Raw genomic sequence first — 136,058 nt, forward strand, 5'->3', positions numbered from 1 at the left:
ATAACTTTGAATAGTTTCTCAGCAGACGGTTGTTAAGTGAGAACTATCTGTACAATTAATCAGTGGAATGAATTGCCTCCAGAAATTGTGGATGTGCCAACACTGGAAGTTTTAAAGAAGAGATTAGACAACCATTTGTCTAAAATGGTATAGGGCTGTGAGGCGAACCTATGGCACATGTGCCACAGGTGGCATGCCGAGCCATAATAGTGGGCACGCAAGCATTGCCCTAGCTCAGCTCCAGTGCACATGTGTGCGCCGACCAGCTGGTTTTCGGGCCTTCTGGTCCACCAGAAGTCAGCAAACGGGCCATTTCCAGCCTCTGGAGGGCCTCTGGGGGGTTGGGGAAGGCCGTTTTTGCCCTCCCCAGGCTCCAAGAAAGCCTCTGGAGCCTGGGGAGAGCGAAAAACAGGCCTAACGGGCCCACTGTGCCATCGTGTGCCAAAAGCAGGGGGAGTGTGTGTGGGGGGTCATTTGCGCATGCGTGGGGGGGCGGGGAACATTGAATTATGGGTGTGGGCATGCGTTTGCACGACCCCGCCATGCTCCCCCTGCTTTTGGCACGCGACGGCAAAAAGGTTAGCCATCACTGATATAGGGTTTCCTGCCTGAGCAGGGGGTAGGACTAGAAGACCTCTAAGGTCCCATCCAACTCTGTTGTCCCAAAGGTGCTTTTTCAAAGAGGCAACTGGACTCTCTGGTTTTTCTTTGAAGACATTTTCGATTCTCATCCAAGAAGCTTCTTCAGCTCATAAGCTCCTTGGATGAGAAGCGAAATGTTTTCAAAGAAAAAAACCAGAAAGTCCAGTTGCCTCTTGAAAAAGCACCTTTGGGACAACCGTGACTTGGATAACTGAGAATCTCCTTTGACTTCCAACCCTGTTGTTCTCTATACCCAGGGGTGAAATGCTCCCGGTTCGGACCCAATCACCCAATCCAGTAGCGATGGAGGTAGGTGGTTCGGAGAACCGGTAGCAAAAATCCCTGCCCCCCATCCCATTGCCCAGCTGAGCTGCGCAATCATCAGAGGCTTTTTTTTTATTTTTAAAAGCATTTTTTCTACAACCTCTTCGGCCGAAGAGGTTATAGAAAAAATGTTTTTAAAGGGAAAAAAAGCCTCTGCTGATCAGGCAAGTCAGCTGGGATCATCAGAGGCTTAAAAAAAAAAGAAAGCCTCTGCCGATCAGGCAAGTCAGCTGGGATCGTCAGAGGCTTTAAAAGCATTTTTTTTACAACCTCTTCAGCAGAAGAGGTTGTAGAAAAAATAGTTTTAAAAGTTAAAAAAAAAAAGTTGGCCACACCCACTCAGTCATATTTCCCACCACCACCACCAAGCCATACCCACAGAACCGATAGTAACAAATTTTACATTTCACCACTGTCTATATCCACTGCAGGCCAAAAAGCTTTCTCCTCGGGAAAGATGAAGGCAGCTGCTGTGGGACTTTCAGGCCAAGATTGCCGGGATCAGCTGAAGCTGCCACGCATCATTTGGACCAACCTCGTCTTCCAGGTTCCCCAGCGTAAGATCCCATCCGAAGGTATGTGGGTGGGTGGGTGCAGTTTCCACCTTGACTGAGCTGTCCGAATGTAGGCTCTGCCTTGCGGTTTCAAAAAGCTAGACGTGAATCTCCAGTGTTGAAAGTTACAGGTAATCTTCCCACTTACAGCCATTCGTTTAGTGACCGTTCAAAGTTACAACACCACCGAAAATAGTAAATTGTCATGACTGTTTTTCATACTTAACGACCATGGCAGCATCCTCATGGTCACGTGATTCAAAATTCATCCGCTTAGCAACTGGCTCATATTTATGACGGTTGCAGTGTCCCGGGGAGTGTGTGTGTCATGTGATCGATCCCCTTTTGTGACCGTCTGACAAGCAAAGTCAATGGGGAAAGCTAGATTCACTTAACAACTGCGGCAAGAAAGGTTGTAAAATGGGGGCAAATCTCAATTAACAAATGTCTCGTGTAGCCACATAAATTTTGGGCTCAATTGTGGTCGTTAGTCGAGAACTACCTGTTACTAGAGAATTAGGTATTGATTGATATTTTGACACTTTGGTTCATTCTGAGGAGTATGTACAGATGAAAAAAGACACAGGATGTGTATCACCCTTCCCTAATTTCACTTCTGTCCAGATGTGTTGGAGTTTAATTTGTATATCCCTTAGCAAAGAACCAGTGTGATATAGATGGTGACATCTGGACCAAGGCTGGGAAAATCCAAGTTCCAAGTTCCCAGCCATGGAGGCTCCTGAAGGATTAGGGCAGTGGTGAGATTCAGCTGGCTCTGGAAAATCAGTTGTTAAATTGCTAGCTGGCCCTGCCCCTACCCTGCCCCACACCTTCCAGGAGTTCCCACATGCTCCATTTTGGCTCTCAGGTAAGTGCAGGGAGGCCTACTAGGCCCAAAACAGGGCATGGGGGGTGCAGCACGGCCCTCCCATGACCTATTTTTGCTCCCAAGAGGCTGCCAGGAGGACTACTAGGCCCAAAATGGGGCACGCGGGTGAGGGGGTGGCCCATTTTTGCTCCCAGGAGGCTGCAGGGAGGCCGAGTGCTGCCTGTCACACCCCCTGGCCATGCCCACCATGGCCCCGCCCACCCAGCCAGTCATTAGGGCAGAGAACCGGTTGTTAAATTATTTGAATCCCACCACTGGATTAGGGCCAGACCCTCCCTAACTACGGTAATACTGGGACGTTGAAAAACCTGTTTTATCAACCTTTCCTGGAATAGGGTGGTAGATAATGGACCATCATTGGCCTTCATCCAGCAGCAGATTGATTGAGCCTGATAATACAGGTAGTCCTCAACTTACAACCGTTCATTTCGTGACTGTTCAAAGTTACAGCACTGAAAAACCCGACATGACCATTTTTCACACTTCTGACCGTTGCAGCATCTCCATGGTCACCTGATCAAAATTCAGACGCTTGGCAACTGACTCATATTTATGACGGTTGCAATGTCCCCGGGTTATGGGATCCCCTTTTGCGACCTTCTGACATGCAAAGTCAAGGGGGGAAGCCAGATTCATTAAATAACTGTGTTACCAACTTAACAATTGCAACGATTCACTTAACTTTGGCACAAAAACTCGTAATATGGGCCAAAACAAATGTCTCATTTAGTAGCCGAAATTTTGGACTCAATTGTGGTCGTAAGTCTAGGAGTATAATAGTAATTCTTGAGCCATCCACCATGGATGAGGAGAGTTGAAGACCTAAACATCTGGAGGGTTCCAGATTACGAAAGAACGATGCAGATAGATAAATAATCCCCCCTCTCTCTTTTCCCCCCTCCATCCCACCTCCCTCCCTCTCTCTCTCATTCTTTCTCCCCTTCCTCCCTCTCTCTTTTCCTCCCCTCCCTTACTCCATCTCTCTTTTTCCCCTTCCCTCTCTCTCTTTCCCCCTCTCTCCCTCCCCCTCTCTTTTCCCCTACTCCCTCTCTTTCCCCCTCCCTCCCTCTCTCTCATTCTTTCCCCCTCCTTCCTCTCTCTTTTCCTCCCCCTCCCTCCTTCCCTCTCTTTCCCCCCTCTCCCTCTCCTTCTCTTTTCCCCTCCCTTCCTCTCTCTTTCCCTCTCCCTCCCTCCCTCCCTCCCTCCCCCCTTTTCTCCTTCCCCCCTCTCCTTCCCTCCCCCTCCCTCTCTTTCCCCCCTCTCTCCCTCCCCTTCTCCCTCTTTTCCCCATCCCTTCCTCCCTCCCTCCCTCTCCACTCTCTCTCTTTTCTCCCTCCCATTCTTTCCTCCCTCCCTCTCTTTTCCCCCTCCCTCCCTCCCTCCCTCTCGTTCTCTCTCTCTTTTAATTTCAGTGACAACTAGAAAAATCAGGAGGCAAGACAGAAATTTGACAGCGGCATCCAAACAAGGTTTCAGGAGTGACGATGGAATCATAAACAAAAAGAAGAGAGAAGGAATATTGCTGCCCCTCTGGTCAGGTTGCAGCCGAGAAGATGCGTCACTAGATGGTCAAGTGTCTACACTACCTGGATCTCAAGATAGGAGTCCACCACTTTTGCCAGCCCCGAAGACCTTAGTCACCTCCGATAAGCAGCCCCCCCGAAAGATCTTAGTTGACCTTCGACCCCTCCTGGAGAACGTCATGGATCCCCTGGACTCTTGGGAAAAGAAACCATTGAAGAAGCAGCCGCTGCAGGAGAGGTGTCCTTCTTCCACCTCTGGTGCCTCCAGAGATGAAGGTACCTTGGAAGGAGGAGGTAAAGATCAGGCTACCAAAACGCCTGCTGATTTCCCCAAGGATCGTGAGATTCCCAGAGTTCATCTCTTTTTGCCTCCTGTTGGAGCCTCCAAGCTTTACAGGAAGAAGATCAAGATCTCCAGAAGAACCATTTGGGCACCTCCAGGAGAATCAACACAGCTTGGAAAAATCACCTTGCCTCCCATCCATGCTTTCCAACCACAGCTCCAAATGCCACTTGCCTTCTCCAAGACTAACCTCCAGAACCATGTTCCACTCCAGGAAAAGAGACACGGAGAACCAGGAGGACCAGAAGGAGCGTCTTGGGGGCCGGTGGGCACATTTGCACTTTTGGGGGGCAGGCCGGTTTTGTTCCCACAAACTGGGTGTCTGGGCTGGAGGGGGGGATTACTTGTCTATCTTGGTGGGATTAAAAACACAGAAGTCCACTTGATTCGCTAGACAAATCCTGCAGCCAACTTTCTGCTTTCCGTTTCCCCAGCCCACTGCTTCCTCACCGGATTTTCAACTTCCCACCCAACTGCTTTTGCAAAAGCTGCAGGAAACTACAACTAGTAACAACCATCTGCTGATTGCAAAAGTCCTGCGTTCTTTGCGGGAAGAGCTGCTGGGGAGCAATGCATGTGAATCAGATCAAAGGTAAGAATCAGCCTCCTCCTTCTCCTCCTCCTCTTCCTCCTCCTTCTTTCTGGCACTTTTCTGCAGGCTGAACAGTAATTGCATCTGTTTTTCTAAAGCAGTTATTCCAGCAGCCACCTCCAGCCCCATCTTCCATTGATTATCCTGGACCTGTTGTTCCATCATCCACTGGCTGGCTGGCCCTGGCACACAATGCCCACAGGGTATGATCCAGGGGTAAAATCTACTTACCTTCCCAACCGGTTTGGAAGTGCATGGGCCGCACACGCGTGGACCCTCTGTGCATGCACAAACTCTTCTGACCTGCGCAGAGGGTAAAAAACAGGTTGCTTCCTGGTTAAAAAAGAGAATTCATTTAACATTGGATGTCCTAATTAAATCATGAGCCTCGAGTCAAGCTTCAAAAGAAATCCAGTTATTTATTAGGAGCTTCATGTCAGCATGTTCCAAGTGAAGCCAGCTCTGACTCCACTTAATGTCCTGGCTCTGACCTTGTTTCCCCCCTCTACCCAAGGTATGTCATCAGTCACATTCTCCAATGAAGCAATTTCGGGGTTGTAGAGATCACTCCCCTCCGGCCACTGTAGGTAACCACAGAGATGGCCTTGAAAGAGAGATGGCTGGAATGTGCTTTTCTTTTGACTGAAGTGCTCCCTCACTGTAGCTGCAAAGCTCGTTTTCCCATCCCCCTTGCCTATGGCAACTCGAGAGCAGGCCAGGGATGCTTTGCGAGTTGACATTCACCACATTCGCTTAACAACCATGGAGATTCACTTAATGACTGCTGCAAAAAAAATGGTAGGACAATTGGGCGAGTGGGAGGGTGATCTGCTTAACAATTGGCAGGACTGGCTCAATTCCAGTTGTAAGTCGAGGACTATGCGTACAAATTTCCTCCTACAAATTCTCTCTTCCTCCCCCATGTTTTTTAGGATGAAGCAGAAGGACTTCCCAGAGCTTCCTCGGATTCAGTCCTGGAAACAAGGCAAAACAGACATGGGAGAGAAGGCATTTGATGTCACTGATATGGAGATGGCCAAGAACAGGTTAATTAGATTGATCAGGAATCACAACAGCTTTCCTCAAGGCACAGGTGTGTTACAGGTGGACCCAGGACCTTGAGCCGCTACCTTAGAAGAATCCTGCTGGATTAAGACAAAAAAAACCCCACTCCTTTCGGGGCCTGGATTCCCATAGAAACACATTCAAAGGTTGGAAAACAATCACCTGTACCCAATTCCTGCTATGATCATCATTTAACGACCCCATAATCCCTTGTGGGGTGGAGTCTGGGCAACTGAATAGAGCTACCAGTGTTTAGTGGCCGGATGCCTTTCCTGTCGCCAATGCGGAGCTTTGATCAGCAGATATATTCTCATTGTGCCCAGAGAGAGAAATATTTTAGATAGCAGTTCCTGCTTTGACGAAATATTAAAGTAATTTGGCTTTGGATGGGCTAATCTCTGCAAAGACTGTAAATATGAAAAACGGTTGTAAGCAGTTGTGGGCTGCTGGGGGTTCGTAGGGGTTCGGGAGAACCTCTAGCTAAGATTCTGTGCAGTTCAGAGAACCCCCAAATCCCACTCCTGGCTGGCCCCGCCCACCCCGCCCCTCCCAGGAGTTCCCACGCGGCAGGGGTGAAATCCAGCAGTTTCTGACAGGTTCTGGAGAACTGGTAGCGGAAATTTTGAGTAGCTTGGAGAACCAGCAACTACCACCTCTGGCTGGCCCCAGAGTGGGGTGGGAATGGGGATTTTGCAGTATCCTTCCCCTGGAGAGGGGAGGAAATGGGGATTTTGCAATATCCTTCCCCCAGGAGTGGGGAAGGAATGGAGATTTTGCAGTATCCTTCCCCTGCCACGCCCACCAAGCCACGCCCACAGAACCGGTAATAAAAAAAATTTGGATTTCCCCACTGGTGCAGGGTATACACGGAGGCTATGGGAGGGCAAAAAATGGGCCTACTGGAAGTTCGGGAAGGGCCTCCGGAGCCTGGGAAGGCCTTTTTCGCCCTCCCGGAGGCTCAAGGAAAGCCTTCGGAGCCTGGGGACGGCAAAAATGCACACACACACCGCCATGGTGCAGGAGGTTGACTAGGCCACACCCACTATGGCCACGCCCACCCAGCAACTGGGCTGAGAACCCTTTGCTAAAATTTTTGAAGCCCACCCCTGGTCGTAAGTCACTTTTTTCAGTGCTGTTGTAACATCAGACGGTCACTAAACGAATGGTTGTAACTCGAGAACTACCTGTACATAAAACCAGCTGGTCTTTTGGTGGCCCTGGGATGAACTCAACAGTGGAGACAGGGTGTAGGGGAAAAAGTCCCCACGCAACCAATGAAGAAAGCCATGTTACATCACAGGCAGGGCTGGGATTTTTCTGCTCTCTTTTCCTAAATTTTGGGAAACTTTGCAGACTGTTTAAGAACCAGTATCAAGCCTATAGTAAGGCATGCAATATAATTTGGGGGGGTGGTTCCTGCTTCCAAACCGCACCAGTCTTAGAAAAAGGTTTTAAAAGTCATTTAAATGTACGATCATTTCTCCTTTAATACTGTTTTGCATTCAAAAAGATTTTTCAACTTGTTCTCACGCGGATGAAGCTTTCTCCCTAGGCCTGAGGAAATAAAAGAAAAGTTAGCTAACTACTCAAGTGCAACGTATTGGACTTTTGGGGTTGAAATTACTGGACTTCCCTGAGAAGCCATGAAGGCACAGCACACTGAGGATGTTACTTAGATTGGTAATGAAACATCGGCAAGGAAATAACCAAGCTCGGAGTGCATGAAGAACACGCCTGCCCCCAGTTCAACCTTGAACTACAAATACAGAGTCAGCATTTTGCCCCCAGCAATCTGGGTCCTCATTTTACCGACCTTAGAACGATGGAAGGCTGAGTCAACCTTGAGCCTAGTGCAGGGGTCAGCAACCTGCGGCTCTGGAGCTGCATGTGGCTCTTACACCCCTCTGCTGCGGCTCCGTCACTCAAAATATGCATCACAACCACCAACGTGCAACACCTGCCAGCACGTGATTTATTGAGGTTTTCAACCCTCTGTAGGCCAACCATGGATAGATCCAAGAAAAGTTTCAGAAGAAAACAGAACGTTCAATTCAACCACATATGCTAGTTTTGTGGCCGCTCGAGAAATAGTCAGGCACGGGAAGGGTTTTGTGGCTCCCAGTGTTTTCCTTTTCTGTGGGAAATGGGTGCAAATGGCTCTTTGAGTGTTTTAAGGTAGCAGATCCCCGGCCTGGTGAGATTTGATCTGCCGAACTGCTGGCAACCGGAGATCAGTAGAAGTAGCCTGCAGTACTGCACTCTAACCACTGCGCCACCGTGGGTGCAGTAGAGCGCAGTACTGCAGGCTACTTCGGCTGCCTGCCGGCTGTCTGCAATTTGGCAGTTCGAATCTCACCAGGCTCAAGGTTGACTCAGCCTTCCATCCTTCCGAGGTGGGTAAAAGGAGGGCTCAGATTGTTGGGGGCAAGAGGCTGACTGTAACACCGCTTAGAGAGGGCTATAAAAGCACTGTGAAACGGTATATAAGTCTAAGTGCTATTGCTATTACTTGTAGGGAAAATAGAAGGAAGGAGTATTAGGTAAGTTCAGCACCTTGCGTTATTACAAATAATAAAGGCAGGATATATATATATATATATATATAAATAAATATATAAATAAATAAATATATAAATAAATAAATATATAAATAAATAAATAAATAAATAAATAAAATCTACGGATCTACCTTAGAAGGTGCCAGGTGTATGTTGCGACCCACGAATTACACAGCTCCTCGCAGGATGCGCAGTGTTCAAATTTGGTTGAAATGCAACTTAATCAAGAATTGTAAAGGGGGGGGGGACAAGCTGGTTTGGTGATTTCCCCATTAAACAGTCATAATACATTTTTTAAATATATTAAGAGTAAACTTGTCTCTATGCGTTCGCCCATTTTTCACAGAACTTATTTTGATGCGTTTGTTGGGATAAAGCTGAAGGTTTTCGTTGTTTTTGTGAGGCATCTTCGACCGTTGCCGATTTCTCATTTGGTTCCTTTTGCTAACTGTTTATGGCAATAAAATAAGAGGCAAAATGGAAAACGAGAAAAGACAAACGGCAGCCAGCAATGGATCGATGCTCCAGTGAGCATTAGTTTATTAAGAAATATGTTCTGTCCTGGGAAAGCAAGAGACGTGGGTCCTTCTGCAACCCATGTCTGCTTATGTGCTCCAGGTGTAACCGAAGAAGATATCTTGCTGAACTTTTGCTGGCTGAAGGAAGTACAGCTCGTCAGCTCTGGGGGACACCCAGCGTGGGGTATGGTAGACAGACTCCCCAACCTGGGAGAAGAGAAAGGGGACAGGTCAGGCAATACACAGGAAGGAAAACCGGATTGGTCCAGTGGTTAAGCTGCTAGCTTAGGAACACGAGACGGTGAGTTCTAGTCCTGCCTTAAGGCATGAAAACTGTTTGGGTGATCTTGGGCCAATCACCCCCCAGTAGGTATGTGAGCTCCAGAGTTCCGCTAGATCTGTGGTCCCCAATCTTTTTGGCACTGGGGACTGGTTTCATGGAAGACAATATTTCCACAGACCAGGAGAGGGGAAGGAGAGGAGCATGCAACCTAGATCTCTCACATGCGCAGTTTCCAGTAGGACTCACACTCCTGTGACAATCTAATGCCTGATGATCTGAGGTGGAGCTGAGGCAGTGATGCTAGCATTGGAGAGCAGCTGAAAATACAGATAAAGGTTCGCTCGCTCGCCCCCCGCTCAGCTCCAAGTGTATGGCCCGGTTCCTAACAGGCCACGGACCGGTATTGATCCGTGGCCCAGGGGCCCGTCCGAGCTAGATTAATGTCAGAACAGAATAATAGATTTGGAAGGGACCTTGGAGGTCTTCTAGTCCAGCCCCCTGCTCAGGCAGGAAACTCTATACCATTTCAGACAAATGGTTGTCCAATCTCTTCTTAAAAACCTCCAGTGTTGGAGAATTCACAACTTCTGCAGGCAAGTTGTTCCACTGGTTAATTGTTCTGTCAGGAAATTTCTCCCTATTTCTAGGTTGCTTCTCTCCTTGATTAGTTTCCACCCATTGCTTCTTGTCCTGCCCTCAGGGGCTTTGGGGAATAGCTTGACTCCCTCTTCTTTGTGGCAGCCCCTGAGATACTGGAACACTGCTATCATGTCAACTCTAGTCCTTCTTTTCATTCAACTAGACATACCCAGTTCTTGCAACTGTTCTTCATATGTTTTAGCCTCCCGTCCCCTAATCATCTTTGTTGCTCTTCTCTGCACTCTTTCTAGAGCCTCAACATCTTTTTTTTACATCATGGTGACCAAAACTGGATGCATTATTCCAAGTGTGGCCTTACCAAATGTCTTCAAAAGTATCTCTGGCCACCTGGTAGAAAGAGGGCACTAGAAGTTTTCCCGACTGCCCCCAAATTTATCTAGGGCCACCCAGAAGAACCCATTCATAAATGGCTGATGTATTATAGTTCTGTAGGGAAAAACTTCGTAAGGGGGGGGCAGCCTAGGGTTTGGGGGGGCAAAGGAAAAACTAGGGGTGCAACAGGAGGGAAAAAGAAATTCCTTTTATTACAAAATTTGTCAAAGATTCAAACCTGCCAGCCAGGGACGTCTTTCATGATCTTGGCTTCTTCATCCAAGTTATGACGCAAGAGGCGTAGTATCCTTCAACAAAGAGAGAGAGAGAGAGGGAGGGAGGGAGGGAGAGAGGGAAAGAGAGAGAGAGGATGAGAGGGAGGGAGGGAGAGAAGAAGGGAGGGAGGGAGAGAGAGAGGGAGAGAGGGAGGGAGGGGGAGAGAGGGAGGGAGGGAGAGGGGGAGGGAGAAGTAGATAAAGAGGGAATCAGGATGATCTGGCTCACATACAGGTAGCCTCACCAGTAATTTAGCCTGGCAATTATGGTCATTAAGTTGTGACAGTTATAAAGAGGCTCACCATATGACCCCTGACTCAATTTTATGAACTTTTCCGCAGTGGTCGTTAAGAGAATACAGCAGTCGTTATGTGAACATCTGATCATTACATCCCCCATTGCTCGCTATGGATTGAGTTTTGCTGTAAACTTCAAGCCAAGACCGATTTTCTTCTGGCAAAAGTGTTGTAAATCACAATAATGTTGTTGACAGCGGAACACTGCAAATGGCCATAAATGCAGGCCAGATGCTGAGCGTCCAAAATATGATCATGTGACTGCAGGGGAGAGGGTGATGTCGGAACTTTGAAATCAAGTTCTAAGTCCCTTTTTTAGGGTCTGTTACAGCAGCAAACAGTCGTACGTTGAGGGCTACTGTCTATAGAGAGAGTGTGGGGGAGGAATGAAGCATGCTGGGTATTCTGACAAATGATTTCCTGCCTTTGGTCCTTTCACAAAATTATATGGGGCTCAATTCAGAGTGTCAGGAGACCCTCTGGCCCCTCTGGCCTATAAATTTTTAACCTGCTGGGGACCACCACACTATATGATCTTGCACATACACCGTATTTTTCGGAGTATAAGACGCACCTTTTTCCCCACCCTAAAAAGGGGGTGAAAATTTAGGTGCGTCTTATACACCGAATGTAGCCCCGCCCACCTACTGGCCCTCCCCCTTTGGCCTCTGCCTCCCAGCAGTTTACCTCCTTGCAGCAAGCAGCAAGCAGCAAGAAGAAACAGCTCGTTTCAGCTTCAGCACAGCCTAATTAGCACGAGTTGATTGGATCGGCCTCCCGACTCTCAGCTGTTTTGCGTGGACCTCTGCTGCTTGCTGCAAGGAGGTAAATTGCTGGGAGCAGATTTTTTTTTTCTTGTGCTAATCAAGCCATGCTGAAAACGAAAATGAAAGTAAAGCAGGCTATTTGCTGTTTGCTGCAAAGAGGCAAAATTGCAGGGAGGCAGAGGCAGATTTCTTTTTCTTGTTTTCCTCACCAAAAAAGATAGGTGCGTCTTATAGTCCGGAGCGTCTTATACTCTGAAAAATACGGTAACTTTAAAAACCTCCCCAAATCCTGCAACAAAGGTATTCTTTGACTTACAACCATTCGTTGAGTGACTGTCTGAAGTTGCAAAGGCATTGAAGAAGACCGTTTTTTTACAATCATTTACCGTATTTTTCAGACTATAAGACGCACCGGAGTATAAGACACAGCAAGATTTTGAAGAGGAAAACAAGGGGAAAAAATAGTTTTTGCCCTCTCCAGCCCCCAGGAGCACTCTGTAGGCCTCCCAAACCCTCTGCGTATCCTGTTTTTTGCGAAAAACAGGCAGGTTTTTTTTTTTTTTTTTTGTTGCCAAGTGCCCACATTTTGATCACGTGCCCTTGGGGATGGTCGTGTGAAAACCGGTCAGGAGTTGCTTTTTTTCAATGCCGTTGTAACTTTGAACGGACACTAAATGAACGGCTGTAAGTCAAGGACCCAAAAGTATTTGAAGAACCCAAAAGTTTCTTAGTACTTTGGAAGTGGACGACAGTTAAGGGAAGGACAAGAGATCTCATTTTTTTTGGGGGGGGGGAGTGAGAAATCTGCTTTCTGCTTAGAACAGTGTTTCGCAACCCTCAGTGGCTTTAAGATGGACTTCAACTCCCAGAAATCCCCAGCCAAACATGACTGGCTGGGGTATTCTGGGAGTTGAAGTCTACGCATCTTAAAGTTGCTGAGGCGATAAAAGGAAGAGGGGAGGTAAAAAGTCTCTCAGCGCCCAGGCCTCGAGAGCTGAACTTACTTGCGGTCCTCCTCAGCCATCAAGAGAGGCATGATTGCTATCCTGGATTCCGCGTCCTCAAAGGCCAGGAGTCTAGAAAAGGCAGGGAAAGAGCAGGGAGGTGACAACAAAACGTGCTAAGAAAGGGACAAAACTGGTTTCCAGATCGCACAACACGGTGGTTTCCCAACCTCAGCAACTTTAGGATATATGGACTTCAATTCTTAGCCGGGCGGCTGAAGAATTCTTAATTAATGTTAGCTATAGGGGACTCTGGGAATTGAAACTCACATGTATTAAAGTTAACCAGGGTTGGAAAAAAACAGGAACACCTCATTCACCCTTCAGTAAAGAGGAAATAAAAGTTATGGACACCATCCAGGTCTTCCGAGATCTTGGGATTTCTTATCTCCACTTCTGAAGAATCTGAGGCCACGACAACAGAGTCCTCCCCGCGATCTCTTCCACAATTGGTGGATGTCGACTCGCAAAATCTCTCCCAGAATAGTTTAAGGCACCAGGATGGGAAACAGCCTACAGTGCTAAAAGGACAATTGTTTTCCCCTCGGAAAGCTTCAGATTCAAATCCTGGCATTTCTAGGTTGAAGTGAGAAAAGAAACCTGTCTGGAAAAAACTGAGGAGCATAGAAAATATTGACCTATAAAAACATCCCAAGTCTATACTTGCTTTCCTCCAACACAACTGCAACCTTATCCAGAACATCCAGGAAGGAGGAGCATTCCTTATCCCAGTTTAAAGCAGGAACATAAGCAAGTTTATCCTTCCAAGTTCCTTCAGCATAAAGGTAAAGGCGAAGGTTCCCCTTGCATATATGTGCTAGCCGTTCCCGGCTCTAGGGGGCGGTGCTCATCTCCGTTTCAAAGCCGAAGAGCCAGCGCTGTCCGAAGATGTCTCCGTGGTCATGTGGCCGGCATGACTAAACGCCAAACACACACGGAACGCTGTTCCCTTCCCACCAAAGGTGGTCCTTATTTTTCTACTTGCATTTTTTACGTGCTTTCAAACTGCTAGGTTGGCAGAAGCTGGGACAAGTAACGGGAGCTCACCCTGTTACACGGCGCTAGGGATTCGAACCGCTGAACTGCCGACCTTTCGATCGACAAGCTCAGCGTCTTAGCCACTGAGCCACCATGTCCTTCCATCCATAGAGGATGCAAAACAGTCAGATGGGCCCTGTGGATGCTACTTCCACGTAGCACTAAGCTTCTTCACGTAACTGTTTTCATCAGTATCTCAAAATTCTCCATATAAAACTTGATCCGTTGATGTAAATGTGTATCACACTAATTTTCTGCAGAACTTTGCACATACAGGCATCTGTCATACGACAAAACAAAGCTTTCCTTTAAACATAGATTAATGAGTAAATCACAATTAGAGGAGTGCCATGTGTACGGAACGAAACCCAGGTAAATCACTGCATGGGTTAAGGTACAAGTAGTCCTCGACTTACAACCATAACTGAGCCCAAAATTTATGTCACTATGTCAGACATTTGTTAAGTGAGTTCTGTCCCATTTTACAACCTTTCTTGCCACAGTTGTTAAGTGAATCACTGCGGTAGATAAGTTAGTAACCTAGTTGTTAAGTGAATCTGGCTTCCCCATTGACTTTGATTGTCAGAAGGCTGCAAAAGGTGATCACGTACCTTGGAACACTGCAACCGTCATAAATATGAACCCGTTGCCAAACATCCAAATTTGAATGACGTGACCATGGGGAGGCTGCAAAGGTTAAAACTGTGAAAAATGGTCATCAGTCACTTTTTTTCAGTGCCGTTGTAACTTTAGTGTTAACGGTCACTAAATGAACAATTGTTAAGTGGAGGACTACCTCTACTGAGCAAAGACAGCCTGAGAAGAGTGTCATGAATATTTTTCGGGCCAATTCAATGAAGGAAACGATTGCAAACTTACCTCCTCTCCCAGTTCCATTTGAAAATAGCGTACGTCCCAAAAACGAACGCCCCAAGGCCGATGGCAAGAAGGCCGTAACCTAGAAAAAACAAAATGGGAGCCTCAGGTACTCCACAACTTACGACCACAATTCAGACCAAAGTTTCTGTTGCTAAGCGATGACTGTTGTTAAGTGAGCTTTGCTTTGCCCCGTTTCATGACCTTTCTTGCTCACAGTTGTTAAGTGGATCATTGTGAAGGGTAACAACCACTTAACAGGGTTGTTAAGTGAATCTGGCTTCCTCATTAACCTGGCTTGTCAGAAGGTCACAAAAGGTGATCATATGAACCTGGGACACTGCAACCATCATAAATATGAGTCAGTTGCCAAATGTCTGAATTTTGATCACATGAGAATTCCCAACTCTCATACAAGCCTACCATCCAGCTGCTCAGATGCCTTGCACAACACACCCAATCATGGTTTGTTGAATAAGCCACGACTGGTTGGCTTGACAGCAGCAAGCCTTAAGCTGCAAGAAAGACCAAGGCTCATCTGACAGGTCTATAGCGATTCTCAGTCATCTAGGTCATGGTTGTCCCAAAGGACATCCATGACCCGGATAACTGAGAATCTCTACAGACTTTTAGTTTATACAATTTGGGATGAACACCCTTGGAATGGTGGGAGAGGAATAGGAATGGATTTCCAGAGGAAAAAAAAATGCAGACTACAGGAACCAGGAGCAGCACTCAGGTGACCCTGAGGACACAGATAAACCTCCAAGGGCTTCAAGGACCCTCTAAAACAGGGGTCTCCAACCATGGCAACTTTAAGCCTGGCGGACTTCAGCTCCCAGAATTCCTCAGCCAGTTTTGCTGGCTGGGGAATTCTGGGAGTTGAAGTCCGCCAGGCTTAAAGTTGCCAAGGTTGGAGACCCATGCTCTAAAAGGATGCAAGGACCAGCTGTCTGCAAGGAATATAAATCCTTCCATTCCCCACCGTCCTCCAGTCAGAGCTGAAGAAGCTTCTTGGATGAGAAGCGAAATGTCTTCAAAAGAAAAAAGAAAAGAAAATCCAGTTGCCTCCTGAAAAAGCACCTTTGGGCTCATCTTACAGGTTTTGAACTACTATAATAAGCCCATATATTTGCCATACGCTAAATAAAATAAATTAAAAAAACAGATTTAGGATGTCATGTGAAGGGTTGGGAAAGCACGGACCCCGCATATTATTTATTTATAAATAATATTAATCTTCTCATCATTCCCACCACCCATCTCCTTCCACTTATGACTGTACGGCTGTAATTTTGTTGCTTGTATCATTTGTCCCCTACGACTATCATTAAGTGTTGTACCTTATGATTCTTGATGAACGTATCTTCTTTTATGTACACTGAGAGCATACGCACCAAAGACAAATTCCTTGTGTGTCCAATCACACTAGGTCAATAAAAAATTGACTGGTGGCTCAGCAGACTGATAGCATTGTGATTAACACCAGCTGCCTGCAATTACTGCAAGTTCGAATCTCACCAGGCTCAAGGTTGACTCAGCCTTCCATCCTTTCTAAGGTAGGTAAATTGAGGACCCAGTTTATGGGGGCAATAAGCTGACTTTGTATAAATATACAAAAGTATGAAGGCTATTGCTTAACGCATTGCAAGCCGCCCTGAGTCTCCGGAGAAGGGCGGCATATAAATCAAATTAAAAAAAAAATTCAATTCAATTCAATTCAATTAATTCAATCTATTCTATTCTATTCTATTCTATTCTATTCTATTCTATTCTATTCTATTCTATTCTATTCGCCTGACTTAGGTGGCTCAGTGGCTAAGACACTGATCTTGTCGATCAGAAAGGTCAGCGGTTCGAATCCCTAGTATATAGGTCTCCTGCATGAACAGGGGGTTGGACTAGATGACCTCCAAGGTCCCTTCCAAACTCTGTTACTGTTAATAGGAACACACAGCCCATGGTGGCTTATTCAAGAGAGCCATCCCTAGCTTAAGCCAGCCGCCTCCTGAAGACCCAAGCACCCGAGTTTCAAGACCCCATCTCCCCCATCCTCACCCGGGAGCCCCCGAAGGGGTAATCGCCTCTTATAGTCGATTGGTCCATAACCGCCCGGCGGCGGCATGTCCTGCTTCACCTTCCAGGCTCCCGCCGCCATCTTGGAAGCGGGCGGCTCTCTCTCTCTCTCTCTCGCCCGACTCAACGCTTTCTTTACCCCGATCTGCACGCTCGCCTCTTGAGGATGACGTCACGCGAGCGCCGCAATGAAAGCCGGGCTTGGCCGAAGACTGGCGGTCACGTGACTGGGGTGGGTGGGGTGGAACTCGGACGACGAGGCTCCTTTTGCGCCTCAGGGTTTTTTTTTTTTTTTTCTTTCTCTCGGTCCCGGAGCGCGCTTGGAAACCGTTCCTCTTTCCAGCGCCCAACACCTTGCGGGAAACGTTTATGATATGCGGAATGATAGCATTGGAGGGGTTTTGCAAGGCAGCAGTCCGAGGACAGAAGGCAGCCCAACCTATTTTTTGAAGGGCGACAAATTAAGGATGTACTCTTAACACAGGGGTCTCCAATCTTGACAACTTTCAGCCTGGCGGACTTCAACTCCCAGAATTCCCCAGCCAGCAAAGCTGGCTGGGGAATTCTGGGAGTTGAAGTCCGCCAGGCTGAAAGTTGCCAAGGTTGGAGACCCCTGCTCTAACAGATAACAAAGGGACCTTGTAGGTCATCTAGTCCAACCCCCTGCCCAAGCAGGAAACCCTACACCATTTCTGACAGATGGCTATCAGTCTCTTCTTGAAAGCCTCCGGTGATGAAGCTCCCACAACTTCCAAAGGCAACTTCTGTTCCATGGGTTGATTGTTCTCCCTGTCAGGAAATTTCTCCTTATTTCTAGGTTGAATCTCTCCTTGATCAGTTTCCATCCATTATTCCTTGTCTGGCCTTCAGGTGCCTTGGAAAATAGCTTGATTCCTTCGTCTCTGTGACAGCCCCTGGTCCTTCTCTTCACTAGACTAGCCATGCCCAGTTCCTGTAACCTTTCATATTTTAGCCTCCAGTCCCCTAATATCTAATTAGTAGAGGTAGTAGTCCTCCACTTACAATTCCTTTAGTGACCGTTCGAAGTTACAACAGAGTTGAGAAGTGACTTACGACCATTTTTCACATTTATGACTGTTGCAGCATCCCCATGGTCAAGTGATTTATTCGGATGCTTGATAACTGATTCACATTTATGTCGGTTACAGTGTCCTGGAGTCATGTGATTCCCCTTTTGCGACCACCTGACAAATAGTCAACGGGAAACCAGATTCACTTAACAACCATGTTAATAATTTAACAATTGCAATTTAGGGCCTGGAATAAATCGTTTGAGGAGAAACAGGATATATGGTTTCAAATTGATTTCAAATTCCAGGAAAGCTGTCACAAAAGCATCCACAGGCAGCCTCCTGTTTCTATTGAACAAGTTTTTGTTCTACTTATGTTGTTTATTAGACATAATGGCTGGATCCACGCATTACATTGAAGTCTGAATCATGGTTAACAAACTATGTGCCTTAATCCAGAAAGCCAAAGACCTATTTAATCTTTGCATGAATTTGCCTGTATTATGCAGTGAACAACTCACATGCTTGGAAGCTTATTTCAAAAGATTAATAATATAACACAAGATATTTACCTCCTTACCCCCAATACATGATATTCATGCTTTCTTTTGCCTTCAAGAGTTAAAATGTTCCTTGATTTTATTTTCACAACTTGATTAAATACACCCATAACATCTGGATGCAAATTGTTCCACTGATTGTTATGTCAGGAAATTTCTTAGTTTTAAGTTGCTTCTCTCCTTGATTAGTTTCCATCCATTGTTTCTTGTCCTGCCTTCAGGTGCTCTGGAGAATAGCCTGACTCCCTCTTCTTTGTGGCAGCCCCTGAGATATTGGAAGACTACTATCATGTCTCCCCTAGTCCTCCTTTTCATTAAACTAGACATACCCAGTTCCTGCAACCGTTCTTCATACGTTTTAGCCTCCCGTCCCCTAATCATCTTTGTTGCTCTTCTCTGCATTCTTTCTAGAGTATCAACATTTTTACATTGTGGCATTCATAAAAAAAATTGGGTATTAGCCAACACTTCTAAGAATATATTAGTGTCCAAAATTCAGGATGTGACTTGGAAAGTAATAGGCATGTTTTTTCTTATCCTAATTTCCAACACTTAGGGATATACTATCTCTGTCCATGGAGGTTCAGTTTAGCTGTGATGGCTAACAACTTTCACATATTTTCCTACTCCTTTAATCTGTTAAATTTGTCAAAATAAATGGAACCTTAGGCAGTCATCTCACTTATGCCCTGTATAAGAGTTATTTTACTATATTGATATACAGTATACTTTATTCTGGGAATGCCAAGATTGAAAGGCCCATAATCAAATGCCATCAGCAAACAGGAAAAAAACAAAATTTATCTGGCTAAATGATTAATGACGCAATACAGGTAGTTCTCGACTTAACCATTTGTTTAGTGACCAAAGTTACGATGGCATGGAAAAAAGCGACTTATAACCCTTATGACTGCTGCAGCATCCCTATGATCATGTGATCAAAAATTTGGGCGCTTGGCATCTGGCATGTACTTAGGACAGTTGTACTGTCCCAAGGTCATGTGATCCCCATTTGTAACCTTCTCAGCCAGTTTCTGACAGGCAACATCCATGGGGGGAAGCCAGATTTGCTTACGTGTAGTGATTTGCTTAACAACTGTGTCAAAAAAGATCGTAAAATGGGACCAAACTCACGTTAACAATTGCCTTGCCAGCATTGGAAAATTTAGGCTCAATTATGGTTATAAGTCCAAGGACTACCCGTACTCAACACCAAACATGGCCAAGAATGCATAATTCTTCAGCAAAAATTATTTCTGTTCTCTTCCAGCGGTAACTAAAGCAGGTGTTCTCAACTTTTTATTCATTTATTTGTAAAATGTTATTAGCCACCCATTTTGCTACACGGTAGCTTTGGAAGAATCTTTGAAATAATTTCCAGATCTTAGGGAAAAATATGAAAATCTCACAGCACACGCTTCACTTCCAACCTGTAGAATTCATGTTTTATGTTTACAACAGGAGCAAAGTGGCAGGCTACCAGCTCACTCAATTTAGTGTGTAAGAACACCTGTCACTGCAAATGCTCGCATTGCATGGCACATGAAGTTTTTCGATTGCAAGCTAAGGTTATTTATTTATTTAAAAGATTTATATGGCTGCCCACCTTAAGAATACATCTCGAGTGGCTCACAATGAAAGCTGTGAAATAAAAATCTCAGATGACAAAAGTATGCAGGCTTTTAATCTATTTAGCGCAGTTGTTGTGCTCCAGAGATTTTGATCTTGGATGCAAATATAGTGTTTTTATTATGATTTTTCAGACACTTCTATTCTCTGCTTTCCATCCTAATCCATTTTCAGACATGAGTGCACATACAAACATACTTGTGTCATTAGCAAAACTACATTAATGTTTCTCTTCCTAGCAAGTAAATGAATTGCAGGTGAAGAGGAATCAGAAGAAATAATGATGAGGACAGCTTTGTCACCACTGTTATGTTTACCTCTGTTAATCCATGAGAGAGAATATCAGAAAGCTTTGCCTACCATATTCAGCTATATTTCAAATTTCCTCAACGTTAAATGAATATCGAAGTCTTTTTTCTTAGGCATCATCACAGAAGGATACTGCTTGTTTTTTAGAACATCCTAACCACCTTTTGATGCCTATTTGAATGATATTGAAGTTCTAATCCCCCAAATGACGACGTATCGAAGTCTGGTAATTCGACCCGAGGCTTAAAAGATCCAACACAGGAATTGCTTCAAGTTAAAAGATTTATTTTTGTGGACCTCCAAAATTTCCTGGACAATTTCCAACCCCGATCAAAAAGAGATTTCTGACACGGCTGGGGGTTTTCATCTTTTTTAAAAAAAGAAATGGCTTTTGGAAACACAGGTTCACAACTGTTGGTCAAACTGCTCCAGCTTTAAAACTTCACGTGGACAAACCTATCCTTCCTGATTTGTAAGTTAATCCAGCTCCTACGCAAAAAGCAAGGCTAGAATTTCAGAAATGCAAACCTCGATTTGCATCCAATCTAAGGCAGACCAATGATGCAAATGTGAAAAAACGCTAGAGAAATTGAACAGTTATGTCTACACTACAGCTTCATACCAGTTTTAAGTCTACTTTGACCCATCAGAGAAGCCTTGGGGTTAATCTGGAAATTAGATAGGTTCTTTAGGAGAATGGAACTCCAATTGTTTATACAGGTGCAACATTCTATATGGAACTGAAGTGCAAGAGAGATAAAAAAAACCTCTCCAGCATTAAGGTATCTTAACTTTGGGTACAAAATTAACAAGAATGCTTTTAAAGCCCACTAAATTCAAACAGAGGTAAGGATGGAGAGTAAAGCAATAGTTTTGATGTACAAACAAAAGCGGGCCCCGCCACAAACACTGAAATTCAGAAGAACTGTGTACAGAAAAATTAAAACCCTATAACACTTGCTATCCACCAGAACTTTAAAACATTATATCTAAATATTCTCAATCTTACAGAAAAGGAAAAAAGGGGGAATTAGGAGGAACTTTTAATTAAAATGCAAGAGCTGTCATTGGAACGGGAGCCCTTCCTGATACAGTAACATTTGTAGGTCTGTTCTTAAATTAGGCATCTCACTTGTCGCTAACAAAAATTCCAGACCCCCGACCCCCAAAAAAGGTTTGCCTGCACAGTATTAATCCCCTCCCACCCTGCTTTATATATAGTCTTATATATATATATTTATATATATTTATATTTATATATGCATTTATTTATATATAATTTTTTTTGCAACAAATATCAGCACTAGATCTAGTACCAATACGCTAGTATGAATAGGTATAGAAAAGTCTGTACTTCTGCCTCTACTATAAAAAAAAAATGGCATCAAAGGGGAAAAATAAGACTATGACATTTTTTCCCCGTATTTCACTGAATTTGGCAGGGAGCATGGGAAGAGGAAGTGCGGTTTAAAGCCAACATTAGTCAAGATGCTAGTAGTAAAAATCGGTTACATTTCTAAGGATGGGATTGAACATACTAGAGACAACAGCTGTTTGCACCCATGTTGTGCTTTATAAAGCCGGAGACCCTGTGTTGTGTTTTGTTTTTTTCCTACACTAGGCACCCTCTACTTGTGCCCCTGGCTGGGAATTATGGGAGCTTAGTCCAACACGTACGGAGGGCAGCAGTAATATAACGATTTACCTATGGCAAGGCTGTTTTCTTTTCCCCCATAACAACTGGTAGCAAGAGAGATGTGGACTTTTTGTCTCGTGGTGTTGTTTTTATTTATTTCTTTTTTTTTTTTAAACACAAAAAAATGTACTCCTCTGGTCCCTTCTGCTCCATGTGACTAAATTGCACACTGTTCTTAAGACAGCCAAGTTAAAAACCTTTCTAGAAAAAAAAATGAAAAGGGGAAGGGAGATTCAATCAGATGTTGGGTTTTTGTTTCATTTTTTTGTAGGAAAAAAAAATATCCATCTCCACACAGCTCACTTTTCTCTTTGGGAGCGTCAGACTTATTTTTTTTCATATTTTTCTTTTTTTAAAAAAAAAAACAAAAACAACAAAAAAAAGAACAACCTGTTCATTCGTTTCAGACTGAGGAGGTTCAATAGAGCTGTTTTTATATAAACTGTCCAGTAATTCTTTAAACCAGCAAAGGTCCAGAGCAGAACATCTGTCGGAAACAAGATTCTATTTATTAAAAAAAAAAAACCCCGAAAACAAGAAGATGCACATCCTCCGTGTTCGGTTGCTCCATTTCTTCTGGCGGTGGCAAGTCTGTCTGCATTTGCTCGTAGTATAAGTTATTACTGGGTTAAAAAGAAAACAAAACGAAACCTCCAAACTCAAACACCAAACTCCTGCTGTTATCCTTTGGAATAGAGCCTCCTCAGGAAATAGTGGGGTTTAGAGAAAACAAGGCCGTGAGGAAACCGGTCCAGCTTTCTGGGTTTTTTCCCCCTCCCCCAATGTTGCCAGGTCCCGCTTCTGCTTTCTATGAACGAGTGAAGAAGTACATCCTTGGTCACGAAGGGCCACTGTATGATCAACCAAAGTAAAATTCAGCTTAAGGTAACTTTAAAAAAAAAAGAGAGAGAGAGATGGTATGTAAGAAGGGAAGGGACTGAGACCGGAAGCCACTGAGCCATCAAATCTCTTGCACGAGTCCTTGTTCCATTCTAGTGCTGATCAAAAAAAAAAAAAGAAGAGAGAAAATAATAATAACCCCCAAACTAAAGAGACAAAATACACAGAGAAAACAATAATATTAAATTGAGATTCTCCTCGGGGATGGTCTCAACCATCAACCAACAAAAAAAAAAAAAAAAAAAAAAAGAGTTTGCAAGAACTCGGTAGCCGAAATGTTCATTACCACCCTTTCGAGCGTCCATTTCTATCCAGCAGGAAGCTACGTATATGTAAAAAATACTTTCTGGCAAACCCCGCGGGCAGATCCAGTTAGACTTGAAAGCGGCTTTTCCACTGCGTGGAGAGATTTCGGAGGAAAAAATGGCAGAATCAAAAAGGAGGAGGAGAAGAAAAAAAAAACCCAAGAAGATGTAATAGACAAAAAAAAATTTTTTTTTTGTTTTCTGAAGTCTTCCACTCGGGGCGGAGGTTCCTGCGTTATTTCCATGTGGCCGATTGAGGGATGGACCGTGGAGGAATCATATCCAAGAGATATTCGCGCTGGCGATCTACGGCTGAGGAGGTGGTTTTGTGCACGGTGAGACTAGGGTTAACGAAGTTCAACGTCCCTCCTGGAGAAAAGGAACACAAAGGGTGCGTTGAAATGAACTCTTAAAAGGGAGAGACAGCTTTCCCCTTCTAATAGTGTCTAGAGCAGTTTTTCTCAACTTTAGCAGCTTGAAGATATGTGGATTTCAACTCCCAGAATTCCCCAGCCAGCCAGCAATGGCTGCCTGGGGAATTCTGGGAGTTGAAGTCCACACATCTTCAAGCTGCCAAGATTAAGGTACGTTGATCTAGGCACTCTCTCCCCTTTTTCTGGCTTTCCTCAGATGTATCAAGGTGGGCATGTCTTAAAATTCCCATGAGGAACTGCTCATTCTCAGTAATATTGAGAAGCAACCAGATTGGGAAAAGGCATCCCACCTGGGGACAAAGCCAGCATAGAATAAGGGTGAGAGATATGGGGAAATCTTAAAAAAAAAAAAAGTTTGCAAAATACAATTAATCAAACTATAGACAAGAGACAGACACAGGTAAAGAAAAGCCCAAAAGAAAAACCCATAAGCACCGAACACCTTCTGCCATTAGATGCATGTAGTCTTTGACTTACGACCATTTTGTTTTAATGTCACGACAGCCCCGGAAAAAGTGACTTATGACACACATCCCGTCTTCAAAGTTACAACTGTTGCACCAGCCTAGTGGTCACACGATCGCAATTCAGCTCGCATTTATGACCGTTCGCAGGAACTTGCGGTGACTTAATTGCAAGTGGTAACCATCCCGGCTGGCTTCTGAGAATCGAAGTTAATTGGGAAAGCCCGATTCATTTAATACGTGCGCGATTCACTTAACAACTGCAGGGTTCGCTGAATGACCACCATAAGAATAGTAAATCAAATTAGGCCTAGTCACATGATGACTTGTTTAATGTCTGCCATCACTTAGGCCAATGGGGATGGAAAGATCCCCCTTGTTGCAATTGTGCTGATATGCAAAGTATTAAACATACAGGTGGTCCTCGACTTACAACAGTTCATTTAGTGACCGTTTACAGAGTTACAATGGCACTGAAAAAAGTGGCTTATGACCATTTTTCACACATAAGAATGATGCAGCAGCCCCACAGTCACTCGGCTAGAATTCAGACGCTCAGCAACTGGTTCATATTTATGACGGCTGCAGCGTCTTATGGGTCATGGGATCGCCTTTTGTGACCTTCTGACAAGCAAAGTCAAAGAGGAAGCCAGATTCACTTAACAACCATGTTACCAACTTAACAAATGCAACGATTCGCTTAACAACTGTGTCATAAAATGGGGCAAACTCACTTAACAAATGTTCCACTTAGCAACATAAGTTTTGGGTTCAATTGCGGTCGTAACTCGAGGACTACCTGTACTGTGCAAGATTGCCCGTGACATGCGTTCCCTGGCTCCCTAGAAAACCTGCACGAAGCAACGCCAGAGGCCATTTCCTGGATGGGTGGAATTGGACAATCCGTTATAAGGCCACTGTGAAAGCCCCATAGAAGTTTTACTTATAATTACGTGGACTGTGTGATATATGTTTACTTCTCTTCTGTCATGTTCTTATCATACAGATAATAATAATAATAATAATAATAATAATAATAATAATAATAATAATAATAATAATAATAATAATAATTTAGCCACTATTTCATTCTGGTCCCAATTGTGGTTGTAAGTCGAGGACTAGCTGTAACTCTGAAACCAGTGGTGAAATCTAAAATTTGTTACTACCGGTTCTGTGGGCATGGCTTGGTGGTTGGGGGGTAATGTGACTTGGTGGGCATGGTCAATTTTTTTTTTTAACTTTTAAAACCATTTTTTCTACAATCTCTTCGGGGAAGAGATTGTAAAAGAATGCTTTCAAAAGGCTCTGACAATCCCAGCTGAGTTGCCTGATCGGCAGAGGCTTTTTTTTTTTTTAAATGCCTCTGACAATCCAAGCTGAGTTGCCTGATCGTCAGAGGCATTTAAAAGAAAAAAAGTCTCTGCAGATCAGGCAACTTTTTTTTTACTTTTAAAAGCATTTTTTTCAGCCGAAGAGGTTGTAGAAAAAATAGTTTTAAAAGTAAAAAAAAAAGCCTCTGATGATTGTGCGGCTCAGCTGGGCATTGAGGGGGGGGGGCAGGAATTTTTGCTACCGGTTCTCCGAACCACCCGCCTCCATCGTTACCAGATCGGGTGATCCGGTCTGAACCGGGAGCATTTCACCCCTGACTGAAACACAGCTGAGAGAAGAGACATGGTGAGTAACAGTTGGCTCATCAGGTGACAGGCAGGAATTAGAACAGGCAGCTGCTGAGAAAATCTTGTCTCCATCTACAATGCTGGTTGTAGGCCCTGTGCGCTCACCATTCTGGTGGCAAAATGGTCAAATGTTGGCCATGTGCTTTTGATCCTCTCCCATTAATTAAGGACGGAATTGGGAGCGGGAGGCAAACAATCCCCATTTTCAATTGCCTCCAAATAAGCTCAAAATACTAATTTCAGGCCATATTTTGAGGGGGGGTTGTGGGGCAATTTTAATCTTGTGGTGAAAACCATTTTGACTCCCTGAAGCTTAAGTCCCAACCATTAAAACCCTGAAAATATAGAACTTCCACTTAGGGAGGACTTCAAATACAGGTAGTCCTTGACCGACAACCATTCGTTGAGTGACTGTTGGAAGTTACAATGGCACTGAAAAAAAGTGACTTCTGATGGTTTTTCAAAGGACCGTTGCAGCATCCCTATGGTCAAAGGATCAAAATTCAGACTGGCCCGTGTCCTGGGGGTCATGTGGTCCACCTTTTACCACCTTCTGACGAGCAAAATCAACGGGAAAGCCAGATCGACTTAACAACCTTATTACTAACTTAACAACTGCAGTAAGTCATTTAAGAAACTGTGGCAAGAATGGTCGTAAAAAGAGGCAAAATTTCTTTTGGGCATAATTGTGGTCATAGGTCAAAGGGCTACCTGTATTTAAATGATGATAATAATAATAATGAAATCTGATCAGTTATACCTCCCACTCCCCCAAAGCAATAGTTTGTTCAATTGCCCTCTCTCAGAGGTGACATTCAGCTGGTTCGAACCGGTTCGCCCGAACCAGTAGCAGAAATCATGTGTGTGGGCCCCCCACCCGTCCTGGCTCTATGCCATCCTATTTAGGCATGGCGCATGTGTGGCAAACCGGTAGTAACATAATGAGAAACCCACTGCTGCCCTCTCCCCACCTCAAAATAAGAGAGGGGAATTCATCACATGACCCCAGAGTGGGTTTCGTTGTCGTCAGAAGAACCTAGAAAAATATACCACTTCTGGCCTTTTTGGCTTTTAACAATAAGCAATATAAATTAAAAAGATCAAGATTTTATAATTTGTAGCTCTAAGAGAGTCACCAAAAGGACACTGATATTTCCCAGTATCCCTTTTCAAGGGAGTCATGGGGTTGCTCAGAATCCATACACAGGTAGTCCTCGACTTATAACGGTTCATTTAGTGATTTTTCAGCATTACATCATCACTGAAAAAAGGGACTTAGGATCATTTTTTTTCACCCCCGTGACCGTTGCAGCGTCTCCACAGTCACGTGATTAAAATTCAGACGCTTGGCAGCCGACTCGTATTTATGACGGTTGCAGTGTCCTGGGGTGACGTGATCAGCTTTTGCGACCTTTTGACCCAGCAAAGTCAACGGGGAAGCCAGATTCACTTTAACAACCGTGGGTTATTAACTTTTAACAACTGCAATGATTTTTACTTAACAGCTGTGGCAAGGAAGGTCGTAAAGCGAGGCAAAACTCACTTCAAACAAATGTCTCGCTGAGCAAGAGAAATCTGGGGGCTCGATTGTGGTTGTAAGTTGAGGACTACCTTTAATATTTCACAATAGAGGAGGGAGGCCTTAGCATACTTAATATTGCTTTGAAAGAGTGAATGCAGCAAAAAGAAAGGAAGAGAAATAAAATAGAAACACCCTTTTCACCCAGAGATTGTTTTCCTTTCAGAAAGAATGCTGGCCGGACAAGGGAGCGCGGCCAGCGGCGGTAAAGACAAGAAGTCTCGAGAGCGAGTCATCTACCTGCGTTGACGGGTGTCTTCTTCCAAGTGTAAGCACCTCCTTTGCCGATGGGTCTCTGAGCACGCTTACCTTGCCTGCCACCAAGTACGGCCACACCGGAGGCGTTCTGCAACTTGGGCGACTGGCTAAATGCATGCAAGACTCCGCGAGGGGTGCTGGCACTTCGGGGCAGCTGGCTGGAGGCCTGAGCAATGATCAAGACAAGGAAGAGAAAATAAACCATGAAATTCAAGGGCTGGAAAGGAGGCCAGAGCAGAATCACATTCTTGGAATCATATAGAGAGCAGTGTTTCCCGAGCTTGGGAACTTTTAAGGTATGTAGACATCAACTCCCAGAGTTGAAGCTATACTGGCTGGGAAATTCTGGGATTTGAAGTCCACACATCTCAAAGTTCCTAAGCTTGGAAAACACTGGTCTGATCAGAATAGAGTTGGAAGGGACCTTGGAGGTCGTCTAGTCCAACCCCCTGGTCAAGCAGGAGACCCTATACCAGTGATGGCTAACCTTTTTTTCCTCAGGTGCTGAAAGCACACACGTGCCCACACCTACAATGCAATGCACCCCCCGCGCATGCGTGCGTGACCCTCCCCACACTGCCCTGCCCCCCGTGCATGCGTGCAGGACCCCTCCCCACACACCCCAGGAGGCCTCTCTGAAACCTCTGGAGGCCGGAAATGGCCTGTTTCTGGCCTTCCGGTAGGCCTGTTTTTCATTCTCCCAGAGCCTCCGCAGGAGCCCTGTACTTACCTGGCATCCAAAACAGGCTGCGTGGAGACTCCTGGGAGGGGAGAGGAGGCGTGGGCAGGGCCAGCTGAAAATCAGCTGGCCAGCGTAAGCATGCGCGCTGGAGCTGACCTAGGGCAACGACACGTGTGCCTGCAGATATGGCTCCGCGTGCCACCTGTGGCACACACGTACCATAGGTTTGCCATCATGGCCCTATACCATTTTAGATAAATAGTTGTCCAATCTCTCCTTAAAAACTTCCAGTGTTGATGCAACCACAACTTCTGGAGGCAAATATTTCTACTGGTTAATTGTTCTCACTGTTAAGAATTTTCTCCTTAACTTCTGGTTCCTTCTCTCCTTGATTAGTTTCCACCCATTGCTTCTTGTCCTGCCATCAGGTGCTTTGAAGAATAGCTTGACTCCCTCTTCTTTGTGGCAGCCCCTGAGATATTGGAAGACTGCTATCATGTCTCCCCTAGTCCTTCTCTTCATTAAACTAGACATACCCAGTTCCTGCAACCGTTCTTCATATGTTTTAGCCTCCAGTCCCCTAATCATCTTAGTTGTGTGTTCTTTAGCTCCCATGGCCAAACAGGAGAAAGTGAATTAGTTGTGTTAAGTGTTCTTTTCATGTGCCCAGTCCTGATACCTTGGAATATTATGAGACTCACCCAGAAAAACAAATGGCCTTGATGTTCCTGGATGCAAAGAAAGCTTTTGATAATGTGAACTGGCAGTTTATGGTAGATTCTAGTTTATGCCACAGGGGAACTGATGGGTTTCTAGGCCGTTCACATGCAACTGAGGAGGGAGGGAGGGCTGAACTTGCTTTTAGAATAACATGGTGGGGAGTCGTACAACAAAAATCACATTAAATAAGTATAGAAATAAGCATTTGTGTTTTTGATTACCTCTTTCGTATTACATTCTAAATTGTTTTTGTGCCAACTTTTGGAAAAGTATTAAGAGGTTCAGTTGTGCATCTTTATTGTGGATGTGCTCATCCACACATCCATGAAATATATAGAAATATGCAAATAAAATGTATGTCCCAGAATCCACAGGGTCGTCGTCCCCCCCTGTGCCTCCCCCCACTTCTTTCCCATACAGGTAGTCTTTGACTTACAACTATTGGTTTAGGAAACATTCAAAGCAGGGGTGAAATGCTCCCGGTTTGGACCGGATGACAGCAACGGTCATAAATAGGAACCAGTTGCCAATCATCTGAATTTTGATCACATGATCATGGGGGATGCTGGAAAGGTCATTAACTGTGAAAAATAGTCATAAGTCCCTTTTTTCAGTGCCGTTATAACTGAACGGTCATTAAACGAACTGTTGTAGCAATAGCAATAAGACTAATGTAACGCTTTACATCTTTCTCTAAGCCAGTGTTTCTCAACCTTGGTAGCTTGAAGATGGGTGGACTTCAACTCCCAGAATCCCCCAGCCAGCGCTGCTGAGCAGGGGTGAAATGCTCCCGGTTCGGACCGGATCGCCTGATCCGGTAGCGATGGTGGCGGGTGGTTCGGAGAACTGGTAGCAAAAATCCCTGCCCCCCCACATGCCCAGCTGAGCCGCACGATCATCAGAGGCTGTTTTTTTTTACTTTTAAAAGCATTTTTTCTATAACCTCTTTGGCCAAAAAAAAAAAAAAAAAAATATGCTTTTAAAAGTAAAAAAAAAAGCTACTAATGATCGTGCGGCTCAGCTGGGGTCATCAGAGGCTTTTAAAAGCATTTTTTCTGAAACCTCTTCGACTGAAGAGGTTGTAGAAAAAAATGCCTTTAAAAGCCTCTAACGACCAGCTGAGTTGCCTGATCGTCAGAGGCTTTTAAAAGCCTTCTGAAACCTCTTAAGTTTGTAGAAAAAATGCTTTTAAAAGTTAAGAAAAAAAGTTGGCCACGCCTACCCAGTCACATTACCCACCCCCCACCAAGCCACGCCCACAGAACCGGTAGTAACAAATTTTACATTTCACAAACTGGCTGTGAGGACTTCTTCTCCAGCCTGTAAAGCTTGAGAAAGCAAGCCAGAAGATGCCTACCTGTTTGAGCGAGTGATGCTGCTGAGCTATCTGTTCTGGCTTGCTCTGAATCGGGGAGGCAGCCTGTTGCAATATCCGCTGCTCAATCTCCTGCTCCTGTTGCAAGGCCTTCACGAAGGCGGCCTTCAGCCGGCTCGTGTGCTCGGCCTTCAGCGCCTTCTTCTGATTGGAGGACATGCACGTCTCGCACATGATGGAGCCGCTCTTCTCTTCCCTCCAGCGGCAGGTGAAGTCCGTCTTGCACTGGACGCAGGTGTAGGGCTCCTGCGAGGAGGGGCTGACGGAGACTTTACCTGCGCAAGAGGAGACGGAAAGGATCAACCAAGGGCTTCTGACCTCTGGCTGGGGTTCTTAAGATGGCCGGGAAAAAGCTATAGCAAGAAGTGGGAGGAATAAGAGTAGGGCGGTCATCTTCTCTATTCCTCGAGCCAATTGAACAGTGCAATGGATGGGAGTTAAGTTTTAGAAGACTGGGTGACAGCCGGGAAGGCAAGAAACAGAGATTTACAAAGAAAAGTTCGAAAACAGAAAGCAGAGTTGATCTCTACAGCAGGGGTCTCCAACCTTGGCAACTTTAAGCCTGGTGGACTTCAACTCCCAGAATTCCCCAGCCAGCTTTGCAAAGCTGGCTGGGGAATTCTGGGAGTTGAAATCCACCAGGCTTAAAGTTGCCAAGGTTGGAGACCCCTGCTCTAAACAGCGGCAGCTCTTGGACAGAGAGGAGAATTCTCTCAACTCTGCCACTTGAGAGAGGCCGTAGACTGAACCTGTGATGGTTTGCATTCAAAAGCAGAAAAGGGGTGGCAAGGTAAGACTTCAATACAACTTCATACCTTGTGTCAATAGTGTGGTGTAGTGGTTAGGGCAGTGGACTCCGATTAAGGTGACCTCGATTCAAGCCCATTCTCAGTATTGTTCATTCAGAGAGTTACTTTGAGTTGGTCATTATCTGTCAGCCCAACCTACTTCATAGGGTTGTTATGGGGATATAATCGGAAAAGGTTCTATTATGTACACTGCTCTAAACTCTTAGTAGGACAGGTGGGGACATAAAAAAGCCTGGTGGCGCAGTGGACTAAACTACTGTTAAAGTAGTATTTAGCTGCCAGATGCCTGCAATTACTGTGAGTTCAATTCTCACCAGGCTCAAGGTTGACTCAGCCTTCCATCCTTCTGAGGTAGGTAAAATGAAGACCAGGATTGTGGGGGCAATAAGCTGACTTTGTATAAAATAGAACACCGCTTGGGGGGGGGAGAAGCCCTACTAAGCAGGTATATACAAAAGTATGAAAGCTATTGCTTAAAAGCATTGTAAGCCACCCTGAGTCTCCGGAGAAGGGCGGTATATAAATCAAACTAATAAATAAATAAAAGACAACATACAACCTGAGAGCCAGTTTGGTGTAGTGGTTAAGGTGCTGACCTAGAAACCGGGAGACTGTGAGTTCTAGTCCCTTTGGCATGAAGCCCAGAGATTTCTCTCTCAGCCCAACCCACCTCACAAGTGTTGTTGTGGGGAAAATAGGAGAGGAAGAGTATTAGGTATGTTCACCAACTTGGGTTATTTATAAAATAATAAAGGCCGGATAAAAAATATATTGAATGAACAAACAGGCAATAATAAAACAAGGCCAACCCATCTTCTCCCTGTTACCAGAGGTGGTATCCAGCCGGTTCGGATCGGTTCGCCTGAACCGGTAGTGGAAATCATGGGTGAGCCCATACACTTGCCCCGGCTCTATGCCATCGTATTTAGGCATGTTTTTGAGGCCGGGCACATGCGCGGAAGGCAGGCATGCGGGCGAAATGGGCCCACGCACCCACGAAGCAAGAAAGCGTGTGCGATGAACCAACAGTAACATAATCAGAAACCCACCACTGCCTGTTACATATGTGCATCACCCAGTTTGCATTAAGCAATGGAGGTGAAAATCTCAGCTTCATTGAGAGCAGACAGTTAAGGTACTCTTAAAATTGCTTTTCCCATCCTAGAATCCCCTAGAGAAGCTGTTGGTCTATAGTTCTATCAGCCTCTACTCAACATGACTAAAAATCAAGCATGATGGGAGTTGAAGTCCAGCAACAACTCACAACTCTAAGCAATGTACTGTATTTTTTGGACTATAAGATGAAAAATAAAAAGAGGGTGAAAATCTGGGTGCGTCTTACACTCCGAATGTAGCTCCGCCCAGCTTCTCAAACGGAGGTTTCAGGGGCTGAAAAAAGCATCAGAAATGAAGCTTCAGAAAAGAAGCCCCCAAACAGAGCTTCAGAAAAAAAGCCTCTGAAACAGAGCTTCAGAAAAAAAGCCTCTGAAACAAAGCTTCAGAGGCTTTTTTTCTGAAGCTCCGTTTCGGAGGCTTTCAGAGGCAGGAAAAGGTTTTTTTCTGAAATGGAGTTTCAGAAGTTTCAGAGGCAGAAAAAAAAAGCAAAAAAAAAAAAAAAAGCTAGGCACAGAGCTCACAACCAAGGAACCTGTTGCTAAAATTCACCTCTGGGAACAGCTGATTGGGTGTATTCTGGGAGGCCAATCCACCTGCCAATCCGCTTTTTTCTTATTTTCCTCCCCAAAAACTAAGGTGCGTCTTATACTCCGAAAAATACGGTAAACCTCAACTTAGTTTCTCTCTAGGTGGCCTCCAATAGTGCTAGGACTACAGTTCCCAGTGTTCTAAGTTTGAAGGCTTCAACGTTTGGCCCCTTCACAGCTTCTCCTCCTCCTCACCTTGAGCTTCTAGTAGGTTCTGCACAACTTCCTCCAACCCAACCAGGTAGATGAACTCATTGTTAGCTGCACTGGGCAGGAAGCTCATTTCAGGAGCAGGAGGTTTGGGTGGAGGAATTTCCAGCAGGGTTTTCTCCAGCTGTTTCCGCAATGCCAACTTAGCAGCTGCTTGCCGACTGGCAGGAGAGTCGTTCGAGTTGACGATGGAAGCAACGCTGGTGGCGGTCGAAGCGTTCACCTGGGCGGACGTCCCAGCTGCACCTTTCAATGAAGTTGGGGAAGCCTGGGAAACGAAACGGGGGGAAGAAAAGTCTTTCTTATAACCATCCAATTCCACCACGCGCTACTCAAAAGAAAGCAGAGATCTATGCATAAGGTGGAATCTTCTCAGTGGAGGAAAAGGAATCTGAGACTTCCTGGGTACAAGCAGAGACCTAAATCATAAATGGAAAATCTGGTTCTTTCAAAATTGTAGGTAGTCCTCGACTTACAACAGTTCATTTAGTGACCGTTTGAAGTTACAACAGGATTTTAAAAAATTGACTTATGACCATTTTTCCCCACTTACGACCATTGCAGCATCCCTGTGGTTAGGTGATCAAAATTCAGGCACTTGGTAACTGGTTCATATTTATGACCACTGTAGTGCCCTGGCGTCACGTGGTCACCTTCTGTGTCTTTCGGACAAGCAAAAGTCAATGGGGAAACCAGATTCACTTAACAACCGTGTTACTAACTTAACAATTTCAGTGACCCACTTAACAACTGTGGCAAGCAAAGTTGTAAAATGGGGCAAAACTCGCTTAACAACTGTTTCACTCAAGAAGAGAAATGTTGGGCTCAATTGTGGTCGTAAGTGGAGGACTACCCGCATTTCTATGAATGGGGGAAGGAATATCTGAGGGGTGTGGTGGCCAAGTGGTTAAGATGCTCACCTCCCACTTGGAAGGTTGAGAATTCCTAGGTAGCAGATGCTTCTCTCCTAGGGGGCAGAGAAAAAATATCTGCGTCATAGGCATCAGGAAGGGCATCCGGCCAGTAAACACTCAGCTCCATTCAGTTGCCCAGTCTCTACCCCGAATTAAGGGATTACAGGGGCATAAAAAGAGAGTTTTAGGCAGGGGTGAAATGCTCCTGGTTTGGTCCAGTTCACCCGAACCGGACCAAAAAGAAAGTTCCAACAATCAGGTGAGCGACGTGCGATCATCGGAACTTTTTTTTTTTTTTTTACTTTTTACTTTATTAGCATTTTTTTACTACCAATTCTCCGGAACCAATAATAAAAATGCTGTTAAAAAGTAAAAAAAAAAAAAAGGCTCCGACAATCACAGCTGTGGCACGCAATCGTCACAGCCTTTGTTTTACCTTTTAAAAGCATTTTTTTTACAACCTATCTGGCCGAATAGGTTGTTAAACAAAATGCTTTTAAAAGGTAAAAAAAAGGCTCTGAAGATCACAGCTGTCGCGTGCTATTGTCAGAGCCTTTCTTTTTACTTTTAAAAGCATTTTTTTACAATTTATTTGGCCGAATAGGTTGGGCGTCCTACTGGATTCACGGCTGTCTTTAGAAGAGCACTTGACGGCCGTGACCGGGAGGATTTTTCATCAGGTTCGCCTGATCCGCCAGTTGCGTCCCTTTCTGGATCGGGATTCCTTACACACGGTCACTCATGCCCTCGCCACCTCCCGCCTTGACTATTGTAACGCTCTCTACATGGGGCTCCCCTTGAGGAGCACCAGGAGGCTCCAACTGGCGCAGAGTGCGGCCGCGTGGGTGGTAATGGGAGCGACATGGCGTTCCCATGTAACACCCCTCCTGCGCGAGCTGCACTGGCTCCCGGTGGTCTTCCGGGTGCGCTTCAAGGTTTTGGTCACCACCTTTAAAGCGCTCTATGGCTTAGGACCTGGGTACTTGCGGGACCGCCTACTACCACCAATAGCCCCCCACCAGCCGGTACACTCTCATAGAGAGGGGCTCCTCTGGTGCCGTCGGCCAAACAATGTCGACTGGCCGCCCCCAGGGGGACAGCCTTCTCTGTGGGAGCACCTACTATCTGGAACGAGCTCCCCCCGGAGATACGGAGGACCCTGGATCTGCGCACCTTCCGCCGCGCTCTTAAGACCTTTTTATTCCACCAGGCGGGCCTGGCCTAACTTTCTCCCTCTTTTTAAATAATTTTTTAATATTTTTTAATATTTTTAATATTCAAAGTTTAATTTGTTTTAAATTGATTGGGGTTTTTTAATCTGTCTGGGCCAAACTATTTAATTCGATTTTATTTCTGCTTTTTAAATTTTGTATTTATGTATTTTATTGTTGACTGTTCACCGCCCTGAGTCCTTCGGGAGTAGGGCGGTATATAAATCAAATAAAAGTAAAGTAAAGTAAGTAAGTAAAAAATGCTTTTAAAAGGTTAAAAAAAGGCTCCGAAGATCGTGCGCCATCACACTCCCCCCTGCGCTGTTCTACTTACCCCATGCCTCCTCTTGGCATGCACATGCGCGCAGGCACCTCACATTTGGTGCGTGGTGCGTATGCACAGCCAGCGAACTGGTAGTAAACCGGTTCAGATTTCACCACTGGTTTTAGGGGAGGGAATATCCCTCCTATTCACAACAGAATCAGTTCTATCAACCCACTCTGTAGCTATAGAGAATAAGAAGGAGATAAAACTATACCACTGAGTTACGAAAAGATCCTACAAGCATCCTCCACCAGTAGTCCTTGACATACGACCACAACTGAGCCCAACATTTCCACTGCTAAGCCAGACAATTGTTAAGTGAGTCACCATGCCTTGCTTTATGACCTTTTTGCCATGGTTTTTAAGTGAATCTGGCTTTCCCCGTTGACTTTGCTTGTCAGAAGCTGCCTAGGAAGGTTGCAGGTGACAATCCCAGGACTTTGGGATGCTACAACCATCGTGAATACATGCCAGTTGCCAAGCACTTGAAGTTTGATCACGTGAGTGTCGGGATTCTTCAATGGACATAAATTGAGAACTGGCAGAACCGCTGCAACTTTGAATGGTCATTAAACGAATGGGACTACCTGTATAGAGGCAAGGAAGGCATGCGTGCTTCTGATTGGACCTTCCTGAATGACGTCGGGAGGAAGAAAGGCTTAAGGGCAACATTGCTGCCTGCTTACCTGCGGGATGTTGACCAAAAGGCTCGCATTCGGGACATTGGCAACGCGGATGAGACCCTGCTGTATGATCCGCTGGCCCTGGATCTGCACGCTGGGAACGGAAGCCCGTGGAGCTAGGAGCAGCGGAGGAGGCCCCGAGCTGGAGTGCGGGCGGATGTTGTGGATTTGCTGGGGAGACACAGAGATGGACTGATACGGATGGATACGTGGAAGGACAAGATGGGTGGAGGGCGGGAAAAAGGGAGGGGGAGAAGGAAGGCCAAGCAAGGGGGAAGAGGAAGGGTGGGATGGTAACAACAAGATGCCGTGGGAGCAATGCGAAAAGGGGGGAAGAAGGAAAGTAAGAAGGAAAAACTATTAGTTTATTATTTATTTTTTTAATCAAGAAAAAGGAATAAGCCCAAAGCCAACAGTGTGTGGCTTTATTTTCAGAACGGTTGGAAGATTTACAGGACGCCTCAGATTCTAACAGGAAGTGCTTTATTTTGTTTTGCTCAGATAATCAAATAATTTAATATAAGCCTGACAAAATAAGCTTCATAAAGACGCTTCGATTTGCACCCCTTTTTTTCAGCACTCCACATGGTCGCTAAATGAATGTTTGTTAGCTGAGGACTGCCTGTAATGAATAGGCCTGAATGGCAGAAAGGCTGCGGGAATTTAAGAGCAGTGGATAATGGAAGAAAAGCAGGCGTGAGACCAACTCAACAAATGGCTCGACAAAGGTGGCATGGGGCAAGGCAAGGATGTGTAATGTTACGTATGTGTTGTTGGGAATATGAATGTATGTACATTTGCAGGCAGGCAATACCATGGGGTTGACTGAAAACACAAATTATTTGCAGTACATATTAGACAGAGTGTTGTGGATCTGGTAATTAATGTGTCGAAATCCAAGGCAGTTGTGTTTGACAGGGATGGTAAAGTGTAGAGTAGATAAATGACAGAAAACTAGAAAAGATGAATTTTAAGATGTACTAGTAGAAAGCTGGTGAGTAGTATATGGTATTCTCTTGGTTAAAAGATGCAAAAATGGATACACATACAACCAATTTTGCCTCCTTTATTATACAGAGTAGAGATTGAGTATGTCAAGAGACACAGTCGTGATTTATTAAATGTATCTAATGAAAAGCAATGGAAACAGGGTACTTAAGAAGTGTTATGTAGGAGAGAAAGGGTCAAGAATGAAAGGATTTTGAGGAAACATGGAGGGAGTACAAAAACAAGTGACCGGTCGGCATAATCATGACAATATATGATACTCATAAGTATAGAACAAATATATGGAAGAGGTAAATGTGTTGAGAGAGAGAGAAGGACTGAGAAAGTTGCAGTTTGATGGAGTTGATGAGCTCTTGAAAAAACGAGAGAGGTGAGAAGTTTATTAGTGAACAAAAGGCAAAGGAAGAAGTGATGGATGGCGCCTGAATGATACAGCAGCAGGAGGAATGGTTTGCCAGAACAGAATGACACGGAGCGGTACCGTGAATGTGCAAAATACTTTTAACTAGTTTTCTTTTTCTTCTCTTACAACTTTAATTGCTTCATCTTGCTAATTTTTAAGTCATTTAATTTCTTCTGCCTTATTTCTCTGTGCTTGAGGGAATATTCCAAAAGCAATAACATCATGTATGTATGCATGCATGTCAGCTGCCTTAAGTTTGGCCAGAAGAGAAAGGACAGGGGATAACTCAAATTAATAAATAATAAAAAACAGATCCAAGTTCTAGTGTCCCCTTGGCCACAAAATTACTTGAGGCTCCCTCATACGGTCATCGTTATGGAGCGCCAAATGAAGCCGAGACCATCATAGATTTGTCTCCCAGAAGAAAAGCACGGCGTATATAAATGAATCAATTCATATGAAGCGTTTTTAACTAAATTACATGGCATGAATTCATTACATGAACTACATTTTGCTTACATGGCATTTTCTGAGAAGTGGGCATGGGCCAGCAATGCATTTGCTTTACACAAGTAATCCTTGTTTAGCGACAATTTGCGACTGGCAATTCAGTTGTTACACAAAACAGTTGTTAAGTGAAACTGTGACTGTGCTTATGATCTTTCTTTGGCTTTCCCTTGGTTTACAGGACTGTGAAGGCGATATATGCAAGAATTGGCCCCAGAGTTACTTCTTCATCACCGTCGCAACTGTGAACGGTCACTAAACAAGGCAATAACTAAACAAAGACTACCTGTGCGGGGGAACTATCAAGGATAACAGAATTGGAAGGGACCTTGGAGGTCTTCTAGTCCAACCCCCTGCTCAAGCAGGAGACCCTACCTCATTTCAGACAAATGGCTGTCCAGTCTCTTCTTAAAAAACTCTAATGATGGAGCACCCACTGCTTCTGGAGGTATGCCAATCCACTGAAGGGTCACCCAAACTCTGTCTTCTATGCAATATTCCTGTTTTTCAACCTTGGTAAGCTTAAGATGCATGGACTTCAACACCCAAAATTACCTAGCCAGCAAGACTAGCTGGAGAATTCTGGGAGTTGAAGTCCATGCATTTTTTAATTTGCCAAGGATTTAGGATTCCAACACTAAACACAACCAGTTATTTGACCCGACTCAGCCTCCCATGCCCAGTATAACCCAGCCAGCAGCAACTCTCTGGGGTTTCAGTCAGAAAGGGATCTTTCCCAGCGAAGCAGAGATAATCAGGATCTTGGGAGAGGAAAGGTGATGTGTGCGGGAAGGAAAAAAAGAAAGAATAAAAGGTACAACAATAGCTTACCTGTGCTCCTCGGACTAGAGGTGGCATGACTATTTGCGTGTTCTGTTGAGAGCCCAGCTTTGAAGATGTCTGCTGCCCACCCCGGATCAAAGGAGGAGGAATAACAGTCCCAGGAATACGTGAAGAAGCGTTCTGTTTTGGAAGGGAGGGGGTGGGTTGAGGAGGACAGGGAGTAGAGAGAAAAAAATCGTTTTGCTTTGTAACTGCAGACGGTCAAAGATCCATCAAGGGTCAAAGAAATATCTAGATTGAACAACCAAGAAATAGATACAGACAGAGATAAAGATCCAAGAGAGGAATATGGGAGGCAAGTCAAAAAAAGCATAGCAATTAAAGTATTGAAGCAGGCAAGAGACAATGGATAGATGATTTCTCTTTGTTGTTGTTCTGGTTTGCTTTTCTTTTTCTCTCTCTTTTCTTTTTTTAGGTAGGTGACATGACTAGAAGTTAGGATAGAAAGAAAACGGTTTTTAAATAAATGGTGATATGATTAGATCTCCTGTATGAAAGATCTCCCTTATGGAGAATTAGTGCAGGGAAAGTGCCTCAGAGGGAGACCACAGCTGCGATATAAGGATATGTGCAAGAGGGACCTAAAGGCCCTGAGAATGGACATTAACAACTGGGAAACCTTGACCTCCGATCGTTCAGCTTGGAGGCTAAAGACGCAGCATGGCCTTCTCCAATTCGAAGAGACACTTGTTTGGCAGGCTGAGGCAAAGAGGCAGTCCTGGAACCAGCGAAATCTGGGGGCTGGGGAGGGGACAAAATGTATCTGCCCTCAGTGTGGAAGGGATTGCCACTCTCGAATTGGCCTTTTTAGTCACACTAGATGCTGTTTTAGGACCTCTTTCCAGAGCACGATACCATAGTCTCTTGAGACTGAAGGATGCCAATGATGATGATGATGATATGATTAACAGTTAGAATAAGAGATAGAAATAAGAGAGGGGGGAATATTAGTGTATACACTTTTATATAATAAAATAAAAGCAATAAGAGAAAATATGGAATAATTGAATAATGATAAATTGTAATAATATAAATGTTAATAATATAAATATATATTATTATAATTAATTAATATAAATGTTTATTATTATTAGAAATATATAAGTTGATTAAATGTAATAATTATGATTAATTTTACTAGTTCTATTTGTATTAGAATGCATGATACCCAGGTGCCACACTGTTCATGCATTGATATGTTTGTAAAAAAAAAAACTTGAAAAAAAAAAGATCCATCAAGGGCATTCTCTCCATACTTTCCTTGTGCTCATAAACCAACTTTTTAATACAGCTTTGAGAGCCAGTTTAGTGTAGTGGTTAAGATACCAGGCAAAAAAACCTGGAGATCGTGAGTTTTAATTTTACCTCAGGCAGCTGGGTGATCTTGGACCAGTCACTGTCGGCCCAAGGAAAAGAGGCAATGGCAAACCACTTCTGAAGTCTTCCCAACAAAACTGCAGGGACTTATCCCAGCAGTCAACCCTGATTTCAAGGCAATATCCTTCAATATTGAATTGAATATTGAATTAAATATTGAAGGCAAAAGTCTGGTAAACTCACAAGATTCGTTTTTCTTGCCATGTACATGTATATATCCAAACTAGATTGTGTTGTTTCTCTATCTCATATATTATATGTGGGAATATGCATAATTTTGTATTTATTTGTCTATTTATCTATCTATCTAATCTATCTAGTCATTTTTATGTAGTGTATATTGGAGGTGGTGACTCTTTGAGAGTTGTATATATTTGTAAATATTGCTACAATTTAAAGGTAAAAGGCATGTATATACATAAATAAATAAATAATTATACTGTGTTTCCCTGAAAACAAGACCCTGTCTTATATTTTTTTGAACCCTGAAATAAATGCTTGGCCTTATTGCCATGCACTCAAATGTCTGATTGGGCTTATTATCAGGGGATGTCTTATTTTTGGGAAAACAGGGTAATATAATTAAATTTATATAATTATATAATATATAGAAGAGCAATCTATAAAATTGGAAACTATGTAATTATGAGTGATACCGATATTGGAACGCTGTAAAGAGTAGAAATGTGGTGTAAAGGTTGAAATATGTTTAATAAAAATTTATTTTAAAAAAAGAGAGAGAGTTGTATGCAACGAAATTTCATTTTAATGTATGCCGATTGGTGTACATTAAAAGTGACAATAAAGTTATTCTAAGTTCTAAAAGAGGCAATGGCAAACCACTTCTGAAATCGTCGCAGCAAAACTGCAGGGACTTATTCTCGCAGTCATCAGGAGTCAACCCTGATCTGAAGGCAGTATTAAGATTAATACATGTACAGCTTCGTTTCCAGTTTCTTTATCTACTCAGAACTAATGTAGGAGCACAGACATTACTGGTGGTCCTTGACTTGCAACCAGTTGCTTAGTGGTTCATTAAAGTCCCAATGGAGCCTTCAAAAGATACCTATCACCTGGTTCCCACAGTCACATGACTCCATTTTGGGTGTTTGACAACCAGTCTGCATTTATGGCTGTTTGTAGCATCCTGAGGCTACATGACCATGATTTATGACATTTTTGCTGAAAATCGGTGTTTATTTCCATTTTCAGCAAAAATGCCCCATAGCAAACCATGAGTCTGCTTAACAGTGTTTGCTTTATGACTGATGCAAAAAAAAAAAAAAAGGTCATAAAATCAGATCAGCCACACGGGTGACTTGCTTTACAACTGTCAAAACTTATGACCATAATCAGGAGATCCATCACCGGTGTAAATTGAGGATTACCTGTACTGAAGCAGCCTATAAGACTGAATTAATTAACAAAGACCTTTCTTACGCCCTCACCTGTAGAAGGGCTGACTTGCCGGATGCAATGTTCTGTGTTCCCCGCACTAATGGGGGAGGTGTTGCTACAGCATTTCCTGAGGAACCAGCAGGCTATGAAACAGACAAACAGAGATATTAGAATAGAAGCAGACTATTCTGAATGCTCCCTTTTGGTTCTCCGTTTATGGGCAGTGAGTTTTCACTGCCAAAATGTGGTGCCAAAATGCCTGTATTTTTTGGTTGCACAACTTTAGCCCAGTTTTCAAAAAGCAGAGGGGAGAAGTGAAAGAAGGAAAGATGGCAATTTGCTTCCTGGAAGAGTGCTGCTTTCATTTACATGAGGGGTGTTCCTCTAACTTTAAGACCTGTGGACTTCAACTCCCAGAATTCCCCAGCCAGCTTACATTGATTTACATCCTTAAAAAAAAAACAAGGAACACACTGTGCCACTCTCGGAATGTCACCCTATTACTGAATGGCTTCTTGCAGATCTCCATATCCAGCAGTCAGGGATGGACAGTTAAAAAAAAAAATGCTAGTAGCCTTTATTATAATAATTAGCATATCTTTTCTCTTTACATCTTTACTTCTCCTTTCTCTCTGCCCAGCCTTAGAGCATCATTTTTTTATTTTTTTTTAAATTTGATTTATATGCCGCCCTTCTCCGGAGACTCAGGGCGGCTTACAAGGCATTAAGCAATAGCCTTCATACTTTTGTATATTTATACAAAGTCAGCTTATTGCCCCCACAAACTGGGTCCTCATTTCACCTACCTTAGAAAGGATGGAAGGCTGAGTCAATCTTGAGCCTGGTAAGATTCGAACTTACAGTAATTGCAGACAGCTGGTGTTAATCACAATGCTATCAGTCTGCTGAGCCACCAGGCCCTTTTATAGCTCAAATTCCAGTGACCAGGAGTTTTATAAATAAATCTTAAAAGTTGTGCTTAAATAGGAAGGGAGAGGAAGTTTGAATGGTCCCCGAGGTAATCAATGCCTGAGTGGTAGACAGGTGAGAAAGACCATATATAAACTCCAAATAGAGAAGAAGAAAGAAAAAAATAAGGCAGAATCTGCTCACCTTTTGGGCTGTTGTTTCCTTTTGTATCTGACTTTGTCGTAATTTTTTCAGTAAGACAAGTTTGGCTTCTTCTAACCGCAGTTCTTCCTTCAGCTGTTTAATCATTCGCTCCCGTTCCTCTGGGCTGCTTTTCTACAAGGAAGAATTGGAAGAAAAAGTTTGAATTTCGTGGAGGGAGGGAGGGAGGGAGGGAGGGAGGGGGAGAGTCAAATTAGAGAGGATGACAGAAGGGCTGACTTTAAAAGAGTGATTTGAAGATGAGAGAGAGAGGAGGGGGGAGGACGGAGAGGGACAGACCAGGAGGGGGAGGAGAGGGAGAGAGAGAAAGAGATGAAGAGAGTGATGGAGAGAGATGGAGAGAGATGGAGAGAGAGAGAGAGAGAGGGAGGGAGGGAGGGAGGGAGGAAGGGAGGGGGAGAGAGAAAGAGAAGAGTACACGAACCAATGTGACTTTGGCCAGCCTCCTCTAACCCAGTGTCCTACGGATATGTTAAAGGACAACTGTCAAAGTCAGCAGTGACAGGATTGACATCATCCCAAGAGGGAATAAGGCAGGGGAAGGACGACTTTAGTGCTGCAGGAGAAATTCCAGGCATGAGGGCCAAAAAGGGACAGGCGGATGGTTCATGTAAGTGGCCCAGGCATAAAGAACAGAAAAAGCAGAGTCATGGTATGGGAGTAGTGGGAGAATTTTGAGCAGCTGGTACACCTGAAATGGATGAGAAATTCATGCACTTCAATTGAAGGAATAGAATGAAGCAGGAGGTTGGATGAAGAGGGAGAGCAGAGCCAGGGAGATAGGAAGCCAGCAGAGGAATCACAGTGGAGAAAACCCTCCTAGCATCAAAGCAGAGGACACAATTAGTTTTTGCCAATGGAGAGAGAAAAGTCAATATTATGTACTGCTTGTGCTGAAGAAATGACAGGATGCAGATGGGAGGAGTCCCCCAAGACGAACCTGTGATTTACCAGGCCAGAAGATCTGAATTTATCAAGGGATGGGACGGGAACAGGAACAGTCAGTTTGCTCTGTTTTATGACTGTTGGGTCAGACTTACCATTAGCACTTCTGCGCTGGTCTCTTTTAATGCTATTTTGGTTAATCCATTCATTCTTGGGCTTGACGGCTCGTTGTCCGATAGTACTATTACATCAGGAGAAGGGACTCTCCTCTCTCGCTTTACCTCACTAAAAAAAAAAAAAAAAGAAGGTACATGAACAGGGATATTTTTAAGGAAAAGGATGAATATATCCTAAGACACCCCTCCTCCCCATCCTCTCCCCACTCCACAATGTGTATTTAGGTCTGTTTAGGGGGAAAACAAAATGACACTTCCGCCTTCCAGATTCTACTTAATGTGGCTGCAAGAGGGTGAGAGAGAGATTCAGAAAGCAAACTAGGGATTCCATAAGACAGGGGTCCCCAAACTTGGCAGCTTTAAGACTTGTGGACTTCAACTCCCAGAATTCTCCAGCCAGCATAACATAGCTGGCTGGAGAATTCTGGGAGTTGAAGTCCACAAGTCTTAAAGCTGCCAAGTTTGAAGACCTCTGCCATAAGAGAACCAGGGCCTCTTATGATGATTCCTTGACTTTCCAAGGCTAAGAGAAAACCAGAATAAATGAATTATATAAAGTGCATTTGCAATTTATGAAGCAGTCAAATAAACTGCCTTTTGAACGCAGAGAATTTGAAATGGCATATGGTATGGTCATGTGATCCTCTGGTATCTTTTTTGAGGTATGTTTAGAGAACGAGCAAAGAAGTAGATTTATGAGAAATCTCTTAAGTGTTAAAAATGTTGATGTGATATCAAATGATGTATAAAGCTTTGGAACCTGTTTATCAAGAATTAGGGTTGATCAAGCATGGCGGGGTGACTAAAAGAATTATACTGAGAAATTGGAAAGGAAATATTCCAGATGTTAAAGAATGGAATGTCGTTTGGAAATGTGAGAGCTATCCATTCTGGAAAAAGTAGTATTTTTCTGCCATTCAAATAATGAAGCAATATATACTGCTTTGGCACAGAGTTTGTGAAATTTTACAATAATATTTTCTATTGATTTTATAATAATATTTATTATTAAATCGGTGATTATTGAGGTTTAATAGATAAGGTAGATTTTTCTTTTCTTTGTTCTTTATCATTTTTTGCTTTTCATTATCTGTTCTTTAAGCTTAAGAACGATTACATTTCATTGTATTGTTAAAGTGGGTTTTTTTTTCATGTTTTGTCAATATTTCACATTTTGAAAACTAGCAAAGAAAAATCTTTCTTCTTCTTCATAGGAAGAAGAAACTGGTTCACCTTCACTTGATTTTCTGCAAGAGTAAGAAACATACAGATTTTCTCAGAGCTGCAAGATAGCCAATTGCCACTAAGATAACCTACATGCCTTCAAACTACCATCTAAAAAGTTCCTGAAGGCAACTGCAGAAAGTTACTTAATTAAAGGCTTCTTTCTGAGTTTGAACAAGTCAATATAGTAGTACTTATCCCCAGCTGGATTCAACTGACCTTCCCTCCCCCACACTTCTGCAGTGGAATGGTCTGAGGGGGCATCACCAGGTGCTTAACAAGGAAATATACCAAGAAGTTTTTGTGGAAGTGAAACTTCCATCCCAAGAAGAGGATTGTTAACAGCTGATCTAAAGCATCTCAGGTGAAAATGGCAGTACATACAAATTCCCCTAGAGGGCACCCTCATAAAGCAATATTTCACTCTTGAGCCTTAAAAGTTAAAATCCAGAATCAAAAGGGGAGGGGGAGTCTTTCCCCTAGTTCTTACATCAGACTCACGAACAATTGAATTTGGAAAAGGCACGGCGCACAGGATTCAAATTAATATTACAAGAGGACATTTCTATCTTGCACATGTTACATCTGAACTACATACTATTCGTATGTTTTCAAACAATGAATGAGCTTCAGCCAGGGTGGATTTAAATCACTAGTAAAAAGGCTTGATTTAAATCAACTCGATTTAAATCATAATTTTTAAAGAGCAACTGTCATCTCTGCTACTCCTTTGACCCACTGTTAACTCACCGATAGTCCCAGTGTTGCAGAACATACAGCCTCATGCTACATAACTAAGCTCCATTTCATGCTGAATAAACTAAATTATTTATGTATCTTAAATAGAAAACTATCTCACGATAGATTCTTACCCCAAAAGTTTTTTATTAAAATAAATTCAATAAAAATGAAAAAAATCCGATTTAAATAAAAAAAAATCTGATTTAAATAAAAAAAATATGATTTTTTTGATTTTTTAAAAAAAATCATTGATTTTTATCTACCCTGGCTTCAGCCCAAGGCAACATTTAAACATTTCATTTCTTTTAAATTATGAAGATCCAAGGAACCTCTTAAGTATAGAATTCTGCAAAATTAGATTTTGAGAGACCGTATTTGTGGAGAAAACCAACCCTAAATGCTCTGAGAATGCTATATTTTCCTTCCTCCCCGTGTTATAACGTAACTGGTTATACTGTTGTTTGATCGTACTAAAGGTTTGATTTGATATGTAACTGGTCATATGTCTCTTTTCTCCTAACTTTCCTGCGAAAAATTCTAATTGCTCTACTTTTTTGAAATTCTAGATAATTTTATTTCGATTTCATTTTCAAATTATCACCTTATCTGAAGGAAAAGGTCTTGAGAATATTAAACTCCCAAAGATGCTTTTCAAAAAGCAACTGGACTTTTGTTTTTTTTCCCTTGAAGATGTTTCGCTTCTCATACAAGAAGCTTCCTTCAGCCTTCTTAAGAACTGAAGAAGCTTCTTGGATGAGAAGCGAAACATCTTCAAGGAAAAAACAAAGAAAGTCTAGTTACCTTTTGAAAAAGCACCTTTGGGACAACCATGACTGGATGACTGAGAATCTCTGTAGACATTGAGAATACTGAAGCTTCCTCTGAACATTCAATTTTATTGTAAGGGGGGTGGGGAGGATGAAGGGGACTAGGTTGTTATGAGTGAGAAGTTTGGAAAGGAATTGTTGTTAGTTGTGAAGTCGTGTCCGACCCATCATGACCCCATGGACAACGTTCCTCCAGGCCTTCCTGTCCTCTACCATCCTCTGGAGTCCATTTAAGCTCATGCCGACTGCTTCAATTACTCCATCCAGCCACCTCGTTCTCTGTCATCCCCTTCTTTTGCCCTCAATCGTTCCCAGCATTAGGCTCTTCTCCAGTGAGTCCAGTGATGGGATTCAAGTAATTTAACAAACGGTTCTCTGCCCTAATGATTTCTTCCAACAACCAGTTTGCCAAACTGCTCAGAAAGTTAACAACCGGTTCTCCCAAAGTGGTGCAAACCGGCTGAATCCCAGCACTGAGTGAGTCCTTCCTTCTCATTAGGTGGCCACAGTATTTGAGTTTCATCTTCAGGATCTGGCCTTCTAAAGAGCAGTCAGGGTTGATCTCCTCTAGGACCAACCGGTTTGATCACCTTGCAGTCCAAAGGACTTGCAGGAGTCTTCTCCAGCACCACAGTTCAAAGGCTTCAATAACCAGGATTAATTTCAAAGCGGCAGTGCAACATTGTAAGATTTCTTAGAAGTAACTGATGCAATAAAAGCCAATTCCTTTGAAAAAAGGGCAACTCCCAAGAAAACTTTTTTGTCAGTATGTGTTGCATCAATTGTAGGGAGATGAACTGGGTTGAGAGTGGGGCCAAGCAGGTTATCAGTATGGAGTCATTGCGCTCCCACAGGAGATCCAAATTCAGCCCCCCCATCCCAGGAATTCCGTTGACCCTTATCTAGCACTAATTTGGCTTGACCAAATTATAGATTGTCTATAGGGAGAATGTAATAAACTTTGAACTCAACTCCTGTTCCTGGTTACAGGTAGTCCTTGACTTACAACAGTTTGTTAGTGATTGTCCAAAGTTACAACGGCACTGGAAAAAGTAAATTTTTTTACTTTTACTTACTGCAGCTACTTCAGCTGACTGCTAGTTCAGCAGATCAGCGGATCAAATCTCACCGGCTCAAGGTTGACTCAGCCTTCCATCCTTCTGAGGTGGGTAAAATGAGGACCCAGATTGTTGGGGGCAATATGCTATTTAGTATACTGTCTTTGGTGTAAGCCGCCCAGAGTCCTCGGAGAGTGGGCGGCATAGAAATATGAATAATAAAATAATTTAAATAATAAATAAATTATGACCAATTTTCACTCATGACAGTTGCAGTGTCCCAGAGTCATGGGATCACCTTTTACGACCTTCTGTCAAGCAAAGCCAATGGGGAAGCTGGATTCACTTAACAAACCGTGTTGCTACCTTTAACAACTGCAGTGATTCACTTAACAAGAAGAAAGGCAAGAAAGGTTCTAAAATGAAGCAAAACTCACTTAACCAATGTTTCAATTAGCAACATAAATTTTAGGCTCAATTGTGGTCGTAAGTTGAGGACTAATTGTACTTGTGCTTGATATCAATCCTCTCATAAAACTTGCAGATGTCATTTCCCTAGACAACAAGACTTTTCATTTGCCAACCAGAGGATTTGCCTTTTGCCTGACATTTAAGAGAGATTGAACAGATCCTGAAATAATCACGTTCGGGAGAGGTTTGTAAGGGGGATTTCAAGTCGGAAACCTGGTCTCTGCTTTCAACAGAGAAGTTGCTGGTCCTCTTCATAGTCCAGATGTGACAGAATTAAGTTTCCTGATTGAGGACCAGAAACCCTTTATGGGCTTTTTGCATAAAAAAAGAAAATGATTCTGTACGGTTTTGAGGATTAGAATCAATTGATTATAGAAAGAAGGAAACAATGATGTGATTAAGAGAGAGAGGTTTGAATTGAATTGTTTGTATAACGGCTAAAAGAAAAATCGGAAACCATCTTATATTTCTTTTCATGTTTTTGTTTATTTTATTTTTTCCGCTTTTCTCTACTCCCATCTCTCTCAAAGAGGGACTCTGTTTTCTATTCTATGGTTTCTTTTCATTTTCTTCTATTTCTCTCTCTTCTCCCTTTCTTATTTCACTTTCACATATACTGTACCTTTTGCTTTGAATGTACTCCTCATTATAGATGTAAAACCTTTTAATATAAATTTAAAAAGTAGAAAGTTTCCTGTATTTGCAAGAAGTTTTTCATCAGGAACACAACATGGCCGGGGTGGGGGTGGGTGGGGATGGGGTGGGTGGGTCACCTGAGCCACCTCTTGATCCACTATCATCACAAAAAGCTTGTTTCCTCTATTCTAACAAGCATCCAACACACCATGTGACTGATTGGGACATGCTTTGCCACTCACGTGACCCTTTTAACCATTCCTTCCCACGTAGTGGAAAAGCTATGGTAACAAACCGGTTGGAACTGGTTTTGTGACACATCGCTTTCATTTTGTGGAATGGTGAGGCGGGGGGGGGGATGATTAAGACAGGTACGGTAAGAAAATGGAAGGAAGGGGGAGAAACCACACACACATACACACACACACACACACTTTCAAGGAGCTAGACGTCTTTTAGGAGACAACACTTTTCTCAGATCTGTAGCAAAACAAAGCTCACCAAAAAAAAAAGGATGAGGGAGGGAAATGGCCATCCCACCATAAATCAATCTGCAACCTGGCATTCAGCAATGTCCAGAGAATGCAGATTCTAGAAATGGCCAAAGGTTATTAGCTACAGTCCCGACACTAAAAGGTACCAAGGAGAAAGAGACTGTTGCGAATAACACTGATGAAATGAAGAAAGTTTGAGGGGAGGTTTTTGATTTTTGATGGGGGGGGGGAGGGATTATGAACTTCACTTCACTTCACTTCACTTCACTTTTAGAGACCCAGAACAAATGCTCAGACCCAGAATGTTTTCTGTATTACACCCCCGTTAAGGAAATACAGGTAAAGGTCTCACTGAGTCCAATTTGACTCTTAGGGACTACCTGGATAATTCTAGGTCGCTTCCTTGGCTATCCTGAGTCACTGGACAGTGAGCAGCATAGAATTTTAATAAATAAAATCTTAAGTAGCTCAAGTACCATCTTGGGCACATGAAAGGAGTTTGCCATTATCTTTTCTCAGGATATGTTCTGATTCAATGTTTGTTTTTTTTAAAAAATGTATTAGAGTTATATGGTTGCCCATCTTATCTAAAACAACTCTGGATGTCTAATACAATAAAATATCAATGCAATGGCAAAATGGCAACACTTGAAACATCAGAAAAATGCTCAGAGGACATTTTGTTTCTATTCTCAGTCCAGCCAGCAGCCCTGGGATTTCCTAGTGGCCTCTCTTCCAGATACTTATCAGATCTGACCCAATTTAACATTGGTAAGATCACCTAAGTCACTTAAGTGATATCGCCTGCTGTGATACATGTCTGATAACCATCAAATGCAATAACCTTAAGTCACCCACCCTTGATTTCTCCCTCCCCCTCCTCTCTCTGTGTTGTATTTATTTACTAATAGGGCTATCCAGATTGAGGACTGGATTTTCTTTGCAACAAAAGAGACTGCATGACTTGAATCAAGAGGCAGAAGCAACCTTCCCTCTTCAAAATAAATCTCAACAATCTTCTTCCAAGAAGAAAAATAGCGGGGGAAAGCTTTTCTCCCGGTTGGCAATATTACACAAATAGGCCCTCACTTTGTTATTTTTCTGAAAGGCCCAGAAGATGGTAGTTTTGTCAGTGGGCCTGGTGAAGGTAAGCTTTTGCGCTTTTTTGTTTTGTTTTTAAGCTTGTGACTTTTTAATGTTTGTAAGCTGCCTGAGTGTCACCTGTCTGTGAGTTGGGTGGCCATTTATAATGGCGAACAAACGTGACTGTAATGGAGATGCTGAGAGAGAGAATATGGCTAACCCTGTTGGCTGAGTTTAGACTAAGGGTCTCCAACCTTGGCAATTTTAAGACTTGTGGACTTCAACTCCCAGAATTCCTCAGCCAGCAAAGCTGGCTGAGGAATTCTGGGAGTTGAAGTCCACAAGTCTTAAAGTTGCCAAGGTTGGAGACCTCTGGTTTAGATTGTTAGAAGAGTATGTGGCCTTCAGTGCTTTGAGGAAAAATTGTAAATTGTTTCCCTAATCCAGGGGTGGGGAACTATGTCTCTTTTATGCCTTGTGGAATTCAACCATGCTAGCTCAGGAATTCTGGGAGTTGAAGTCCACAAGTCATAAAAGAGGCCATAGTTGCCCACCTCTGCGACCTAATCAAAGGATACCCTCTCCCTGTGAAATGCAATCATGCAGACCACGGACCTTGAAAAAATATTATCCTTATGATGTGCCTATACTGGCAGCCCTCAATTTACAATCTTTTGTTTAGTGGCCGCAAGTTACAATGGCGCTGAAAAGAGTGGCTTGTGCCTTATGACAGGGGTGGGCAACTGTGGCCCTTTTACAACCTGTGGACTTCAATTCCCAGAATTCCTGAGACAGCCAAGCTGGCTCAGGAATTCTGGGAGTTGAAGTCCACAGGTTGTAAAAGGGCCACAGTTGCCCACTCCTGCCTTATGACCATTTTTCACCCTTACGGCTGATTGTTGCAGCATCCCCATGGTCTCATGATAAAAATTCAGATGCTTGGCAACTGGCTCGTATTTATGACGACTGCAGAGTCCTGGGGTCATGTGATCACCTTTGGCAAACTTCCGACTAGCAAAACCAATGGGGAAGCGAGATTCACTTTACTACTGTTGTTGTTAACAACGGCAGTGATTCACTTAACAGCTATGACAAGGTTGTAAAATGTGGGGAGGGGAGGGAAATCACTTAACAACGGTCTCACTTAGCCATGGAAATGTTGGGCTCCATTGTGGTCGTAAGTCAAGGACTCCCTGTACCTACGAAGATCAGAATATTGCAAGCTGTGGTATTCCCCGTAACCCTCTAAGGAAGCCAAAGTTGGACTCGGAAGAAGTAGAAGAGTATTCAATTTTTTTTTAGCTTTGGTGTTGGGAGAAGATTCTTGAGAATCCCTGTGGGCAGCCCCCCAAATATAAACAAATGGATTACCGGAGAGATCAACCTGAAATTGTCACTTAGGTAACTTTAGGCTCAAATTATACTGTTTTGGACACATTACAGGCAGTCCTCAACTTATAAACAGTTCACTTAGTGACCGCTCAATGTTACAAAACCACTGGGAAAAAATGACTTATGACCACTGCAGCATCCCCATGGTCATGTGATTTACATTGGGATGGTTGACGACTGGCTCACATTTATGACGGTTGCAGTGTCCCTGTGGTCACCTGATGGCCTTTGTTGTGGCCCGTCAGTGGCCTGTGCAGCTGGTAGCTGATTCCGACAGTGAGGAGGCTGGTGTGGTACTGCGCCAGCAGCCTGTGCAGCTAGCACTCGAGTCAGACAATGAGGAGGCTGGAGAAGATGTGGTGCCAGAGGTGGGGATTCAGCCAGGGCCTTCAGAACCTCCAGAAGCTCCCATAAGTGAAGAGGACGAAGAGGAGGAGCCTCTTCTCGATGCACGGGCACACAGAGCTGCCAAAAGGCAGGAGTGGCTCCTCAGGAGGAAGTCTCCTCGAGAGTAAGGCTTGGGGCTAATTGGCCACTCCCTTAGCCTATTTAAGGAAGGACGACGACTGAGGCAATTTGCAGGGAACAACTTCGTTCACTCTCCTTTGCGTTCTGATCTTAGTTCTCTTATCAGTTTCCTGCAAATTGCTTCTGGGCTTTCTGCCAACCATAGTTAAGATTACGATTATTTATTCTTTGGATTCTTGTAGGCTGTTAAGAAAGTTAATTAACAGCCTTTGTTTGAAAAAGACTGATTTAATTTAGTAAACTAAGGTTTGTACAGACTTTGTGTGTGCTGCGTTCTTTGGGGTCCGTAGCTGAGGCAGAACAGTCTTTTGCAGCCTTCTGGCAAGCAAAGTCAAGGGGGAAGCCAGATTCCCTTCAGAACCCTGTTACTAATTTAACAGCAGCAGTGATTCACTTAACAAAGGTGGCGGGAAAAGTCGTAAAAATGGGGCAAAACTCACTTAACAACATAAATTTTGGGGTCAACTGTGGTCGTAAATTGAAGACTACCTGCAAAGCCAGCCCTCGCCTTACAACCATTTGTTTAGTGATTGTTTGAAGTTATAACTCCACAGAAAGAGTGACTTATGAGCATTTTTCACGACTGTTGTAGCATCCCTATGGTCAACGTGTCCAAGATCCAGGCCCTTGGAGACCGGCATGTATTTATGACCACTGCACTGTTCCCGGGTCATGGGATCACTAATCGTAACCTTCCCAGCCAACTTCTAACAAGCAAAGGCATTGAGGGAAGCTATATTCACCTAATGATCACAGGAGTCACTTAATCACTACAGTGATTCACTTTGGATGTTTGGGGTGGGGAATTGTGGTGGATGGGAGTCAGAGGCGGGTTTCGGCCGGTTCTGACCAGTTCTGGAGAACCGGTAGCGGAAATTTTGAGTAGTTCTGAGAACCAGTAGTAAAAATTCTGACTGGCCCCACCCCCATCTATTCTCTGCCTCCTGAGTCCCAGCTGATCGGGAGGAAATGGGGATTTTGCAGTATCTTTCCTCTGCCACGCCCACCAAGCCATGCCACACCCACCAAGCCACACCCATGGAAACAGCAGTAAAATTTTTTGAAACCCACCACTGGTGAGAGTGTGTTTGGGGATTGTTATGTGTGTTGGACCAGGTCTTTGGGTGTTAAGTGAATTTCGTTGTATAGGTATACTGTGTATACACGTACAATGACAGTAAAGTTATTATTATTTAACAGTGGCAAAAAAGTCGTAAAATGAGGTGGCCGTCACTTTAAGCGCGTTGCTTAGCAACCAAATATTTGGGTTTGATTATGGCCTTACATTGAGGACTACCTGTATGCAAAAAATCTAACTCTCTGGACAAGAATCTACTTGAAAAGGTGAAGGAAAAAGGACAACCCTCAGCAAGGGTGATGAACCCCCAGTGGTGATGGGGACACCTCAATTAGGGACAGATCGTCATGGATAAAATCTACCTATGTAATCGTTAAGAATGGATATGGACTTGATGACGCATTCTCAAAGAAAAATATCGCTGTATTTTCCAAAGATATCTTATCAACCTTTTTGTCACAGGTTTGCTCACTTTTTTTAGTAAAAAAAACAAAACACCAATGGGGGGGGAGAGGGAGAAGGAGGCAGAAACACCATGTATATTTGAGTTGTACACACACAAAAAAGAATAGATATAACAACAAACCAAGAATGTTTCAGCTCTTTGCATCTATTACCGCGTTTTCCCAAAAATAAGACCCTGTCTTATATTTTTTTTGAACCCCGAAATAAGCGCTTGGCCTTATTTTTGGCGAGGTCTGATTATTTTGGGGCGCGTGGAGCAAGATGGGGCTCCTCTTGCCGTCTTACCTGATTTCCAGCTCTGAGTTGAAACATTTTCGGGGAGGGCTTATTTTCGGGGGAAGGCTTATTTTAACGCATACACTCAAAAGCCTGATTGAGCTTATTATCAGAGGATGTCTTATTTTCGGGGAAACGGGATTACTTTTAAGAATAGTTATAATATCCTTCCAAGCTCTTTGCTATGGTTGATGTTAAGAGCCTTTCAAACTAAAAAAAACAAACAAAAAACACAAAAACAAAAGGAAGAGGCCTCATAGATCTCTTGCCTTTGACCCAGGAGAAAATTAGGGTGGATGTGATTCCCCATTCTCTGCATCCTCAGCCGATTCCTTAACCACAGTCAGAAGACGATCTGATAATTCTAGGAAGTCGTTTGTGAAGCCGAACTTGTGCTCTAACCAAGCAGTTAAATGGACCCCCCCACACACATATAGAGAGAAGCCGAATAAAACAAGGGGGAAGGCTACAGAATCCATGGCCTATTCGTTAAAAATGGCTATCCATGGCTATTAACGTAAAGATTTTAATTGGTTTTAAATATGGGATTTTAAATTTGGGGTTTTTATAATTGAGCCAATTATTTAATAATTTTAATTATTTTTAAATTTTGTCTGTCTTTGTGCTTTTAATCAGGCTGTACACCGCCCTGAGTCCTTCGGGAAAAGGGCGGTATAGAAATAAAATTAATAATTAATAAATAAATAAATAATTAAAAAAAAAACCCGGGGATCATCTGACTTGTGTCTGCTGGAACACTAGAAGAATCATCAATGAATGCTTAGCTTGAAGGGTGGGTCTGCATTGTCTGGGGCCAGGTCTCAGCAAGATGTCCACTCTGATTCAGGGAGCAGCTGAAGTGACGCTCCTCCTCCTTGCTGTTATTTTAATTTGCCTGACTCAACTCGCCAGAACAAAGAGTCGCAACGAAGCCCTGCCTTGCCACTTTGGAATGATAGTGACTTCGGGGCATAAGAAGTGGTAAAACTAGCCCCATATCCTGGCACATGCAAGCCAGTCAGTTAGGATATGTAGATATGGAGTGAATTAAAATCTTGCACCCAGCTGGATGTTGCAACCAATATTTCATGCTAACTTAGCATGATAATCAGCTATATTGCATAATTTATGCTGGTGGTTTTTTTTTTTTTCCTGGGGAGGAGCCTCTGCAGAGCTGCTTATTACCAATCACTAGAAAACTTTTTATCTTCGTCCTCAGAGATTGCCAATATTTGAGTGCAGGCAGTCCTCCACGTGCAACAGTTCAGTTAGTGACCGTTCAAAGTAACGACTCTGAAAAAAGGGACTTGTGGCCGTTTTTCACACTTACGGCCATTGCAGCATCCCCATGGTTACGTGATCAAAATTCAGATGCTTGGCAAGTGGTTCATATTTATGACGGTCGCAGTGTCACGTGATCAAACTCAACGGGGAATCCAGATTCACTTAACCACCATATTACTAACTTAACCAATACATTGATTCACTTAACAACCGTGGCAAGAAAAGTTGCAAAATGGGGCAAACTCACTTAAACAAATGTTTTACTCAGCAACAGAAATTTTGGGCTCAGTTGTGGGGGATAACTCAAGGAGTACCAATGCAAGTAGTCCTTGCTTACCAACTGCCTTGTGCAGTCACAATTTGAAGCTACGTTGGTGCTATAAAAACAATTTTGCGACTAATCCTCGCATTTATGACCATTGTGGAGTCCCATGTCTCAATCACATTATCATCATATGCATACTTCACACCAGTGGTGGAAATCAATTTTTTTTACTACTGGTTCTATGGGCGTGGCTTGGTGGGGGTGGCAGGGGAAGGATACTGCAAAATCCCCATTCACACCCCATTCCATGGGAAGGATATTGCAAAATCCCCATTCCCTCCCCACTCCTGGGGGAAGGATACTGCAAAATCCCCATTCCCTCCCCACTCCAGGGGGAAGGATATTGCAAAATCTCCATTCCCGACCCATTCTGGGGCCAGCCGGAGGTGGTATTTGCCAGTTCTCCGAACTACTCAAAATTTCCGCTACCGGTTCTCCAGAACCTGTCAGAACCTGCTGGATTTCACCCCTGCTTCACACCCAGCTTGCGACAAGCAAAGTTAATCACGGAAGGCAGAATCAAGAAGTTGTAGTTATATGATTTTCCACTTAGTGACCAGATCGTTTTGGTTAATGACCAAAGCGGAAGCAAGGTCATAAATCTGTCGTGCTCCCATGACTTTCCACTTCGTGACTCTGGCAGGTAGAGAGACGGAGTTGCTGGTCCCAAATTGTGGTTGCTATGTAAGGTCTACGTTCATTAGCAACCCTTTCAAGCCAAACATGACTACAAAATTTTTAAAAAAAAATGGATATTGCTGAGTTATATCTCATCTCTGGCCATGGAAGCTAAAGTTGTTGGGAACTGTAGTTTAGCTACTTTTAGAACTATGGATTTTCCTTCCCTTGACTGAATCTTAAGAGAAACAAGAGAAATAAGTGAGGCGGGGTGGGGTGGGGGGAAGAGAAAAAGACTCAAGTTGTTGAACCAGTAATACAAACAGCATTTTGCCTCAGAAATTTCATCAAATGGTGCCCACACAGTTTCAAATATATCTTGGCAACTTTCTCAAAGAAAAGGTTATCAAGAAACTGAATTGTATGTTCAGCATCACCTTAAAAGTCTAAGCAGCCGTTCTTTCCGATAAGAGTGCAGGTCCATTTTGCAACACTTCCTGCTTTCCACCCTGGCTACCCAGATCTCTCAGAAAAAGAAAAGAAGTAGGACTTGAAGGCAACAAATTCCCACAAACTGGTATTCAGAGCTACCTGGTCTCCAAATCTGGGGGGTTCCTCACCATATACTAGTAGTACACAGGCTCCTTACGTATTTACAATGTAAAAGACCCCTGGAAAATGTGGGTCACTTGGAAAACTTGCGAAAACTTTCTGTGCACCCACCAGAACATCTGAGGAAAAATCTGAACACCTCCCTTTCAAATAAACAAAAAGAGGAAGAAGATAACTTATTTGCAAACAGGAAGCAAAAGAAAAAGAAAAAAAAGAAAAAAAGAAAACGCCACTCTGCCGTGTTTCCCTTCCTTCAAAAATCAGGCATATCCAGCACAAGATAAAATTGTGCATAATGAAAAGTAGCTGGAGGGTGGGGTGGAATGATACAAACACATACACACACACACAAGCACACACACACACACTATATATATATATATGTGCTTCATCAGCATAACCTGACTACCCAGAAAAGCAGGTTGACCAACTATCCCCATTTTTAATTCCAATGGAATTATTTAAAATTCTGACTGTCAAACACGGACTGGCTAGTGTGAGATATTTTAGAAGGCCGTTTTAGGGTAACAGGACCTAAAGTGGCATGAACTCATGTACGATTCATAAAACCAATGCCCCAGTCAGAGCTCATTGTCCTCCACCCCCTCCCATCAGTACAAAATCTGCATCGACACTTTTATTCCGAGGTTAAATGTTGAAAGAAAGGCAGCTATACAGATAGCCCTTGACACATATACCCATTTATTTAGTCACCGTTCAAAGTTTATGGCATTGGAAAAAAGTGACTTATATCCTGGTCCTCACACTTACAACCGTTGCAGCATTCCTCACAGTCATGTGATCAAAACTCAGTATGTATTTACGACGGTTGCAATGTCCCAGGTTCATTATCATTGCCGTTTGCACCCTTCCCAGCTGGCTTCTGACAAAAGAGGAAAGCCAGATTCATTTAAAGAATGTGTGATTCACTTAACAACTAGAGTTATAGAGCTTAATGACTATGGCCAAAAGGTGGTAAAATTGGATGCGACTCACTTAACCACCACTTTGCTTAAGCAATGGAAATGTCAAACGCCTGGGAAATCAGGAGATTAAGGCAGTTCAAATGAATATATAAAGATTTATTGCAACCTTAAACTCTCTATAAGAATCTGGCCAACCAACCGCAGCAAGATTGGCCTTTGCGCAATGTTAGAAGAATGCAAAGATGCCCTCCGATGACCTAATAATTAAAAAAAAAATCTTTGATTGCGCTGAAATGGACAAACTAACATTGGAATTGAAAGGAATGACAGACTTGGGAGTATTATATATCGTGGGAGAAATAGTACAAATGGATTGAAAACAGAAAAATAAAATAGATTCAGATATAATAGAATTTGATGAAATGAAGTGCACAGAGTATAAGAACTTAGTAGCGATATGTCGTGTAAAAGGTCACAGTTCTGCACAAAAATTTTCATTTTTGTATTTATGTTTTTGTTTTTTGTTGGTTTAAAAATTAATAAAATATGATTTTTTTAAAAAAGAGAGAATCTGGCCAACTGACCGTTAAGAGAAATGGGGGAAAGATAAGACAAGTCATTCAAGGTGGGCTGGACTTAAGATCTCTTGCGGGTGCAAAGGGACTCCGTGACTTATGACGCGTTTGGCCCTTCCCTTGGACTTAGTTTGGTCATTTCCCACAGGAAATTATGAACCCAACTGTGGTCATAAGTCGAGGATTATCTATATCCTTGATCATTATTTTATAATTGGGCAGTATGGCCCCTGAAAAGTTCCCACTCTTTGGGCAACATTACATGTGAATAGATTACTTGGCAGAGGCCTACAGGCCTCAGCACTGCTCAAGGGAATGCACCTTTTGTGTCTCGGAAATTTCCAACCGAATCCCCAGCATCGCCTTCCCCACTTTAAATGTGCTGGGACTGCAGTTCGTTCAGTTCCCAGCCAGAATGGCTCCTTGCTCATTAGATTGCCGCGAAACACAGCCACAAGGGAAGTCCATCAAAAGTGTTATAGAAAGGTTGGTGGTTGCAACATGCAACACCCCTGCTAGAAACTGAAGTGTCAGCAGGTGCTGGCGTGAAGGGGGAGGGGACAGGTAAAATTTAAGGCCCAGTGGGCACACTATCAAATGCCTTACCATACGGGGGCCACCGTGGGCCTTTGTGACATGGTAAAGCCTAACAGAAAGCATAGAGCCATGATGGTGAATCTATGGCTTGCATGCCACAGGTGGCACGCAGTGCCCTCTCTGTGGGCATGCGAGCCGTCACCCCAGTTCAGCTCTGCTGCGCATGCGCATCCCGCCAGCCAGCGGGTCATCGGGTCTCTGCTGCACATGTGTGGGGCGCACGCGGGGGGACGCATGCGTGGGTGCGGGGAGCCGCATGCGCATGGGGCACATGTGGAGGGCCGCACGAGCATTGCATTTGGGGGGTTTGGGGGGGCGTATTCGGGCATGCACGCTTTGGGCACTCGGTCCGGAAAAGGTTAGCCATCACTGCCATAGAGGACAGTGGCCTACATCAAGTTATTAACACTCTTCGCAGTCTTTCAGAGTTAGTATGAATTACTATTTTTTTTTACCCCTAGCAAAATATAAAATATCTTTGGCATTCCTTTACTTTGCTTGATGAAAAATCGCTCACCAACAACTGTCCAAACAATACAGGCATCTCCCAATACTCAATATTACTTTAGAAATAGATGTTTTTTGTTTCTGAATGGCCAAAAATGCTCACTCTCTATGTATCACACATGTCCAATTGTAACTCTCTCACCTCTCCTCAAAATACCGTGTTTCCCCGAAAATAAGACCCTGTCTTATATTTTTTTGAACCCTGAAATAAGCGCTTGGCCTTATTGCCATGCGTTCAAAAGCCCAATTGGGCTTATTATCGGGGAGGGGGTCTTATTTTGGGGGGTACAGGTAGTCCTCAACTTACAACAGTTCATTTAATGACTGTTCAAAATTACAACGGCATTGAAAAGAGTGACTTATGACCGTTTTTCATACTTATGACCATTGCAACATCCCCTCGGTCACATGATCAAAATTCATATGCTTGGCAACTGACTCATATTTATGACGGTTACAGTGTCCCGGGGTCATGTGATTTACTATTTGCAACTTTTTAACAAGCAAATTCAACCCAGTTTCACTCAACAACTGTGTTAATAATGTAACAACTGCAGTGATTCACTTAACAACTGTGGCAAGAAAGGTCGTAAAGTGAGGCAAAACTCACTTTACCAAATGTCTCATTTAGTCACAGAAATTTTGGGTTCAATTGTGGTCATAAGTCGAGGACTACCTGTATTGTTTTATTTTCTGCTCAGTGCATTGAGTGAAATTTCTCACTGAGTATGTCAGTGTCTATTAATTAATTAATTAATTAATCTTCATTTAAATTCCATTGTTTTGCCAAGAAGTTCAAGACACCATTCCTTTCTCAACAGTCATAGTCAGTTTGTCTTCAAAATTTCTGCCAGAGAGTTTAGGGTCCAAATCACTCAGGTGAGTTGGAATCAAGTGTTACTTGGCTCTCCAGGTAACTCCATCTTATAAAACTTTTTGTTATTTTACACCAAATTGTAAATTTCCAATCCACAGAGATGCTATATAGAGAACCACTTTGGCCTAGTGGTTAAAGCAACAGTCTGGAAAGTAGGAAACTGTGAATTCTAGTCCGGCTGAGTCCACATGAAGGCTGTGACTCTCTCTCAGCCTAATTCACCTCACAGGATTGTTGTTGTGGGGAAAACATGAGGAAGAGAGATTAGCTGCCACCTTGAGGTAACGATAAAAATAATAAAGACAGGATTAATTGATTGATTGATTGATTGATTAAATAACTAAACGGTATTATGTATCTCTCTCAGCTCTGAGCAATATACAGGTAGTCCTTGACGTATGACCACAATTGAGCTCAAAATTTCTGCTAAGCTAGTCAGTTGTTAAGTGAGCTTTGCCCCATTTTACGACTTTTCTTGCCACAATTAAGTGAATCACTGCAGTTCTGAAATTAGTAACACGGTTGTTAAGTGAATCTGGCTTCCCCATTGACTTTGCTTGTCAGAAGGTGGCAAAAGGTGACTCCAGGACACTGCAACCGTCATAACTATGAACCAGTAGCCAAGCGTCTGAATTTGTGAAAAAACACTGAAAAAAGTTATTTATGTCTGGTCCTCGCACTTATGACTGTAGCAGCAACCCCACGGTTTTGTGGTCAAAGTCTGGGCCTTTGGTAACTGGTATATATTTATGATGGTTGCAGTGAGCTGAGGTAACATGATTGCAATTTGAGCCCTTTCCCAGCTGACCTCTGACAAGTCAATGGAGGGGAAGCCAGATTTCCTTAATAACCATTGATTCACTTAACGGCAGTGTTTTCGCTTAAAAACCATGGCAAATAAGATTTTTAAACTGGGTGCGATTTGATTAACAACCCTCTTGCTTAGTAACAGAATGCTGGTCCAAGCTGTGATAGTAAGTTGAGGACTACCTGTGACTCCTAAAATGAGCAGGCTTACCATGCAATGGAATCCAGTTAATGCACAAATTAATTTTGGGGGATGGGGGAGAGGCAAGGAAGAGATTTGCAACGGCAACTATTCAGGGTAATTAATACAAGTAATATTTCCTCATTGCTTGAATTATTTACTATTTACTACTTGAATTTGAATAATTTACTAATGCTATTAGTATTTTTTTTTCTATTTTATCAGAGAATCTTAGGTTGAAACAATCTCATTGGCTATTGGCCTTGCAGACCAATTTTTAATTAGATATTTGGGAGACCAAGGACAGCACTTTGGTCAGAACAACCAGTCAGAAACTCCTAGGAAACTTTCCAGGTACAACAGAGATGGGGAACTATGGGCCCTTTATGACTTATGGATTTCAACGAATTCTGGGAACTGTAGTCCACAAGTCATAAAGGGCCCATAGTTTCCCACCCCTTGAGTACAAGAACACTATCCAATCCTGTTTGCCCCTCAGCTTCTGAAATGCCAAAGCAAACCGGGCCTGAAGTTCCACTGTGTGGCAATTGGGATCAGCAAATAGCCATCAGAAGCCCTCCTGTCCAGTGGTGAAATTCAGCCGGTTCTATCTGGATCGCGCGATCCGGTAGCACCGGTGGCGGGAGGCTCCGCCCACCATCACGTCCTGTTTTTTATCCTCCATGCATGCGCGCGCTCACATTTGTGAACCAGTAGCGAAGGTAAGCAAATACCTCCCCTACTCCTGTCCTCTGTTTCAACCAATCCTCCCCTCCTCCAGAACGCTCCTTCGGTTCCCCTTCCAACTCGAACTGGCACATCACTTCAGTCTTTTGTTGCTTCAGATACACCTCAGTCCTCATTCATTTCTCCCCAATCTTTCCCAATATATGCCTGTGAGACAGGATTCTATGTGCTTGGTTAACTGCATAAGCAAAAGCAGTTGAATCAACAGCAGTTATAGAAGAAATGCTGTTGGGAAAAACAATCCTAAAGAACCGGGATTATTAAAACCCAATAGCGGAGCAAATATTAAACCAATCTAGTTTAAAAAATGATGTGGCAGGGAGTTCCACCAATACCATGATGAACCAGATGCTTCCTTCAGTTTCCTGTCTTTTGGTTTCTATTACATGCCATCACATTTTCTGTCCCCCACCCCCATCTCCCCAAATGCCTGGACAAGTGAATGAGGGGCACGGCCGCTCGCTTCCTAAAACTCATTTATGATTGCTTACCTTTTTGAGGTGCTCATATCCACCGGCTCATCTCCCGTCTGAACTTCCACTCTGATGGTTGCTTTCATCTCCCCTCCTTTTAATAATCCTTGGACTTTACTAGATCCAGAGTCAGTCTTTAGCTTAAGGTCCCCCCCTTCGGAGTTGGCCTCGGCCCCCCCCAAAAGCCCTTTGTCCATTTTCATTTTTTTACAGTCCACGTCGTTTTGGGTGATTTCCCGTTCAAGTGCTCGCTTCTGACTTCGTGTCCTGCAAGCTTCCTCCGTCATTATGGTGCTCTGGAAAAGTAGCACAAAGAGGTGGGAGGGGGGAAGTGGGGGGAGGGAGAGAGAGAAAGAGAAAGAGAAAGAGAGAGAAGGAGAGAGATAGATCAGAATGAGAATGTGTTAACAGTACTCCAACCAGGTGCCGTATATTACCACATATATGGCAAATCAAGTTGTTCGGCTCCGATCCTATACTCACGCTCCCTTTCCCCCATCACATCCTTGAGTGGAAATCAAATAAATCAAAAGACAAGACTGTTTTGGGGAGGAGGGGGGAAACAGGTGCAAGTATGCCTAACTTTCCATAGGAAATCCGGAGCATTTCCTTCCGACCACGCAGCTTGTTTTTCTTATCATTCTAGATACCCCATTTTCTTTAAAGTTTTATTTCTTGTGAAGTGTTCCAGAGTTCTGTGAAAAAATCCCTCCTATTTAAGAGGATCGGAGGGGGGTGGGGGGTGGGATGCTCCTTTTCCCACTGCTGCCCCAGCAACTCTTCCTGGCTAGAAAGGAGAAACTTTAAGCTGATGCTGAAAATAAGGCACCTGATTCAGTGACGTCCTTTAAAAAAACCAGGAGCTGGGTAACTCTTCCCATCCCAACAATTTTAAGTCTGTTCTGAAAGTGCTCCGGATCCTAAGGAATCAGGTGGGAATCGGGGAGGTTTTGAAGGAAAAGGGCTTTAAAAAAGTTTTGTTTGGAAGAGGGAACATGCACTGGAGAGAGGCCTGCTTCTGACCAAGCCTCTCCAACCCTACCTGCAAGAAACACACATATCTGATGGGGGTGGGGGGAGGAGAGCTGAGTCAGTTTGTGATCCCATGACATCACTGGATCTACACATGACCCTTTCCCAGGATTCAGTCGGAGACACAAAGCACTTTCCAGAAAACCGGTCTGAACTGGTTCCAGACAACAAGCTAAGTGTCGTTAACCCTAGCGGAGACACCATCTTGCAGTGCTGGCGTGCGGCTGCGGCATCTGCTGCAGCTGGCATTCCACAACAGAAGTCCCGGGGACCATCCCCTCTGCTCCTCTTAAAGGGGCAGTGCGCTTGACACCAGAGCAGCAGCAATGGCTGCCCGGACACCACCACTTCGCCAGGGAAAGCCATTTTGGGGGGTGCGGGGGGGGGAATAATCTTTTTTTTTAAAAAAAAAATATTTTTTTTTTAAAAAAAAGTAAGTCAAAAAGAAGATCCAATTCAGAATTAGAAGGAGAGAAGGGGGCAGAGTAAAGAGGAAGGGGGGAATAGTTGGCAAAGGCAGTGCAACTTTCTCAATGCAACTACAGAAAAACTAGAGACAGGCATAAGAGAGGGAGAAGAGGGGAGAAAAAGCCTTGGAAAGTAAAAGAGGACGTATTTCAGGAGAAAACATTCCAAAGCGAAGAAGGTCAATGGCTTTTACTTTCAAGACATTTGAGTTTTGACTCCACGATAGTCCTTGTTCTCTTCAAATTCTCCGTATCTCCCCCTCCCCCAAAAAAACCTCACCATAAGATCCCAACAACCTGCCGAAACAAAATCATGATTTCTTTTCTGATCTGTAACAATTCAGCAAAAGCATCCTGAGGGAAATCTCGGTTTGGAGCAAACGTATTTTGAGGGCTTTTGAAGGTTTCAGACCGTGACACCCTGGAAATACAGAAAGTCTCTGCCCGTTGACGATTGGACTTTCTGAGGAAAAATATGTGAGGAAAACCAACATTTCTTTAATTTAATTCTCCAATTACGGCATATGCTATTTCACAGGGCACAAGGCACATAAACCATCATACGGCCACAAGAGTCTTGGGTTAGCGTCGACCTGCTTCACCCGAAGGGATATTGTACTGCTTTTTAGTTTGCAACTGCTACACAGGTCCCATAGCCTCTCAGATGATGTGTGACACATGTGGCAGCAGTTCAGATAAATAAGTCTATTAGGAATTGGTCCCAGTTGCTTCCCACCTGCCCTCCTCTCTGGCCATTTGTCTGCAGAACCCAATCTAGTCAAAACTGACTGGCATCTGGTTTCAGACAGGAGGGGTTCTTTCCCGAATGTTTCCAGAAATGGTAAAAGACTAAAGCAAGATTTTGGGACGCCAAAACCCAAATAATACTACTAATAATTTGTGTATTGACAAAATTTCCATCTGTCAATTACAAAAGGCTACACTGCTTGGATCTATACTGGCTGATATATTTTGATATTCCAGGTTCTTAGAAAGAACTTTAGGCGAATGAAGGTCAACACCAGCTTAAATAACTGGCAGCTGCTATTTTATGTTGTTATAATGACCTCTTCATTTTGAAGAACAAATGTACCGGGGGTCAATGGAAGCTGCCTCCTTGGTCCACTGCTTTCGATATTATATTATTATACTGGTTGGGTTCATACACTACAACAGCGGTGTCCAACCTTGGCAACTTTAAGACCTGTGGGCTTCAATTGCCAGAGCTGCCTGGCGAATTCTGGAAGTTTAAAGTCGCCAAGGTTGGACACACCTGCACTACAATATTCTTGAGTCCCCAATGTGAAATGAAGATACAACAGAGACAAGTTTTAAGGGCTTTCGGGAAGGCCAAAAGGGTAATGGCTGATCTCACAGCGGCAAGATGTCCCAGAGCGCAGGTACTATGGCAGAAAAGTCTTTCCCTTAGACCAGCGGTCACCAACTGGTGGTCCGCGAGAAAATTTTGGTGGTCCGCAGAAAAATTATTTGCATTTTTTATATTGCACAAAATCAGGGGTCCTCAAACTACGGCCCCTGGGCTGGATACGTGCAATGAACGTTTGTGTTGCTGCAGAGAATTTCCCCCTTTGGGGTTTTTTTGTGTAAGTCAGAAATTCTGACTTGGGGTCTGCTTCAGCCTCCTGGTGTGGGGCTTTGGGCAAAGGTTGGAGGGAAGCGCCACTGGTGGCAAGGAGTCGGAGGGCCTTGTTCCAGTGGGACTGCATCATGGCCTGGAACTGGCTGACCATCTCAGCCCACTGAGCCTCCAGGCGCAGGTACCTGGCCTTCACTCCCGCAGGTCTTCCCTCTGCTTGGAAAGCCTATGCTCATAGTTCTCCATGAAGTGCTTCTGCTGAGCCTCCTTCTTGGTCAGATCCAATTTGAACTGAGCCAGCTGTTTTGCCAACTCTTTCTCATGGTGGCTGCTGAGCTCCAACAACTGCTTCCTCTTGGGGCCCTAAGGAGCCTGGGAGGGCAGGTGAGGAGTGGCTGGGAGGGGGGGTGAGTAGAGGCTGGCGAATTGCCCCTCGATGTGAGTGACATCAAGTTGGCCACGCCCACCCAGTCACATGACCACCTAGCCACGCCCACCCAGCCAATCATAAGGCAGATCATATTAGTGGTCCGCGAGATTTAAAATTATGAATTTAGTGGTCCCTGAGGTCCAAAAGGTTGGGGACCCCTGCCTTAGACTCTGCTAGCTGAAATTCCTTGACTGATGGGATCTGTAGCAAGCTCTTTCTGCTGAAGCAAATGGAGTAGGCCAATGCCATTGGGGCAAGCCAGTTCCTCAGAAAACATGTTCCCATGCCTTGAATGGCTTTAAAGGTCATAACCAACACCCCAAATTGGATCCAGCAATAAAATGGTAACCAATGCAGCTTGCGCAACAGCATTGTTGATGTGCCACTCTGGGGGTCTGCGTGCGTCGCTATATTCTGTACCAATTATAGCTTCCAAATACTTTTCAAGGGTAGAGCGAGATGACCGGAGCACGAGTGCCTGAGCACAGGGTCTATTTCTTCATACTCCCCCAATGCTCTGCCTCGATTGTATTTCTAAGATTATCTTGATTTTTTTTTAAAAAAATACTATAAAGCAGCAAACTTTCTGGCTGTTGTGGACTAATAGTGGGAGGGGAAGCGGGATGGTTTAGCACGCAGAACCTAAACCCGCACATGTTCCCCTGCCGCTTGCGCAACCCAATTCCCAACGGACCATGGACCGGTACTGGTCTGCGGACCGGAAGTTGGGGGATCCCTGATATAAGGCACATCAACAGCTTCAAGCATAGTTGATTATTTCCAGTAATGCTTCTGGACCCATGTGGACTCTGGTGGTATTTATTAAAAAAGATCCTGGTGGGCAGACACAACCAAATGTTTTATTTACTTTTGGGTAATTTAGGTTCTCTGATTGTCGCTATCTAATGATTTTGCGAGATTGCCCACAACGTTCACCTCCAGATGTGCCCATTACCGCAAAAGAGCAGAGGGGCCCTTATGCTAACCAACAACTTGTTTCAACCATGATTTATTAAATAAGCCACAGTGGCTGAGATCGCAGACGTGGAACAAAAGGCAAAACAAACTCCATAGGGTAATTAAGCATAATTGAACCACCCAGTCATTATCTGTCTACCCTGTCCAGAATCTCTCCCAGTCCTACTTAAGAGACAGCCAAAACTGAGTGTCAGAGTTTTACCTCCCATGTTATGGTGCCTCGTTCTCATTTTGCATGAATATATTTGCTGTTTAAGGATGACTGGGAAATGCTTGGATGTAATGAGAGAACGATAGAAAAAACTCAAGACCCCAATGGAAGTTAGAGGCATGCAAGTTGAAGATAAGAGAGGGCGTGGGACCAACAAATTAAATTCAGAACAAAGATAAAGATGGTTCAACAAGGATCCAATTCTTCCTGAACTCCTAGCTAGCAAATCAATTTGTTTTTAATTGGGGCATATTTTGCCCAGAGTATCAAATAAACAGCCTTTTACCAACAACAAGCAAGAGACTGTTACAAAGAGCTCCTAACCACTGTCTACCCTAGTAAAGGATCCTTTTAAATCAGGGGTCTCCAACTTTGGCAGCTTTAAGACTTGTAGACTTCAACTCCCAGAGTTCAGAGTTGAAGAGTTCTGGGAGTTAAAGTCCACAAGTCTTAAAGTTGCCAAAAGTTGGAGACCCATGTTGGTAAGTGTGAGGACCAATCATAAGCTTTGCTGGCTGAGGAATTCTGGGAGTTGAAGTCCAAAAGTCTTAGGGTTGCCAAGGTTGGAGATCTCCCTGTCTTAAACCTCTAGGTAGCAATGATGCCCTATCTAAATTTTCACCTTGTACATCTCAGCTCCCAGCTCCCATTACACTAGAGACAAAAGCAAAGCTTCATCCTAATATAATGCTGTGTACCCAGTCTTAGTCCACATCCATCTTGGGGCAAAGAGAGTTTTCATATAGGAATAATACCCTTGAGACACAATGAAACCAGCAGGCTATAACCCTCATCTTAGATACCTGCTGCTTAGCAGAGTTCTTTATTTCCTTATTACAGTAATTTGTATACCACCTGCAAATGCTTCACCTTTCCCTGGGGGCCATAAGCCAGTGGACACCTCCTTTATATGTTAGCAACCCACAACTTGATGCTTTCAATATAGTCTACTCCAACTCCCAGAATCTTTAGGCATAGCTGGCTATCGATTACAGATAGTCCTTCACTTCTGACCACAATTCAGCCCAAAATTTCTGCTGCTAAGCAAGACAATGGTCAAGTGAGCCTTGCTCAATTTTACAGTCTTCTTTGACACAGTTGTTAAGTGAATTACTGCAGTTGTTAAGTTAGTTAACATGATGGTTAAGTGAGTCTGGCTTTCCCATTGACTTTGCTTGCCATAAGGTTGCAAGAGGTGATCACATGATCCCAGGACACTGCAACCATCATAAATATCACAGGACTATTGGGATGCTGTGGCAGTCATAAGTATGAAAAATGGTCGTAAATCACTTTTTTTCAGTTCCATTGTAAGTTCAAACCGTCACTAAACATATGTTTGTAAGTCAAGGACTACCCGTACTGAAGCCCAGCTTGGGGAAGACTGCTCTACGTGGGTCAGAATATATGTCAACAGAGCCAGAAAGCTTCCTGTTACAACTTTTTTTTTAACTCATTACCGTTTGTTGATATCATCCATTGCAAAAGACTGGACTGTGGTGAATGCACAGTTTGTGACTCATATTGTATATAACTTTACGGAAGTTAGTAGCCCACTTGCAACACAAACATATACGCACGTCGCACACACCTTTGTGATACTGGGAAACTGTTCAGTTTTTGCTCGGATATCCTCAAGTAATTTCTAGTCAGCCTAGGAAATTCTGCTTGAGCAGGGGGTTGGACTAGATCAGGGGTGTCAAACCCTTGTTGTCATGGCATCATCACATGACATATCGGGACTTCCCCCCCTTCGCTAAAGCAGGCAGGGGCGGGGCCAGCATGTGACGCAACTGGCCCATGGGCCGCGGGTTTGACACCCCTGGACTAGATGATCTCTTAGGTTGCTTCCAACTCTGTTATTCTGTCTCTCAGCCCAAATACAGAGGACATCAAATGTCTGTTTGACTTGACAAGATAGGTAGTACTCCAAGTCTTGGTGGCGCAGCAGCCTAAAGTGCTATTAAGTAGCACCAGCTGCCTGCAATTACTGCAAGTTCAAATCTCACCAGGCTCAAGGTTGACTCAGCCTTCCATCCTTTCGAGGGAGGTAAAATGAGGACCCGGTTTGTGGGAGCAATAAGCTGACTTTGTATAAATATTTTTTAAAAAAAAACTGCTTGGGGTGGGGTGGGGCGAAAGCCCTACTAAGCAGGTATATACAAAAGTATGAAGGCTATTGCTTAACGCATTGTAAGCCGCCCTGAATCTCCGGAGAAGGGCGGCATATAAATCGAACCAATAAATAAACAAACAATAAATAAATAAATACCCATTTTTGTTTGATTTGTCCATCTTAAAATATCATTAGTTCAAAGTAGGCCACTTACATATTCTAGTTATTTTTGTATGGAGAAATCTACAGCTTTGATAATTATGTTAATAATAATACAGCTTATTTCACCAAGTTACTGGGAGAAAAATCTCAATTCACCAACAGGCAACCAGACTGAGATTTAGACATTTTTTTTCAACACTATTTTTAACTATTTGATGTTTTTACTTGGCTGTTCACCGCCCTGAGTCCTCAGGGAGAAGGGCGGTATACAAATTCAAAATAAAATAAAAAAATAAATAAACTATTTTCTTGCCTTATAAATTTATGCATAGAAACAACCTATTACAGACCATTTATTCTCTGTGCTCCAACACTGGAAAGCTGTATTTGCATTGGCAGCCCCCAAATGTGTTTAGGACCATCCCTCTCCCTTAAAGAAAAGAAGACCAACCTGGGATAATTCAGGCAGTGTCTTTTCCAACATGGGTGTCTGTGACAGAATTTTATCACATATTGACTGAACCACCTCCTGCTTGAAGACAGGCAGAGAAAAGGGACCTTGTTGGGCAATTACTGCTTTCTTTCGCCACTGTAGGGAAAGTTATAGGAAGAAAACATAAAAGTAGAAATGAGTTCCATTTTAAGATACAAGAAGAAGAATCAGGCATACCCCCCAAGTTTCCCAGAGTAGACTACATCACAGTGTCAAAAGAAAGGTTAGCTGTCCAGTTAAAGAAAACTTCATTTAAAGGAGAATATTTGTAGCTCAGGGTTGAAATGAGGAGTCCTTGGTGCTCTCTGCATTAATGATGTTACCTAGTTGGGTATTGAAACTTCTGCAAGAAAACAACCAAGCTCAGAGAGCACCAAGGAACTCTCAAATCTTCATTTATCCCACAGATTTTCACCTATTGTCTGCATTCAAGAAACAAAGAAATTGCTTGAAATTGATATAGGAGAAGGTATCATTTGTTTTTATAAAATATTGTGCTATGTGCCATCTCACCATTCTTCATCCACGGGACTCAGAAATTTCATTTTTCTCCTAACAGGTACCCCTCCCCTCACAATCCCCTGCTATCCTGATTTTTTTTTTTCCAGATTAAATTGCCAAGAAGTGAACTAGGCCATCTCTGGTACCACCCTGGGAACAAGTAAGCAACAGCTTTTACATCCAAACAATGTGAGCTTTCAACAATGACCATGAGCAAAGATATTCTTTTCAGTACTGTATTCGTTTTGCTCTTATGTTTTTAAATAATCAGTTTTATCCCATTTTTGTACTTGTGGAAATGCATCTAGCTGGGCTTATTGGGAAGTACAGTCCCACATATCTGAAGGCTACACAGGTGTGGAAAATACCCACCAAATGTTAAGACAAATGTTCTCCTCAGGATGTGGCCATACAGCATACTGTTCACTTATAGATTTATATTCCACTTTTTATGTAGCAGCTCAGTAATGTTCTCCCCTGTTTTTCCTAGCCCGTGCGATAGGATGGGCTGAAAGACAGACACTGGCCTAAATACCCTCAGAGGGCTTGCTTCTATCTGTCTGTCCGTCCATCTTTTGAAATACCCTAATCACTCACAGAGAGATGCCAGACCTCCATCTTTGATCTTGTATGAACCCAGCCTATTTGGTTATTGGACAACCATTTGTTTGAAATGGTATAGGGCCGTGATGGCGAACCTATGGCATGTGTGCGTTGCCCTAGTTCAGCTCTGGCGTGTGTTTCCGGCCTCCGGAGGGCCTCTGGAGGGGTGGGGAAGGCCTGTTTTTCGCTCTCCCCAGGCTCCAGAGTCTTTCTAGGAGCCTGGGGAGGGCGAAAATGGCCTTCCCCATCCTCTCGGAGGCTAGAAACGACCCGTTTGCCGACATCCGGTGGGACCTAGAAAAGTTCTGGAGCCTGGAGAGAGTGAAAAATGGCCTTCCGGTCCCACCGGAAGTTGGCAAACGGGCTGTTTCTGGCCTCCGGGGGGCCTCCAGGGGATGGGGGAGTGGGGGGTGGGGAATAAAGCTTCTGGAGCCTAGGGTCGGCGAAAAACGGACCTACCGTGCCATTGCATGCCAAAAGCGGGGGGAGCACGGGGGCATGCATGGGGGTCAGGGCGCATAGAAATATAAGTGTGGGCACGTGCGCGTGTGACACCACCACCCCTGCGCTCCCCCGCTTTTGGCACGTGACGGCAAAAAGGTTCGCCATTACTGGTATAGGGTTTCCTGCCTGAGCAGGGAGTTGGACTAGAGGACCTCCAAGGTCCCTTCCAACTCTGTTATTCTATTCTACTAAAGGTTAGCTGATTCTGTGGCAGAGGGGGACTAGGACTGGGGGTCTCTCTGTCCTTAGTCCAGTCATCTTGCCCACTACCTGATTGGTTCTTCGACTGAGAGGGAGGAATTGGCTGAAAATCAGCCAATGAGCTTCTGGGGCTGAGGAATTCTGGGAGTTGAAGTCCACAAGTTGTAAAGTTGCCAAGTTTGGAGATCTCTGTCTTTGTTCCAAGTCCAGCACCTTCTCCACTGCCCTACATTGTGAAAAGATCTGTACTCTTAACTACTGAGAGGAAAATGTTCTCCAGGGGCCTGGATAAAGATGAGAGTTGCCTACAATGGGCTACCAGAAACCCGTTTCACTGGAGATGCTGGTGAATGCACCTGGGGTTTCCGCTTTCAAAGCTTGTGCTCTGTTCCCACTGAGCTTTGGTCCTTATATATTGCACACATGGGACCAGAGATGAAGGTTTCTTGAAGAGAAAAGATCAGATAAATAATAATATAGCCTTTGACTTTCAGCCACTCGTTTAGAGATCATTTGAAGTTACAATGGCACTGAAAAAAGTGACTTATATGATATCCAGTCCCTGCCCTCATGTCTGTTGCGGCATCCCCCCAGTCACATGAACAAAATTTGGGCGCTTGGCAACTGGCATATGCTTATGATAGTTGCAACGTCCCAGGATCATCACGTGTGACCTTCCCGGCTGGCGTTCGACAAACAATGGGGACATGGCTGCATTTGCTTAACGACTGCATGATTCACTTAGCAACCGCAGCGATTCGTTTAACAACAGGGCAACAAAGTCATATCAGACATGACTGACTTAAGAACCACCTTGCTTAGCAATGGATATTCCTGGTCCCAAATTGTAGTCGTAAGTCAAAGACTACCCACCTACCTACATGCACAGATACTCTCCGGTATGTGTGTGTGTGTGTGTGTGTGTGTGTGTGTGTGTGTGTGTGTGTGTGTGTAATTAGTTTTTTTAAACTTAAAAAGGAAAATATATCCTCTTTTGTACTGCCACAAAAAGTTGGTACAGAATCACAGGGTTGCAAAGGACATTGGAGCTCTTCTAGTCTGGGTGTCTCAAATTCAAGGCCCGGGGGCCATATCCGGCCCGCGTTGTGGTTAGATCTGGCCCGCAAGGCTGCCCTGGAAATAGTGAAGGACCGGCCCCTGGTGCCTCAGCCCCAGCCCAGGTCAGCCAGGCACTGATATAAAACTTGGTGGCGGCCATCTGGGCTGGAACGCAGCCAGCCTTACATCCGCAGGGCTGCTGTGGAATCAGTGAGGGGACTCTGCCACCCCCTGGGTGCATGCTGGAGACAATGGATCCCCCAGCCCCACCTGGCGCACCACAAGCGCCCCCCTGATGTGAGCAACATTGAGCTGGCCATGACCACCCATTGGCTCCCAGCCACGCCCACCCAGCCCCTCAAAGTGTCACCCCTGTTCTAGTCCAACCCCCTGCAAGTTCAAATCTCACCAGGCTCAAGGTTGACTCAGCCTTCCATTCTTCCGAGGTAGGTAAAATGAGGACTCGGATTGTGGGGGCAATAAGATGACTTTGTATAAAAAAGAACACCGCTGGGGGGGGTGAGGGCGAAAGCCCTACTAAGCAGGTATATACAAAAGTATGAAGGTTATTGCTTAATGCATTGTAAGCTGCCCTGAGTCTCCGGAGAAGGGTGGCATATAAATCAAACAAACAAACAAACAAACAAACAAACAAACAAACAAATAAATATTTCTCAAATGAGCTAAAGGCTGGATAGCTCAACAGACAGAGCTCTGTAATTTAACACCAGCTGTCTGCAATTAAAGTAAGATCGAATCCCGCCAGGCTCAAGGTTGACTCAGTCTTCCATCCTTTCTAAGGTAGGTAAATTGAGGACCCAGTTTGTGGGGGCAATAAGCTGACTTTGTATAAATATACAAAAGTATGAAGGCTATTGCTTAACACCTTGTAAGCCGCCCTGAGTCTTCGGAGAAGGGCGGCATATATATCAAATTAAAAAAAAACAAAAAAGGCTGGACAGCTGAAAGAGACTAATATTTTTAACACCTCAGGATGGAATACAAACAAGCAGGAAGTACTAAGGGAATACAATTTAAAACCTGCTTTGCTATAAGGGCAATCAGTAAAATAAAACCTTGGGTTGCCAATAATTTTAGTCAGAAAACCCTCAGCTTACTAAATCCTAAGCAATCTTCCATATCTCAAACTGCTAGTAAAGTGCAGAAGTACTGTAGTACTTAAAGGCTTGGGTTTTTTTTTTTTTTTCCTTCCTTCAACTCATTTATATTGCTTTTCTAAACATTGTGATTCTGGCGTTAGTCAATTTAAATTACTGCTCCCTTCCAAAACCTTTATTAAAAATGGTTTCCAGTGATTTATGGATGCCTGTTACTACCATTCTAATTTTAAAATAAAGTTTACTTTCATTTACCAAAACAAAATTTAATAATAATTATAATAGATGAAAAAGGGGTGGAGATAAAGATGTGCAGTCTTTGAAAAGAAAAAAAAAATCCAAGTTTTTTTTCCTTGGAAATTAAAAAAATAGCCTCAGTTGCCCAACAGCTCCTAGGCTTGGCTGACTGAAAGGCCTTGGCTGCAGCATGTAAAGGGTTAAGTCCTGCCATCTTCATGCCATTCACTGATATGTCCATTAAGGGTGTTACATAACAAAATGGCAGACCTTAACCCTTTCCTTGCCACACTTCCTTTCACTGTCAGTCACACACTTCAGCCAGGCTGAATCAAAAGCACCTAAAGAAAAACTCCCAAGGCTGAATGGGTTTATGAGATATTGTAATTTGCTTGCAAGAAAGTAGGGGGGAAATGGTCAGAGAAAGAGTTAAAAGCTTTTTAGAAGTTTTTTTTTATTTAAAAAATAAGGCTTTAAAGCTTAAACTTAATGAACAACAACCAATTGAAAAAAGAAGTATAAGGAAAAAACATCCTGACTTCAATTTTATATTTTAACTTAAAAAAGAAAAGGTAGAAATTTTAATCCTAACAAACCCAGCTTTTCTTAGCAGGGGAAGCAAACTGATTCTATGAACATGGAAATGCATTAGGTTTGTGTCAGGTATGTTGAGCAGAGATTTAGAACTACCAAAATTACCCCATATTTACAGATTTCCAGATTCCCTCCCCTCCACCCGTAAAAGGTACAGTTTACCCCTCCCTCAGCAGCTTTAAGCACTGAAAGCTAAGCCTGTTGCAATCTGCTCCCCTCCCACTTCCATTTCTGGGTTATAACGTGAAGGTCTCTAGAGCAGCATTTCTCAATTTTAGCGTGCTGGCTGGGGAATTCTGGGAGTTGAAGTCCCATACATTTTAAAGATTAAAAGCCCAAATACTTTAAAGAAGCTGTTGTAGGCCTTATCTACAGCCGAACTGCAACTGCCATCATTCTTCTAACAGCAGAACCTTGCTAAGTGAAGTCAGGATTAAAACCATCACCAGCCTCATCTGGGGATGATGGAACATGGGTCAGATGATAACCCCCCCCCCAAATAAGCCAGTGCAGGGATCCACAGCATCTCTGACATGTGACTATCCAGCTTCTATTTGAAGAAGACCTCTAGCAAAGCTGAGTTCACGATGTCATGTGGCAGGCTGTTCCCCTGGCTGACAGCTTGTACAGGAAGTACCTCTAGCCATCTAGCCAAAAGTTCCTTCCTCTTAATTTTAGTCCACCAGTTTCAGTCCTAAATTTAACCAATTTTGTTGTATACATGATGTGCAATGACAATTAAGGCTATACCAGGGGTCAGCAACCTGTGGCTCCGGAGCCACATGTGGCTCTTTGGGCCCTCTGCTGTGGCTCCCTGTCGGGTGATCCCACCACTGGCTGGCCCCGCCCCTTGCCCTCCCCTACCAGTCACTCCTCGCCTGGCCTGAGAAGGTAAGGGTGACGGCAGGGGATGGAGAAATGGCCAGGACAGAGAGAGAGAGATACAGAGAGAGGGGGAGAGAGAGAGACATAAAGTGATACAGAGAGAGAGGGAGAGAAAGGGGGGAGGGAGGAGAGAGAGAGAAATGTCAAAAGGGTTTTGTGGTTCCCAGTGTTTTTAAACAACTGGTTCTCTGCCCTAATGACTGGCTGGGTAAGCGTGGTGGTGGTGGGGGTGTCATGTGACTGGTGGAAGTGAGTGACATCAAGTTGGCCACGCCCATTCAGGTTTTGTGGCTCCCTGTGTTTTCTTTTCTTTGGGAAACGGGTCCAAATGGCTCTTAGAGTGCCTAAGGTTGCAGATCCCTGGGCTATATTATACTATCCTGCCCATTGGAGCAACAGAGAATATCCCCTCCCTCTTCTGGGTGAGACCCTTTCAGATAACCAAAGGCTAATATTGTATTTCCCATTTGTCTTTTCTGTAGGCAAATACTCCGACCCTTTAACTATTCCTCATTGGGCTACATATCTCCAGCTTTTTGCCATCTTGCCGGTAGACTACCGGGTGCGCTTCAAGGTGTTGGTGACCACCTTTAAAGCGCTCCATGGCTTAGGGCCGGGGTATTTACGGGACCGCCTTCTGCCACCAATTGCCTCCCACCGGCCAGTTCGCTCCCACAGAGAGGGCCTCCTCAGGGTGCCGTCAACCAGACAATGTCGGCTGGCGACCCCCCAGGGGGAGAGCCTTCTCTGTGGTAGCACCTACTCTCCGGAACGATCTACCCCCAGAGATACGAGTGATCCCAGACCTCCGGACTTTTCGTCGGGCCCTAAAAACTTACTTTTTTCGGTTAGCCAGGCTGGCCTGATTCCATGTTGGTTTTAACGTTTGATACTGATTTTTAATTGAAATGTTTTAAACTATGGGCCAAATTTCATTTAATTATTTTTAAAAAATTATTTTAACTTTTGTGTACAAATGTTTTTATTTTGGCTGTTCACCGCCCTGAGTCCAAAAGGAGAAGGGCGGTATACAAATCTAATAAAAGATAAAGATAAAGATCTTGGTAGTCCTCTTCTATTTTTTCACTGTCCCTTTTTGAATGGTGGTGCCCAGAAATGAATACACATCTCCAAGCCAGGTCTGACCAGGACAGAGCAGAATGGAAACAATTATTTCCATGATTTGAACTCTGTATTTTTGCTGATGCACCCCAACAATATTTGCCTTTTTTGCAGTTGCATCACGCTGCTGGCTCGCATTTAATTTGTGATGGATGAGGACATCCAGAGAATCCTCTTAAATGTACTACAGGTAGTCCTTGACTTACAACAGTTCATTTAGTGACCATTTAAAGTTACAACGGCACTGGGAAAAAGTGACTTATGATCATTTTTCACACTTATGAGTGTTGCAAAATTCCCACGGCCCTGTGATTTACATTCAGATGCTTGACGGCGGATTCACATTTATGACGGTTGCAATCCCCTTTTGCCACCTTCTGACAAACAAAGTCAATGGGGAAGCCAGATTCAATTAATTTGTGTTACTAATTTAACAATGGCAGTGATTCGCTTAACAAATTTGGTAAGAAAAGTTGTGAAAGGGGGCTAGGTTCGCTTAACAAATTTCTCACTTGGCAACAAATTTTGGGTTCAATTGTGGTTGTAAGTCAAGGACTATCTGTATTGCCAACCTCACATTTTCTACTTCTTCCTGTTAAGTTTGTTCTCAGCCACAGCTGGGTACCTTCCTAGCCCCATCTCTCCCCACATGTGATTATGAGTCAATCCTACTGAGAGATGCAGTAATTATGGACACAACAGCATTGCAATTGTGCCCTTGGCTTCATCATCAAAAGAGAAAAATGGGGCAAAGTGTTGAAATCACCTGAAAATATAATGCACAGACCTCTTCTATGCCTATGTCCTACCTACTCCGTTATAAAGTAACTTGCTAGTATCAGCTAGCTAGCATCAATTGCTACTGAAATTCAAGTAATCAAGACTTAAAGTTACTGAGTCTTCGGAGAGGGGCAGCATATAAATTGAATTAATTAAATTAATTAAATTAAATTAAAGTGTAACAAGGAATCTCGTTCTGCATTCATGGTCTACACCATGCTTAAGTAAATAAATCACAGAACAGGCAGCCCTCACTTTAATAACCAGTCACTTAGTCATTGTTTGAAGCTATGACAGACTTAAAAAATGCTATTTATGAGCCATCCTCAAAGTTATGACTGCTGTACACACAGCAGTCACATGGTAGCATTTTGGGCACTTGGCAGCTAGGTTGCAACCAGTCACAAGGCCACAATTTGTCACATTTTTTTGCTGGTTTCCCTGGCAGAAAATGGCAAAAACTGCCCACTGGTTATGCTGGCATTTACTTAGTAATCATGTAAATGACCAATGACTTAACGACCATTGTAAAAACAATAGTAAAATCAATTCAGGTCGCATAGTAGCCCGCTTAGCAACCATAAGGACTCACACCAAAAATTCTGGGCTTAATTGTGGTTGTAAGTCGAGGACTACCTGTACAGCCTTCCCCAATGGTCTGATTGTCAGGCTAAGCTTTTGAGGGATCCCACAACTTGAGCTACAGTTACTGTTTTAGCCTAGCTCAGGGGGATTTTCTCTAGACCAGTAGCCTGATTCCTAAAGTGGGTTTATTTATAAGAAACACATAAGCAGTCTATGAAATTAACAGCTTTCTCTCCTTCTGCTGTTCTCCAGCAGCTAATTACAGCGGTGGTGTACAATGCTTGGTAGCTGTATTTAGTCCCCCAAAGGGTAATGTCAGTGGAATAACTCTTCTCTTGCACCGGTTTCTCTGTAGCAGAGTCCCCAATGTACTGGGGCTCCTACGACAACTACTCACAGGAATAAAAATGTAAAGGTGGATAAAATTACCATATTTTTCGGAGTACAAGACACACTTCCCCCCCCCCAAAAAAAGAGGGTGAAAATCTGGGTGCATCTTATACTCCGAATGTAGCCCCGCACAGCTTCTCAAAGGGAGGTTGCAGAGGCTGAAAAAAGCATCAGAAACGAAGCTTCAGAAAAAAAAGCCTCCAAACAGAGCTTCAGAAAAAAAGCCTCAGAAACAGAGTTTCAGAGGCTTTTTTTCTGAAGCTCTGTTTCAGAGGCAGAAAAAAAAGGTTTTTCTGAAACGGAGTTTCAGAAGTTTTAGAGGCATGAAAGATCGGAAAATGGGACAAAATTCACCGAACAACCGTCTCAAGACTTAGCAACAGAAATTTGGGGCTCCATTGTGATCAATAATAATAATAATAATATTAATATAATGCTGTACTCTAAGGCAGCTTAAAGACTTCCTGAGCCTTGGCTATTCCTGACTTTCAACTGCATCCCCCTGAGCAATTATAATGTTATGCTTTCCAGAGAGGAAAAGGACCATGACAATATACTAAAAATTCAATTTCTTCCAGCTCAGCAAATAATACAGTGCATCCTTCTGTTTAGTTCTGCTCCAATCTAATTAAACCACCTAATTTTACTCCAGCTATTATGATCCACACCCCCAGAGACGGTCAAGACTGGTGATGGACATCCTGCTCTGCAGATCATCTCCCTACGAGCCAAGATAGCAGGGAAATCCACAGACCAAAGCAGGAACATCCAAGCAATTAGAACAATGCTGCACTCACAAAGGGACCCGCCATTGCCACATCCAACCAGTTGATTTAGGCTACATTGCATTGGTCTCCTAGCCACACCAACAAAACACCAGCAATTTTGATCACGGGTGCATTAGCCAAGCACCCCGGACTCTCAGTCAATGGTTGTCAACCTAGTCAATGCTGAAGAAGCTCCTAGACCAGTGTTGGTGAACCTTTTCGGCACAGAGTGCCAAAATGGGAGTGTGCGCATGTGCGCACCAGCCACCTGGTCTTCCGGTTTCTGAAACGCATGTGCACGTGAAGACCAATTGGCCGGCGTGCATTCGCATGCCGGAAACCAGAAGAGCAGCTTCCCGGAGCGCGCATGCTCTCGCGCCCGGTTTCCGATGCTCTCGCGCACGTGAAGACCAACTGGCCAGTGCGCTGGAACCCGGAAGAGCAACGGGCGATGGCTCGCGTGCCCGGAGAGATGGCTCTGCGTGCCAATTCTGGCACGCGTGCCATAGGTTCGCCATCGCGGTCCTAGACTGTCTTTGAAATGTTATCTATGGGTTTCATCTTGGCCTTCTGTTACCGAGTTGAAATTAGAATTATTCCATTTTATTGTTTGCAACAACAATCCTTTTGGGTACGGTTAAACAGTAGAAATGTGCAAATTGGGTGGGACCACAACAAAAAGGCACTCCAGATCAACCTGCCCCGTATCCCTCTCATCTTAAGCCATGACATTTGAGGGGTTAAGCGTGTGTGGTCCAAGCCCTTCTAAAATTCTGCAATCTTTCCGCGGGCGCATCTCCTGTTCTCTTCTTCCGTAGTTTCACATGGAAAGAAAGTTAGTCCTGCTGCACTGAATCTCGAAAACGGTTTGTGAAATTCGGTTCGGTTTCCAAACATCTCTGAACTTAAAGCCTTAGCAAATTTCCCTGCCCTTGGAGAAACTGGAGACCCCGAGCTCATAAACAAAGTCTGAAAAGATTTACAAACTGGTTAAGGGTATCTATGCACCAGGCTTCAAACAGCAAAGAAAGAAAGCTTACTACTGGTAGCTAATCATACCATTAGCAAATTGGTTTATATTCTTATAAATTTCCATGTTTAAACCTCACCTGAAAACATTTCCACTGCCAGACCTCAGCCATGATGAAAGAAGAGCATGGTAAATTATAGAAGGCTGCATTAAATTAGAGTTGCTATGTCACTTCTAAGTAACCTGTTCCATGCCTCCAGGATGCAATGCTAAACAAAATTAAATAGTACCCAGAAATGTGAAGATTTGGGGATACTCTGAAGCACATGCATATGTCCAGGTTGAGAAAGTCCAAGGTAGGCACTACATTGCCCCTTAACTCCACAGTCTCAACCAGTACTCTTAAACCATGTTTGCATATAAAAAAACCACTTTGGAATTAAGGCAGTATCCAACAAGGAAAATTTCAACCCCAGTTGTGCTGGTATATCAATGTGTGGGATGATAAACCATATAATTAATTGTATAACCCCAGCATCAGTTATTTTATTTATTAAATGCATTTATTGATTACATTTATATGCTGCCCACCTCACGGTTAGGCGACTGTGGGCAAGCAGTTTACATCATAAAAGCAGAACTGCACACGTTAAATAAGATATTTTAAGAACCAGTATACAGATGGGATGGAGGTGGGGGTCAGTTACGTTTTAGCAATGAGAGAATCTGGGCCTTCCCTAGTAGACTGCTAATTTCTAGCACAGGTCAAATCACTATCAACAACTTTAAGTTTTAGCACGGTTTCACTTAGCAACGCATTTCATCACGCAGGAAAAGGGGGCTGTACAGAAGCAAGGGGTATGGGACCTGGGAAATCAAATGTGGTAGTGGGGATTCTTTGAAATGCAGGAACTATCTTCCTATGAATTTTGAATGCTGCAAGGTGAGCTGCTAATTTAGCATAAGGGTAGCCTGAGTAACAGACAGGGCCGTTTTAAGGACAGTATTTTGCTGCCTGCTACAGAGGGGCAAATATTTCTTATGAGGACACAAAGCAAATTGTGACAAAAATACCTTTTCATTTTAGTTTACTCCCGGCAACTGGTGGCAATGAACATTAGATTATCTTTGAAGGTGGGAGATCCCAGTTTAACTGCCATTAACGCAACAGCTGCATATGCCCCAACAGGTGCTAACACACACACACATACACACAGAGTATATATAGGTGTACCTACCTGCTCCGGATGTTCATGAGTTCTGAAGGAAGAACCGTATAATTCTTTTGGCAGGCTGATCGAAAGTCAAGGAACCTACCAAGAAGACAAAGAAGGTGTTGAAGTTACGTGAATTTTGGATATCCTGGTCCCCTCACACTAGGAAGTGGCTATAGAGTGATGGTGCAAAAGCAGAAATAAAGTACAAGCTACCTGATTTGAAACTAGCTCCCTGCAGACTGGAATATCATTTTTTACTGCATAGTTTCAACCTCCTGAGATCAACAATATTTTTTTTTTAATGTCCCCCCCCAGCCCCCAATGGATTGCCTACTTAAAATCCAATGGCTGAAAAAAAGCTATCTCCTCTTGATTCATAGCTGAGATCCCAAAGTACACAGTTTTAACTCTTTAAAGGAACTGGGATTCCTCTTCCCAAAACATAAGCCCTACACAACCTCATTTCAAATTGCAGGAAGTTTTCTATTGCGCTTTATGATGCTTAGTTAGATAGTCAAGCATTTACAAGTAGGCATCGACTTACAACCGGTATTAAGACCAGGATTTAAACACTGCTAAGCAAGGAAGTTGTTAAGGTAAGTCAAGCCTGATTTTCTGACCTTTTTTTTGCCATGGTTGTTAAACGAATCACACGGTTGTTAAGCAAATCTTGGCTTTCCCTACTGACATTGTTAGGGGAGGGGCTGGATAGGTCGCAAATGGGTGATTGCAGGATCCCGGGATGCTACAGTCATTGTAACTACATGTCGATTGCCAAGTGACCAAATTTTAATCACGTGACCGTGGGGATGCAGCAACAGTCGTAAGTATGAGGACAGGTTGCAATATACTTTTTTCAGGACAGTTGTAATTTCAAATGGGGTGCTAAACCAACGCTTGTTCACTCAAAGACTAACTGTACTGCATTTCATCTGTCAGCAGTCCTTTGTGGCTGTCTGACATGCAGGACCTGGAATTGAACCTAAAAGGTAAAGGTAAAGGTTCCCCTCACACATATATGCTAGTTGTTTCCGACTCTAGGGGGCGATGCTCATCTCCGTTTCAAAGCCGAAGAGTCAGCGCTGTCCGAAGATGTCTCTGTAGTCATGTGGCCGGCCTTGGTACTATAGTGGTTTAAAGCACCCTGTTATTAACACAGCTGCCTGCAATTTACTGCTGGTTCGAATCTCTCCAAGGCTCAAGGTTGACTCAGCCTTCCATCCTTTCTAAGGTAGGTTAAATGAGGACCCAGTTTGTGGGGGCAATAAGCTGACTTTGTATAAATATACAAAAGTATGAAGGCTATTGCTTAACGCACTGTAAGCCGCCCTGAGTCTCCGGAGAAGGGCGGCATATAAATCAAATAAAAAAAAAAAAAAAAATGACTCAACGCCAAAGGCGCATGGAACGCTGTTCCCTTCCCACCAAAGGTGGTTCCCATTTTTCTACTTGCATTTTTTACGTGCTTTCGAACTGCTAGGTTGGCAGAAGTTGGGACAAGTAACGGGAGCTCACCCTGTTACACGGAACTAGGGATTCAAACCGCTGAATTGCCGACCTTTCGATTGACAAGCTCAGCGTTGTCACTGCGTTTTTGTATTTACCAAATGAGCTCTTATTTTTGAACTTTCAGAATTACCGTAGCTTGCCAAGTTCTTATCAGTAAGCTAACTGCGCATGTCCACATTCTTTCACTTTCTTCTATCTTTCTTTGTTCTCCGGCCAGGAGAGGTGGCCGGGAAAGCTTTGCCAAGATGTAATTAATTAGCTAGTAAGATGTTTTATTTTCTTTATAACAAATAAATGAGTTTTTCTTAGAAAATATATCTTCAGGTTTATTTTTCTTAACGTATACTTTAAGGAAAGGTCACGATCCATTCTCTAAATCAAGGTGCAATTACCCAAAATCAGAATGGGATTAATTGCCACCCTGACAAGCGTCTTAGCCACTGAGCCACCGCGTCCCTTGGAATTGAGCCTACTATGTTCTAAATGTACCATTTTGTCCCAGAACTATGATTAGAAGAGAATCGGCTGTGAATTTTTGTTCAAATGAATCTTGCTCAGAGTTATCTTCTTTGTTTGACAGTGGCTCACTAGATTCTGGGAATACAGAATCAAGCGAGGCCCGACCATACATGTAGTCCTCAACTTATAACAGTTCATTTAGTGACCGTTCAAAGTTACAACGGCACTGAAAAAAGTGACTTACGACTGTTTTTCACACTTACGACTGTTGCAGCATCCCCGTGGTCATGCGATCAAAATTCAGACACTTGGCAACTGACTCATATTTATGACGGTTGCAGTGTCCTGCTGGGGTCATGTGATTCCTCTTTGAGAAATTTGACAAGCAAAGTCCATGGGGAAGCCAGTTTCACTTAACAATCGTGTTACTAGATTAACCGCAGCGATCCACTTAACAACGGTGGCAAGAAAAAAATCATAAAACGGGGCAAAATTCACTTCACAGATGTCTCACTTAGCAACAGAAATTTTGGGCTCAATTATGGTCACATGTCAAGGACGACCTGTAGTCTCTTTTCTTCCAGTTTGAAACGTGTCAAGGAAAGATAAGGAGTTTTTTGGTAGTTCTATTGGGAATGGGGGGTTCTTTTTGACACAGGCTTAGTACCATGTCCAAAGGAAATCTCAAACATGCAGCTCCTGAAAAGCAGGTAAGAGGCTGAGCTGGGAAGGCTCAGGGTTTGAAACCCTAAAAGTAGCCAAAAGCCAGCAGTTCTTTCAGTCATAGACACTCTGGGTTGACAATCTGAGAATTATGCATGGCACACCTGGTGAAGCTATTCAGAGGGTCGTCTTGGTAATCAAAACATTCCTACACATTTAAAATGGACTCAGCATCCCAGCACCGGTCTTACTACGAGTTTCGCAGAAAAATTCCATTTCTCCCGAGTACACAAGAACATCACCTAACCTAATTTGCATTATATAATCCCTTTCAATATGTATCACAGAGAATTCTTTAAGGTTGATGTCACACAGGGTGGACTGTCTCTGTGCTATATTATGGTTCAATGGCAGAACAGAGGCTTTGCAAGCTAAAAACCCCAAATTCAACCCCTGGTATCTTGTGGGGGGGGAAAGATGGAAAAGGCCCCCAAATTCTAAAAATGCCTTCTTGGTATAATCCATATATGCAAATATCAATTGCCAGAATGTTCAAACACTACTATTCTGGCTGGAAAGGGAAGGTGCCGTTTTGGGGTCCATTCCGGTTTAGGATTCTGGGAATTGTGGTCCCAAGACCTCTGGAGGGCATTCGGTTGTGGAATGCTAGAGCAGACGTCATGACTAATCAATCAGTTGTTTAAATTACAACTTTCATATGAAAAAGTCTACACCCTTTTTCCTTGCCCTTTTTAATGTAACATGCGCATTCCTCTTCTGTTTTCCTTTGTCTGTTTAATTCAGCAGAACTCAAAATGCTGGGGGGAAAAAAACCCCTCTCCTGGGCTTTAAACTTTTATTATAATTTGTTTGCCTTGGATGAAAAAAAAAAAAGGAGCCATCAAAGCAATTCAAAAATTAGAGTCAAACTTTCTATGAAACCCCCCTCCCTTCATATAGGGGGTTGAGGACAGCTGCCTTAGTTACTCTCCCCAACACATACTAAAAATAAAAATTAAAAAAAAACATACTAAAACATACTAAAAATAAAAAAAACCCTGGAAAGATATATATATATATCTCCATGCCACGTAAACTTTTATCTAAAAATGATGGGGACTTCCTAATTAAATCATGCTCCTTGCCCATTTTTAAAAGATGCATCCCAGAAGTTAGCATGGGCTGCTGAATTCAATAGGCTGTGAAATTTTCCTTCTTGTTTTTAACAGGAATCCAAATACCTGCTTTTCGAGGTTCCGTTGGCAAGCTCGAAAAACCCTCGGTAGGAATAAAATGCATGCTGCGATCTCGGGAAGCCTGGGGTGGGGCAGGGTTTTCACTCGCTTTGGCAAACCTTTTTTTCTGCTGCCCCACCGGCCTCATGCAGCACATGACAAATTTCAGTAAATAAATTGAAATGGAGGAAACGGCCCCATAGAAATTGGCAAAAAAAAAAAAAAAATCTAAGTGATTGTTTACTTTTTATTAATACCCAACATCTCATTTCCCCTGTTAAATCCAAAATCAGTGTCTTTTAAGACCCGGCTTTACAGTATTACTTACACATACACAGAAAGAGCGAGAGAGAGAAAGCGGAAAAGATTTTGAAACAAAAGTTGAACCACCAAGCTCCTTCCTCCCACCCAAGAGCAAAGAGAGCCAAACGCAAAGACATGTAGAGAAAACAATGCCCCAACAGAATACGAAGCTACGAGTGAGTTGGGAATCCTAATTCTGTTTCTTCAGAAAAAAAAAAACACCCTGAGGAATTCAGGATGACAAAGAGGTGTCTCCCACAACGCTCCACATTTCGCTTCCCCAGCTCCCTGCCTTCGTCTGACCCACACGCTGCTCCTGCTGCTGCTTACGAAGAAGAGGAAATTACCAGCTGAGTGGAGGCTCAGGGCCCTGCCCCACTTCGTAGCTTCCCCTCCTCCTCCTCCTCTTCCCGGCAGGGAAGCCTGGCGAACTCCGAGTCAACTTCTCACGCAAAGAGCCGCTCGCTGCGTTCCTCCAAAAGCTTTAGCGGCCAAGGAAAAGAAGAGGGCTCAAAAGCGCTCGGTGGCTTTCAGAACAGAGCCCCTTCCCCACTTGAGGGGGCCAAGTGATTGTGGAAGGAAAAAAAAAAAAGGATACCCCAGCGTGGAACGAGGAGGTTATCTATGCGTTCAAGTGTCACATCAGAGACTGGAAGCTGTTTCCAGTAGGCGTTCCGAAAAAAGTCAGGGAGAGACTCCGGGAAGAAGCTTCCTCCTCTAAGGGAGCCAATAAACGAGGCCGGCTCTTGCCCCTCTAAGCTGGTTTACGCTTCCGGAGCAGTTGCAGGAATGACCTTAGGACTCCAGAGAGAGAGAGAGAAAGAGAGAGAGAAAGAAAGAAAGAGAGAGAGAGAGAGGGTAAGAGAAAGAGAGAGAGAGAGAGACGGTAAGAGAAAGAGAGAGAGAGAGAAAGAGAGAGAGAAAGAAAGAAAGAAAGAGAGAGAGAGGGTAAGAGAAAGAAAGAGAGAGAGACGGTAAGAGAAAGAGAGAGAGAGAAGTAATTGTGTTAAAGAAGCTGGATTTACAAAGAAGCCAAGGCCTTGAAGAGTTGTACAGCCAAGGCAGGAAGAAAAGGTGAACTGGAAGATTTAGCAGGCAGCATCGAATAATGAAGGATCACTTTTAAAATGATAACTGACCAGGCTACAGAACTCTACTGAAATGATCATTTGGAACCAAAGATTACAACTTCTTCTCCTTAAAGGAAGAAAAATAGTGCCAAGGGATGATGTGTTAAGAGACAAAGTTACGCACGTTGGAAAACAAGATCAGGCCCTCTAATGTTTTGGGACCGCGCTTGCATTTCCCCCCCCTTCTTGTTGTCAGTTTTAAAACTTGGGGAGGCGTTCTTTTAAAAAGTCGTCCAGGACCATTGCCTCGAAACGTAGAGGGTTCTGCAGATAGGCAAAGTTGGGTTTTTCAGGCATGTGTCTATGCCTTTCGGAGGCTTTTTAAAGATGTTAAGTAAATTTGTGGTGTTGGGGGGGGGGAAAGGGAAGTAAACATACATCCGGCAAGTTGCTGAATTTTGGGAGCATCATCCACAGAAATGTCGAAACAAGAGATCTGGAAGATGCGAGATCTGAATGCTGAATGAAAGATAACTTGGGGCTCATCCTCTGGAACTCATTTGTCTTTACAGAGCCACCAAGATGTGTCTTCCGTAACAGACAGTGTCAGTGAACAGGTTTGGGGCCTTCTTCTTCTTCAATGTTTCTTGATCTTAAACTTTGTTTCAAGCGTGTGGACTCCAACTCCCAGAATTCCCCAGCCAGTATGCCGGCTGGGGAATTTTGAGAGTTGAACTCCATACATCGTAAAGATGGGAAACGCAATCAATGAAGGGATCTTCCAGTGCCCTTAGAAGTCCCCTTGCCTGCTAACACAACTTGGTCTGTTTCATCCAGTATACCGCTTCCAACTATAGCTAGACAAAAGACGACACTAAACCATGACAAATCACAAGGATTTCTCCCATTCTGCCCGCCGTTTGTTCTGGGGCAGCTGATATTCTTAAGGAGACTCCTTCTGAACATGGAGGTTTCACGAGGATGCCTCCTTGCGCAAGAACTGATAAAAGACCACTCCTGCTCTATCAGACTGAAACCCACATCCTACATCCCCCACAGTAAACAACCAGATGACTCAGAAAGTCTTACAAACAGGTTGTGACAGGGACCAGCCCTCTCTGTGATTTGATAGAGACAGACTACGGTAAAACAATGGTTATTTCCGAACTATGCTAACACATCAACCCACTAAAACTAAGTTAAGCATATAATAAGGTAAAGGCAAAGGTTCCCCTCGCACGTATGTGCTAGTCGTTCCCGACTCTAGGGGATGGTGCTCATCTCCATTTCAAAGCCGAAGAGCCAGCGCTGTCCAAAGACGTCTCTGTGGTCATGTGGCCAGCATGACTCAAGGCCAAAGGCGCACGGAACGCTGTTACCGTCCCACCAAAGGTGGTCCCTATTTTTCTACTTGCATTTTTTACGTGCTTTCAAACTACTAGGTTGGCAGAAGCTGGGACAAGTAACGGGAGCTCACCTCGTTACGCGGCACTAGGGATTCGAACCGCTGAACTGCCGACCTTTCTATCAACAAGCTCAGCGTCTTAGCCACTGAGCCACCTTGTCCCCTTTAAGCATGTAATAGTACTGTAATAAAAGTAGTACTCGAATTACAACAGTTCATGTTCGAAGTTACAACGGCATTGACAGAAAGTGACTCATGACCGTTTTTCACACTTACAACCACTGCAAGATCCCCACGGTCATGTGATCAAAATTCAGACGCTTTGCAACTGACTCATCTTTATGATGGTCCTGGAGTCATGTGATTACCTTTTGTAGCCTCCTGACAAGCAAAGTCAATGGGGAAGCCAGTTTCGCTTAACAACCGTGGCAAGAAAGGTCGTAAAATGGGGCAAAACTCACTTAACAAATGTCTCACTTAGCAACATAAATTTTGGGCTCAATTGTGGCCAAGGACTACCTGTATTCAATTCCTTGCAGTGACCAGTTGATGTCTTTGGGGAGCCAAGAAGCAAGACATGAGAGCAATATCCATCTTGGAGATCCTGGAACTAAATGCCATTCTGATTATGCAACCAAATATGGAACATCTGCTGTCTTTAAGTTTTCAGAAAACTGCTGTTCACACATAGCTGTTTTTATACCTATCAGACGGTTCCTAGTGGCAGAATGAGGGAGGGAGGTTTAGCAGGGAAAACAAAATTTGGAAATTACTCATAACTTTGAGGAAATATTTCTTGTGATGTAAACAGCCGCAATGAACACAGATCATTTTTATTCCCTGTTTGTTTTGAAAGACTCGATCCGGATTTAATGATAGGTTGCAATTTCTTTGTGAAACACACCAGTAGAAGAAAGTTGGAGGTGTTTTCAAGGACTTTCTGATTAAGGAAGTTAAGGACCTGTTTTTCATTTGAGCTCAGCTAGTAGTTTTACCACGAAATTCCATATTAAAAGTTTCTTGCCTGCTCTGTCTGCAACCCTTTCCAGTACTTTGTTGCAGAGGGGCAGCTTTTTCCCAAGCCCACCCTTTCCATGTTTTTTAAAAGTTTATTTTAATTATACAGGCCCAGCATTGGAGTTGGTTCCTGTTTGTACAGAATCTCAAGGCCCTGGATTTTGATCAGGAAGATCCCAAAATCTTCTACAGGTTGAAGATCACACAAACCTATGTTGCTGTAGGAAAAGACATTAGGCAGCTGATATGATTGCATGGTGGATACTTCAGAGGTAGACCAACTGTGTGGAAACTGAAGGTGAAGGAAGACCTTCTGGAATAAAAGTTGCAAACGCAAAGCAAGCCAATAATGAAAATATTTACCTGGTTTAGACCGCTGCTTTGGACTCAGGATAGGTTTGTCATATAAAAACCTGGGTCTTAATCCAGTGGTGAAATGTAAAATTTGTTACTACCGGTTCTGTGGGCATGGCTTGGGGGTGAGGGGTGGGTAATATGACTGAGTGGGCGTGGCCAACTTTTTCTTTTTAACTTTTACTTTTAAAACCATTTTTTCTACAACCTCTTCGGCTGAAGAGGTTGTAAAAATAATGTTTTTAAAGCCTCTGACGATCCCAGCTGACTTGCCTGATCATCAGAGGCTTTCTTTTCTTTTCTTTTTTTTAAAGCCTGACGATCCCAGCTGAGCCGCGGGATCATCAGAGGCTTTTTTTTTTTACTTTTAAAAGCATCTTTTCAGCCAAAGAGGTTGTAGAAAAAATGCTTTTAAAAATAATTTAAAAAAAAAGCCTCTGATGATTGCGTGGCTCAGCTGGGCAATTTGGGGGGGGCAGGGATTTTTGCTACCGGTTCTCCGAACCACCCGTCTCCATCGCTACCGAATCGGGCGATCCGGTCCGAACTGGGAGCATTTCACCCCTGTCTTAATCCCAAAGGTGCTCTTTTTCCAAAATGCATTCCACAACTTTCTTAGTTTTTTTTTTCTTTGAAAATGTTTCGCATCTTATCCAAGAAGCTTTTATAGTTCTGACGAGAACTGAATGAGAAGTGAAATGTTTTCCAAGAAAAAAAAAAACCAAGGAAGTCCAGTTGCCTTTTAGAAAAAAAAAACACACCTTTGGGACAACCATGACCTGGATGATTCAGAATCTTGATAGATACCTGGGTGTTAACTTCAACCATCTCTTTCCTTGTGCCCTTTAGTGAGTGGAACGCCAATTGCTGGATTATTGCTAACTCATGTTTTTCTTCAGTTTGGTTGCTAGTACAGGTGGCCCTTGAGTTACGACCACAATTGAGGTCAAAATTTGTGTTGCTAAGTGAAACCCTTGTTAAGTGAGCTTCCCCCATTTTATGGCTTGCCTTGCCACCGTTATTAAGTGAATAAGTTAGTAACCTGGTTGTTAAGCAAATCTGGCTTCCCCATTGACTTTGCTTGTCCCAAGGTCACAAAAGTGGATCACATGACTCCAGGACACTGTAACCATCATAAATATGAACCACTTGCCAAGCATCTTAATTTTTGATCATGTGAGCATTGGGACGCTGCAATGATTATAAGTGTGAAAAACGGTTATAAATCACCTTTTTTTAGGGCTGCTGTAACTTTGAACAGTCACTAAATGAACTGCTGTAGGTCGAGGACTACCTGTATAGGTTAGTCCTTGATTTACAATCGCAACCGAACTTAAAATTTCTGTTGCTAAGAAAGACAGTTGCTAACTGAGTTTTGCCCCATTTTGTAACCTTTCTTGCCGCAGTTGTTAAGTGAATCACCACAGTTTGTTAAGTAAATAACACGGTCAAGTAAATCCGGCTTCCCCATGGACTTTGCTCGTCAGAAGGTTGCAAAAGATAGTCACATGACTCCAGGACACTGCAACCGTCATAAATACATGCCAGTTGCCAAGTATCTGAAACTTGATCACGTGACCATGGGGGGGATGCTCCAACAACCATCAGTGTGAAAAACGGTCGTAAGTCCTTTTTTCAGAGCCATCGTAACTTTGACCAGTCACCAAACAAATAGTTGTAACGAGGACTACCTGCAATCTGTTTCAAAATGATTCAGACATCCTCAGTCACTAGTGCAGTGTTTCTCAACCTTGGTAGCTTGAAGATGGATGGACTTCAACTCCTAGAATCCCCCAGCCAGCGCTGCTTCCAAGCTTCCAAGGTTGAGAAACACTGTACTAGTATGTTAGGGATACATAAACTGTGACCACCACAAGATGGCAGCAAAAAAACCCAGAAAAGGCAACACTGATTGCCATCTAGTGGTTATCCTTATTTTTGTACCCCAGATATCAAGGCCTTAGCTAGGTGGAAGCCTTTTCTTTGACAAAGATATGATAAGGACATTGCACCTAAACAGTTCAGTCTATAAAATGTATGATGCGGTGTGCTGGCAGTCTTTATATAGGACTCCTATCTCAATGATACCCACTGAAAGTTGTTGGAAGGGGCAGGACAGGCAGTCCTACAAAAAAATACATTTTGCTGCAAATGTTCTGTAATTTGTTTTGTTTTTGCTCATTTTAAAGCTGTTATTTTTGCAAGCTATTTTGCAGGCAACACAAGAACCAGATATATTATCACTTGGACTGGGAAGTTCCAAAAATAATTGCAGAGCACATTTTCAGATAAAAGTGTCACAGTAAGCTTGGAATCTGTTTTAACAAAGTAGCTTAACTCACTTTAAAAATGAAAACATATACCAAGAGGTGAAATTCAGCAGGTTCTGGAGAACCGGTAGCGGAAATTTCGAGAAGTTCGGAGAACAGGCAAATACCACCTCTGGCTGGCCCCAGAGTGAGATGGGAATGGAGATTTTGCATTATCCTTTCCCTGGATTGGGGAGGGAATGGGGATTTTGCAGCATCCTTCCCCTGGAGTGGAGTGGGAACGGAGATTTTGCAGTATCCTTTCCCTGGATTGGGGAGGGAATGGGGATTTTGCAATATCCTTCCCCTGGAGTGGGGAGGGAATGGGGGTTTACGTCATATGGGGCAAAACACTATCTCTTAGCACTTTATGACCAGCTTTCTGCTTTAAAGAACTTTATATCCATTTCTTCATATAGTGTACAGTCATAAATTCATGTTTTTTAATTATCTGAATGAAGCGTTTCAACTATTGTTGATTTTCTTCTGCTGTATTGAATGAATGAAATTAGATGCAGGGTTTAATGCCACTTGCTATATACGTATCTCTGAACAAGCTAAAGTATTTAAAGTGGATGTTGGACTAAGAAAATGATTCTAAAAACAATAGCAGCAACAGCTTTGTGGCTTCTTAAAAACTAGTACATTTTTCTCATGAACTTTCATGGAAAGCTTTAGACTATATTGGGTTGCAGTATGGATAAAGTATGTGTGTGGATAAAATCTATTTAGCAGTAAGACCCACTGACTGAGTGGGCTAATTTTCATGGAATAAAACAGGTATATGATGTGGTGAAATTCAATTTTTTTTACTACCGGTTCTCTGGGCGTGGCTCGGTGGGCGTGCCAGAGGAAGGATACTGCAAACTCTCCATTCCCACCCCACTCCAGGGGAAGGATACTGCAAAAGCCCCATTCCCTCTATTCCAGGGGAAGGATACTGCAATATCTCCATTCCTTCCCCACTCCAGGGGAAGGATACTGCAAAATCCCATTTCATCTCCAACGCTAGGGGTAGTAGTACCTGCTCACTTTCTAAGGCTTTTGTAATTTCAACAAAAACAGGAAGCACTTTGAGTATTTCTTTAATGTAATTATTCATTTATTAACCTCAATAAACCACCGACCACTGAAATTAACGAGTAGAAGCAGGACTTTGACTGTTAAGGGGCATTCATTTACATCACTAGTCCTTTGTGATCTGCGAATTGATTTTAATGTACAGGTAGTCTTTGACTTATGACCACAATTGAGCCCAAAATTTCTGTTGCTCAGCAAAACAGTTAAGTGAATTTTGCCCCGTTTTGTGACTTTCCTTGCCACGGTTTTTAAGTGAATCACTGCAGTTAAACTATTAAAACGGTTGTAAAGTGAATCTGGCTTCCCCATTGACTTTGCTTGTCAGAAGGTGGCAAAAGGGATCACATGACCTCAGGACACTGCAAATGTCATAAATATGAGTCAGTTGCCAAGTATCAGATTTTTGATCAAGTGACCATGGGGATGCTGCAAGTCGTAAGGGTGAAAAAGGGTCATAGGTCAATTTTTTCAGTGCCGTTGTAACTTTGAATGATGACTAAATGAACTAAATATGAATTCGATGCTACAGCACTATTTATCTTCTGCTACTAGCACAAGGAACTAAAGACAAAACGTGGTGAAGCTCTTACGTGGACAACAACCGCCTTATGGCAATATGAAAACAGAGGGCTGTGTTACCAGAATATGGCTTTTCCTGCTAATACTTTGCATCGTTAATCTTCAGAAAGAAGTTTTATAAATTCACTAAGCTGTCACAGAAAACACAAGGATAATTTTCAAGTATGATTTTGAGACTAGCAGCTTTAAAAAACACTGAAGGAAATATTCCCAGATAGCCAAATGCAGCACCTGCTACAAAATTCACCATTCATAAAGTAAAACTAAGCATACTCTGATAATTTTCTAACAGGAGCCTAACTAGATTGAGATAATAGTGCAGACTACTTTATTACTCTTTTTTTAAAAAAAAAACATTCTGAGCTTCCTTAGGAAGAAGAATAAAGCAAAGCACCCATTATCACCACCATCACATTTCTGAAAGGATTGTTTCATTCATTCATTTGTTCATTCAATGTATACAGTTGTCCATCTGACATGCAACTCAGGACATCATGTTCAAATAACAACAGTATGTAACAAATAACAGGAAAAAAATGCTGGCTTGGGGATTTTGGAAGTTGCAGTCTACACACCTTAAATTTGCTAAGGTTGAGAAATAACTGATCTAAATTAAGCCACTGAGCTTTATAGCTGAGGTAGGGATATGAAACCTGTGCCTCAAAACTATAGGTCCGTGATGGTGAACCCATGGCACGCGTGCTGGAAGTGGCACACAGAGCCATCTCTCCGGGCACGTGAGCCGTTGCCCGTTGTTCTTCTGGGTTCCAGCGCGCCAGCCAGCTGGATTTCACTCATGCGGGAGCGCCGGAAACCGGAAGAGCAGCTGCCCGGTGTGCATGCATGCACTGGGAAAATGGTTTTCTGGTTTCTGGCACACGCATGCGCACCGGCTACCTGGTCTTCCGGTTTCTGGCGTGCATGCAAAGATCATCTTCCCGACACGCGCATGCGCACCAAATGGCTGGTCTTCCACTTTTCGACATGCGTGTGCGCGTGTTCCCGTTTCAGCACTTGGTGCCGAAAAGGTTCGCCCACACTGCTATAGGTAGTCCTCAACATACAGTCACAATTAGGACCAGAATTTCCATTGTTAAGCAAAGCAGTTAAATGAGCCGCACCCAATTTTGTGTCCTTTTTTGCCATCGTTGTTAAGCGGATCGCTGCAATGGTTGAATCAATCGTGAGGTTCTTCAACAAATCCGGCTCTCCCCATTGACTTTGCTTATTGGAAACCAGCTGGGAAGGTCACAAATGGTGATCAGATGACCCTAGGACACTACCAGCATCGAAAATACATGCCGGTTGCCAAAGTACCTGAATTTTGATCACATGACTGTAGGGATGCTGCAACAGTCATTAGTGTGAGGACCGGTCATAACTCATTTTTTTCAGTGCCGTTTTGCCTTCAAATGGTTGCTAAGCAAATGGTTGTAAATCAAGGATTATTTGTCTATGGAGATTCTCAGTCATCCAGGTCATGGTTATCCCAAAGGTGCTTTTTGAAGAGGCAACTGGACTTTCTGGTTTTTCTCTGAAGACATTTCGCTTCTCATCCCAGAAGCTTTTTCAGCCCAGAGCTCAGAGCTGAAGAAGCTTCTTGGATGAAAAGCAAAACGTCTTCAGAGAAAAACCAGAAAGTCCAGTTGCTTCTTGAAAAAGCACCTTTGGGGTCAAGGATTATCCGTACAAGGCATTTCTTATATTTTGAATATGCAAGACCCAACATTCCTGACCATTAATAAGGACATTATATTCCGAAATATGTGACTATTGCAACGTATGGAAAGACTCTTCTCTGACCTGGGAAGGTAGGTTAATCCAAGAAACAAACCCCTGACCTAACATCACCTAGTGACACTGAGAGGATGAATTTCAACCTGCCTTTTTTCCCTAGCCTAGTCCGATGTTTTGTCTAATATTACTCAAATGGTAGTCAGCATTGTTGGCAGGAGATTCCGTCATCTGCACCAATCCTGTAACCTAGTGATCACTTCGTAACTTTCTGAAAGTTTCAATGGTTCATTTAGAAACTCTAAAAGGCTTAGCATAATTTTTGGGGGATCACTTCCTTAACACCCTGCTTGGCCCCGTGACATCTGACAGAAAAGCTATCTGGGATCAACTGTGGCAGAGGGACAAGACCTACAGTAGATCCTTGATAATCTCATCTAAACCAGTGGTCTCCAACTCTGGGAGTTGAAGTCCACAAGTCTTAAAGTTGCCAAGGTTGGAGAGCCCTGATCTAAATTGTACAAATCCATGGCTCCGGAAGTTCTTCCACTGATTGGTTAAGACTTTCTCTCTTGTAAGGGGAATGAATTTCTTCTTCTGCAGGGATGGCAAATTTGATTTTAGGTACTGTAACTGCTTGCTTTTAATACACTTTCCCCCCCTAACTCCTTTCTTGATTGTCTTATTTCGTAGGGATTATTTAATACTTGTTATCCAATCCCTGAGAAGTATAGAAAAACTAGAATGATGCCACTCAAATTTTATATGGATAAATTATAATAAAATTCCAAGGTTTTACAGTAAGCCAGCCTGGATCCATTACGTGAAACAAGGCCTTTAAATGGACATTGCAAGAGTTATGCTGGCACCAGCCCAGGACTTAATATAGCAAAAGCCACACCCGCTGCTTCAGGCCTACAGTGTCAACCAAGCCGCACTCCTTTCTTTTAATACAAAAGTTTCCTCACGGCCATTAACACCATCACCAACTTGCCAAATACAGAGACTTTCATTCTAAAAATGCCAGATCTCCCCCTTCTCTCACCATATCCTATAAACAGATGACACAGGAAGAAGTCACTTGACTCACTGCAAAAAAAATAATAATAAAAAATTGAAAAGGAAGGAAGGGGGAAAGAAAATATTTAATTAAATCATATGGCAGTAAAAAGCTGCTTGACAGGAAATATCCATTTGGGGGAATTTCTCCAAGCGCTGAAATAAACAAATCAATGGACACATACATGAACAAATTTCTTGTGAATGAAAAGTAATAACTACAGTTTTCATTCTACTGGATTTTAACCAATTTGATTGCTGAACTACCACTCCCAAGCAAATACCTATTGTCTGGCTACAATGCACAAGTTGTCTATTGTAAGTGATAGTGCCGTCTATACATATCGAGATTATCAATGGAACAACAAAACAGACACATATACCCCATGCATTTAACTAATGCTAATTCAATGTAAAAATTTTCTCTGGAGGTCTGCAGAATACAGGTAAGTAGTCCTCCACTTACAACATTTGTTTAGTGACTATTTGAAGTTACGCCACTGAAAAAGTTACGACCATTTTTCACACTTAGAACCCCTGCAGCATCTCTGGGTCATGTGATCAAAATTCAGAAGCTTGGCAACTGGCTCATTTATGATGGCTGCAGTGTCCTAGGGTCATGTGATCAACTTTTGCAATCTTTGGACAAGCAAAGTAACTAAAACATATGAAGAAAAGCTGCAGGATTTGGGTTTGATTAGTCTAAAGAAAAAAAAGAATTGGGGATGACATGATACACAAAGAAGAGAGGGTCAAATTATTCTCCAAACCACCTCTAGGCAGAACACGAAACAAGGGATGGAAACTAATCAAGGAGAGAAGCAACCTGGAATTAAGGAGAAACTTCCTAACAGTGAGGATAATTAACCAGGGAAACAGGTTGTCTCCAGAAATCATGGGCGTTCCATCATTGGATGTTTTTAAGAAGAGTCTAGACAGTCACTTATCTGAAATGATACAGGATCTCCTGTTTGAGCAGGGGGCTAGACTAGAAGACCTCCAAGGTCCCTTCCACCTCATTCATTCTATTCTATTCTAAAGTCCGTGGGGAAGCCAGATTCACCCAACAACTGTATTACTAATTTAACAACTGCAGTGATTCACGTTGTGGTAAGATGGGCAGTCAATAAACTTTATAAACGAACAACTGTGGCAAGAAAGGTCGTAAAATGGGGAAAACTATGTTAACAACTGTCTCATTAAACAACAGAAATGTTGGGCTCAATTATGGTCATAAATTGAACATACTTGTATATATTTCTTTGATTGCTTTCCTAGTTTATCTAGTGACAGCAGCAAGGAGTCCCCATTTAAATTTTTTTCACAAAAATCCTTAATGGGGACCTGGTGGCAAATTTAGAGTAAGTATAAACTGAGGCCTAAGTCAGCTGCCCCAAAATTTCAGAGGTTAATATTTATAATATATTTGTTCTGCCGTATTAAATGCAAAATCCTGGATTGTAAGAATATCTGCTGCTGCAGCTGCTGCTACAAAGGCTCCAGCTGTTTGTTTCCTGCCTGCAGATAATGAAGTAAGCTTAACTTAAAAGGAGAAGATGCTTTTAAAAACGTGGATAAGTGGGGTTTCCTTATCCTGCAAATATGAAAAGCCCATATATGAATCTCTACTTGGCTTGTACAAGCCAAGTCCATCCCTCTATATTGATTTTACACCATGTTTTTTTTTTAGGAGCTCAAGACTGTTTAATATGGCAATTTCTGTTTCCCCCCCCCTCACAAAAAACAAAACAAAAACCTGTTAAATAGGTTGGGCTGAGAGAACAAAATTGGTCTGGAGTTCAGCCAGTGAACTTCCATGGATTAGGTATCTATCTGGTAATTAAGGTAGAAGTTTCTTTCTTCTAAAGAGGTAAGGCAGGCGTGGACAATTATGGCAAATTTATGACCTGTGGACTTCAATCCCCAGAATTCCTGAGCCAGCCATGCTGGTTCCTTATAATTCTTCCTTCTTGTGGAGAAGAGGATTAGAGATTTCATATCAGTCTGGAAAGAATAACTTCCCCCAAAAGGTGCTAGCAAGCCGAAGAAGTGAGAAGGGGGCAGTGAGATCCCGCCAAGGCTATCAATGATGCAGCATACTGTCTTGCATTCTGGCAACTAAAGTCTATGAGGAGATATATAATAAATTAGGTTTGCTTAGCCTGGAAAAGTATGTGATAGCCCTCTTCAAGTAGTTGTTAAATCTCACTTACAATCCATTCTCTCTCATCCCCCAATACAGGACATGGAAGTCAATTTGAGCCAGATGTTAGGACAAAACATGTGAACCATACAGACAGGTCAACAGTGGGACCATGAGAGGTGGTAGATTTCCCTTCACTGGATGTGTTTAAACAAGATTTAGAAGCCACTTGCAATTAATTGCTTTAATATGGATTCTTGTATTGAGAAGGTTGGACTCAATGCCTCTACCAATTCTAAGATTTTATGAGGCTGGACTTTGAGAGATGAATGAATATATATGTGGATGTTCTGTTCCCTAATTTTTCTAAAGGTTTTGTGGAGGGGGGGCAGTTCCAAACGGGCCCTGGCCCCGGAGGGTTTGGGACCCGTTCTAAGCCATTAGAACCTGAATAATCATAAAGATCACTTGGGAAGGCTCTGCAACAGGCATTGTAAACTGGACATCACTTTCGGCCCATTCACAATATGGTTTTCTCCATGGCGTTGCTTGCTCTTTGATATTTGAAGGAGGCCTACTATTATAGGCATCTAACGTAGCCAATTTTTGTTTTCACCTAGCATTTTCTCTGTGAGTGGCAGAGAGTTATTTTTTTCTTTTCATCCCCACAGTTCGTTTTAATGTACACGTTTTATGTGGCTCACTTGAATTTACTGTCATTTGATTATACTGCTTTTAAATTTCACTCTTAAAATGCCTTTCAAGGGAAGCGGTATATAAACGATTTAAATAAATAAATGGAGGCTAACGAAGACACAGCCAGCCAGAGAACTCTAACGATCTTTTACACACACACACACAAAAGGAAGCTATAATAGCATTTACAGTGTTGAATGCAATCCAAAGAGATCCAGCTTCATATTATTTATGCCTGGCCATAAATTTACTTCCTTGCCTCCTGCGTATCTCACATGGTAACTGTGGGGATAAAATATGTGATTAATAATTTACATAGCAACCAGGAAAAAATTTAAATGACCTGGATCCACAAATTTCCTGTATAAAAATAGGCAGTTATGTCCACTTGCTTAAGGCTGCCATAGTGAATTCTGCTGATGTTTTCATCCATCCCATTGCAATGCTCCATGTCCCATCAGTGTGCTGTAGCTGCCAAAAAGGCCAATGCAGTCCTAGAGGCTGCATCAACAGAGGTATAGTATCAAGTCCACAAGAAGTGATAGGAATACTCTATACTGCACTAGCGAGGCCACACTAGGAATACTGCATCCAGTCAACACAATATAAAAAAAGATTCTGAGATCATAGAAAGAGTGCAGAGAAGGACAAAGATGATAAGGGTTCTGGAGGCTAAACTGTATGATGAGCTGCTAAGAGAACTAAATATGTTTAGCCTAACAAAGAGAAGGCTTGGTGGGGAGAGGCCTTCCAATACTTGAAAGGCTATCACAGGGAAGAGGGTGTTGATTTATTCTCCAAAGCACCAGAGGACAGGACAAGAAGCAATGGGCGGATGTGTGCCAGAAGGCAGATCCAACCTGGAAATAAAGAGAAATTTTCTGACAGTCAGAACGATTCAACAATGGAACAGTTTGCCTTCTGGAGTTCTGAGTGCTCCACTGCTGGAGGTTTTCCAGAAAAGACTAGACAACCATTTGTCAGGATGGCATAAGACTCCTGTCTTGGGCAGGGGGTTGAACTAGAGGACCTCTAAGGTCCCGTCCAGCCCTGTAATTCTATTGAAAAGGACGGCAATGAGTCAGGCCAACACCTCCCTGGTTATTTTTATGTTTCTCCTAAAGTCTTCAGAGGGCTGGACTGGAACCTCCCATGAGCCTTTGTCTTCACTTCACCCACATCATGTTCTCATGGAAACAAGAACCTTTGTTGTCACTCCCGTGTGTGTGTGTGTGTGTGTGTGTGTGTGTGTGTGTGTGTGTGTTAGGAGGAGGGGAACTGAGGAAAGGAACCGGAACAACTCCAAGCTTGTGTAAGTGATTCTTCTGAGAGAAAATAACTCAAGTGCATCATTACATGGAGCAGCAAAGTATTACTTTAGAGGATCAGATAGCTAATTAAAACAAGACATATTCTATCATTGGTGCAAATACAGGTAGTCCTCGAGTTACGGCCACAATTGAGCCCAAAATTTATGTTGCTAAGTGAAACATTTGTTAAATGAGTTTTGCCCCATTTTACGGCTTTTCTTCCCACAGTTGTTAAGTGAATCATTGCATTTGTTAAGTTAGTAACAGGATTGTTAAGTGAATCTGGATTCCTCCTTGACTTTGCTTGTTAAGGTTGCGAAAGATGATCACATGATTGCAGGACACGGCAACCGTCATAAATATGAACCTGTTGCCAAGCATCTGAATTTTGTTCATGTGACCACGGGGATGCTGCAACGGTCGTAAGTGTGAAAAACGGTCTTAAGTCACATTTTTCAGTGCTGTTGTAACTCTGGTCACTAAATGAACTGCTGTAAATTGAGGACTACCTGCATAATAAAATCCTTCCTGGTATTAATGCAATTACCATTTCTTGTGTCCACAAACAAAAGTAGACGAACAATTGTCCCCACCCCATTGGCATTTTAGAAATGCAGTCCCCCTAGGGGACTCCCACAAGTTTTGTCTTTGTTCGTTTTTAAGAGAGGATCCACTGTCTCAGAGAATACCAGCTGGGATCTTCTGACCTGGCTTTCTTCAGGATTATCTCTGTCTTCCCACTACTTCTAAATTTCTCGGGAGGAAGTAGCCAGAGAACTCCTCCGGTTGCTTAGCAACCGCCTTGGGGACCTTGCACCATGGACACCATTTTAAGAGGCCTAATAGGCCCCTCATAATCCTTACATGAGCTCACCTATAAAGAGGCAAATCTTTGCAAAGTTTGCTAGAGGCCCAGTTTTGCAGAGGGAGAAAAAAAAAAAAAGCAGAAAACATTGAAAGGGGGGTCATTATCACTAAAGTGACATTCTTAATTTGCCCACACGGGTTGATTGTGGTGACAGACAAAAGGGGCAGCATAATTACCCTAATGAAAGGCCTTCCTGCTAGCCCACTAATTTGCCCCAATTTTAGGACAAGAGGAATCACACAGGAAATGGCAAAACCAAAACCCCTCTCGTTGTTGGTTTTTGTCAAGGGGGGACCCCTTGGTCATCCTTCTACCAAATGGTAGTGAGATTCCAAGCTCAGTTCAAGTTACTAGCCCCTGGCAGTATTACTCTGAGAAACAAGAATTATTAAAAGGCATAAGCTTATATGAATTGCAGTTCATTTCCTCCGACTCATAGTGGCTACTGGATGCATCTGATGGGGTAACACAGATCTCACAAGAGCTGACACTTTATAAAGAAAATTGGTATTGCAGGTAGTCCTTTTTTTTTTTTTTAATTTGATTTATATGCCGCCCTTCTCCGGAGACTCAGGGCAGCTTACAATGCGTTAAGCAATAGCCTTCATTCTTTTGTATATTTTATACAAAGTCAGTTTATTGCCCCCACAAACTGGGTCCTCATTTCACCTACCTTAGAAAGGATGGAAGGCTGAGTCAACCTTGAGCCTTGGAGAGATTCGAACCAGCAGAAATTGCAGGCAGCTGTGTTAATAACAGGGTGCATTAAACCACTGTACCATCAAGGCTCTGTCCTTGACTTACAACCATTCGTTTAGTGACTGTTTATAAAGTTATAACGGTACTGAAAAAAGTGACTTACTTACAACCGTTGCAGCATCTCCATGGTCATTTCATTAAAATGTGGATGTTTGGCATATTTTTGTTCATATTTATGATGGTTGCAGTGTCCATTTTGGGACTTTCTGACACACGAAGTCATTTGATTACCTTTTGCGACTTTCTGACACGCCAAGTCAACGGGGAAGCCAGATTCACTTAACCACCATGTTACTAATTTAAGAACTGCACTGATTCACTTACCAACTGTGGCAAGGTAGGTCGTAAAATGGGGGCAAAACTCACTTAACAACTGTCTCACTTAGTAACAGATATTTTAGGCTCAATTGTGGTCGAAAGCCGAGGACTATGTGTACCAGATTCCTGATTTTTTTTTTAATTTTTTTTTTGCACCAACAGACTAGCATGGCTTTCCTAGAATGTCTACTCTTAGGATAAATCAGGTGTAAAGAAAGCGAATGGATGTGCACGAAACAATAATAATGAGGCACACTTGGATCTGGCTCGATGTATTGTTTGAATCCAATTGCTGTAATTAAAAAATGGGTCTCTATGATGAGAATTTAGCAACTGTAAACTGCAAGCGTTCCACCCATTTCCCATCATGTAGATTCCAAAGCAGACATTTATTAAATTTCTGTGTACTGCTGCAATCAATTCAATCCTCAATGGTGGGCTATAAATGCAACAAATAAATAATATACAACTTCCATTGCCAGGACAGATATCTCCTATGTTACAGCAGTCCATTTGTTTAGTCTAGCTGCTTCTTGAATCAACACAACTGGGCCTTACTTGCTGACATGCTAATTCTCAAAGCAGTGAGGAAGACCTATTTGTTGTTTTATGGTGCTTTGTTGGATGTGTCACAGAATACAAAGCATAGACAACATACTGTTTCATCTGTTGCTGGCATTATAGGCTTAGGCTGCCAAATAAACTGCACTTAGAAGGTGGTTAAGTCAAAACCGTGCTACCCAAATTAACGGTCATATTTTTGAACTGGAAGGAGCCCAATCTGCCTTGATGTTCTGTTCTGCAACCTGTTTGCCTGAATTCTTACTCCGAGTATGGTGGTGCCCAGAACTGGACACAAAACTCAAGACAGTCAGTAACTGTAACATAGAACAAAATGGAATAATTAACCTCCTGTGATTTGGACACAATACATGTAGTCCTTGACTTATGACGACAATTGGGATAAGAATTTCCATTGCTAAACAAGGCGGCTGTTAAGTGAGTCACACCCAATTTTATTGCCTTTTATGCCACGGATATTAAAAGAATCTGGCTTCCCCCATTTTTACTTGTTGAATGTCAGTTGGGAAGGTCACAAATGGTGAACCTATGAACCTGTGATGCCATAAATATAAATATATGTCTGTTGCCAAGTGCCTAAATTTTGATCATGTATGTATGTATGTATGTATTTTATTATTTTATTTTATTTTATTTTATTTTATTTTATTTTATTTTATTATTTTATTTTATTTTATTTTATTTTATTTTATTTTATTTTATTTTATTTTATTTTATTATTTATTTCTATAACGCCCTTCTCCCGAAGGACTCAGGGCGGTGTACAGCCTGATTAAAAGCACAAAGACAGACAAAATTTAAAAATAATTAAAATTATTAAATAATTGGCTCAATTATAAAACCCCCAAATTTAAAATCCCATATTTAAAACCAATTAAAATCTTTACATTGATAGTCTGGCCTGGCGGAACAACAAGATTTTGAGGGCACAGAGATTGCAGATCTTACGCATTCATGTAACCATGAAGATGCTGCAATGGTTGTAAGTTTGAGGACTGTTTGTAAGTTATTTTTTCCCAGTGTCACTGCAACTTCAGTCACTAAATAAATGGCTGTAAATTGAGGAGTACCTGCAGCACTATCGAGGCAGCCAATTCATACTTGTCTTCTTTTGCAAATAGGAAGCACTGATTAACTACAATTCCAAATTTTTGCAAGTTCCATTGTCAAGATAGATGTCTCCCATTTTCTACCAGTCCACTAGATTTCTTTCTCCTAAGCAAGTAACTTTGCATTTGGTTCCTTAGTTTATGTTGTTGGATCCACTACTCTAATCAATAAAAAACATTTTGCATTTCTCCCCTCAAGTATTAACTGTTCAACCCAGTTTTGCAATTAGCAACTTTCAAAACTACTCTCTCCAATTAGTCATTAATAAAAATGTTGAGAACGACTGGACCAAACCTTGCAGTGCCCCATTGATAGCTTTCAATACCAGAACTACTAATGAGTACTCTTTGAATACAATTTTCAAGCCAGTTGTGTATCCACCTGTTGTCATGCCATCCAGCCCACACCTACTGATCAGAATAGTATCCCTCTTGAGGATAGACTGACACAGAGTTTAACACTATTCTACAAAACAGTAAAATCCAAATTATTCTGCAGGGAAATAGGTATTCAAGGCTAGCTATGTTTATGACACCTACTATGTATTTAAATATATTTTTCTCACTTTTTTTTTGTTTTAAACCTAATTATATATTTATTTTAGACTGTTCTATTTTGCTATTGTGAACTGCCATTAGGATTCAGCAGTGTAGTAGATAGATAAACAGGAGGGTAGTCCATCAATTAGTTCCCTAAAATCAAGATCTATTATGCCTACTGCATTCCCATACTCTATTTTGCATCCCAAATAAAAATAAGATACACTGCTATATAATCCCTCCGCAAGATTTTGTATTATTCTCCACCCCATCCTCTGCATTGCTTCTATACTTACTATATTTTTGTGATGGCTTTCAACAACAACAAAAAAGTGTGTTACAGATTTCTGCAATTTTTCTAAAGCAGGGGTGTCAAACTGGCGGCCCGCAGGCCGGATGTGTCACGTGCAGGCCACACCCACTTATCGTCATGATAGGTTATGATACATCATGTGACGCGATCGAGTTTGACACCCGTGTTCTAAAACAATGGTTGGGACCTGTTAAATCCCACTTGAACTGACCACAAGGCGCTCTTCTGACCATTGAATTTGCCATACTGCCTGTGACTGATCTAAACAAGAGATCAGAGCAAGCTGTAGAGGTAAATTTTGACATAGTGAAATCCAGTCACATCTGGACCTACTCACATCTGAGTAGGTCTAGATGTGACTGGAGCAAAGTTACATGGGCTTAATTTGACCATGTTCCCTGTGGGAGTGAATAATTTTTCTACAGCAAGAGGTCTGTCATCAGTGGACTGGGCCAATGTCTTACTTGCTCCTTTGGGCTGTCAGATGACATGCGGTCAATTTGGGAAGTGGTACATGGAAAGTATCAACTATCTTAAAAGGAAGTGATGGTGAACTCACTTCTGAAGAGCCATGCCTTGATCTAATTATATTAGACAACTTCAACCATTCTCCATTTCCCCCTTTTTATGAAAGAGTTTGGCCTACTGAACCTCACAATGGCATTCAATACTATTGACTGATAGCCCTCTGGACCAGGGGTCTCCAACCTTGGCAACTTTTAAGACCTGTGGACTTCAACTCCCAGAATTCCTCAGCCAGCTTTGCTTTGAAATCCACAAGTCTTAAAGTTGCCAAGGTTGGAGACCCCTGCTCTGGACCATCTACAGGGACTGGAAGAAGGTTGAACTAGCTTACAGGGGTCCCACTTCCCCCCAAAGGGGCTGTTCCTATCAACGGTCCTGAGAAAAGGTGATCAGACAACTGATCTCTCTTTTGGAATATGCCATTGAGGTTCAGCTCCCCTGTTTTTCAAAAACCATCTACACCTAATCCACCAGTTTAGAGTGAGATATCATTTGTCTGCTGATGATACTGGATGTCAATCATGGACCAAACTGGAGATGCAGAAGTCTTGACTCAGGGTCTGGTGTCTGGAGGGACAGAATTGGGGTGGGGATAATGTAAACGGGACCCTGGCAAGATAAAGAGTTATTGTTTGTCCAAAATCTGCCTGCATCCCTGTCAGCTCCTATGCTGGTTCTGGATGTGTTATAGGATTCTTCTGAAGGAGAATACTATAACTACTTCTTCAAGGTCTTCAATGTAGGCATTCCTTTGGATTCATGGTTGCCATTGCCCTCCCTCCCTCCTCCACTCTTATATCCAAGAGAAATCAAGGCAGAGTAATCCTGAATTTCTTTATTATCTCTCCTCTCTCTCTCTCTCTCAAGGCTAAGATGGTGTTTATGTATCTGCCTGTGCATTCCTTCTTCAAGGCTCTCTCCACAAGCCTCTTCACTTTGGCAATGGTGACACGTGACTTTACGGCCTCCGGACTGGATGGCTACAACATGGAACGGTCTCAGAAGCCTATTTGAAAACCACTTATTTTATTTATTCCATTTTTGGAACGGCCCATCTCCATTTTTGCATTTCGAAACTGCTCATCTTTTGAAACCATAACTACCACAGAAAGCGGCTGACCATATGCTGGCAAGTCCACCACAGCCACGTGATACAGGCAGTTCTCAACTCCCGACCATTCATTTAGCCACTGTTCAAAGTTACAATGGCACTGAAGAAAGTGACCTACGACTGGTCCTCACACTTACGAACAGGGGTCTCCAACCTTGGCAACTTTAAGACTTGTGGCCTTCAACTCCCAGAGTTCTCTACTCATGTATTTTTGCAGGCACTGGTCTACTCATTTGTTTTCTTTTAACACTGATCAGCTGTAGGGCAGCCTTTTGAAGCCCCGTGGCAAGAGTTTAAACAGTTTTTTTCCCTCTAGCCGATCAGCTGGGACTCAGGAGGCAGCAATAGATTGGGGGTGGGGCCAAATAAAAGGTAAGAATAATGCAGGTGGGGGCGGGGGGGGCAGAACCAGTTCGGTGACGTCATATCGTCACTGCTACCGGCTCGGCAGAACCAGGCGGAACCCACCACTGAAGTGGATCTATCTGATTGATTACATTTCGAAACCACCCATCTTCCTCAAAAAGGGACACTAGGTGGTATACAAATAAAATATTAAAACATAAAACATTAAAACTGTGTACAGTGAGAGTAGGGGGGGAGAATGTTCCAGAGGGCAGGGGCAACGGCAGAGAAGTCAAAATTCTTTAACTGATGAGGTCCACAATATTCCTTCCCTGCCTGACTGGGTTAGACAGGTTGATGTGATGGGACAAAGAAGCTGTGGCCCAAGCTGAACCAACTATTTTTCAGATAAACATTTCCAGCACTGTTAAAAAGAAATTGGCAGCCTCTGATAGGTATTTGTTCGTTAATTCCCAGAGGAAAAAAAATCCAATTCCCTCAAGGTAATTTTCAGTGGAGGTAAATTTTGTTGTTGTTCAGTTGCTATGTTGTATCGGACTCTTCACAACCCAATGGACCATAGTAAGCCAGCCAGCCCCCCCCCCGGTCCTCTACTGTCTCCTGGAATTTGCCTAAATTCATGTTCATTGTGTGGATGACATTACTTAGCCATCTCCTCCTCTGCCGTCCCCTTCTCCTTTCGTCTTCCGTCTTTCCCAACATCAGGATCTTTTCCAATAAATCCTCTCTTCTCATTTGGTGGCCAAAGTATTTGAGCTTCAGCTTCAGTATCTGTCCTTCCAAAGAACAGCCAGAGTTGATACCCTTCAGGATTGACTGATTCCAGGTAAATTACCCAATGACATTATTTACTGTCCATGATTAAATCAGGATGGGAAGCAGCGGCAACCAAAATCAAAGAAACAAGAGGCCTCAAAAAAACTCAGGAGGAAGAAAATAAATCGGGTAAATATTTACAGGATGATTGTGATAATGGATGAGGTGCACTCCTTGCCAGAATCAAACAAATCAATTAAACTTCTGTTTTGAGTCAAAAACCAAAACTTAAAGAGAATGGTTAGTAATCTTTTCATTTATTTATTTGTTAAATTTATTTGCTGCCCATTTCGCCATGGGGTTACTCTGGGCAGCCTACTATATTATTAGCAGGCTCCTGAACTGCTAGTTATTTTTCTAGATATTCGACAAATTTTAAGCATTTTTTTTTTTATGACAGACAGCAGGCAAAAGCTGTAGGATCAAGAGAAAAAAAAAAAGATCATTTACAAACACCTTTTCAGCCGGCCTGAAGTGTTCTGGAATCCAGTCAGACAATAAAGGAGAATGCAGTACAGGTAGTCCTCAACTTACAATTGAGCCCAACATTTCTGTTGCTAAACAAGGCAGTTGTTAAGTGAATTTGGCCCCAATTTACCTTTCTTGCCATAGTTGTTAAGTGAATCACTGCAGCTGTTAAGTTAGTAACAACAGTTGTTAAGTGGATCTGCCTGCCCCATTGACTTTGCTTGTCAGAAGGTCGCAAAAGGTCTATGACATGACCCTGGGACACGGCAACCGTCATAAATACGAGTCAGTTGCCAAGCATCCGAATTTTGATCATGTGATCGTGGAGATGCTGCAACAGTCATATATGTTAAAAAACGGCCGTAAGACTTTTTCCAGTGCCGTTGTAACTTCAAACAATCACTAAATGAACAGTTGTAAGTTGAGGACTACCTGTGTAAGAAACTTTTCCAATGCTTCTATCTGGAGTTGCCTTTGAAGGGTGCTCAGAAACTACAGTTAATGACAAATACAGCACTGCCATTATTAACCGGGATGGGCTATAGAGAAAATATTACACCAGTTTTGAAACAATTAAAAGTTGTGACCAATGACCACATTATTTTATGCTCAACTCAACATAACAACATACTCACCCAGCCCTAAAACTCCAATCTCAGCAGATAGCTTTTCATGGTCAGGACTAATGTGCTTTTAGGGCTACTTGCTCCTAATTCTTTAATTGTGGCATGTTTTCTTTGGTATTTCTCTTCCTGAGTCATCTGATGGCATCTTTATTTTATTTTCAGTTTCAGGTGAAAATTTGCTTTCTCTCACTCACACGCATAAAAACCTCCTCCTAACAGGTTTTTGTTTTTGTTTTTTAGTTCTTGCTTTGCACTTTAAGGTTTTTAATTTCACCCTCTACAATTTGTCTTTTACAGATTTTAAGAACTAAGTCATCTGGGGGACTGAATGCTCCCTCCTTTATCTGCTCCAAAAAGTTGAGGGACTGGATGGATTAGGGTTTAGAAGAGAAAACTCCTGTCCTTGCAAGTGGAAATCTTTTCACCGGACATGAAACGTAGCCCACGACATTACATGAACGCCGTTTCCAAGTCTAAGCCTCTCTGTAAGCCCGTCACTGAAAAGCGGCCATCAGATGACTAAGAATAATGAAATGGGATATGCTGGAGAATGCCATAGATTGGTGAAGCTCCCAGGACAACTGGTAGGAATGACGTAGCCCTGAACACTAAATCTACTGTACGCTAAGAATCTGTCTCTTTCTTTACACTGCGGCATTTGTGCCAACTCATTCCCCACTGACTTCTTTAAGATCCAGATGTTAAAGTAAGCAAAGAGTTGGGAAAAGTACTAGGTGAGCTCTTCAGGTTTGGGAAGCGTGCCAAGCACAAGCAGATGCTGATGCAACAACACAGCTTTACTGTGTAACGTCTTCCCTTTCTTCTTTGACCATTCCTCCACCTGAGATGCAAAAATGGGTAACAAAAAAGACAAGCGCTTGTCCCAGCAAATAGAGGTCTTCAAACTTGGCAGCTTTAAGACTTGTGGACTTCAACTCCCAGAATTCTCCAGCCAGCTGTGCTGGCTGGAGAATTCTGGGAGTTGAAGTCCACAAGTCTTAAAGCTGCCAAGTTTGAAGACCTCTGGCCTAAGGGAAGACACCATTTTAGCAAGCTCATTATTATTGGAAGGAAGATACTACAAATTTCAATTCTACAAGTACAGGTAGTTCCCAACTTACAATTGAGCGCAACATTTATGTTGCTAAGCAAGGCATTTGTTAAGTGAGTTTTGCCCCGTTTTACCACCTTTCTTGCCACAGTTGTTAAAAGTTAGTTACATGTTTGTTAAGTGAACCTGGTCTGCCCATTGACATTGCTTGTCGGAAGGTTGCAACACATAACCCTGGGACCCTTCAACCGTCATAAATGTGAGTCAGTTGCCATGATGTATCTAAATAAATTTGTTATTTGAGGAGAAGCAATTGCCTTGGAGTTCGATTTGTGATGGGTGCATTACTCGGAGCCTGACACCAGCTGAATTTTGGATCACGTGACCATGGGGATGCTGCAACAGTCATAAAGTGTGAAAAATGATCATAAGTCACTTTTTTTCCCAGTAATGTTGTAACTCTGAACGGTAGTAAATGAACTGTTGTAAATTGAGGACTGCCTGCACTTTTTTCTCATCCAAGAGGGCACAATCTATTCCACGTGGCTGAAGTGAAATAATAAAGTGAAGTAATAAATGTTTGGGTCTTTAGGGTACCATAAGGCTAGCTGCTGTTTTTGCTGCCAAAGACCAACATCAAAGACTTTATGCAAAATACCTCTCCATATATAACAAATGAGGACACATTGAATGAAGATAGTCCTAACATACCACCATTCATGTGATGCCCATTCAAAATTACAATGGCACTGGAAAAAAAAATGACTTAGGACTGGTCCTTACACTTATGACCATTGAAGCAGCCCACAGTAGCATGATCAAAATCTGGCCCCTTGTCAACCAGCCTATATTTACAATGACTGCAGAATGCTGGGTTACGGTGATCGCCATTTGCAATCTTCTCCGATAGCTTCTGACAAGCAACGGCAAAGGGGAAGTTTAATTCACTTAACGACCGAATGATTCACTTAACAAATTCAGTGATCTGCTTAATCACTGTGGCAAAAAAGGTCATAAAATCACTTAACAACTGTTTTGCTTAGCAATGGATATTCTGGTCCCAACTGTGCTTATAAGTTGAAGACTACCTGTGAATGGCAGTGCTTCAATCATTTGAGTTCTTTCAAGGCATTCTCTTCTCACCAGTGTTGCAACCAATCGGTAAGAGTTGCAAATATTACCCTCATGTTATAAGCTAGAGAGGACATTTCCTCCCCCCCAGGAAGTAATGTTAACTGAGATCATCAATTTTCCCTTTTAAGCTAATCTCTTTGGTGGTTAGGTACATTCTTCCAAATCTTTGGGTTTGACCTTCCTCCTTTGTCTCTCTGCGAACAATTCTGGAAGAAAGTATTTATTTTGACTCTTCTTTGGTTACCTCTATCAAGCAATATGGCTTCATACAACAGCTAAACAGAATAGTTCAAGTTTAAATTAACCACGCATGTAAAATTCACAGATGAAAAGCAGGCGGAAGTCCAGAAACTCAGAACCAAAAGCAAAACCAATACAAGCATGTTGCATGCGAGCTAACTTCAATCCCCAAACTCTAGGCCTGCGCATTTCACAAGTTAAACTTCATCAGAACCCAGAGTTTTCTTATACTGAAGAAAATGCAGTCAAGGCTGAATTCTAAAACCAAATAGGCTGTCCAGCTGCATCTCTGACATCGAACTCAGACCAAAAAAGTCTGCAAAGTGATCAATTCAATAGAAATAGTCTTGCTGTAGAAAAGCCTACAGCAAGACTTCTCCCTTTTCTGTATTCTCAGCCCCTGGTGTTCAAAGATAGACCCGCTTCTGAACACAGAAATGTATTGTGGCTAATAAGGGACTTAATTTACTTACTGCTGGACTCTGCAAGTGGCCCCTGTCATTTCCAATCATACTGTAAAAGACTTGCTGTATCAGAGCAAAATTTCACTGACCTCAGAAACTCTGGCCAGTCTGATGCTCCTGCAAAGTATACAAACAAGACAAGAAGGCACCGCTTTGCTCCCAGCGATTGCTCTAATAATATATTGTATTATGGCTAAAGAAAACCACGGTCTTCAGCTTCCGTGGCTAATTAATAGGCAGACTGCCCTTCAATGTTACAACACACAACATATATACTTCATCGTTTTTAAAGAAATCTAAGTACTTACATTACCTACAAACTAGTTTGCCTGTCATCTCAGCCCACCCATAGGAAATCTGTGAAATTCAGGAGGTATGGGACACCCTGTGCCATTTATTTATTAAATTTACACGCAGCCCATCTCACTGTCAAGTGCCATCAAGATTCCGTATGTGCCATTGGAAGATTACTAGGTCTCCCCGCCATAATTCCAAGTTATCAACCCTCCTCCCCCCCAAACAAATTTCATACACACTTTGTTCATTCATTTTACATTTGAGGGTTGGCTTAGCAACCATCTGTATTCACCTTTTTAGCATTAAGGGAAATCTCCTGGCGGAATCTAAACTTGGGTTAATTGGGGAACAAATCCTGCAAACGATGGTTAGAGGCTTCTAAACGGATTCAGAACAATGAATCGATGGTGCTAGGGAATAAAAATGAGTGCACTCAGGCTTACTTCCAATGAAATATTCACAGATATGCTGCTACTATATGTGGATATTCTTTAGTTGGCTGTCAACATTCTCCTGATTTTATCCCCATGTCATCTGAATTGGGGCCCCGCTGTTTTACTGTGTCCTGCGATAACAACTGTGGTGCCAATTCCTTCCTCAGTGACCATTTATATTTTAATACAGGAAACAGAGCATGTTGCATTTATAATTTTAGAAACTTAAATAAGGGGGGGGAGAGGGGCTCCCTCATGACTTTGAAAAAGATGTATGGGAGTATTTCCCCCAGGAACCAGAGGAAAGTTTTGCCAGAGTGCCATCTCTTAGTTGCAATTCTATTCACTTCAGTGGAACATTTTAAAAAATGCAAGGGGGTTTTAGGAGAGGAACACCCACAACCGTCCTGGAAGGAAGGGAGGGGACACGCATCCAGGAAGGGGTGGGGCAAGAAAGGGGGAACTACAAGGTCGACCAGACTCCTGGGGGTGGGGGGGGGAAGCTTGCAATACCCCCCCTCCCCACTTTATTTTTTTTAACGCATGTTTCAAGCGAAGGCAAAAAAATAATACGTGAGCAGGACAGGGACGGGGGGGAAAGGACTTTTACTTTGACAGCAGATTCTTTCCGGCTGCAAACCAGATTAAGGGCCAGAAGGAAAACACCGATGTGTCCCCTTAAGGTTCCTGCCCCTCCCTCCCTCCCTCCCCCCCCGCTCTTAAGGCTGCTTTCTCCCCCCCCCTCCCTCCCTCCCCCCAAACTCCCCGAGAGCTGCCTCCGCGATCTCTTCTCCTTCCAGGGCCATCATCTCTGGAACACACAGAACACCATTGTCCACACTGGAGCCCCGTTTTCAAGCCCTTTCCCCGGCCTTCCTCCAAACCAAGCGGCCCCAAAACTCACACCTCGGGTTTTTGGGCAACAAAAGAGCGGACGGTCCCACGAGGGCTCCTTTCTAAAACCGCGACTTTATAAAGAAAAAAGAAAAAAAAGGGGGGGGGAGGGGAGGATCTCCCCTCTCCTTCCTCTTCCTCCCCCCCCCCCAATCTTAACTCTACAATTCGCTTCCCAAGCGTGCATGATGGTGGAAGAGGAAGCAAACCCGGGCAGCAAAAGGGGGAAGGGAGCTATTGCAACTTTCCGAAACAAATATTGTTTCTCTCTTCTCCCCACCAGCACCAGCACCCCACCAAAACCAGCAAAAGGCCGGCGGTCAGTCTTTTTGGATCAGATCGGAGGGGGGCTTTGTTTTGGAATGAAGAAAAAAAAAGTTTTTGTTTTTAAAATGAAAAACATTATTGAGAAGAACGAGGGAGGAAGAGAGGACAAACCACCTCCAGATCATCGCTTCTGCTTCCCCCCCCCGTCCTATCCTCCATTAAGTAAGCCAGAATCAACTTCCTTGGAGTTTTGGGTTGTTGTTCTTTTTTTAAACAAGATCGAAAGCCGTAGGAGTACAAGAAAGTGTTTTATTTCGAGCTCTTGGGGGGGGGGAAGGAGGAGGCGGCGGCTTTAAAACCTCGGCGACTGCGTAGACGTCCGCAGAAGCCCCCACCGCCACATTTCACCCCACTTCTTCAACTTGTCGGGGGGAGCTTTTAGGGTCGCCCAACTAACTGCAAAGCGAACTTGGGAGAGAGGCCTTAAAAGCCGAGGCTTTCTGACGCAGGTTCCACGTACCCCCCCTCCCCTCCTCGGTTTCATTAAAAGAAAAGGGAAAAAAAAACTTTGAAAAGGATGCACTTACAAGACTTGCTGGCTCGCGATCCAGAGGAAGAAAAAAAGGAAAAAAGAAAAAGATCCCGTCCTCTACAATCCGCTTCCTTTCTCTCTCTCTCTCCCTCCCCCCCACCTCGTCCTCCACAATCGTGGGGAAAGGGGGGGAAAATGGTATAAAAGAAGCCTCCTCTTTTTAAACCAGCCGGGTAGATTCCTCCTTCCTTCTGATCCTGCCGCTCCGTCGCCCCCCCTCCTTTACCAAATGCGCTTCTTACACGTGCGGTCGGTCGGAAGAGCATGCGCGCACACGGTGCCTAATTCACTGGGGTTCTTCCCTCCTCCTCCTCCTCCTCCTCCTCCTCCCGGTCAAGCTATTAATTAGATTGCATTGGCAAAAATCCTCCTCCTCTACCACCGCCGCCTCCCCCCTCCTCCCTTTTATTTGGCGTAAAATGGAAGAGTTGGGGGCGGAGAGAAAAGAGAGAGAAAGAGAGGTAACAGTTGGTAGAGTTGGACCTGGAACCAGGCGAGGGTTAAAGGAATCGGCGTCGGAAGGCCGGGCCGGAGATTGGAGAACGGGGAGCTGATGATGCAGCAAAGCCACCCCCACCCCATCCCGTCTTTCTTTACGCGGCAGTTCGGGGCCACGTGGAGAGGCCGGGCTAATAGGGCTCACGCAACCAACGAAGCCCGCTTGTGTGTGGCCGGAGAGATTGGGGAAGGGGGGGGGACCGCTTCCTTCCACGTGTTGGGGCGCGCAGCTCCCACCGAGGAGAGGAGAGGTGGCGGCTGAGACATCCGGCCCTGCTGAGCCTCCTGAAAGGCGGTCGAGGAGGAGGAGGAGGAGCGGCCGCCGTCAAGCCCGGGCAGGGCGGTGCTTCCGAGGGCGCTCCGATTGTCCTGGATGGCCTCGTCGAGGGAAGAGCGAACCAGGGCTCGGGTCCCGGGCGGCCTAGTCGAGCCTATGAGCCATACCGAGAATGGTGTCGCTTCTCCGAGCGTTTTCTTTTTAACAGGACTTTGGGCAACGCGTGCTCGGGGAGGGGGAAAAAAAAGGGGGGGGGATTTCTTGGCCTCCGTCCGCGTCCATCGGATCTCATCGGCTGCAAAAACTGGAAACGGCGGCAGCCTCTCCGGAACGACCCACCGACAAGCTTGCAAAATCGCGAACGAGCTTTGCAAATTCTTCGCCAGGCTAGATCGCTCTTCAGTGCTCTTCTCGGGTTGGGATTTTTGCTGTGTTATTATTATTATGCATGGTGGGAGAAGCGGGGGGGGGGTTCCCCCAGTTGTGTGTTATTTTAATTTTCTTCAAGACACTGGCGTTTTTTATTCTAGGAATAGTGAGGACGGCAGCCGACGTAGACTTCGATGGCTTATTTTAACTCCATCGGTGCATGCGTTTCACACATTGAATCGTTAAGTCTGAAGACGGATTCTCATAATTGGAAGGCTATGAATGCTACCCGGCTCTCCTCGGGTTCGCGACAGCGAATGCTGCCCCGTAATCTGCATTCACATTTTACTAAGTGCCCCCAGATCCCTTGGGCAGTATTCCAGTGGGGATAGAACTGTATGTTTGTATGGCACATCTTTTTTTTTTAACCCTTAGGGTTAAAAATATTGCATAAGCTTTTATTGTGACCATAAGTAGCAGTGTTGTCTCCTACACCTTCATTTGATCCATGTATTCTTAAGCGGTGCTTCTGCATTAGAATGGCAAATAGTGTAGAACATTAGTGTTTCCTAAGTAAATTTCAAGTAAAGATTCCTTCAAGAAAATGAAACGTTATTAAAATGAGATTTCCCCCCCCCCAGGTGGTTCCCATGCAAGCATCCTGACCTGCTTTCCATCATATTTTGTTTAGAACAATGTCATTTGGGACATTTTCTGCCATTTTAAGATACCATTCTCCATCCAGCCGATCAGAAAATAAACACAATGCGTTTCAAAAGCAAACTGTAGATTTTTCCAAGCAGAATGAAGCCCCAGATAGGAAACTGTACCCTTAAATCTCTGGAGAGAAATTGTGCAAAACATGGTCCTTCCAGGAAGAATTTGCCATGCCTTGCTGACAGTTTTCTCCTTTGAAAGATGTTAGAGTAAGGCACAATTGGATCAGCTATACTGGATTTAGTGCTAAGAGGACATTGGGAAGGAGCAGGAACATTATCGAAGAGTCACAATGTTAATGCTGGAGTTCTTGATTCCAAAAGAATCCAAAACTAAGCACATATCTTGGAATGTTAAGACTTGGATTTGTAGCCACTCCCTAGTATTTATTAGATTCCACATCAATCAGGTAATGAAGCTGAAGCCGGATGAAAATTTCTAATGGAGATTTTATGAGTTGCAAAAAGTAAAATGGGTGGTTGGTGCTGGTAGTAGACTGTTGAAGATGCCAGATTTTTTTTAAAGACATGTCAGAAAATGCAAGAATGCCAAGTCACAATATACAGCCAGGTAATATAGAACTGCAGAGCTCATGTAAATACAGTAAAAATTATCAGAATGTGCTGATGTTAGTAAAGGATACTAAAAATAACAAAGGGCTTCCTTAGATATGTTCAGACTAAAATAAAATTGCTATACCAACTCAATGAAAGCAAAATGTTTTAACAGGTTAGAAATGACAAAGGCTAATTAGTCTTCAACCAAAAAGTGTTTCATCATAAAATTGTGATAAACAAAGAAGGCCAGAACTGAAGTTTGCAACTGACAGAAACATGATTAGAAAATACTTGTTTACCTTAATGAATGTAATTATCTGGGATCAGAATTGCATCAGTTTTAATGACTATAGAATGTCTTTAAAGTGACATATCAGGCAATTGGAGGATAACTAGTATCCCAGCCTTCAAAAGTAAGATTCCCAGATTAAATTTTACCTTATTTTTGATTGAGTAATTTTCTTGATTGTGGGACTAGATATAGCTTGATTTCAACAAAGCCTTTGACAAAAATATCCCATGCTATCTTGATTAACAAACTAATTAAGCACAGGTAGTCCTTGGCTTACATCCATTTGTTCAGCTATTGCTTGAATTGCAACAGTGCGTCGAAAAAGTGGTACTTATGACCAGTCCTCACAATTCCAACTGTTGCAATGTTCCTGTAATCATGTGATGGTGATCTGAGTGCATAGTGCCCAGTTTGCAGTTGTGAGGTGCTATTACATGATTGTGATTCCTGGTGTCCCCTGCCAGTTTCCCATGAGCAAAATCAATGGGGAAGCTGGCAGGAAGTTGCAGTCATGTGAGGTCTTTGCTTAATGATGGCAAACTGGGACTGCTGGAGCTGCAAGTGGCGTGGTCACATGATGCTGCGTTTTATGACTGAATCAGTAATGGCAATTTCAGTCCTAATAGCTTGGATACAGCAAGACAGTTTAAGTAGATACAGAGCTGCTTGAAAATTGTATTTAAATAGTGCTCAATTAATGGAGCCTCATCAAATTGGAGAAGGGTATTAAGTAAATACCACAAGGATCAGTCCTGGATTTTGCCATTTGTATTGATTTGAATGAAAGGTGTGAAGAAAATGTTTATGAAATATATATATGACAAGTATATACCTCTGTGAAGGAGATGGTTAAGAAGTTTGAAATATAAACAAGTTTGGACGGGATAGCTACTATTTTTGAAGGCAGAAATAGAATTCAAAACCTTGAAGAACTAGCTGGCATTATCAGAATGAAATTTAATAAGAACATGTGCAGTACTGAGTAGAAGTCAGAATGAAATCCCATTTTAATGAACTGATTGGTGGAAGAAGGGTACCTTATTTAGGAATATCCATTGACGAATGGATATTCTTGGGGATTTCGGTCATGCAAATCAGGAAAGTAGATTCTAACTGAAATTTAGAAAGAACTTTCTAACAGCAACAGCAATTCTGTAGTGGAACCAATAACCCAGCAAAATGTTATTCAGTGGAGGCTCCATATCTTCCTGTTGTGGATGCTTTAATTTGGATTCCTGTGCTGAGCAGAGGGTGGGAATGGATAATCTAAATCAGAGGCGGGGAATTCTGGGAGTTGAAGTCCACAAGTCATAAAAGAGTCATAGTTCTCCACCCCCTGGTCTAAATGATCCCAACTTGGTGATTCTGATTAATGAAAATTGATAATTGAAAGTCAAATTTAACAAGAGACCCCTGTTGGAAGAGAATGAATCAGGATCTGTCTATTGGTGATGTGTAGTGTTTCAGCACTGGTTCTGGCTCACAATTACTTTTTTTTCCTTTCTGAAAATATCAGTTGAGTTTTTAAGAATGGATGGGAAATATCACCTATAGAACTATACACAAAAGGCTTAAGTTCTGGAACTGAAAAGAAATTTCTAAGTAAAGTATGTGTTCAAAAGCACTTTGTTGACAGTTCTGTCCTTTCAAGACAGTATTTTCTGTCTGGATCTGATTAATGGACCTGAGGGTTCAAGTAAAAAAAATAAAAATTCATAATTGTGACAGTGCCCTCAAAGACTATAAATCCCAAAGTAGTCCAATTTATTAAGACACCTTCTGAAATTCAAATTTGGTACATGTCAACTTTTGCTGTTCAAATCTCACTCAGAAAATCTTATGCTTTTTATAAGAATAGAAATTTAGAAATTCCTTGCTCTCAGAAGAATCCATGGTGTTCCTGTCTTGACGGCCTGATCGTGCTTTGTAATCAAAGACTCAAATACAGAGCACTGACTCAAGCAAAGAAGCAAATGACAACTTCTGGGTGCCAGTGATTTCTGCTTTAGGAATGAGTGAATGTTGAGGATCAGTTTAATACTAAGACAAGGTCCTTGCATAAATTAATCAAAAGGAAATGAGTCTTGAACACTTAATTATACAGAGGTATAACAAATGTTCTCTATAATTACTACTTCAAATGTTTAGTTATCACGGCAGTCTCTTTGTCCAATATTTTCTACATTGAGTTGCTCTGCCTCTTGTCTTTCAGCTACAAGAGCTTTTTTCCCACCATCTTTGTTGCCAGGACTTCTTTTAAGATGCTGGGGATAGCATTGAAACTTCTTGAATGTGAAGTCAAAACTGAATGCTGACCCTTTCCAGGTTTTCCATTGATAATTAACCTGAGCTTCCTTTATTATATATTTTTCAATTATTTATTTAAAAAGCTATTAATAACTTATTCCCTCCTCATCCCCACTATCTTGATTTGTTAAATGATTTCCTTTCTAGCATTTGAAGAAAGAACAGTACAATACTAAAAAGACATGTGATATGACTACCTTTTAATGAATATACTAAATGAGATCCAAAATCATTAAAGAAATATAATTTAGTTGTTCCTAAGCCTTGAAATGTCTGCCAGCATTCCAAGGTCCCTGAAGTGTCAAATCCTAGGGCATATCCCTAACATGACATCACATTTGGAGATACAGGAGGGCATCAGCTGGGTTCTGTTAATCACACTCCCTTGTGGATCAGCAGTAGCGAGACAGTTCCAGAGGGAAAAGGCTATCTCTTCTATTTTCACCTAGGGAAAATGAACAGAGATGGACTTGTTTTGTCCTTTAGCGCAGCAACTACACCAATTCCTTGAAGGTTAAATTCAATAGATGGATAAATGTATCGTAGACATTTTCCAGTCTACTCATTTGGTGCAGTGCATATTTCAAATCCGAAACCCTTGAAACTCAGGTGGAGCAGGGAATGAATCTCATGCCATAATTTTTGCTGTTCCTGAATTTCATGAAACAACTGGACAACTCATGCCCAGCTGGGCCATTTCATATGTATTTCCTTACCTAGACAGAAAAACAGAATGACAAGTGGGCAAAAAAGCAGTTGAGAGCGGTAGTGCTTTCCAAATTTCTTGCCTGCTTCCCCATTGAGTTTCCCTGTGGGTAGCTGACAGGGAGCATCAGAAATCGTTCCTCCCTTTGTCTTCCCCCCCTTCCTGACTGTTCCCTCCCTCTCCCTGGTGGCTTCCCCATTTACTTTGCTTGTGGGAAGCTTGCAGAGAGAATAAGTCAGTGGGGAAGCCAGCAGGAAGTTGCATCTCCAAGGCCAACAAGCAGGTAAGTGGCTGCTGCTGGGTAGCGGGAGAAAGCAAGGTGGCGAGGGTTGGGAAGAACATGCCCGAGAGGTGCTGCATAGTTGTGTAGGGTGTGAAGGGGGCAGTAGTGTGGTTTAAGAAAGCTGCATGGCTGTTGTGAGTGCAAGTGGGCTGAGGGTCAGGGGCAGGGGAGGCACAGATAGAGTGCCTGGTGGTGCTCAGGAGTGTGTGAGAGAGTGGTGTGACTCATTGATAGCTTGCTGGGGTGTGTACATGAGGAAGAGTGCATAGGGATGTGCGTGAGGTGCCATATGGGTTGGGGAGGGCTCACAGGGTAGTGTGCCAGGAAGGATGCACAGGGGGTTCCTTCTTCTCTTTTCCTCTTTCCCCATTCTTTCCTTCCTTCCCTCTTCACTTTCCAGCAGGCAGTGCGTGAGGGATTGTGACAGTAGCTGGGAAACTCTCTTGTTCAAGATGAGGATCATGTGACCATAGCAGCTTGAAGCAGCTACAGCTTCCCTAGAATTCCTTCCTTCCAAGAGTCCTGGCTTTTTGACAATCTGCATCAGCCCATTTGAGGTACCTTGGTTCAAAATGCTTTGCTTTATGGGGCACCATTTTGCCTCATTGAAGGTTATAGAAATGAGACTTTTATTGCATACTGCAGAGAGATAGTTGAAATATAGGATATTTGATTGGCAACTGATTGTAACCTTTATTTGAAATGAAAGGACATCAACATGGGTGATCAATATCTGCTACAGCCACTGCATATACACACTAAGGTAAGATAGCAAGCTAGTTTGTGCCTCAGTGCCTTATGCATAGCAATAGCAGACTTATATACCACTTCATGGTGCTTTACAGCACTAAGCGGTTTACAGAGTCAGCATGTGGCCCCCCAAAATCTGGGTCCTCATTTTACCCACCTGGGAAGGATGGAAGGCTGAATCAACCTTGAGCCTGGTGAGATTCAATCTGCCAAATTGCAGGCAGTCAGCAGAAGTAGCCTGCAGTACTGAACTCTAACCACTGTGCTACCACGGCTCATAGCCAGATAATTTATACATATAACCAAGTACTTACGACATTCCCCAATCCATCATGAATCAAGACAGGCATGTGTCTGTAACCCCAATTCTCAGGGCACACAACAAAAGCCTCTCTTTCAGATACTTATTTTAAAGCAAATTATCTGCAGAAGCTTTGTCAAGGTTTTTGAAAAAGTTTTATTGCTCATAGTACATACAGATCTGCAGTCCTTTTGCTGAATTTGAGAACAGTTGATTACTAGGAGTACCTGAAGTAGATTTAATTTTATCTCAAAATTTATTCCTTTTACCTTTTCCCACATCAATGAATGTATTCAGAGAACACATTAGATCAGGGTTTGATTAATCAGGGTTTATTGACTTATATAGTTGATCCATGCAGCAATCTAAGTCACAAACAAGCAAACCACATTTTAACATTTTGTGCGAACCTAATTACTGCCGCCTCCTTTCATTTGCTACAGAAACAAAATACTATAAAAATTCCTTCTGCAGTGGTACAAAACCACCTTCCCTTTAACTTAAAAAATCTCCTGAGAGAAGCAATTGTCTTGAAAAGCCACCACAATTTTCTGGAGCTACCTTGCTCAGGGTAAAAAAACGAGGGTCAAGCTCACATAAAAGCTAAGAAATACTTCTAAAAAACAAAACTTGCGAAGATGCACCAAGATTTTATGTCCGTTCTAATATTCAGTCTTGATCCCAGAAGAGGGTATTTTTCATCTTATTAAATTTATTTGCTACCCATCTCACAGTAGAATGATTTAAAACTACCCAGACAACACAATTACTCGGTTAATTGAGGCAACTGGTTTCCCAAAACCCAGTTCTGGTTTCATAGAGCTCCTGAGCCATAAAGATTGGCATGGGCTAAGAGCTGAAGAACCAGATTAGGGAGAGATTTGTGTGGAGAAAAGCTATTCAGATTTGAGTTCTAAAGGCTGACACTGATGTGATGGCACATAATTGAGTTTGCATAGCACATTAGGCCAAATGTCTAAACCCTGTCTATGAGCTGACAGGAATACAGGTATTCCCAATTTACAACCATAATTGGGACAGGAATTTCCATTGCTAAGTGATGTGGTTGTAAAGTGTGATGTCACGTGATCACATCGCTTAGCAATGGTAATCCAAGCAGTCCTTATTGTTGTCATAACTCCAGACATGCAGTTCCTTAAGTGGGAAGAGGAGAGTCCCAGATAAAGAGTATGAGGGACTGCTGGGTGGTGGGGTGCAGCACAGACTCTGAACAAGTTGGGGAGGGGGCTGCAATGCAACCGGAAAAGATCCAGGAAAAGAACAGTCTGCGGCTTAGGAGTTTTCTTGGTGTGCTTCAGCTTCGGCGCCACCAGAAGCCCCTGAGCTGCAGTGAAGGAGCAGGAATCTCCAGCAGTGCAATGAAAGCTGCTGCTGCTGCTGCATAAAACAAGTGCTCCAGGAAGTCCCATTCACCCTGCATCCTTGCTGCCCAGCAGTCCACCATCCCAGCTGACCTTTGCCATCATGTTCCTGCTGTGCCTGTCCTGGCTGCTGGCCAGAAGAGGCTGTCTTTCCCAGGTCTCACGAGAACAGGCACACGATTTTGAGAATGGCGCAAACAGCCTCGGGAAGAAGGTCTGGCATGGTCAGCAGCTGTTTCACACAGGCCAGGCTGGGTGCACCTCACTAGCAGTGGGAGGAAGATGGTGAAAGTCAGCTGGGTGTGGCAGGGTAAAGAGCAGAGGCCTCCAGGGGTAACCACTGAAGCCCTGGGCCTCTTCTTCAGCCCCAGCCCCACTACTGCCTCCAAGGAGTACTGCCAAAAGGGCATAGATGGGGAGGAGATAGGCAGGTGAGGGGAGTTGAAGCACCCCTGTTGTCTTAACTGTGGACAAAGCACCTTCATTTGATCACGTTACTTGCTACTTCAGGGAATGTCAAGTCACTTTTTCCAGTCGTATCTTCAAACAGTCAAACAGAAAGAATGGTCATAAGTCGAGAACTACATGTTTGTACAAACTGAGATGAGTACCTTCTTCAACTACCAGATTAACTTGAAGCAGAGTGACTTGAAGCAGACTAATACGTTATGCAAATTCTACATATAATGACATATAATGGTGGCCATAATCACGAATTATGAGCATGCATTTTCAGGGGGGAAAATCAATTTTTACTATTCATACTTCAAAAGCTTTGAAAGGAACAGCACGCCAAGTGGGGTACCTTAGTGGAACGCTAACAAAAAACCCCAGAGTGGATTTTCCCTTTAGGTTATGTTTAAGGACAGAAATAGCAAGGATTACATCACCTGCTTTCCTGAAAATTAATGTGTCCAGAACACCCATGCAGAAGTAATGAGTTCTCTAGACAAACCCTATGCTGTGGTCAGAAATTGTACATTAATTTTTGGCAGCCAAGAAATAATACAAGTACATCTATTTGTTTTGTTCACAGTGGTAAGACTAGCCTCCCTTACACATCAGAATACTCAGAAAATAGAACAGATGTTGTATACTTGACTATTTCACCACCTCTGGTGTGTTAAAATAAAGGTAGCAACATCATACTTAAGGCTAGGGACACAAATATGCATCAGGTCATACCCTAAATCCTGTATTAAAAATAGTCATAGAAACCTAGAATAAAATGATGTGATCTTCACCTTATAACAGTGAGGCAACTAACTATAACTTTCAGGAAGCTGATAATTGCCACAGGTATCCAGCTGCCAAATATAAAACTTCCCTCCCTGCCCAATACTGTTCCATTTTTTCCTCCTGACTTTCAATATCCCTCAAATCTTGGGAGGCGTCGTGCACAAATCAACCTGGGTATTTTACTTCCTTTTTTACTTCCTCTCCAAAGATTCTATTTTGATGTTTACATCAGCAATCTCCCTAGCAGCTCAAGATCTATTCTCTACCAACTGTTAATATTTATAAGAAATCATGATACAGGTAGTCCTCAACTTACAATAGTTCATTTAGTGACCGTTCGAAGTTACATCACCACTGAAAAAGTGACTTACGACCATTGCAGCATCCCCATGGTCACATGAACAAAATTTAAATGTTTGGCAAGTGGTTCATATTTATGACGGTTGCAATGCCCCAGGATCATGTGATTGCTTTTTGCACCCTTCTGACAAGCAAAGTTAATGGGGAAGGCAGATTCACTTAACAACCATGTTACTAACTTAACATCCACAGTGATTCACTTAACAAATTTGGCAAGATAGGTCATAAAATGGGGCAAAATTCATTTGACTCAGTTAACAACATTTAGGCCCAATTGTAATAAATTGCAGACCACCTGTACTGAGATGCATGAAAATAAGCCTTTCAGAATCATTGTAACATACTAGAATACTCTAATCTAGGAATTGTATTCTAAATTACATGGACATTTGTATGACTTGCTATTTACAGTAATGTTAATTTAATACATCTTTGATCTTTCTAATAAGTAAAAGGAAAGAACTGATGCATGCAATCTTTAATTACTTTTAGAAATCCAAACATTTCAAATTTGAAAAATTATCTGCTTAGTTATTAACATTCTTAACTAAAAGGGGACCTGCTTGAGAGGATTATTAAACAAACCTACTTAGTGTAATAAGTACAAGTGAATGCTGAGGCAGCAAAAAATGCACTGATTGAGAAGGAGCCAATGACCTAATACAACAATTAGTACACGTGAGAGATGATGGAAGAGTGGAGTAAGGGGAAAACGTTGGGCTCAAAGTCTCATATTAAGTGACAATTAATTTTTTTAAAAAAACCTAGCGAAAGATGCATAAACAGAAGCATCCTAATAAACTGATTTTGGCCAAGGTTGGAAGTTCAACATGATCTACTAAATTAGGAGGCAAGAATTCTATCTCAGCCAACAAGTTCACTGATGCAAGTCAATATTTCAGTCTAATCTCCATTTCAAAAATAGGAACAAAAAGACTTAAAAATAATTTTTATACCATTTTTGTTGTGGTAAGCAGCCTTCGTTGGATATGTTCACCGCCTTGTAAAAACAATAATGGTGAGATATAAATAAAATTAACATTCAAAAGAATGCTTTACCTGTAAATGCCTTTTTTTGTTTCAATTGCAATAATACAATAATACTCTAAAAATATGATTTCTGTAATAGAGTTGTCAAAGTCTGGAATGCTCTATTTGATCCAGTTATCTCAGCTACAAATATTCATAGTTTCAGTCACAAATTGACTTCCGTGGACCTTACTTCATACTTAAGTGGTCAGGAGAGGGGGCGTGCATAAGTGCACAATCGTGCCTATCGTCCCTGTCGTATTTTTTTTATTCTTGTTCTCATTTTTGTTTGACAAATTCTAATGAATAAAATAAATAATAAATAAAATAAATAAATGTAGGCACCCTTTACTGGATATGTTCAAGCAGATACTGGGAAATTGAATATCAACAATGTTTTTCAGTTGGATTGTATTTAGCAGGGGGTTGGACTCAACTGGCCCTTCCTATTCTGTAATTCAAGATTATTTTGTGGTTTAGTTGTAAGGAATATGCTTTATCTCCAAAAGAGCACGTTTGGGATTCTTAGGTGGGAAAGAGATCTGGTACTATTTGAGAATAAAATTGTGGCTGAGCATGTTTGGAAACAGCTTAATATGTACACTTTTGCTAGAAAGATCCAATCAAATTTAACATACCATGATTCCCCAAAAATAAGACCCTGTCTTATATTTTTTTGAACCCCGAAATAAGCTTTATTTTTGGGGGAGGTCTTATTATTTTGGGGCGTGTGGAGCAAGATGGGGCTCCTCTTGCCGTCTTACCTGATTTCCAGCTCTGCGTTTAAATATTTTTGGGAAGGGCTTATTTTCGGAGTGAGGCTTATTTTAGCGTGTGCACTCAAAAGCCCGATTGGGCTTATTATCATGGGATGTCTTATTTTCAGGGAAACAGGGTATTCAGGACTATACTTTAAATTCATAAAGCACAGCATAATTTACATCATATATACATATTCATAACGTTATGCATTCTTCATCTAAAATGTTTGTAATTCTAATGGTTCATGTCAATTTATCTTCCAAATATTAATTTTATTTAATAAATAAAATTTATTTGTTTGCCACCCATTTTGCTTCAAAATTACTCTGGACAGCCTAAAGTATTAAATATTCACCATTCCTCCAACTTCCTTCTGTTAACTTTTAAACTTTTAAATTGTAAGTTTCTTAAGACAGTCCTTACCATTGCTGTTGTTCATATAATTATGTTAAGTACCAGTAGCTGTCACTTAATGGCCAGTTGCTTAACAATCATTTGAAGTTACATCAGATCCCAAAATTGAATTGAATTGAACTTTTTTTGGCCAAGTGTGATTAGACACACAAAGAATTTTTCTACAGTACAGAATAATTTAGTGTACATGCAAAGCAACAGAATAATTATAATACCAATAAAAGGGAGGAAGTAAAGAAAATAATAAGGATAAATAATAATACTACAGCCACACTGCATAAAGGTACTTACAACCAGTCCTCTTAAGTTATGACTGCCACCTTTTACAGTTACACGATTGCATTTTGGGAACTTAGCAATTGGTTCACATTTACAACCAGTTGCAGCACTTTGTGGTCATGTGATCACAATTTGAAACATATTTGTCTTTCTACTGTTTTTGACAAATTCCAGCACAAAAAAACCATTAAGAATTGATTCACTTAATGCTCATGTGGTTCCCTTAATTGTGGTGACTTGCTTTACAGCTCACATAAAATAACATTGAGTCAGGTCACATAGTGACCTGCTTAATAACCATAAAGACTTATGATGGAAATTCCAGATTCAATAGTGGTCATTAAGAGACTACTTGTACCATGACATGTTAGAAAGAATAATTCTATCAAATATTTTGTCCTGTACCTTCAAAAATTTGTAGCATTGTGTGTGCGTGCGTGAAACTTATCTAAAAAGAAGTATTCAATTACTGAAACCACTGTTGTATATTACTGTTAACCTAAGCACTAGGAAAACCTGAGCACTAGGCATTATAACTGAAAGTTTATAGCCAAACTACACGTACATATACAAACTATATCTACATGGAGGGAAGTAAGCAGTGGGGTGCCATAGGGTTCCGTCTTAGGCCCAGTACTCAATATCTTCATAAATGACTTAGATGAGGGAATAGAAGGGGAGCACATTGCATTTGCAGATGACACTAAACTGGCAGGAATAGCCAACACCTCAGAAGACAAGCTCAGGATCCCAAAAGATCTTGACAGACTTGAACAATGAGCCCTATCGAACAACCTGAAATTTAACGTGGAGAAAAGCAAGTTTTTACACTTAGGCAGGAAAAACCAAGGTACAAGTACAGATTAGGTGAAACCTGGCTCAAAACCAGTAACTGTGAGAGGGACCTTGGAGTCCTAGTGGACAATCATTTAAATATGAGTCAGCAGTGTGCAGCAGCAGCCAAAACACTAATACAATCCTTGGTTGTATAAACAGAAGCATAGAATCAGAATCATGTGAAGTATTAGTACCGCTTTATAAAGCCTTAGTAAGGTCATACCTAGAATACTGTTAAAGTTTTGGTCACCACATTACAAAAACGATGTTGAGACTTTGGAAAAAGATTATTAAAGAGCAACTAAGATGATTAAAGGCCTGGAGTCTAAAACATGAAGAACAGTTGCACACTTTGTCTAATCTAGAGAAAAGAAGGACTAGAGGTGACATGATAGCTATATTCCAGTATTAGAGAGGTTGCCACAAAGAGGGGGTTATTTACCAAAGCACCTCTAGGCAGGAGCAGAAACAATGGATGGAAACTAATCATTGGAGAAGCAACCCGGAATTAAGGAGAAACTTCCTAACAGTGAGGACAATTAACCAGTGGAACAGCTTGCCATCAGAAGTTGTGTCCAGTGCTTTATCACTGGAGATTTTTATGAAGAGACTGGGCAGTCACTTGTCTGAAAGGGTATAAGGTCTCCTGCTTGAGCAGAGGTTTGTTTGAACTAGGAGACCTCCAAGGTACCTTCCAGCTCTATTCTGATTAAAGATTGCATTTTTCAAACTTCTGAGTACATAAAATGTACCTTGTTTTAAAGGAAGCAGATGTAAAGACAGTAAAAAGGCGCATACCATAAAATATGTTAATCTTTGTATAAACAATTAGTTTCCTTTGTTCCCTCCCATATCCTTACCCGCAATTTAAATTGTTCAAGAGAAAGAATAAGGAAGAGGAGTATGGTTGTAAAATATTTTTATAACCATTCTGACTCTTTTCAGTTGATATTAGAGATCTAGACAGACAAAAATCCAATACGGTGAAGTATACAATTTATTTTTTTAAAAAGACTCAACTACATATACCTAAAAATTTAAGGATTAATATGTAACTGAAACCAGAAACTTTTCTTTTGGGACTGATGGATAAGCAGCTGAGAAGAAAAAACCTCTTGGAACTTGGTTTTATGACAAATGTGGCAAGACTATTAAAGGTGGAAATATTTGACTACTCAACAATGGAGGAATGGAAGTGAGGATGATGGAGGTTGTTAAAATGGCCAAACTGGTAGCTTTAATTAGAGACAAGGCAAGTTTAATATTAATTGGAAACTCTATTGACTTTGTGTGAACCTAAAAATCTGAAATTATATTTTGTTTTGATTATTAGAAAAAAAAAACAGATTATGGTTACATTACAGGTAGTCCTCCACCTATGATCACATTAGAGCCCCAAATTTCTGTTGCTAAGTGAAACAATTGTTAAGTGAAGTTTACCCCATTTTACGAAGTTTGTTGCCACAGTTAAGTTAGTAAAATGGTTAAATGAATCTGGCTTCTCCACTGACTTTTGCTTGTCAGAAGGTTGCAGAAGCTGATCACATGACCCCAAGGCACTGCAAACGTCATAAATATGAGTCAGTGGCCAAGCATCTGAATTTTGATCACGTGGCCATGGGGATACTATAAGAGTTGTAAATGTAAAAAATGGTAAGTCACTTTTTTTAGGGCTGTTGTAACTTTGAATAGTCACTAAATGAACTGTTGTAAGTCGAGAACTACCTGTAATTACTTTTTCCTATAGAGTAAGAGGATGTATTTATAACTGCTGCAAAAGAAAATAAGATATCATTTCTTTATATTTCTTTTTTCTGCACTTTTGTTTTTTCTTTTGTTTCTTTATTCTAATATTAGTTTGTCATTTTTCATTTTAAACTTTTAATAAAGTTACATAAAAACAATTTTTAAAATCATGAAATGGTATATCTCTAGCATCCTTTAAGAAGTCTTGGATCTCATTCAGAAAACCTTTTTCTCATAAGAACATTCCTTTAAGGTAGTGGGTATGAAAATGAGAGAATAATTTCCTAATTTGGTGCCCCCAGAATGTCCCAGCTGAATAACCTGAAAAATAGGGCATTCTCGTCACCTGAAAACCCATCCCTGTCATTGTATTTAAAAGGAAGGAAATGTCTCACTTCCAGAGCTATTTTAGAAACAAATCGATGGGTGCGGATGTTAACCATTCCATAGACAGGCCTTGGATTTTACAGTTCTACAACAAATTCCTTGTATGTAGGCTCCCTTTTTATTTGCCAAAGCATTTTTCAGTTAAGTCAACTCTGCCCAATTCCTTGTGTCTTAGTGTCCAAAATGCCCAGCCATAATTTCTATACTTCATGGTGTGTACACCCAATTTTGCTCAACAATTACAGTGTGCATATGGAGTAGTTATCTTTTTCCCCCCTGCATAGTTATTAGTGCTCCTAGCATTTCCATTCATGTTCCTGAATGTCATTTTGCTACCTGTCTTTTCTTCCAGGCAGATATACTCCATTCCATTTTTCGTTCTAAATGCATGAAATACACCTAAATAGCCCTAATCCTTACAAACTTTGTTGCACTTGGAACACATTCACCATGAAAGCACAGGCAATTACCTCCCAAAAGGCACTTTGCATTTAATGGCATCTCTTCCAACTATTCCCATGAGGTTCTTAAACTAGCTCTCAAGGGAGTTAACAGGAATAAGCCAGAAGATTAAATACAATTTTACCTTGCAAAAATACACTCTGATGCTCATTTACACAGTTTCCCCTAAACCTTGTATATTTTTACACAAAAGAAACAACCTGCTGTAATAAGTTTCTAACTATTCCCTCTGCTAGAAATTAGATTTTGATTGAGATCAATCAGCTTCCTCTTTTCTCCTCAAATTATGCCAAAGTCAACCTTCAAACATTAATTTCTTCACAGACTACTGGCATATTTCTCTGTGGTCTTATCCACAGCTTCTGCTACAGTAGCTGTAAGGATTAAAAAATCTCTCAATTTTTCATTATTTAGCAGTCCTTATTTCTGCAATATATTTAATCCAATCAGATTTCCTTAATAGTGGTTGTCCCAACATACAATTACCAGCTCAATCAAAAATTAGCATATACAACATTTTCATTCATCTTCCTCAAGAAATGTTTAGTTTCCCTTGAACTAAGACAATACTGGCAATTCTCCAGAGTCCAGCCCATCACTAGCCCCTTCTCCATTGGTCAGGTTGGAAAAAGATGATTCACCATCACAGCCAATCAGTGTGTCTTGTACTGCCAGGATTTAGCACCTGAGTTCTGTAACAAAGCAGCCTCTATTTTTTTCCGTCACTCTTTCTCCCCAGCTCTTTTTCTTGGAGGACTGATTATGCAAAGCAGGTCAACTGATTGGTTTTAGGTGTTGTCTTGACTAGATGAAATTATGCAGTGTATTATTAGATCTGATTCTACCTTAACTATTTATGGATTAGCTGACTGGATCAAATTATTTTTTGATCCTACTATTTATTAACCCTCTCACTGACTCAGAAATATAACTTTTTTCTTCAACTGGAATCTAGTATTAACATGCAACACAATGGAATCAACAGTTATCAAGAATCCTTTAATCTGTATTTCCCCAATTTGAGCATAGTCCTGTAAATTCCTTTCATTCATTCTGTATGAATATCTAAAACAATAGGTGTCCATGTTTAAGTTTTAAGACATACACCCCATCAACTTTAAATTTCAGAGCTACAGTATTCTATTCTCTTTTTGGTAATATGTTCTTAACTTAAAAATAGCAGACTACTACAAAAGAAGCAGTTGTTGGACATAATCAGATATTTCTTTAAAATGCTTTTTACAAGCTGTCAAGAAAACAAGTATTAACAAGTAGTACTGTAATTATTAAAACTTGCCTCAAGTCCCTCCAGATTGAGGTGGGGATTGCATAAATAAAAATTCCGCCAATGTACATTTTTCTTTCACAACACACTTTTTAAACATCAAGCAGAAGAGTTATTTCTCAACCTATCAATTACTGACTGGAAGAGGGAACAATACAGTATATCTTCTTCCCTCTTCGAAGAGGTCAGAAAGTTTAGTTGCGCATCTTTGCGCAGCTAAAACCTTCCAACAGAAAATCCTTAAAAAAACAAATAAGGACTGACCAAGGAACCATCAAACAAGCAGCCACTCAAGAAATTTCTGGCATCTTAACTGTCAGTCTCCCCCAGCCACCAGTGGTGGAGTCACAGGCACCTATTTGATAGGTATTTAAGGAAAAGTTTCCCCCCCAACCCCAGTTGAGCTTGACCCTCCGGTCGACTTCACTGAGAGTCCATGTAGTTTCTTGTCAACAATATGGAAGTAGTTTGGTTGGCACCGCCTTCTTCCACGACGGGGTGTTTTTTTTTCCTCAATTTTCCAGGCCAGCCGACAGCCCGAGCATTTCCTGATGGTCGCCCATCCAAGCGCTAATTAAGTCAACTCACTTTTCTGTGTCGGCCGATACGCGCCACGCTTTTAATTATTACCGTGATCGAAATGTTTTCCACTGTCCCCCACCGTCCCAAAATGTGTGTCGTCTTCCCCCCCCCCAAAAAAAACAACTTCAAGCCTCATCCTCCCAGTGGAGACCCCCCCCCACACACCCCAACCCTGTCAATCACACGGCTTTCTTTCCCATACGCGGGACGGGAAGAGGAGGAGTGGGGGGGGGAATCTGATAACAGTATAACCGCGTTGGAAAGGGACCTTGGAGGTCATCTAGTCCAACCCCTTGCTCACGCAGGAGACCTATACTGGGGATTCGAACCGCCGAATCGCCGACCTTTCTTGATTGACAAACTCAGCGTCTTTTAGCCACTGAGCCACCCGCGCGCGCCCTCGGTCTCTACACACCCGAGGGAAAACTCTTCCCACCCACCCACCCCGCTTTGACGACGGTAATAAGAAAAACAAACCCATTCCTCTCCCCCCCCTCACCTCAGCCCAATTCGGCGCTCCCCTTTCTCCCGCACTACCTCAAGTCGTCGACGCCGCCACCTCCTTCTTCTCCAACTCACAGGGCCGGGCCGGGCCTGGCTGGGGTGGGTGGGTGGGGGAGGAGAGAGCGGCTCCCTCAGGTGGCCACTGACAGGAGGAGGAGGAGGAGGAGGAGGAGGACGCGGACGACTACAGGGGATGCCGTGGAGGGGAGGGGTCACGAGTGGACTACGCACGCGCGAGGACGAGCCGCGAAGAAGAGGGGGAGCGTACAAGACGGAGATGGGGGGGAAAAAAAAAGGCGGGCGAGCAACTTTTAGTCTCGCGCCGAGCGACGCCCCGCCCCCTCCCCCTTCAGCTATCTCCTCAGGCGCTTCCCTTCGTCGGCTGCCGCAGCGTCTGCGCACGCGCGGAAGCAGCGGGCCGCCGGCACCTCTTTCTTTTTCTTCCTCCTCCTCCTCCTCCTCTTCTTCCTCCTCTTCGTCGTCTTCCGCGCTCCCATTTTGAAGCCACGCCTCTTCAGAGGTTCGCTTGCCCACTTGGGGGGGGCACGCCCCTTCCTCCGCTGTGCTCGTGCGGAGACGCCTCCCCTCACGTCTCTTGAGGGCGCTCCGTCCGTCAAAACGCCTCCTTCCTCCTAAAACGCTCCTTCTACGTCAGCCTTCCACCGATCAAGCCACGCCCTCTGTCTCAGAGTTCGTCCTTTCCTGGGCCACGCCCATCCTCTCCCGAGCGCCGCCTTCGCAACCGAGCGCCTCCATCTTCTTGCGCCTGGTACAAAGCAACGCCCGCTTGGCTCGCCTTCACTTTGATTCGCCAACTTGGTTGACGACCAAAGTTATTCCACCAATGAAAAGTTCCGAACGGTGACGGGGAGCCAATGAAGGGTAACGGGCGGGACATCAACCATCAGAGCCTCGCCGGGATTGCTATAATCAGAATTCACACCTTATTTCATTTTACCTCCCCCTCCCCACTTTGCCCTGTCATTCATTTCCACTAAAAGGAAACTACTGTAGATGGTCCCAAATTATCATCGACCTTAAAACTATAAAAAGAACTCCAAATGAACTTTTCAAATGGGAAAGGGAAAATATAACTCCCTGCAGTATAATACTCGCTTAATTTGAAGTGTTAAAAGTGACATATTGGAAGGGTTCTAAACTCATTTCATACTGCTGGGATTGTGACTGTAAAAAGAATTCTCCTGGTGCTGGTAGATAGCTCACCAGGAAACATGCAATACTAGCAGTGTGCTAGTTCCATCCTTACTAAAATTATCTTCCTATACAGGTAGTCTTCAATTTACAACAGTTCAGTTACCAGTTACAACAGCACCCAAAAAAGTGACTTATGCCCATTTTTCACACGTATGTCAGTTGGTCATGTGATTTACCTTTGGATGCTTGTCAACTAACACATTTATGACGGTTGCAGTGTCCTGGAGTCATATAATCCTCTTTTGCAACCTTCTGACAAGCAAAGTCAATGGGGAAGCCAGATTCATTTAACAACTGTTACTAATTTAAGAATTGCAGTGATTCCCTTAACAAAGGTGAGAGAAGTCATAAAATGAGGCAAAACTCAACAAATTTCTCACTTATGACCACAATTGAGCCACAATTTGTTGCTAAGTTGAGGACTACCTGTATTCTCTCAAAATCCAAAGAACCTGATGAGAATTTGAGAAATGGAATTCCTGCTGAATTGTGGTGAGTGACAGATGTTTGGTCATAAAAAGGGATCAAACCACCATAGCTTTGTGCCATGGTTACTACAAAATTACTCTCCAGGTTGAAAGTACCAAACTCAACTCCTCCATGCATTTCTAGAAAGTCCTTCGGGAGAAGGGCGGTATAAAAATTTAATAAATTAAAAAATAAAAATAAAATGAGCAGGCAGCTGGCCATCATTCTACAAAAGAATCTGAGTTTATCATCACTGCAGTGGTGGGTGAATACTTATGGAGACAAAGCAGCAACAAGGATGGAGAGATAAGCCCAAAGTCACAAATTCCTTGTGCATCTTGCATTCTTTTAAGTTCCCTACTAAAAGCGTGAATAAGATTTTAAGGAAAAGATAAACTTACTCGCCTAAAAAGCTGACACTGTTCCCCATGAAAGATTGGATAACAAAAGCAAAAAAACCCCCAGCCCTATTACTGTATTCTCAGGAAATTTAAATTGACCCATAAAGGGAAATTATTTGAGGAAGAAAAACTAGTCCTTTTATAACATAGTATCTACTACAGGTGGGCCTCACTTAATGACTAGTGTCTTATAACTATTTGAAGTTATGACGAACCCCAAAAAAGGTACATGTGACTCAGATTTGAATTTTTGGCTTCTCCCCTCCTGTTACATGATTACGTTTTGGGCATTTGGTAACTGGCCCACATTTATAGCCGCTTGCAGCATGCCAAAGTCACATGACTGCAAATTATGGGTTGTTTTTCCTGGAATCCTGTGTTTGCCACCGGTTTCCAGCAAAAAAACACCCATTGCAAACAATGGATTTGTTTAATGTCTGTGGCATTCCCTTAATGACTGTAGTGTTCCCTTAACAACTACAGGAAAAAAATTGTAAAGTTGACCAGCAAGAGTTGCAACTGTAATTGCAGGCTGATTTATGGTTGTAAGTTGAGGTCTACCTGTACCCATGTAATGAAACCCATCATATTAATAATTTAGAGGGGGGGAAAGACTGGATTGGCTCCACTTGGTCATGTGCTGGCATGAGATAATGGGAGTTGCACATCTGGAAGTACAAAGTTAGATAAGCCCAATCAAAATCATCTCCCACTGCAACCTCTTACATGATACAGTATAGCAACAGCACTTAGACTTATGTACCACTCCACAGTCCTTTACAGCCCTCTCTAAGTGGTTTACAGAGTTAGCAACTTGCCCCCAACAATATAGACTACCCAAACAAGCAGTATTTTTTCAGACTTATTAAGATTTAGATTAGGGGTGTCCAACCTTGGCAATTTTAAGACCTATGGACTTCAAGAATTCCCCAGCCAGTCCACAAGTCTTAAGCACCAAACTAGATCTTTTTCCAATGATGGGACAGGTAGTCCTCGACTTACAGCAGTTCACTTAGTGACCATTCAAAATTACAATAGCAGTGAAAAAAGCGATTATGACCATTTTTCACACTTACAACTTTTGCCGCATCCCCACGGCCACGTGATCAAAATTCAGATGCTTGGCAACTGATTCATATTTATGACGGTTGCAGTGTCCCGGGGTCATGTGATTTACCTTTTGCGACCTTCTGACGAGCAAAGTCAGTGGGAAAGCCGGATTCACTTAACAACTGTGCTACTAACTTTAACAACTGCAGTGATTCACTTAACCACTCTGGCAAGAAAGGTGGTCAAAAGGGCAAAATTCACTTAATACATGTTTCA

At 42.8% G+C, this 136,058-nt stretch overlaps 2 protein-coding genes across 5 annotated transcripts; both read right to left on the minus strand.

Moving 5' to 3' along the window:
- Positions 1-9,002: 9,002 nt before the first annotated feature.
- Positions 9,003-16,756, minus strand: NDUFA13 (NADH:ubiquinone oxidoreductase subunit A13). Its single transcript, XM_070931817.1, has 5 exons — positions 16,579-16,756; positions 14,524-14,602; positions 12,607-12,678; positions 10,502-10,571; positions 9,003-9,215 (listed from the first exon to the last, which is right to left on the minus strand). Exons 1-5 carry the CDS (start codon positions 16,676-16,678, stop codon positions 9,096-9,098), a joined length of 441 nt encoding a protein of 146 aa, XP_070787918.1. The 5' UTR covers positions 16,679-16,756; the 3' UTR covers positions 9,003-9,095.
- Positions 16,757-21,443: 4,687 nt separating this feature from the next.
- On the minus strand, positions 21,444-114,638 carry GATAD2A (GATA zinc finger domain containing 2A). Of its 4 annotated transcripts, XM_070944052.1 has the most exons (13): positions 114,319-114,638; positions 81,646-81,720; positions 70,050-70,187; positions 62,624-62,901; positions 43,783-43,912; positions 42,725-42,856; positions 41,662-41,754; positions 38,825-38,956; positions 36,079-36,246; positions 32,928-33,210; positions 30,203-30,495; positions 27,426-27,609; positions 21,444-23,395 (listed from the first exon to the last, which is right to left on the minus strand). In XM_070944052.1, the coding sequence occupies exons 3-13, from the start codon at positions 70,080-70,082 to the stop codon at positions 23,262-23,264; spliced, it is 1,860 nt and encodes a 619-aa protein (XP_070800153.1). In that variant the 5' UTR covers positions 70,083-70,187; positions 81,646-81,720; positions 114,319-114,638; the 3' UTR covers positions 21,444-23,261. The 4 variants fall into 4 exon arrangements, with proteins under 4 accessions (XP_070800153.1, XP_070800161.1, XP_070800168.1 ...); XM_070944060.1 differs by lacking the exon at positions 70,050-70,187; XM_070944067.1 differs by lacking the exon at positions 70,050-70,187 and having other exon boundaries at positions 81,642-81,720.
- Between the last annotated feature and the right edge of the window lie 21,420 nt (positions 114,639-136,058).

The sequence above is a fragment of the Pituophis catenifer genome, unplaced genomic scaffold (genome assembly GCF_029215685.1).
Source record: "Pituophis catenifer annectens isolate HBS135680 unplaced genomic scaffold, rPitCat1.0.hap2 SCAF_1, whole genome shotgun sequence".
Lineage (NCBI taxonomy): Eukaryota > Metazoa > Chordata > Lepidosauria > Squamata > Colubridae > Pituophis > Pituophis catenifer.

What these genes read in the sequence shown, in the direction of transcription:
- NDUFA13 (XM_070931817.1), bottom strand. Translation starts at nt 16,678, where the DNA reads ATGGCGGCGGGAGCCTGGAAGGTGAAGCAGGACATGCCGCCGCCGGGC. An exon ending in ATGGCTGAGGAGGACCGCAA is followed by an intron (nt 10,572 to 12,606) that starts GTAAGTTCAGCT and finishes TCTTTGTTGAAG; the next exon opens with GATACTACGCCTCTTGCGTC. An exon ending in AAGACGTCCCTGGCTGGCAG is followed by an intron (nt 9,216 to 10,501) that starts GTTTGAATCTTT and finishes CTCTTCTCCCAG; the next exon opens with GTTGGGGAGTCTGTCTACCA.
- GATAD2A (XM_070944052.1), bottom strand. Translation starts at nt 70,082, where the DNA reads ATGTTGGAAAAGACACTGCCTGAATTATCCCAG. An exon ending in GATATGAGCACCTCAAAAAG is followed by an intron (nt 43,913 to 62,623) that starts GTAAGCAATCAT and finishes TTTTTTTTTTAG; the next exon opens with TGAGGTAAAGCGAGAGAGGA. An exon ending in AGCATCACTCGCTCAAACAG is followed by an intron (nt 27,610 to 30,202) that starts GTAGGCATCTTC and finishes ATCATTGCTCAG; the next exon opens with GCCTCCAGCCAGCTGCCCCG.